The following is a 144,179-nucleotide window of genomic DNA, read 5'->3' on the forward strand; positions in this document are numbered from 1 at the left end:
GCCCCGGGTGACCAGCGGAAGTGAGGAGGAGGGGTTGCGGGCCGAGAGGGGCTCCCATGGTGTCGAGGGAGCCCCGTGAACCCAGAGCAGCCCAGGAGGTCCGGAGCCTTGCAGGCTCCTTGCAGAAGTCCCGGTCCCAAGTGAGGGACCGGGCGAAGCACCGCCTCCCCGAGGAGAAGACTGGAGTCCCTAGACTGCCGGTGAGTGGGGACGGAGGTGGAAGAGGGCTCCAACGTACGCCAGCATTGATTGTTTAGAGCGCTGGTGCGCTCCTGATGCAGATCCCCTCTACTTCCACGGACGGAATGATTTCACAGTCACATGCACACTCACACATCATACGCTGGTGGGGCCCATAACACCAACATTCATCCTATCAAACTATCCGTGCCTGTAAAGGGAATGAATCATCTGATTTCTAACCAATCTGCTTTCTCTGAAGGAAGAACCACTTTCCCTAGAATCACCTTAACAGTTCCTCCCTCAGGTTGGTCGATTGGACCATCTAGTTGAATGTAGGTTTGATGTACAATCTTAACACTCTAAAATATTCAAATAAAACATTCACTAAAATAACCACCCGACACATTTATTGAACATTAATTTCTCGTTTATCTAAATTAAATGCAAGTTAAACTCAGTACAATGCAGCATCATCTTTTTCATATTTACCTATTCTGGCTATTTGTCGTTTTCTAAGTCAGAACTGGTCCTCAGTACATCAGTCAAAGTTTCTGGCTCAGTCAAATGGCGTCACCGTCCTCTCCGTCAGCGTAGGGACCTCGGTTCATTAGTTCAGGAAAAGGATGGCTCTAAACCTCTCTAGACTACCAATATTTATACCAAAAATTACATTAACAAAGTTACATTTCCATATTCTCGTGTTTCTGGTTGGTTAAACCAAATTGGAAGTCCGGATCTCACGGCAACATTCAGGAAAGTTCTCACCCGCTAAAGGGTTGAAATTCTATAGTTCTTTTAGAATGGTGAAATTCATAGTAGCAAAGTTTGTTGCAAAAGGATGCGACCCTGACAAATTGTATCTTCTTTTGTCCTGCACAGGTCCGGTTTACCATCTCTTAATTTACGATAAAATACAAATTTTGCACGTTCAGGGGCATCTGGCTCCCTTCCCGGATTAGTCGTCATGGACATGGTGCCTCAGGTCAGCCAGAGGACAGGGTTGTAGTCAGTGCAAAGCGTCTTTTCCATATTTTCATCTACTCGAGAATAGGCTGCGGTTGGTGGCCATTTTATAGCAGGCCACAATGGTCAACTTAAGCAAAGAAACATAAAATTATAATTAATACATGGAAATAATTAATACAGTGTTATTCCCCTGCTAATACCTATATGTGTGTGCATTTATCTAGCCATATGCAACATCTAAAGCCATTAGTGCACGTTTATTTTAAGCGCAAATCACAATAACATCACATAAGCCACGTTTATTTTATTAATATGCGTACAAACTTAGTTTACTTATTATTTTAGCCATGCAAATGCATTCCCACGTGTATTCTTTCTGTTAATAAGGTTGATAAATACAAACACGGCAAACCATTAGTTATTATAATTAATCAGTAGTACTTCTAGTATAAACATACGAAAAATAAAATAATGGAACAGGTGTTTCATTTAAAAGTATTATACTTGCTCCAGCGCTCCAACGAAGGGGCAGCATTTCACGTTGCTGAGTCCAAAGGGACTCCAACCTGGGGGCCATTTGATATTTAGAAGTCCCAGGGGGACTTGGGGCCCAATTGTCTAGAGCCTAGAGGCTCCAACGCTACGGGGGCATAATGCTTTTCTGAGCCTGCGTGGCTCCCACGAAGGGCACATGTTTGTTTGTTTTGAGCGCCAGGGCGCTCCAACGTGGGCTCCATATTGATCTAAACTCCCAGTGCGCTCCACAGTACTTTGGGGCAAGTTGCCTTGCTATATTGGCGCACAATGATTTCAGGAGCCAGTGTGCTCCAGGGAGACATGTTGTTTTAGAGCCTAGGTGGCTCCAACGTCTTGGACACTGTTTCAGGGGCCATTGAGAGCCCATGCCTCCTATTTGCCTCCCCAGCTGCGCAGCACTTAGTGCCAGCTGCAGCGTTTAGGCCCTGTTCTTGTCCCCAGCTTCCCAGCAAGTAGTGGGCAGCTGCTACGTTTAGGTTCTGGCGCAACCTGGACTCTAATGTGGTTTTGGTGCTAGGAAATGTACTGTGTAGTATGTTTTGCGCACCCTGTGTTCATGCTTATGGTGTTAGGAAATGTACTGTGTATAGTATGTTTTGCGCACCCTGTGTCTTATACCTCTAAATGTGGTTATTTCTGCCTAGGAGGTTGTTTTACCTGTTTAGGTTTCTGTTAGGGAGATTGTACTTCCCTGTGCGATGTATGCCCCTAGTATAGTTATACTTAGGTGGTTAGGTCTAATGCGTTAGACTAATGAGAAATTGCATAATGTGATTTATGACCCTGTGATGGATGCAGGATAGGTTTTATACCTGATGCTAGTGTGATGACGCTGAGGTCATTATTGCGTCAGTAGTTACTGGTTGTGCTCTACAGTATACTTTGTGTTTCCATTGGTATATGTTCTACATTTACTATTGGTGATTTGTGCTAATTCTGACAGTGGTCCATGTGGCCCTGTCCCGTGTAAATAGTCCCTTGTAAAATTCTGCCCAGTGCCAGTTGGCACAGTGTAAATTGTGTGATTATTATCTAATGTGTTTATTATAATACAAAGGCTATATATAACCTTGTGTGGAGTTTCTTTTGTGGTGGGCCTTGGGTGTTGTTGCTGGGTGCGCGTGCAAACGCTTTACACATCGCCTCAGAGATAAGCCTGACTGCTCGTGCCAAGCTACCAAGGGGGTCAGCAGGGGTTAACTTTGGCGTGTAACTCCCCAGCCCTGACTTAGAGTGGTGGTTTCTGCCTGGCTTTGGCGCAAGCCCTAGCCAACCAGAAATCCCATTTCTAACACTTCCCCAGCGCCCGGACCCTCGGCTGGCTTGCAGGACGGGGGGCTCTCGCACCCCGGGGGCCTTCCGAATGGAGCACAAGCCCCAGGCCCGGTCCCAGCTTCCGAAACCTAGCCAGGCCAGGGAGAGCCTCCCCGGGCCCCCCAGTGGACCCCCTGTCCCCAGCACCCAGACCCTCGGCTGCAACCAAGGAGGGTTAAGCCCAGGCCACGTCCTCTCCCCGACGGCCTGCCCGGGATGCCCATAATTTTATCGCCTGTCTTGATAATATGCCCCAATGGGGCATATCAGCAACAACCGGCGATAATTATCGCTCAGCGCACTTAGCGCTAGGAAGATTATCACCGGCTAGCGTGGATTTTTTTCACTGAGATAGCGTGAGATTATCGCTGAAAACCCAGCAATAATCCCACCAAGTTTGGCGATAGCTTGCTGATAGGGCCTCACATACTTAGCCATGATATCCACCTTCCATAGGATATCATGGCTAAGTCAGTTTCAAAGCAGGCATAACGAAAGTAGCGATAACAGGGGTTATCGCTACTTTTCTTGTCGCTATGCTGCTTTGCGTGAGGCTTGATAATAGGAGAAATGTCTCTTAGCGATATTTCTCCCATTATCCTGGGGCGGAACGCCCACTGTGCATCTCTTTTGAGATGCAAAGATGGGCGTTAAGGGAAATGGAGATAAGGCAAGGTTTCACGCGATAGCGTGACCTTGCTAATATAGCGAAAAAATTATCGCCGCTTTTCGGCCGAAAACGGCTGCAAAAGCGGCGATAATTTTATATCGCCTCCTTGTAGATATGCCCCCAAGTGTCCATGAACAATCCTAATGTCTTTTACCGTCCTTGGCATGCGATACGCATGTACTATTTACCACTACTAGTGGCACGGTCCTTCCAAAATGCCTATCATCTTTGTGATTCTAACATTTGTGTTTGACTCACGTTCAAAGCATTTTGGCAGCTTTCGCGGTGCCCCGGATATAGACAACAGTGTGTACTAAGCAGGACCAGTCGTTGGCTAGCCCTGGTTGTGAGAAGTTGGCCTGATATGTAGTGCTCACTATTCTAGTGATCACTGTGTATCATTCCAAACGACCCCCATTGATGATTGGTTGTAAGTCAACCTTATAGACCAGCTATCCTAGTAGCGTGGATACGAGCAGTCTTAGGCTAAACTCTAGAGGGCGTGTTAAGCCAGCTGTTTACCATCACATATACCCCTTGAACACCAAGTGAAAGGACACCACACAAGTTGTTATGAAAATAAAGGATATTTATTTATAACAAGACTACCCTGGCTCTTTATGAGTCAGGGAGCTAAGCACAATACAAAACTCTTGGGAAAATACTTCTGGTTGCACAATTTACACAAATGCCCGAGGGCACGAAACCCTTACTCTGTAAGTGGAAGGGGAGAGGTTAGAAAGTCTAAAGTTACTGATTCCGGAGTGATCCGATCAGTGGGACTAAACGAAAAAGGAACTGGACACTTGTAAAGCGAACCTGCGATGGAGCACCGAAATGCTCGAGTTACCTAGCCCAGGGGCTGCGGCTGTGGAAGGTTCGGCAAGATGTCGGAAGTCCTCGTTGTAGTCTCAGGAGCCTGAAAGAAGAGTTGCTGGCAGGCGACCAGTGTCGATGTTCAGCGAGATCCAAGCCTGGATCGGTGAGGAAGGAAACCTGAAAGCAGAGGGGACTCAGTTCTCAACCGCTAGCCAGCGATCGGGTGGGTACCAGGAGGGTACCGGCTGAAGTCACCTCGACCAGGTGAGTGGGTGACGTCGGACTCGGCTGTTCCTTGGACCAGGAGGCGCGGCGGCGACCAGGATGGAGGGCGAGCTGTCCCACGAAGGTGTCTGCTGTCGATGATGCTGGGCCCAGGAATGGGGCAGCGGATCTTGGCAGTGGCAAACCCACGCGGTGGAGTCAAGATGGCATCTGGAGTGGACCAGGAGGGTCCGTGGTACTCCTCTGTTGAAGGGGAGCAAGAGCCAGTCTGGAGCAACCAGACTAGTGATGAAAACAATCGTGGTGCGTCGTGAAGAGGGCCACAAGCCGGTCGGCAAGTGGTCGAACAACGCGGTGAACAGCAAGGAGCGGAAGGGCCCCCACGCAGATCCCGTGGATGCTGGGGAGGCAGACTTCGGTGCTGGAGCTGCTCAGGGTTAGGGCTTCTCAAACCCTAGGTGCACTCACTCGAGGGTCCCTCGGTGGGCGTGCTAGATAAGCGTCGTGCAGGTTCTGAAGATGGCCGGTCCCGCAAGTCTCGTCACACCTACGGCTCTCAGCTGGGCTGATGAGGTAGGTAAAAGGTCAGAGATGGCAGGGAACTCGGGTCTCGTCGAGCTGGGCAGTCTTGATCCGTAGGAGAGACTTACAGCAAACCGCAAGCGCTTAGGTGGTGCCTGCTGGTGCAGGGTGGCTACTCCTTAGCCACAAGGGAGAGTCTTCAGAAATAGTCAGGAGGTCCTTTCGTGGAAAGTAGTTCAAGATTCAGAATTATCCGATTATCCAATTATCCAATTTGGGAAGGGGACTCGCTCCTACCTTTATTCTAAGAAAAGGGGCTGGCCCGTGACTAGGTTCTACCTATGGGTGGAGCCAGGAGGGGGGTGGTTACACCCCTATCCTTTGTCCGGCTTCGCCCCAGCTCAGGGGCTGGTGTGCCCCCGAAACTGGTTTGAGCCGGGCTATGCACAGTGAGCACCGGGGTGCCACTTGCAGTCACCTTCCTTTCAGCCCTGCCTACCTGGGATACACAAACCCTGTCTGGGATGGTGCTAACACCGCCCTCAACAGGAAACCCTTTGTCCAAGCTCCCCTCGCTGGAAGGTCTCCCAGCAGCAGGGGGTCAGACTTGTGTCTGGTGGCAGCATCCATTTTGTGATGCTGAGGCTTGAGTCAACTTTAACCGGGGTTCAAGGTTACTTCCATGTCGTGCCCCTCTAAAAGGGGGGAATGCTAACCCCGTCGCCAGAACTGGCGAGGGGTTCGTATTCCAATACGTATGACACCTTACTCGACATGTGTAGGTGATGCGATGCCAAAGTTAGCAAATAACCGTAAGGATTATAATGCACTCAAATGTAGTTGGCCCGCGTCACCATGGAACGGCTATTAGGACTTGGTTCCGCAAGCCGTCGACGGGCTCAGCTCGCGCCAGAGCACCGTCCCACATGATTCCCTGCACTCTGCCTTCAGGATTGGTAAGGCCTGCTATAGGAGTGACTGATAGGAATCCATGTGTCCATCTTAGGGTTAGGTGTAGGAATACTACACCTACAGCAACGGGTGATTACACCCCTTTGCCCCAGCTGTCGTGCAGCCAGTTGTGTCAGATTTGGGCGGCCATCCAGGGGTGGCATAATACATGCTGCAGCCCCTGGTAGGCCCTGGGTACACCGATGCCCTGGATACCTGTGGTATGCTGAGACAGGGACTGACAAGGCGGCCCAGTTCCAATTGGTGGATGCACCTAATGTACATGTGCGTTAATTTCGAGAGAGAACAGCTAGGCTGTGGGTCTGATTGGCAGGCCCACAGCCGGGGAAAGTCGTAAACCAATGAAGCAAAAGCAAAAAATCTGGGTGATCATAGGATTGCAGACCCTACTCTCCTACATGACCCCCCCCCCAAACTTTGGGACAATAAGCTAACCTTGACCAGGTGAGTCTTCTTGCTCTAAGTGGAAATACCTGGAGAGCCCATCTGCATTGCCATGATCAGTGCCAGGTCTATGCTCCACTGTGAAGTCCATCCCCTGTAGGGAAATGGACCACCTAAGTAGTTTGGGGTTTTCACCCTTCATTTGATTTAGCCACAAGAGGGGCTTATGGTCGGTCTGAATCTTGAAGTGAGTGCCAAACAAGTATGGCCTCAGCTTCTTCAGGGCCCAAACCACAGCAAAGGCCTCCCTCTCAATAGCTGACCAATTCTTCTCTCTGGGGGTCAGCCTCCTGCTAATAAAAGCTATGGGCTGGTCATGACCATCAAAATTCCGTTGAGATAGAACAGCTCCCACACCCAGCTCCGAAGCGTCTGTTTGGACAATGAATGGTTTGGAGTAGTCTGGACTCTTTAGGATAGGCGCTGTGCACATGGCCTGCTTTAGGTCATCGAATGCCTTCTGACAGCTTGCTGTCCACTGACTTTTTTTGGCATCTTTTTACTTGTCAGGTCGTTTAGCGGGGTCACAATGGATCCATAATTTCTGACAAATTTCCGGTAATAACCAGTCAGGCCCAAGAAAGCTCGAACCTGAGTCTGGGTGGTTGGAGGAGCCCAGTCCTGGATGGCCTGTATTTTGCTCTCCAATGGCTGAACCTGGCCTCCACCTACAAGGTGGCCCAGGTATACAACCTGTGTCTGCCCTATCTGGCACTTAGTGGCCTTGATAGTGAGGCCTGCCTTTTGCAGGGCCTCTAACACTTTCCTCAGGTGGACCAGGTGATCCTCCCAGGTGGAGCTAAAGACAGCGATATCGTCCAGATACGCCGCGCAGAAGTCGTCCAACCCAGTGAGAACTCGATTCACCAGCCTTTGGAAGGTGGCAGGCGCATTTTTCAAACCAAAGGGCATTACCACGAACTGATAATGCCCACCCGGGGTAGAAAATGCTGTTTTGGGCTTGGCCTCCTCAGCTAACCTGATTTGCCAATACCCAGCTGTCAGGTCAAACGTACTTAAGTAGCTGGCCGAAGCCAACCGGTCGATAAGCTCGTCTGCTCTTGGTATTGGGTGGGCGTCAGTCTTAGTGACTGCATTGAGACCTCTGTAGTCCACGCAAAACCTCATCTCTTTCTTACCGCCCTGGGTGTGAGGTTTCGGCACGAGAACTACGGGACTAGCCCAGGGGCTGTCCGAGGGTTCAATGACTCCCAGCTCCAACATTTTCTGCACCTCCGTCTTGATGCAGTCTCTGACATGATCAGGTTGCCGATAGATTTTACTCTTTACGGGCAGACTGTCCCCAGTGTCGACCTCATGGGTACACCAATTGGTCTGACTGGGCGTCAGAGAGAACATATGTCGAAAGGATTGAAGAACCTGTTTACAATCCTTTTGTTGATGTCCAGAGAGGCTGCCACAAAAGACAACACCATCTACTGACCCATCGTCAGGGTTCTGAGAGAGCAGGTCCGGGAGAGGGTCACTCTCCTCCTCCTGTCCCTCATCTGTGGCCATGAGCAAGCCCATGCCCTCCCTGTCGACATATGCCTTGAGCCTGTTTACATGGAGCACCCTGTGGGGGCTCTGGGGAGTTCCCAGGTCTACCAGGTAGGCGACCTCTCCCTTTTGCTCAATGATCGTGTGGGGCCCAGACCATTTGTCTTTGAGTGCTGCCGGGGCCACTGGCTCCAGCACCCACACCTTCTGTCCAGGCTGGTACACAGTCAGGACAGCCTTTTGGTCGTGCCAAGCTTTCTGTAATTCTTGGCTCGCCTCAAGGTTTTTAGACGCCTTTTCCATGTACTCCGCCATCCGCGAGCGGAGACCGAGTACATAGTCCACAATGTTCGATGCCGGCTTTCTGAGAGGTCTCTCCCATCCTTCCTTTACCAAACAAAGGGGTCTCCTTACAGGATGCCCGAACAGAAGCTCAAAAGGGCTGTAGCCAACCCCCTTCTGCGGGACTTCTCTGTAGGCGAACAAGAGGCAGGGTATCAGGACATCCCATCTCCGCCGAAGCTTTTCAGGTAGTCCATGAATCATCCCTTTTAGGGTCCTGTTGAATCTCTCAACAAGCCCATTGCATTGTGGGTGATAGGGTGTGGTGAACTTGTAGTTGACACCACACTCCTTCCACATTGCAGTCAGATATCCCGACATGAAGTTTGCACCTCTGTCTGAGATGACCTCCTTAGGGAAGCCCACTCTGGAGAACACTCCAAGTAGGGCCCGTGCCACCACAGGTGCTGTAGTGGTCCTAAGTGGAATAGCTTCAGGATACCTAGTGGCGTGGTCCACCACCACCAGTATAAACTTGTGCCCTGATGCTGTCTGGGGTTCCATTGGTCCGACAATGTCGATCCCCACTCGTTCAAAGGGCACCCCCACCACCGGTAGTGGTATGAGGGGGGCCTTTGTCGTGCCACCTGACTTACCACTGGCTTGGCAAGTGACACAGGAACGGCAAAACTCCTTCGTATCTTCGGACATGTGGGGCCAGTGAAAGTGTGGAACAATCCTGTCCCAAGTCTTATTCTGGCCTAAGTGACCTGCAAGGGGAATCTCGTGGGCCAAGGTAAGAAGGAAACCTCTCAGAGACAAGGGGATGACCAGCCTCCTGGTCGCACCAGGTTTGGGGTCTCTTGCCTCGGAGTACAGGAGTCCATCGTCCCAGTACACTTTGTGGGTACCTGTGGCGTTCCCTGCAGCCTCAGCAGCAGCCTGCTGTCTGAGGGGTTCAAGGGAGGGGCAGTCTAACTGTGCCTTCCCCAGGTCTTCCCTGGAGGGTCCCCCTGAGCCCAGAAACTCAACCTGACCAGGTTCAAGCTCTTTCGGCTCAGTTTCCCTCAGTTCTTTAAGGTCAGCCTCCTCAGAGACTTGATCCACGACCTGGGGCAAATGGGAAGGCGAAGCCTTACCCTTACTGCTCCTCTTCTTGGAAGGTGTCTGGTCCGTTCTTCCAGGATCCAGCACCTGTTCAGTGGGGCACCTTTTGGCCTGTGACCTGGTCACAGCAAGGACATGTGCTGGCAAGCCTAACATTTCCATGTGAGTCCTCTGCTCCACTTCTGACCATTGTGACGTTTCCAAATCATTGCCCAACAGACATTCTACGGGGAGGTCTGAACTAACCACAACCTTTTTCGGGCCACTTACCCCTCCCCAGGAGAAATCAACAACTGCCATACTGTGATTGGTAGTGACGTTGCTGGCATTGGTCACTAGGTAATTGGTACCTAGCATGATCTGTCCAGGGTCCACAAAGTTAGGCGTCACCATGGTGACGCTGGCACAAGTGTCCCTGTAGGCCTGAGCCACTTTTCCATTAATCAAAGGTGTCTGTCTGTATTTGCCCAAATTATTGGGACTGGCATCAGGGGACATATCCATATCCCCTGTACAGACAAGGACGGCCTGAGTGAGTGTGCCGACTAAGTCGTCACTCCCCTCGGTTCCCAAGGTTAACCCAACTAATGCCTTGGGAGGCGCACTACCACTGCTGACTGTACTAGGGGGTGCAGGTGCCTTAGGGGCTGCAGTGGTAGGAGTTTGCCCTCCTTTCTTGGTGCACTCACTAAACCAGTGAGTCTTATTTTTACAGTATTGGCACCACCTTTTTGACTGGCCTTCTTGAGTCTTCTTCTTCTGTGAAGCCTGACCCCCACCCTCTTTGGTTTGTTGGGGACCTGTCGAAGACTTCTGGTCATTTTGTTCGTTCTTGTTACTACCCTTCTGGTCTGCTTTCTTCTGACCACCCTGGTTCTGGTTCTGGTTCTGCTTGACCCTTGTTCTGACCCATCTGTCTGCCTTCTTTCCCAATTCTTGGGGAGAGGTCAGATCCGAGTCGACAAGGTGCTGATGCAACAATTGGTTCTGACAGTTGTTTAAAATATGTTCTCGCATGATAAGATTGTACAATCCTGTGTAATCAGTAACCTTGCTACCCAGCAACCAGCCTTCCAAAGCCTTAGTGGCACAATCGACAAAGTCAGTCCAATCCTGAGACTGAATTTTCTGGGTGTCCCGGAACAGCACCCGGTACTGTTCCGTGGTTAAGCCGAACCCATCAATCAGTGTGCTCTTCTGGACTTGGTAGTTGTTAGCATCCTCAGCTCTCGTAGTGAGGAGCTTGTCCCTTCCTTTACCTTCAAAGGAAAGCCACAGTACAGCTCCCCACTGACTTGGGGGGACGCACTGGACAGTGCAGGCCCTCTCCAAGGCAGTTATCCACTTGTGGATGTCGTCCCCTTGTTTAAAGGGGGGCACTATTTTACTCAGGTGTCTAGTGTCTATACCCCTGTCTTTCTCTCTATTGAGAATGCTGCCACCAGTGGGATCTAACCCACTCAATTTCTGCTCTCGGGCCAGAGCAAGTCTTTCTTTGGCGAGGGCAAGTTCTTCCCGCTCGATCCTCAGATTGACTTCCCTCATCTTCGCTTCATGCTCCCTTCTCTGAGGGGACGTCATTCCTCTCTGAGAAGATGCCTGAGAGACGTGTATGAACCGATCTGCCAGAGCCTCTGGAGAGAGACCTAGCTCGTCCGTTCCCAAGGTTAGGCCTGCTTGAGCGTGGGCCCGGGGCTCCCCCAGTTCCATTCTCATGCCTGCTTAAGTTGGTCCTTGTAAGCCTGCCGACTACCAATGGACCTTTGTCTGCCTCGTCTCCTGATAACTCCTCCTCGTCCTCCTCCTCTGTGTGGAGGTCGAGGTCGGGGTCACCGAGGGTTCCCTCTAAGGGAAGCATGTTCCCATCAGCACTGGGGGGACCTGTGTTGGAGGACCTCCTAGCATCGTACGCCTCTAAGAGACCTATCAGAATTGCGATGGTAGGGTTAGAACCCTGGTTTAGCTTCCTGGAGGCACACAGTTGTCTCATCTCCTTGAAGCTAAGAGTTGCATATCGTGACACGACCTGTGGAGGGTCACTGACCACTAAGGGAGTCTGCGAAGACTCTCCGTGGACCGACATGCTTTTATAGTGAGGTGTAAGTGATGCACCTACCTACACTATGTGTTTACCTACTGATCCCTTGCTAAGAGTTGTAGTCAGGGTGTGCTAAGCCCTGTTACACTACAACAGCCGGTTCAGTAGAACTCAGAGTATTCTAAGTTAAGTTATATGTACCTGGGTACTTATGTGATCTTTCACTGCGATATTCTTAGGAGACGTGTGTGGTAAAACAACAGCAAGCTCAAATCCCAACCGCTGCTCACCAATGTGAGAAGTTGGCCTGATATGTAGTGCTCACTATTCTAGTGATCACTGTGTATCATTCCAAACGACCCCCATTGATGATTGGTTGTAAGTCAACCTTATAGACCAGCTATCCTAGTAGCGTGGATACGAGCAGTCTTAGGCTAAACTCTAGAGGGCGTGTTAAGCCAGCTGTTTACCATCACATATACCCCTTGAACACCAAGTGAAAGGACACCACACAAGTTGTTATGAAAATAAAGGATATTTATTTATAACACGACTACCCTGGCTCTTTATGAGTCAGGGAGCTAAGCACAATACAAAACTCTTGGGAAAATACTTCTGGTTGCACAATTTACACAAATGCCCGAGGGCACGAAACCCTTACTCTGTAAGTGGAAGGGGAGAGGTTAGAAAGTCTAAAGTTACTGATTCCGGAGTGATCCGATCAGTGGGACTAAACGAAAAAGGAACTGGACACTTGTAAAGCGAACCTGCGATGGAGCACCGAAATGCTCGAGTTACCTAGCCCAGGGGCTGCGGCTGTGGAAGGTTCGGCAAGATGTCGGAAGTCCTCGTTGTAGTCTCAGGAGCCTGAAAGAAGAGTTGCTGGCAGGCGACCAGTGTCGATGTTCAGCGAGATCCAAGCCTGGATCGGTGAGGAAGGAAACCTGAAAGCAGAGGGGACTCAGTTCTCAACCGCTAGCCAGCGATCGGGTGGGTACCAGGAGGGTACCGGCTGAAGTCACCTCGACCAGGTGAGTGGGTGACGTCGGACTCGGCTGTTCCTTGGACCAGGAGGCGCGGCGGTGACCAGGATGGAGGGCGAGCTGTCCCACGAAGGTGTCTGCTGTCGATGATGCTGGGCCCAGGAATGGGGCAGCGGATCTTGGCAGTGGCAAACCCACGCGGTGGAGTCAAGATGGCATCTGGAGTGGACCAGGAGGGTCCGTGGTACTCCTCTGTTGAAGGGGAGCAAGAGCCAGTCTGGAGCAACCAGACTAGTGATGAAAACAATCGTGGTGCGTCGTGAAGAGGGCCACAAGCCGGTCGGCAAGTGGTCGAACAACGCGGTGAACAGCAAGGAGCGGAAGGGCCCCCACGCAGATCCCGTGGATGCTGGGGAGGCAGACTTCGGTGCTGGAGCTGCTCAGGGTTAGGGCTTCTCAAACCCTAGGTGCACTCACTCGAGGGTCCCTCGGTGGGCGTGCTAGATAAGCGTCGTGCAGGTTCTGAAGATGGCCGGTCCCGCAAGTCTCGTCACACCTACGGCTCTCAGCTGGGCTGATGAGGTAGGTAAAAGGTCAGAGATGGCAGGGAACTCGGGTCTCGTCGAGCTGGGCAGTCTTGATCCGTAGGAGAGACTTACAGCAAACCGCAAGCGCTTAGGTGGTGCCTGCTGGTGCAGGGTGGCTACTCCTTAGCCACAAGGGAGAGTCTTCAGAAATAGTCAGGAGGTCCTTTCGTGGAAAGTAGTTCGAGATATAGAATTATCCGATTATCCGATTATCCAATTTGGGAAGGGGACTCGCTCCTACCTTTATTCTAAGAAAAGGGGCTGGCCCGTGACTAGGTTCTACCTATGGGTGGAGCCAGGAGGGGGGTGGTTACACCCCTATCCTTTGTCCGGCTTCGCCCCAGCTCAGGGGCTGGTGTGCCCCCGAAACTGGTTTGAGCCGGGCTATGCACAGTGAGCACCGGGGTGCCACTTGCAGTCACCTTCCTTTCAGCCCTGCCTACCTGGGATACACAAACCCTGTCTGGGATGGTGCTAACACCGCCCTCGACAGGAAACCCTTTGTCCAAGCTCCCCTCGCTGGAAGGTCTCCCAGCAGCAGGGGGTCAGACTTGTGTCTGGTGGCAGCATCCATTTTGTGATGCTGAGGCTTGAGTCAACTTTAACCGGGGTTCAAGGTTACTTCCATGTCGTGCCCCTCTAAAAGGGGGGAATGCTAACCCTGTCGCCAGAACTGGCGAGGGGTTCGTATTCCAATACGTTTGACACCTTACTCTACATGTGTAGGTGATGCGATGCCAAAGTTAGCAAATAACCGTAAGGATTATAATGCACTCAAAAGTAGTTGGCCCGCGTCACAATGGAACGGCTATTAGGACTTGGTTCCGCAAGCCGTCGACGGGCTCAGCTCGCGCCAGAGCACCGTCCCACATGATTCCCTGCACTCTGCCTTCAGGATTGGTAAGGCCTGCTATAGGAGTGACTGATAGGAATCCATGTGTCCATCTTAGGGTTAGGTGTAGGAATACTACACCTACAGCAACGGGTGATTACACCCCTTTGCCCCAGCTGTCGTGCAGCCAGTTGTGTCAGATTTGGGCGGCCATCCAGGGGTGGCATAATACATGCTGCAGCCCCTGGTAGGCCCTGGGTACACCGATGCCCTGGATACCTGTGGTATGCTGAGACAGGGACTGACAAGGCGGCCCAGTTCCAATTGGTGGATGCACCTAATGTACATGTGCGTTAATTTCGAGAGAGAACAGCTAGGCTGTGGGTCTGATTGGCAGGCCCACAGCCGGGGAAAGTCGTAAACCAATGAAGCAAAAGCAAAAAATCTGGGTGATCATAGGATTGCAGACCCTACTCTCCTACACTGGTGACACAACGACCCAGCATGAGTAGGCAGCGGTAAGATATCCGTAGAGTCAAATAAACAGTGACGTGATGAGAGGCTGACAGTGGGCACTGGTGTAATGTTCAAACGAACCACGGCGTACACCGATGGGATGAGAGCCCAGAGAGTAGTACCGATGCGATGAGAGCCCAGAGAGTGGCACCGATGCGATGAGAGCCCAGAGAGTGGCACTGATGAGATGAGACGAACAAGAGTGGCACCGATGCGATGCGAGCCCAGAGAGTGGCACCGATGCGATGAGAGCCCAGAGAGTGGCACTGATGAGATGAGATGAACAAGAGTGGCACTGATGCGATGAGAGCCCAGAGAGTGGCACTGATGCGATTAGATGAACAAGAGTGGCACTGATGAGAGCCCAGAGAGGGGCACTGATGAGATGAGATGAACAAGAGTGGCACCGATGTGATGAGAGCCCAGAGAGTGGCACCGATGAGATGAGAGCCCAGAGAGTGACACCGATGGGATGAGACGCACAAGAGTGGAACCATTTCGATAAGAGACGAGCAAAGGTGCCACTGGTGTTGCAGAATTAGAGATAAGCGAAGAGCGGGCATTGGTGTGACTTGAGAAGACCAGCGCCCAAGGGGGCGAAGGCACTGACGTGGCCAGTCATTAGTGGGAGAGGGAATAGATATGATCAGTGCCCAAAGGCGTGTGTCCTTCAGAGCCAGAGGCACAAGGGTAGTTGGTACGGATATGACCAGGTGCCTGATGCACCAGAGTCTAGATACAGATGTTCAGGAGTTACGTTTAGATTATTAAAACATTGGTAGCGTTTTGCGTTTAATGTAAAATCTGAAATGGAACAACCTCACAAAAATGAGCTTTTCCATTGTTTCACCAAGTGTATAGATGTTATTATGTTTATTGCATAGTTTGTTAATTGAAAAAAGGTTAAGGGGTCCAAAGTTGTTTTAAACGACAAAGAAATCTACTGCCGAAAACATAAGTTGCAGAATACCAGTGGTGCCCTGTCCTTTTTCCACCTCCCACCCCCACTCACTTCCTTTATCTTCATCTCACTCTTGAAGGTTGCTCATCCGTTCCTGATTCCTCGCTTTATCTCAGTTTTTAGATCGTTCTCTCCCGACTTTTTTTGTGTGCAGGTTTATATAGCGGGAACTCGACTTGTAGGTATGGGGCGTTTTGCACGAGCACCAGTTAAAAAACACTAGGACATTGGGGCATATCTAATGAGATGCAAAGTGGGCGCTCCTGACCTAACATGACTGGAGAAATGTCGCTAAGCGACCTTTCTCCTATCATCAAGCCCCACGCTATGAAGCATAGTGTCAGGAAAAGTAGCGATAAACCCTGTTATTGCTACTTTCCTTACGCCCGCTTCAGGACTGACTTACTGATTAAACACTGGGGGGCAGATTGACGTACTGGTGGCGCAGGGGGCTCCTCCATATTTATAAGGAGTGGAAAAGCCACCCTGTGTGACTTTTCCTCTCCTCGTAAATATGGCCCCTTCACACGCAGCACTGTGCATTGAAGGGGCGTTCCATGGGTGGTGCTGTGGGTGTTCCCACACAACACCCATGGAACAAGACACATCTCCAGATTTACGATTTCGTGTGAATGCTACGCCACCCTAGAGGTGGTGTGGCGAGGTGCAACGAGGAGAAATGTTTTCATTTCTCCTTGTTTTTTCCTCTTTCAATGCGTGCTGCATTCCACAGCACGCATTGAAAGAGGAAAACGCCTTGTGATTATTTTTGTGCAGAAAGGTGTCCCTAACTGCAAAATAACTATCTCCCCACGACGCAGGCATCCTTGCACCATGGTGCAAGGATTCCTGCGCCTGCGCATGGCTGCAGTTTGTGTGCCAGCGCAGGGGAAGCACAGAGATGCAACATATTCTTGTAAATATGTCACATCTGTGTGCTTTCCAAACTAACGCAGCACGGCGCAGCAAAATTACTTGCTGCACCGTGCTACGTTAGTTTGTTGTAAATCTGCCCCTGGGTATTTTATGAGAAGAACTTCGTTTATTTTGTGCAAACTAGTGGCAAAATTGACCTTTTAGCGCTGTAGTATGCAACTAATTTGCATCAAGTCTCCCACTTAATTCTGCATAAATGTGCCCTATTATGAGCGAAGCATGTGTTGTAAAGAACTTCGGAGCAATCGCCAGGAACGGGCTAGTAACCAGAAATGGGAACCGGGCTTGTGTTTTTATCATGAAAGCATCGGTCATCCCCGTGTGATCAGCCGAACTGTGCGCTCCGTTTAATATCTCGGGAGTGCACGAGCGTAGCAGATCCACTTCACTCCTGCCTATCTGCGCGTGCACGCTTTTGGGCAAGTTCCGTATCCACCTTGTGACTGAGCGAGAACATTGAAGTGGGAGGAATTCATGATAAAATCAGCATTGCTGGTAATTCCATGCTGAGTCATGCTGCTCTGCTGGGCGCGTGCACGGCAGCTGCATGAGAGCCCGAGAGGATCAAAAAGTTTTAGCCACAGGAAACATTGAAGTATACGGAGAGACAAAGAAACAAAGAGAATGACAAGGAGCGCTTTCGCACAAGTGAGACCACGCATTTAAACATGCATGTGCAATGCAATAGAACTCGCATTTATGCGAGACCTATTGCATTGCAAATGGTAGTGCGGGTGGGGGGGGCAGGAGGGCGAGAAGGCACGAACAACAGGAGTGCGGGGGGGGGAGAGAGGGCACGGCAGAGGGAGGGGGGAGAAGTGAACTGGAAGAAAATAGTGCTCATGCAACACTCAAAGTAAAGGGGCCAGTACCCATGGAAGGATACAAATAACGACATGGACATCATAAGGAGGGACTAACAAGCCTATAAACCAATCGGAAGGCAGCATTTAGAAAGGACAAAGACTCAAGCCAATGAAAAAGATGCGCGGGGAGTGGGCATGGCTTCTCTCCCGCACTCTACTACCACAGATCAACCCCAGAGCAGAGCTAGAGCGCTGGGTCAGGGCTCGACGTAACAAATGAGGCTCTGAACACGTCACAGACTATTTGTGGGTGTGTTTGTGGTTGGTGTAGAGAGTGCCACCTGGCCTCTATTATATAATGTATCCACTTTACACTCTGATGTTTCCCAAGGAGATGAATTAACGGGCAGGTCGCTCAGTGCCATTTCCAACAAGTGTACTGCGTGGGAGTGCTAGTCATTATTGCTGTGCTCTGCGGCCTCATCCCGCCATTACCAGCAGTCTGCAACCATCACACTGACGACGAGGTCGGAGCAACCCTGCCCAGACTGATGGTGCCCTTCTGCCTGCACTGAGAACTTGTTGCATTGGCGAGTATGCACTGTGTTGCCCAACCTGCGAACCACCAATGTCACCCATTCTCTGACACAGAGATCGTCCCATACATTCGGGTGCCGACCATCCCTGGTTCATCCCTTGGTGCCCCCTGTGCCATCACTTATCTGTCTGGAGCTCCATCCTGCCTGCTGTGAGATGCCCGATCAGCGTGGGGTGAAGAGCTTAGAATTTCCCCACACTGCAACACTTGTCAGAGGCCAGAAGAGGCCTCAACTGCTGTCTCCTTACCCGTTGGCCTGCGCGGCCTAACTGCTGTCTACCCACCATATCTGGCTGCATGCCACTTTGAAGCCGTGCTCCTGCCTCCTGGGAGCGTCAAGGCCAACTGCCTCTCCCAGGTCTCGCCATTCACCAAGCCATGTCTGAGAAACTAAGGTGGCCCGAGGAGCGCCATTTGAACCTCAGAGTCGCCTAGACACCTGCAAGGAAGCGGCTTGGCCTGCAAAGTTGTGCAGACACATTCAGTACATGAGAAAATCAGGGTTAACACAGGCATGTGGACTTAAATAGACTGTCTTTCCCTGGCAGCGCTTGGAAGCGGGCGATCCAGCAGCCTGCAAGGATTGCTGGAAGGGACAAGCTCAGGCCACATGTGCCCATTCAACATAGATGCTAAACCACACATTAGCAAGTACCCAGCCACACGCAGAACAGGTCTGCACGATCTGACAGCTTAGTCAAAACTAAGGAAGGTGGTGACAGCATGTGGCAGCCATAAGTGAGCAGCGACAACAGTAAGCACGCCCTGTTCCAGCCTCCTACGCACATGCATCAGGAACACCACTGATGCCATTCAGTGGAATGTCGGATCAGGCCACAGTGGTGCCAAGGTGGCACTCATTGATTGGTCATTTACAGGATTTTTCCCACACCACGCGGGAAGCTAATGGTGCCGTCAAGAGGTCTCTATTAATGCACATTGGAGGCGCAGAACTGTACAAGATATTCAAATCCCTACCAAACACTGGGGATGACGCTGATTTCAATGCAGTGGTAACAGCCCTGAACAGAGATTTTGACCTGCAGCTCAATCTCGAATACGAATGCTTCAATTTGCGTCAAGCCTAATACCCAGACACCGAATCAGCTGGCATGTTCTATGCCCGACTTTGAAAACTAGCAAGCATTAATCAACAAGGAAAGATACATTAATCAACAAGAAGAGATACAGGCACACATCATACAAGCCTGTAAATCGGCAAAGCTGCGATGGTTAATCTTGAAGCAGCCAGGTAACTCACTATATGACATAACAGTCTTAGCCCATTCCCATAAAACTGTTGAACAGCCATGCAGAAGATATGGAAGTGGGTGCAAGAGGAAAGTGAACTACAAGCCTTGGAGAAACAAGGGGTCATCGAAAAAGTGACTGGTCCTATGCCTTGGGTATCCCCCCTAGTCATCGCACCCAAGCCAAAACAATCTGGAGCAATATGGCTGTGTGTGCATATGAAGCTCCCAAAACCAGTCCATCTGATGGGAGTACCACATCATGCCTACCAGGGATGATATTGTGGCATACTTAAATGGGGCAAAATGGTTCTTGAAGCTAGATCTCAACTCGGGATACCACCAACTAGAACACACCAAAGAAAGCTGTTACATCACTACTTTCTCTGCACATGTGGGACTCCGGCGATACTAGAGACTAAACTTTGGCAAAGGTGTTTCAATCAATCAATCAATCAATCAATCAATCAAAACATTTGTAAAGCGCTCTACATACCCGTGAGGGTTTCAAGGCGCTGGGGTGGGGGTGCTGCTGCTACTGGTCGAAGAGCCAGGTCTTGAGTCGTCTTCTGAAGGTCAGCAGGTCTTCGGTTTGTCGTAGGTTGAGGGGGAGGGTGTTCCAGGTCTTGGCGGCGCGGTGGGAGAAGGACCTGCCTCCGGATGTGGTTTTGCATATGCGCGGGACCGTTGGCAGGGAGTGGTCAGCAGAGCGGAGTTTCTTGTTGGGTACGTAGAAGGAGGGTCGACTGTTGAGATAGGCTGGGCCGGCTTTGTGGAGTGTCTTGTGTGCGTGGACTAGGAGCTTGAAGGAGATTCTTCTGTCCATGGGGAGCCAGTGCAGGTTCGTCAGGTGGGGGGTGATGTGGTCGCGGCGCGGAATGTCGAGGATTAGGCGTGCAGATGCGTTCTGGATTCTTTGCAGTCTGTTGATGAGCTTGGTTGAGGCTCCGGCGTAGAGGGCGTTTCCGTAGTCGAGTCTGCTGCTGACTAGGGCCTGCTTGACCGTTTTCCTCGTGTTTGTTGGGATCCATCTGTAGATCTTGCGTCGCATACGGAGGGTGTTGAAGCAGGTGGAGGAGACTGCGTTGATTTGTTTGGTCATGGTGAGTTTCGAGTCGAGGATGACTCCCAGGTTGCGTGCGTGGTCGGTTGGGGCCGGGGGTGTCCTGAAGTACTGGGTATTTTAGTCCCAGCGGTGCAGGGGCACACACCCTATGACTTCTGGGTTCACCCTGTTCCAGACCTACAGAAACACAGAGTCTTCTGGGTGAAGTCAAAGATCGTTTATTGGCTGCAGACCAATTACAGGTATCCTAGAAGTACAACAGCGTGTATGTTCTCAGGAGACTGCTGAAAATCATAGAAACGGACTTCATCTTAAATACGCTTTTCCCTGCCTCAAGCATACATTCCTAGGTTTTATGATACGGTAATAAACAAGTGTACATTACAAAGAAAAGGCAGAGTCATGATGACCATCCCACATTCCAGTTCGGCCAGCCCACAATGATTTACACAGTAAGGTTCAGATCCCACATTTGATATCAATAGGCCCCAATAAAACACGGGCAGCTCCTGTTTTGGGAAACAAGTCATAAAGCAGGAACAGTCAGGTGTGAAAGAGATTAGCCGGAGGCTCGTGTAGAATGAAAGGGTTTTATGATGGGTCAAACCCTGATGCTAATCACAGGTGGACGGAGGAAGGGGAGCTCGTGAGACCAGTTTGACCTGGGGCAGCAGAGCCAGCTGCCCAGGTCACAGAGAAGTCACGGGGAAAGCACATGTACTGTAAGGCCCGTATCTGCTCCATTATAGCCTATGTGAGGGCAATCACAAGATGGCCACTGCCTCCAAAATGGAACCCGCGTAGTGAAGCAGAATAACGTGTACATAGTGCATTCATAGCTAGAACGATATATAAAGCACTCGTACATACCGCATTAATCATTTGCGGTTCGCCAATACCAGGATAGACAGGGGTAGGGCCCTGTCCCCTACGCGGTCACAGAGATTAAAGTACGACAGACCCTCCTTTTGCCCTTACATAGGCAATCACTATACTCATCTTAATCCGAGTCTAGGTCAATGTTCACAAAGTCATGGAGATGTTGCTGTAGCATCATCCTATTGCTTAGCTCGTCCCTCGATACATGTTTCCTTACACATAAGGTAGCACAGAGGCCACATATCGCAGGAGCACACTGTATGCACAGACAGAACAGGAAAAGAATGGCTAAGATCATTCCAATGACCATCAGAACTTTCCAACCCCAGGCAGATATCAATTCCCAGAACCACCCCACCAGTGACCAATCTCCTTTATCCACGTGTATGGATTCAGATATTTTATGGAGTTTGGAGATGGCTTGATAGACTGTTGGAGCGTTATCTGGTATGAAAATGCAGCAACTAGATTGGATAACCTTACATACCCCACCGCGGTCTGCAAGAATAACGTCTAGAACCATGCGGTTCTGCAAAGTCATAAGGCGATCCGCTTGGAGCTCAGCTGTCAGATTACCAAGGGCACCAGCCGTTACATTTACAGTGGATTCAACCACACGTGTCAGTTGTCTCAGGTTCCTACTATTCACCATAGGTCCCCAAAACGGCAGGAAACCCAAAAAGAAGTCTCCCGCTTCTTGACCGGCAGTATCCTCCTTACTAATCACACCTCTCACAACTCTGGTCTTGTGATAATCAGAGGCAGCAGTAAATGTAGGCGGTAGCAAGTTCGCAATATAACATGTGCCCGAGAAATCAGGGGGCAACCATGTATATGCTCGGTCATTGCAGATGAAATATGTGCCCTTGGCAGCCAAAAATGCAGGGGAAAACTGTGACGGGAAGGTGTACGTTTCAGTACAGTCACTTCTTCCCAGTTGAGCTCTAGGATTCTGACCATTACCCTGTAAGCAGAACCGACCTATGTGGGGTACGACCCAGATTGGAGATGAGATTTTTCGCTGTCTTTCACCCAGACTAATACTATACCCCGTCGCGTTCCATCCTACATAAGGTCTCAATTCTTCTTTGGGAATGGATGAGTATGCATCAATATCTCTACTCATATCGGCAACTCCTTTCATCAAAGCCTTATTATTGGTGATAGGTCTGATGGAACGCGGTTGGCGAGGGGAGTACGTATCTAGAGCATAGAGAAACATGGTCTGGAATGCCCATGACGATCCATTGTAACTAAAGGGCAGCACCAAATAGGGAATACCCTTGTTAATGGTATGTGGCATTAACCCACACACCCAGCAATTGGTCGTATTCATTACTAGTTGGTGCTGGTGCAAAAGCTGGATAAACGAGTTATTTACAAATTCTGATCGTCTGGTTTGTTCATGTTCAGGCAGAGGGTGAAAAGAGTGAGAGGAGGCAGTAGAAAGAGGTATAGGCTGTACAGTGGGCGCAATGATCTTTTGAGAAGAGAAAAACACAAATCCTGCGATGAACATTATTATACTACACAGCGTAAATAGGCACAGAAATACAAAGCATTTACTTTTTACAATTTTACACATCCTTGCTTTAGAGTTTATGTCCTCAACGGGTCTCTCCATCTTAAAAAACTCCATCCTCTAAGCGGGCCGCTCGCGGCGGATGAGTTTCTTCTGCTAAGGAGTACGCCTGTCAGTCCAGGGAAACGCCCTAGACCAACCAGAACCGTTGACCTAACGTCTTCGGCCTGTACCCTAAAGTCTTGACACCGCGACCCTGCGGCTGAACCCGGATGGTGGTTCGAAAAACAAAAATCAAGAAAGTCCTTCAGAAGGGAGAGCCTATAATGTCAAAAAAGGAAATACTAAGGAAATCTTTATTTGTCCATGGGCCTTGGTCTCAAATTATAGCGGAGACGGCCAGGTGCTGTTTGGTCTTGGAACAAAAGTTCAGGCTCAGTGGTGTCCAGTCGATTTGATGATGGCACAGCTTCTTGCAGAATATTGTCACTCTCTTGGTCTGAAACTGTGCCTCTTATGCGTGCGTCACTGAATGGTACAAAACGAGGTACAATGTCTGCCTCAGAGTCGGCAATACCCTCCTGGACCCACCGGTCATATGGCAAAGGCAAGGGGACTACTTTGCAGTGGGTGCCATGGATCCAGTGTTTCTTCCCCTTCACTCGCACCGCTGATCTCGTTGATAAAAGCACAAGGTGAGGGCCGATCCAGCGAGGCTCGTAGTTGCTCTTGCGCTGGAAATTTCGGACCAGGACCCACGAGCCAGGGTTGATAGGGTGTCCAGGAGGTTCAGAAGCTTGGGGAAGAGTATCATGTACCTGTTGGTGCAAAACACGCAGTTTAACAGTCAAATCATACAGGTAATCGAGTAGTACTGGATGCTCAATCTCACTAAATTTTGTAGGCCTCGGTACACCCCATACGTTGGCCGGGCGGCCAAAAACCACTTCGTAAGGACTAAGTCCCACTCGTGAGTGTATGGTTATTCTGGTGGACAGGAGTGCTAAAGGCAGAGCATCAGGCCATTTAAGACCGGTGCTCGCCTGAATTTTGGCCAGCATGAGCTTTAAGGCTCCATTGTAGCGCTCTACTAGTCCAGCTGATTGGGGGTGATTTGCAGCGTGGAACTTTTGCTGTATGCCTAAACCTTCACATACATTCTTCATCACTTTACCCACGAACTCACTTCCATTATCACACCACACCATTCTTGGCATTCCAAACCTAGGGAAAAATTCTTTCACAAGGGCTTTGGCTGTGGATAGGGCAGTGTTATCTTTCAGAGGATAAGCCTCTATCCATTTTGAGAAAGCACAAACAACCACCAGTACATATTTCAGGTTGTTGCATCTTTCCATGTGAATAAAGTCCAGCTGCAAAACATCGAATGGGCATGATGAGGGTGCAAAGTGACCAGCTGGAGTTGGGGTTCCCCTACCAGGGTTGTATTTCAAGCATACCATGCAATTCTTGACCACATTCTCTGCACACTTGGGAATTCCAGCATTCTGCCATACTGGAGCCAACAACTTACAAATTCCTTTCGTACTGATATGTGCCATTCCATGTGCCATAGTAACCACTGGGAGCACATATGCGTCAGGTAGCAACCATCGCCTATGTTCTGTCAGATCAATCCAACAACCATTCTCATCCAACTTACCCATACTTTCTCTCCACTTGCTTAGCTCTTTCTCTGTGGCCTCAGCTTGAAGCGACTTCACACTCTCTATTGTGTTCTCACACATTCCAACATCATCAACCCATCTTGCGGGGCCTGCAACATACATTCTAGTCTTCACATTCTGTGCTGTTTCTTTCGCGGTCTCATCAGCAAACGCATTCCCACGTCAAACATCATCTGTAACTTTCCTGTGCGCACTGCATTTCATGATCGCAACTTGCAACGGTAGGGTCAGTGACTCAAGGAGATCATTCACCAACTTGCCATTCTGAATTTTAGCTCCATGCGACGTCAGAAACCCACGCTCTTTCCACAGTCGCCCAAAATTATGAGCCACGCCAAAGGCGTACTGGCTATCTGTGTAAATATTCACTCTCATTCCTTCAGACAACACGCACGCTCTTGTGAGGGCGATTAATTCTGCTGCTTGGGCCGAATTATGTGGCACTCGTGCAGTTTCCACGACCGTGTGTAAAGTCGTGATAGCATATGCAGCAGTCGTGTCACCATTAGGGAGCTTGAAATATGAACCATCCACCCATAAAGTGCCATCACACTCAGTCAGGGGAGTATCTTTTAGATCTACTCTCCCTTTCGTCTCTTCCTCTGTTCTGAACAGACAGTCATGTTGCTCAATCTCATCTGAGTCTGCTGGAATTGGCAATAACGTAGCTGGATTCAGCGTATTGCATCTCTTTATGTGTATGTGATTTGCTAACAGTGTAAGCTCATAGCCTGATAATCGCGCACTAGTCAAGTGTTGTGTCTTGGTCCTATTTAATAATGTGTCTACAGCATGTGGAACCATAACGATCAATGTGTTGTCCATTACCAAACCAGCAGATTGTCGGAGAGACATCGCTGCAGCAGCTGTCGCTCTCAGACAGCTTGGCAATGCCCTCGCTACAGGGTCCAAGGTGGATGAAAAATACGCGCATGGGCGCGGTCTGTCGCCAAAGGGCTGTGTTAACACTGACAACGCACATCCATCTTTCTCGTGAACATACAACGTAAAAGGTTTGCTGTAGTCAGGAGTACCCAACACAGGAGCTGAGCACAATGCATTGCGCAATTCCACAAAACTTTTCTGGCACTCTTCAGACCATGGGATAGGATTCGGTGTGTCTTTGCATGTTAAGGCTAACAAAGGTTTTGCCAACAAGGAAAAATTAGGAATCCAATGCCTACAGTATGAGGTAATGCCCAAGAAAGCACGTACTTCTCTCTGTGTTCTTGGCACACTCAACTGTGCAATGGCTTGAATTCTTTCTGGGGTCAGTTTCCTTCCCTCCTTCGACAAGAGATGACCTAAGTAGGTCACTTCTTGTCGACAATATTGCAGCTTAGAGAGAGACACTTTGTGATGGAAAGCAGATAAATGGTGCAACAATGACAATGTGGCTTCTTTGCAAATCTTTTCAGTATCTGCGGCGATTAGTAAATCGTCCACGTATTGAATCAGAATAGCGCCACTAGGTAAAACAAGTGCATCAAGCTGCGCTTTCAAAGCTTGACTGTATATGGATGGACTCTCACAGTAGCCCTGGGGAGCGCGTTTGAAGCGGAAGCTTCGGCCTCCCAGACTAAAGCCAAAAATATCTCTGCTCTCCTTTGCGATTGGGATGCTAAAGAAAGCATTCTTTAAATCGATCACTGAAAACCATGCAGCAGAGGCTAAATCATCGTTAACAAGGCAGTTATATCAGGGACAACCGGAAACTGTGGCACAACAATCTTATTAACCTCTCTAAGATCAATCACAAATCTGTAAACAGGTGGCTGTGAAGGGTCCGTTCGTTTTAAGACAGGTAAAATCGGACTATTGCAAACGTTGCCTCTTGTCTCTTCAATCACACCCTTATTAATCAAGTCGCTGACAATGTCTAACAATGCTTTTTGGCCTTCATTAGAGATCTTGTACTGTGGAATACGTGGCAGTCTGACATTAGCCTTTAAAGTCACCACGTATGGCGGTATCTCCAAGAGGCCCACATCATTGGGACCAGTAGCCCAAAGGGCATCCGGAAGGGATGACAATTCAGGTGGCATTGTATTTTTAGACAAGTACATTGGGGAAATCACTTTCTTACCTAATGTAAGTTGTACTCCTGAAGGAGAACAATACAGTGTAGCGTGCAATCTTTTCAACAAATCTAATCCTAGCAAATTCTCACCACAACCTGTCGTCAGAATCAGGGGTGCTTTCAACTCGCAAGGCCCAATAGAAAGTGACATGGGACTAGAAATCGGGTTCCTAACCGGGGCGCCAGAAAAACCTACTGAAACATTTATATCGCCAGAAAAAGGTGCGCCAGGGAGTTTTGAATGCATGATTGAACTCTTTGCAGCACCAGTGTCTAGCAGAAAGGGCTCCGTTACATTTTCTGTAGTTACCTTAACATACGGTCCACTCTGATCCACTGGCACTGAAACAACTCCCTCTCTCTGTCTACGGCTGTCCTAGTAATCATTATTTTCTGCATCGCCGTCCTCTGCATAATAATCATTATTGTAATACTGAGCTGTATTACTAGTCGCGTTAGCTTGCTGGTCAAAACTATTGATGGTATTTTGAGGCTGCAGAGGACGCGCGTTCTGGGGAGCATTTCCACGCCCTCTGACTCTAGGAGCTTGCTGACCACCCCTACCTCTTGCGCCATAAGCATTACCGTTCCGCTGCATTAATTTAGGGCAACTATATTTAAAATGACCTTCCTCTTTGCAGTATGAACATTAGTTGGGACCTACAGGGACACGTGGTGGATAATACCCATTCATTTGCTGATTGTTCTGAAACTGTTGGGGTTGGTGATAAACACCTTGGGGTTGCCTATAATTATTCTGACCTCCACGTGGCGGATAGGCCTGCTGTAAAAGGACCTTTGTCTTTAGTTCCTTCGTTTTCTTTTCTGTTCTATCTTTTTCGTCTTTATCTCTGTTTTCATAATACTGTGCAGTAGCCAGTATTTGCGCTGAAGAGGAAACAGCCCAAGAACTTTCTGAATCTTTTAACTTTTTACACAGGTCAGGAAGTAGATTCTGCACAAACTTATCCACAAATAACCGTTGGCCACCCTCAGTACTCATATCTTGCCCACTGTGGTCAACAAACGTTTCTTCAAACCTAGTAAAGAAGTCTGACACTGTCTCATCTTTCTTCTGCTTGCATGCAGATAACTTGTCCCAATTTACGCGCATCGCGGGCATTATTGTCTTCATATACGTGATGATTCTACCAGGCAGTTCTGCTACTAAAGGCTCAGGTTTCGCACCACCAGTTTGTCTAGCATCAGCAGCGATGATGTTAGCCCATGTGTCTCCTAGTTCTGCAGCATGATCCGTATTACGTATGGATCCCCACAAGGGCTGTGGAACCACATTTCCAAACAGCATATCTACATCAGCCAAATTCATTACACAAGATTCTGCAGTCTGTGACAACTCCTTATAATAACCAGTAGGGTTTTTACGGGGATCAGGCAATGACTGCTTGAGTGCTAACACCTCAGATCTTTTCCATGGAACATGTACCCAAATACGCTGGAAATGTGCTACGACAGGTGGATTAGCATTTGCATCAGCGGGTCTCCAAACTGGGGGAACCTCACGCATCGGATATTGGCGTGCTTTTACCCTCTTTCCCACAGAAACATCAGGTTCAAACAACGACTGTTGACAATCATCATTCCTGAAGGACAATACAACCGCAACTGCTTTATCTACCTCGCGATCCACAATTATACCAGTTCCAAAGTCAAACCTCACTCTACACAACTCCTGCGGGCTCGGGTCTTTACCACTATCCTCCAATTCTTCACAGAGAATTTCACACATTTTCTCAAACACATATCTCTGTTTTGGGGCATCCCACTGAGGGAAAACGTTGACAACTGATTCCACATCATACAGTGAAGGGAAAACAATCCATCTACGCGCCATACTATCTATTACCTTTTTCTCATCAGGATTAGGCAATTGACTACGCAGTTGCTTACGCTGTAAACCAGGAGTCGCACCAGATGACTCAAAAAGAGGCGACATTAATGTAGTAACCACATTAGCTAAGCGCTGTCGCGCTGAAGGAGAAGCTGAGGCAAAACCAGGGGGAAAAACAGAGGGAAGAAAAGAGGATGCAGAAACAGGTACTGGAGTGGTGGAAGGAAGAGTGTCAGGGGAGGCAGCTGCTGAATTAGGCAAAGTCGCAGGAAGCGCGGGGGCAGTCGGGAACACAACTGGCGGCCCTTGAGAGGGCTGCGCTATATGGACAAGAGCCGGCTGCGCAGCAGCTGGCAGTAGCGGCAAGGCTTGCAGTATATTAACTGGAGGTGGCATATTCACAAGCTGGGGAGGTGCCGTGGCATTTTGAGCATACGGGGGTGGTGAACTCAACAAATGCGACATCAGGGGATCTTTCTCCTTTTCTTCTAACTCATTCTGCTTAGAGTGTGGTAAGGCTGGGTAACATTTGTCGATCCCTAACTTACGCTGCCTGTGCAATTGCTCATTCATCTGCTCCTCCTCATTATCTTTAAATTGTACAGCTGCTTGCATTACTGTCATACCTCTCTCCCTTTTATTCTTTTTCGCTAGCTTAATTTCCTTCTGTTTGGCTTCCTTTCGCCATAAGCGGAAAGAGTCAAACATCGCCGGCCGGGCTTTCTTTTTGAACAATTTAATTTCTAAATTATCTAAAATATCGGTGTCGAAACTACCATTTTGGGGCCATTTTAAAACACCGTCTTTCCTGGTGTAGTGGATCCATACTTCGTTATATGCAATGAGGCCTACGCCATGCTTTACATAGAGCTCATAAGTTGGAGTTCCAACCGGAGGGACCGGGCATGATTCCTCCAGCTGGAAATCTTTTCCACAACCCAAACAGAATAATCTACCAAATATTCTAGAACCAGGCATCTTTGCTCACTAGTCTAGATCCAAACGTCAAAGGATTATCAATTACGATAGTCTCGTGAATACACGAGTCCTCTGGCTTTGGCGTTTGCAAACTCCAAATTACCAAATCAAACGATCCCGAGGGATACCAAAACCAATGGGAGACGCTCCACTTATACTTAACTGAATATTGCTGATCGGTGGCGTCACCAGAAGACTCTCTCGATTGTTTCGCTCTCTCAAAACTCATCAAGGGTCCAAAACAGGTCGATTAATCAGGGCAGCAGTCCTTCGTAGCCGTCGGGACGCGGAGAACCTCGCAGAAAAGACTTTCGGACCACGTCGACATGCAGGGGTCGATGAAGTGGCGGCCTTCCTCCGGAATTTCCACACGAAGCTCCTCACGAACCTCTGGCTTGGACTGGTACCGCTGAAATCGTCCCGAGTTGGGCGCCAAACTGACGTACTGGGTATTTTAGTCCCAACGGTGCAGGGGCACACACCCTATGACTTCTGGGTTCACCCTGTTCCAGACCTACAGAAACACAGAGTCTTCTGGGTGAAGTCAAAGATCGTTTATTGGCTGCAGACCAATTACAGGTATCCTAGAAGTACAACAGCGTGTATGTGCTCAGGAGACTGCTGAAAATCATAGAAACGTACTTCATCTTAAATACGCTTTTCCCTGCCTCAAGCATACATTCCTAGGTTTTATGATACGGTAATAAACAAGTGTACATTACAAAGAAAAGGCAGAGTCATGATGACCATCCCACATTCCAGTTCGGCCAGCCCACAATGATTTACACAGTAAGGTTCAGATCCCACATTTGATATCAATAGGCCCCAATAAAACACGGGCAGCTCCTGTTTTGGGAAACAAGTCATAAAGCAGGAACAGTCAGGTGTGAAAGAGATAAGCCGGAGGCTCGTGTAGAATGAAAGGGTTTTATGATGGGTCAAACCCTGATGCTAATCACAGGTGGACGGAGGAAGGGGAGCTCGTGAGACCAGTTTGACCTGGGGCAGCAGAGCCAGCTGCCCAGGTCACAGAGAAGTCACGGGGAAAGCACATGTACTGTAAGGCCCGTATCTGCTCCATTATAGCCTATGTGAGGGCAATCACAAGATGGCCACTGCCTCCAAAATGGAACCCGCGTAGTGAAGCAGAATGACGTGTACGCAGTGCATTCATAGCTAGAACGATATATAAAGCACTCGTACATACCGCATTAATCATTTGCGGTTCGCCAATACCAGGATAGACAGGGGTAGGGCCCTGTCCCCTACGCGGTCACAGAGATTAAAGTACGACAGTCCCCAGTGATGCGGGCCACCAGGAGTCGTCCCATGCTGAGGGGTTGGGCCCGAGAATGAGGATCTCCATCTTGTCTGAGTTCAGCTTAAGACAGCTTTCCTTCATCCAGTCGGCAATGGCCTTCATTCCCTGGTGGAGGTTGGATTTGGTGGTGAGAGGGTCCTTGGTGAGGGAGAGGATCAGCTGCGTGTCATTGGCGTAGGAGATTAAGTTGAGGTTGTGCTGTCGGACGATGCGTGCTAGTGGTGCCATGTAGATGTTAGGGGCAGACGGAGACGAGGTGGGGTTTCCGTGTGTGTTCAGCATTGCGCTCCCTTCACAGGACGGAATTTGCAGACGATCCCTACGATCGTAAGAGGAACGTCTGACGCGTAAGCTATTGCATTGCTTGGCTTACTGATTCCTGACGTAACCACGCCCCTTTGGTCAATTCCGTGTTTGTTCCTCGCTTAGCGGCACAGAAGTAGCCGCTGTGATTCCTGGATTCCTGTTTGTTTCCCTGAGACAACTTTCCGGTGGGAATTTTCTTACCTTTACTCCGTGTTCCTGCTATCCTATATCCTTTACACCCTCCGGAGGTTCCGTTCCCCGGCATCTCTGTTTGGCCAGCTTTCTGTGTTTCCCTAACCTCCTGACTGGTCTCGCCTCTCGCCTTCCCTTTATTCTGACCCAGCCTTTCAGTGCGAGTGTGTGTAGACACCCTTCCCCCTTCATTCTTGTTACCAGGTACGAACGTGATTTTGTGTGTGTTTACCCCGCTCCGTATCTTCTTGTCGATACCGGAGTGGGTGTATTAGCCCTCTCTTTCTCTCCTCAAGGGTTAGGTGGTGTAGTCCCACTCTGTCTTCAGTTTAGGAGTTGGACTGCACGTATTTCACCCACCTCCTCTATCTTGGGTAGATGCTTACTCCGCTCCGTCTTCAGTTTAGGAGCCGGGTATAGTCATTTGCATTGGTGCGTGCGTGCGTCCCGTTCTGTCTTTAGCTTACGAGCCGGGCGACGCTCAACCATACAGAGGAGAAGGACACCCTGTTCTGTCTTATGCTTATGAGACAGGGTGTTGTAAGAGTGAGAGAGAGTGTTCCCCTTGTTCGTCTATTTCCCTCTTTTGTTCTATATTGCCCCTTACTTGCTTGGGCCTCTGTGACTCTCTGCACCTTCCACTGGACTCCTTTCACAGAAGACCTCTAGCCAAGGCCTTGTGCTCACAAGAGTGGGGTAAGTGGAGCGCGGTGTTGAACACACTCCAAAAGAAGCTTTGTATATGTATTAATAGTAATAAACGAACACTGTAATCTTTTCTTTGCAGTTCCTGCACTTCCTCAATCCCCCGCTGCAGCATCATCTAGCTGGGGGAGAGTGGGGATCACTCCTTGGGCAATTCCCCCCACACTTTTTGGAAGCAGCTGCCATTGAGTGTGTTACATTGCTCCATTCTGGGCGCTGCTCTTGGGAAGTGTGGAGGACTTTCATCTTCGCTTCTGTGGATTTGGGCCTGGGCAGAGGGCCTAACCTGACAGAAAGCCAAGTCCACAAAATGATTTCCACCCAAGCGAAGATGAATGTGGATAAGGCACATAGTCAAGTCGAACCACCTCCATTAGTAGGCCATAATCCCACTTTTGAAGAATTATCCGTAGTCCTGATGGATTTACAAGCTGAGGTAGAAAGGCTACGCAGGGAGAAATTTTAGACTACACACTGAGGTCGAGCAAATGAAGGCTCAAGAAAGCAATACAGCCAGAGGACTAGGGACTATTCCTAAGACTAAGAGAAATTACATCCAACCAGCTCATTTTTCAATCCCGTCCGCTACACTGGGGGCCACGGCAAGTGTCACTGAATCCATAACCCCCGTCCAAATCACTGTGCAGACACCTACTCCGGTTCCTTTAGCAATGCCAGAAATATTCACGGGGGATAGTGCGAAGTATAACAGTTTCATGACTCAATGTCATTTGCAGTTCATGTGTAAAGCTTCTGCCTTTCCGGATGACGCGGCAAAAGTGGCATTTGTGATTTCCTATCTCTCTGGGGATGCAGCTGAATGAGCCGTTTCTCTGGTAGAGACCAATGATCCTCTGTTATATAATTACACAACCTTTCAAGATAAGATGAGAAGCCTGTTTGCCAAACATACCTATATGCAGGCCAGTGATACTGCTCTTCTCAACCTTAAGCAGGGATCTAAAGACTTACTTACATATATCACCCAGTTTAATCGTCTGCTTGTAGAAACACATTGGCCGGAAGATAAACGAACTTCCCTGTTTTATAGGGGTCTCTCAGATGAATTGAAGGATTTGTTATCTCAAATCGTTAATCCCCCTGATGACTGTCCCTCTTTCATAGAACTCACGGTGAAACTGAATCAGCGCTTGCAAGAAAGAAGAGGCGAAAAATCCCGTGGGGCCGTACCTAGATATGTAATGTCCCGACCAGAGAAAAAAGACAGTAAAGACGTAGCTGAACCCATGCAGATTGGAGGGATAAGAGGTCCTCTATCTTTAGAAGAAAAAACCAAGAGACGTAAACTCAATTAATGTCTCTACTGTGAGAAGTTGGCCTGATATATGATGTCACTAGTTCTAGTGTACACCTTGTATCAGTCCAAACAACTCTTATGGTGATTGGTTGTAAAGTCAACCTTATAGACCAGCTATCCTAGTGGTAGCATGGACAAGAGCAGTCTTAGGCTAAACTCTGAATTGCATGTGAAGCCAGCTGTGATACCATATGTAACCCCTTGAATACCAAATGAAAGGACACCACAACAGATATATATGAAAATAGAATATATTTATTCTAGTCAAACCCTCAGGACTCTTTATGAGATTCGAGGTAAGTACAACACAGTATTATTAATCATACATTAAATCACACAAGTAAGTAATACAGTTAGGCCCTAGGGCCCACGCAAATCATATACTAAGTAAGTGGTATAAGGACCACTGTCACGGAAATAGAATAGGCCTAGGCCTAGGGAATCGCTGGGGCTACACTACACTAGCAAAGGTTAGGAAGTGGGAGGCCCACGGGATTCAGGTGCAGAGTGGAAACACTCACGCGTAATGCGTAAAAGTCGATAGAATTACTAGCAGTTAGAAAATAACAGTTTTAGGACACTTCTGGTATAGCTAGAAAGTCGAGACTCGGAAACCAGACCCTAGGATAGTCAATACCCTTGTGAGCACCGGAGTACTCAAGTTACCTAGCCCACGGGCTGCGGGTGCATAGGTGTGAACTTGTATCGGGTTTCGTCATGGACTTCTATGGATGCCTGAAGGAAAGTTGCTGACAGGCGGTCAGTGCAGAGTGTCCGATGGATCCCAAGGTGGGGATCAAGAAGGAAGGAACCTGCAAGCAGAAGGGACAGAGTCTGGGTCACTAGCCAGTGACCACGTGGAACCAGGAAGGAACCAGGCGATGTCGTGCAGATGCAGGTGAAGAGGTGAAGCTTGTCGCAGCAGTCACGAGGACCAGGAGGCGTCGAGGACGACCAGGACCAGGAGGTGAGCTGTCCCACGAAGGCTCTTGCTGTCGGCGGCGTCGATGTCGAGTCAGGACCCAACAAGCCGGGGCAAGCGGAACCCACGCAGGATGGAGGACTTGCTTCTGGTGCAGACCAGGAAGGTCTGGGGTGCTTCTCTTTCACAGAGGAGCGGGGGCCAGTCTGGAGGAGCCAAACCAGCAGTGGAAAATCAAAGGTGTGTCGTCGCAAAGGTTACTAGCCAACGGGCAAGCAACCGGACAGACGCGGCAAGCAGGAAAATGCAGAAGGGCCCCACGCAGGACTTGTGGAGTGTGGGGGGCTGATCTTCGGTGCAGATAGTGCTTGGGGTTGGGGCTTCTCAATCCCCGGAGCACAACTTCGAGGGTGCCTCAGAAGCTGCGCTGAAAGATACTCGCCACTTTTCCCAGGTAGCCGGTCCCACGTCTCTCGTCGCCTCCACGGATCTCAGCTCGGCTGTGGATGTGGAGTAGGGTCAGAGAAGTCTGGAAGTCAAGGCTCTGGTCGGGCTCTGCAGTCGGTCCCTCATAGAACTTCAGCAAAGCAAAGGGTAAGTCTCTTGATGGTGCCTGTTTGCACAGGGTGGTCACTCCTTGGCCACAAGGGAGATTCTTCAGTCTTCTTCTTTCGTTGAATGTCGAAGGTCCAGAGTTTCTGTTCAAGATGCAGGTTCAGGATAATCTAATTTCCTAAGGACCCAGCTCCCACTCTTATACTAATCTGGGGGGCTGGTTTACCTGCTAGGTCACGCCTTATGGGTGGGACCTGGGAGGGGGGTGGTTACACCCCCTCCCCTTTGTCCAGTTTCGCGCCAGGACTGGGGCTGGAGTGCCCCAGCACCGGTTTGAACTGGACTATGCATGGGACACCTTGTGTGCCCCAGGCAGTGTCTCATTCCTTTCAGCCCACCCTGCCCCAATACACTAAAGTCTGTCTGGGGAGGTGCTAGCACCTCCCCATGCAGGAAACCTATTGTCCAGGCCTCCCTGGCTGGGAGAGCTCCCAGCTGCAGGAGGTCAGACTCGTGTCTGTGGCAGCAGCATCCATTTTGTGATGCTGAGGCTTTGGTTAGAGTTAAACAGCAAAGTAGGATTTTAACATGTCTCTCCCTCTAGAAGGGAGGAATAATATCCTCATTACCAGAAATGGTATGGGGGTATTATTCCAAAGTGTTAGACACCTTACACGACATGTTTTGATAAAGCCAAACCATAGTTACCATAACCGTCTAAGATTATAAGGTACTTTAAGAGTATATGGTAGGCTATATCATAGAATAGCTATAAGGACATGGTTCCGACAGCTGCAGACAGGCTCAGCTCATGCTAGAGCACCATCTCACATGTTACCAAGCACTCTGCCTCCAGGATTGTTAAGGCCTGCCATAGGAGTGGCTGATAGGTACACATGTGTCTATATATAAGGGTAGATATAGGTATACTATATCTAAGCAAGGGGTGATTACACGACCTTGCCCCAGCTGAGTGATCAGCCAGTTGTGTCTGATTGGAAGGCCAGACCAGGGGTGGCATAATACATGCTGCAGCCCCTGGGAGGCCTAGGGTACACCTATGCCCTGGGTACCTAGGGTACACTGTACAGGGTCCAATAAGGTGATCCTTACCAATTGGGTATGTACCTAGGGTACATGGAGTCCATTTTAAAGAGAGAGCAGACAGCCTGAGACCCTGAATGGCAGGATCTCAGGCCAACTAAGTCGAAAAACCAGCTAGACACTAGGCAAAAAGTTGGGGGTAACCATAGTCAGATATCCACCTTCCTACATCTACTGTGGAAAGGGAGGTCATTATGCTAAAGAATGCCCTGTTAGACCTTCGGTTCCACCAAAGAAGGTCGCAAGAAACTCGGAAAACTAGGTCACTTGAAGAATGTAGGGATCGATTCTTCAAGTGTCTTACCATCTCAGATCTCCAAGACGCATAAAGCATTGATGAGGCCTGTGAAACACTTTTTGTTAAATGTTACGTTGATAGTCTCATGTCAGGATAGATACAACATGTCTATTCTTTTGGATTCGGGAGCCACTGGGAATTTCCTGGATATTCAAGTGGCAAAAAGGATAGGCATTCCCTTCATTCCCAAGAAATGCCCTGAACCAGTAAAGGCACAAAGATAGACCTTAGAGGAGCATACCATCTCATTTGAGTAAAAGCAGGCGATGAGTGGGAAACGGCATTTCGCACTAAATTCGGGCTTTATGAATATTGCGTTATGACATTCGGATTATGCAATGCCCCTGCAGCCTTTCAATATTTCATTAATGACATCCTGAGGGAGTATCTCCATATTTTTGTCATAGTGTATATTGACGATATACTGATTTATTCACAAAACGAGAAGGAACATCTGCTTCATGTACAAAAGATCTTACAGAAATTGAAAGAGCACCAGCTGTATGGTAAATTGGATAAAAGCACGTTTCATACAGATACCATCGATTTCTTGGGATTTGTGCTCTCGCCTCAAGGGATTTAAATGAATCCTCAAAAGATAAAAGCTCTCATCCAGTGGCCGAGCCCAACGTATGTTAAGGAGGTTCAATCATTTCTAGGGTTCGCTAATTTCTATTGGCGATTGATTGATCATTTTTCTGACGTAATATCGCCAATTACGAAACTAATAAAAAAGGGGATCTTCTTTACCGGACTGAATTTCATACAGAATCTTAAAATAAAGTAAAATAGCTCAAAATAACAAGAGGCAGAATCCGTGGTATAAGAGGTTTTCTAAATGGGCTTTATTCCACTCAAAATGGCCGACTCGAGTCGCGGCCTTCAGGTTCCGTCACCACGAGGGTTCAGGAAGTGAAGTACAATACTTTATTGACAGACATGCATTTTTATAATAAGTACATTACAATGAAACGAATGTAGAAGGCGTAACATTTGATAAGAAAAGTGACATAACGGGTACGTAATCGAAACTAGGCGGAATAAGGAATAAAAGAAACATGATTGGTTAGGATTATCAGATATAGGTGGATCTATAAGATAATACTTGGCATAGATGCGCGCGCAGCAGCATGACGTGTGAGTGACGTGCAACTAGGGGGTGAAGGGACTTGACATTTAGCTCTACATGTGGAGACGAGAAGTCTGGGGGGTCAAGTCAACCTAATCCCAAATCATATCTAACATCCTATGTTTAAAGAACTATGTTATCCACAAGGAAGGACTCTCGGACAGAATCTAGTCTATACTGACTGTGTGCGTGCACAAACGTCTAAGTGTCTATATGAGATGCGAGAGGCAGAAAATTCTCCATGGCAGCAGGGCTATGAATCACTTGCAGGAGGACGGAAAGGCTGAGTCCTTTGCTTGGTAGCTGGAAGAATGTTTACTTAAACTACTAGACAGGAATGCATCGGCTGAGGAGCAAAATAGATAATTCGAAGGTGAAATACAGCTTCTTGGCAGGCAGGCGAAAACTGGCCGAGGCAGGCACCGTTAGCTGCACAGGGAGTAGGACAAAGTTCATGGATATAGATGCGAGCTCAAGCTGAAGCTGTCAGATACAGAGAGCAATGAAAGGCTTTGAAGACAGAATCGGGCCTACTTGCCTGAACTGTAAGAATGGAGTAACTTAGCCATATAAAGTCGGTGGCCTTTCATACTTAGGAATCGAATATCCAGCCCATTGATGGCGGATCTGACAGAGGACATGTTGACAGTGGATGCACATGTGTTTGCGTCATCAAAACTGGAACTGGAGGGAGCATACATGTACTTGTGGCATGCACATAGAACCGTTGGGGTCCAAGATAGGGGACATAACTGATCAGGAAAATCCACATTTCCACATTCCCTCCTTGTCCCCTACTTGCCCTTCAAGAGATATCAATTTTCATCATTCCATCGATTTGTTCATGGAGCATCATTTCTTCTTCCTTCTTCTTCCGGCATTTTGAACGAGAACTGTGATATGGAATGCATGATGTGGCACACAGACCACAAATCGCTGGTCCACATTGCAGGCATAAACAACAACTGAAGAGCATAAGAAGGCCAATACCTAGGAAGGATAGAACCCTCCATCCCCAGGCTGATACCGTATTCCAAAACCAACTGGACCAAGTCCAAATGCCTGGATTCTCGTGTATCTGGCTCACAATCTTATGAAGGCGTGTTATAGCTTTATATACAGATGGCGAATTTTCTGGTATAAATATGCAGCAGCTGGATCCGATGACCCTGCAAGCTCCGCCCCTATCGGCCAGGATGACGTCAAGGACAAGACGATTCTGGAGAACAACAATTCTCATCACTGATTGTTCTTCTGTCAGATTGCCTAGGGCGGCTATAGTCTCGTTTACTACAGCTTCAAGAGTCTTGGTTAGTCTGCGTATCAGTTTACTATTTGATATTGTACCTATATAGGGAAAGATACCTTTATTGAAATCTACATACTTGTCCCATGCCGTCTCAGTATAATCGACAACTGGGAGATCTCTTCGCTCTCTATTGTGTACTAAATGAATATTTCGATAATAATCAGGGGGAGCTAGAAAAACAGGTGGCAAAAGGAATGCTATGTAACAGGTACCATCCCAATCTAGAGGCAGACGCATATATGCAGTCTGACCACATATAAAGTAAGAATGGCGAGAAGCTCTAAATGAAGATTTACCTTGATCACTATATTCTACTGTAGTAACGCATTGGCTATGGCCCATGTGTATGGAACCAACTTTTCTTACACATAATTCACCCTTAACTGGAAATACTGACATAGTGGGCAGAATTAGTTCAACTTCGGTTTTGACATTCAAAATCATAAGATTAGGCGTAAAATTACCTAATTTATACACTTCATTTTCTAAATCAGTTCCTGTTCTACTGGGGTGACCCTCCTTATTAGGGTGACAGACTTTGAATAAAACTAGATTCAGATTTCCCCATATCCAATGTTGTTGATAAACTGCTGTGTCTGGGTCTATGGAATTTAATAAACTAAACCATGCTCCACAGGAGCCATTGTGTGTGAACGGATGTGGAAAGAAAGGCAGAACTCCTTTGTTATTCTGATAGGGAGGGAGTCGGCCACACACCCAACAATTGGTGGCATTACTAGTCTGATGGGAATGATGTAACATACTAATGAAGGTGATGTTGCGCAGCGCAAGTCTATAGGACAACTCATGTGGGGGTAATTCACTAAAAGAATGTTCAGCAGTAACATTATGAACATGTCTAGAAATAGGGTAATATATGTGCAACAACATACTTGTAATAGTTATTAAAAGACTCAATAAAAACAAGATTAATAATGTCACTATGCAGTGGCTACGCAGTGATTTACAATACGCCTGTCGTTTCAACATTTCTCGGGTATTTTCTCTACTCAGGTCCAAGGGATACATGTCAGAGACAATTCAACCGCTTCACCTTGGAGAGGACTTAAACAATCAAATTGCTCGACTGTTTGGGCCTAAGCTTTAATTTATAGCACTGAGAGTCATTCTTTTCAACAAAAGGAAGTTTTGAATCAGTCTGTGAGGGAGTGCAGGGCACAGTGTCTATATCTGAAGGTAGTCCATGAAATTTTTTTATGTGACTTGAATGAATCCATCCTTTTCGTCCCTCGATCTTCACGGCTGTTCTTGTGGTCAACAGGACCAACTTGGGTGCTTTCCACCTGGGCTCCAGTTGATTTTTCCTGTCGAAATTTCTCACAAAGACAAGATTACCCGGAACAACGTCATGGGGTTTCGCCTCAGTGTTGTCGGGAAAGGCTGCAGCTACCTGTGAACGACAAGATTGTAGTGCAGACATCAAGGAAGCCAGGTAATCTGTCAGCATATTACAGTCAACATCAGTTATTTTACGTGGTATAGGCGTCCCCCACATATTCGGTGGTCTACCGAAGATCACCTCATACGGGGATAGCCCTGTTCTAGAGTGTGCTACCATTCTCATGTAAAAGAGTGCAACTGGTAATGCTACTATCCAGTCGACACCTTTCTCTCTGCATATTTTGGACAGTCTGATTTTCAGTGTCTGGTTATGTCTTTCTACGAGACCTGCTGCCTCAGGGTGCCGGACACAGTGGAATTTCCACTGATATCCCAACAAAAGTGAGACATGTTTCATTAATTCGGATGAGAAAGGCTGGCCGTTATCTGAATATACAACACGTGGTAAACCGTACCGTGGGAAGAATTCTCGAACTAACTGTTTGGCAGTAGTCGGGGCAGTGTAATCTGATACGGGGTACGCCTCTGTCCAACGGGAGAGAGCGCAGACAACTACGAGAACATATTTGAATCCTCGACAACGTTCCATCTGAATATAATCCATCTGGAGGACTTCAAAAGGATGGTCAGGAGGCTGAAATCCACCCTGCTCTACGGAAACACCCTTTCCTGGATTGAACTGACAACATATCATACAGGTACGAACCTTTTGTTTAGCTGCTGCTCGTAAATGTTTGTTGAACCAAATGTGCTGAATGCTGTCTAGCATAGCCTTCTCTCCTAAATGTGCTGGACTGTGAACTGTAGCTATAATGGCTTGAACCATGGAATCAGGGAGAAACCATACAGATTTCTCCTTCGTCATCCATCCGTGATCTGTCTGGATCCCTCCTAGTTCAGTCCACTTCTTTATTTCTTCTGCTGTGGCATGTGTCTGTATGTCAATTACGTCAAGTGCGGGATCCTTAATAGTCATACACTGTGTTGGTGTCTGAACTATTGGCTTTGTCATGTCTAATGTGCGATTCTGAGCAGTCTGTTTAGCTGTTCTGTCAGCTAAATCATTGCCTTGAGAAATGGTATCAGTAACCTTCGTGTGTGCTTTACATTTCATAATCGATATAGCAGTGGGTAGATGTATTGCGTCTAACAAAGCATGAATGAGGGGTCCGTGCTGAATGTGGGCACCATGGGAGGTTAAATAACCTCTCTCTCGCCATAGCACGCCGAAGTCGTGTACAACTCCGAATGCATAACGTGAGTCAGTGTATACATTAACTTTCTTATTAGTGGCTTGAATACAGGCTTGTGTTAGAGCAATAAGTTCTGCTGCTTGGGCTGACAAAGTATCTATACAATTTGTCTCAATAACTTCAGTGTCTGTTGTGACTGCATACGCGGCCACTAAGTCTCCTGTACTTGCTCTCATGCATGATCCGTCTACATACAACGTCAGGTCTGGATCTAACAATGGAACGTCTGTCAAGTCTTGTCTAGGTTTCGTCTTTATTTCAATGATTTCAACACAATCATGAGCTAGTGGGTCTGTTCCAATTACAGGTAATAGTGTAGCAGGATTCAATGTATTACACCGTCGGATCTCTATGTGTGGTTGAAACAATGTCAGCTCATAACCGGTAAGTCTTGCTATGGTCAAGTGTTGTGTTTGTGTTCGGTTCACAAGAACCTCTACTGCATGTGGTACTTGTACTGTCAATGGGTGTCCTAATACTATGGCATCGCTTTGTCTGATTGCTAAAGCTGTCGCTGCCACTGATTTCAGGCATGCAGGCAAAGCCTGAGCTACGGGATCTAATGTACTGGAAAAATAAGCACATGGCTTGCGTGATCCTGCTTGATCCTGAGTGAGTACTGACAAGGCAGTACCTTCGCGTTCTGTAACAAAGAGTGTAAAATGTTTGCTATAACATGGTGTTGCTAAAACAGGTGCTTGACATAAAGCTTCCTTTAGGCTTTCAAAAGCTTGTGTATGTTCCTGAGTCCAAGGGAGAACAGTCGATGTGGCTGCCTCCTGTGTGGTTAACTGAATGAGTGGTTTTGCTAGAAATGCGTACTGAGGGATCCACTGCCTACAATATGAAGTGAGGCCTATGAAAGCCCGCACCTCCTTTTGTGTCTGGGGTATTGACATGTTAGCAATTAACTGGATGCGATCTGGTGTAAGCTGCCTTCCCTCCTTGGACAGCGAGTGACCAAGATAAATAACTCGCTGGACACAGAATTGCAGCTTAGAAGGAGACACCTTGTGCCCCTTGTCGGCTAGGAAATGTAAAACTGTCAGAGAAGCTTTTTCACATTCTGGCTCGTTTCTCGCTGTGATCAGCAGATCATCGACATATTGAAGCAGTGCAGTATTGACTGGCATGTGGATACTGTCAAGTTCTCGTTTCAGTGCTTGGCTGTAGATGCTGGGGCTTTCTGTGAATCCTTGGGGAGCGCGTGAGAATTTAAAGCTGCGCCCATTTAAACTGAATCCGAACAAGTATTGGCTTTCCGGATCTATTGGGACGCTGAAAAAGGCATTCTTGAGATCGATTACAGTAAAGAATGTCGCTTCGGAATCAATTGCTGTCAACAATGATGATATATCAGGGACCACAGGGAATTGTGGTACAATGCACTTGTTTAGTTCACGCAAATCAATAACCAATCGGTACACTGGTGGGGCAGTAGGATCAGTTCGTTTAAGAATCGGAATTATCGGTGAATTACATACATTGGAGTCTGTTTCTACAACTACTCCCTGGGCAATCAGCTCATCAATGATTTTCAGCAAAGCCACTACAGCATCATGCGGTAACTTGTATTGTCGCATTCGTGGTAGTACCACTCCTGCTTTCAGTGTGACTCGATAGGGTGTAATGTTCATGCAGCCAACATCCGTAGGGCCTTGTGCCCATAGATGTACTGGTAAAGTCTGTAGTCGGGGATCCATGTCTCTAGACACATAGTGACCTTTAAAATCACGTAAAAACAACCTTACTCCTTCCGGAGAACAACATATTATGGCTCCTAGTGCTTTCAGAGTTTTAATTCCTAACAGATTTTCTGGGCATGATTTAGTAAGCAATAAATCTGTAGTTCGTGTCAAAGGTCCTATCGTAAGTGGTAGAGGCTGTGATACTTCATTAACAATAGGTTTTCCTGAAAAACCAAGGGAAACATTTTGAGAGCCTGAGAGGGGTGCCCCTGGAACTTCACTACGTTTTATGGTTGTTCGACTTGCCCCTGTATCGAGTAAGAATTTTCTATCTTGACCTAATAATTCACTATGTACATAAGGTCCTTCTTGATCTACAGGAATCTCGATAAGCGGTAAGTCGACTTCCCTCTCTAGGCTGGTTCATGCGTAACGCTGATACTCAGGGTATTCATACTGTGCAGTCTGATACATTTGTCGTGTTGTGGTTTGTGTGGCAGTAGCAGGCAACGGTGGTGCAGCTGGCACAAACTGTATGGGTTGCTGTAAGGCTGGCATGGACTGTTGTTGAACTGGCATGGACTGTCCATGCTGCATAGCTCCTTGTTCATTCTGATCTTGTCTAACTAATCGTGGTCTCTCCTTTGCAATACCTGTAGCTATATTACGTTTCAGGACTGGACAATCGTGTACATAATGGCCCAGTTGTTTACAGTAATTGCAGGTTCCCTTTACAGGAACTGCAGAATCACCAGAATGTGTCACACCCTTTTTGTGACCATCTGCTGGTACTGTCTGAGAAACTAGCATTTTCATTTTTGTATCCTTCATGCGTCTATGCTCGTGTTCTTGTTCATCCCTAATTCTATTGTGATGATACTGTAACATTTGTAGCATTTGCGACGGAGTGTTACTTTGCCAGGTACTCTCGAATTTCAATATTCTATTCTTTACTGGAGGCAATGCATTTTCCACTAATTTTGTCACAAATAAATGTGGATATGAGTCACTACTTGCTTTTATACCACTATTTATACCAAAACATTTTTCAAATCGAGCATAATAATCGCTTGTGTCTTCATCTTGTTTTTGTTTGCAGGCTGTGATTGCACCCCAATCTTCCTTTTTTGTGGTTAATAAACGTGGCAGTACCTGTACTAGTAAACCTGGTAACAGTTTAACTTTATCCCCGAGCCCTGAACCTGCAGTTCGGCCCCTTTCTTCCTCTGCTAATGCTGTCCAGTCTATCTTTTGGTCACCCACTTCCCACTCTTTTTCTTTCAGTTTTTCATAAATGCCAGCAGGCAAAAGCACCTTTAATATCGTCATAATATCAGGAAAGGTATACTCTCCCATCAGTAACATGTCTTTAATTTCTCGGTGGAAACCCGCTGGGTCTTTGTTATGACTAGGTACTACTTTTTTCATTTCTAATAATTCCATTTTCGATATGGGTGTGTAAACAAATACACGGTGAAACTCATTGTCTTCGCCTTTTATTGGGTGCACTTCTCGTAGGGGATTTTGTCTATCCATATAGTACGGCGCTCTTTCTCTGCGGGGCGGCGAGAGAGAATCCGGACTTACAAAAAGGACGTACTGCTTACGTGACACTAATATCTCTTTAATTAGCTTGTTACTAGAACCTCTCCATCTGTTCGTGAGTAGTTCCGTTAATATATCAGGCAAAGGACCAGGGTCAGCATGTTGGCTCTTATATAATATGAGGAGTTGCTGAATCATATAGATTCCAGCTAAACGTTGTTCATCTATACTGAGATTAAAAAACGTGTGTGCTACGGTCTCATCACCGTATTTTTCAGGACTGTCAATCCAGTGAACGGCTGATCTGGCTAATTCTTGCTCATCCATGGAATCGAGGAGGTGGTAACCCCTTCGTTCTCGTAGTATTTTATCTGCGGCTTGAAACGAATGTTCAGGAGACTTCAGATTTATTATAGGCGTCGGATACGTTCTGCTATTATTTGGGCATACTGAGTGTATGGGATCAGAAAAACATCTAGCATTATCACAGGATCCTCCTCTGCCTACATAGGCTATGGTCTCTGACTGTCTTGCGGAATTCCCTGATTCGGATACTTCATCTTGCTCAAACTCGTCTGTTCCCAATCTTTCTTCATGAATACGCTCTATTTCTTTACGGATTTTTCGGCACATGGCTATTATACAATTTTGCTTATCGTGTCTCCCTTCTGATATATTCTGACTCCATTTTGTAAGAATAAGCATTGCATTCGGGTCTACCCCCGAGCGGTCTTGATTTCTAATCACACAGTTTATGAGGAAACGTAACAGTTCCCCCTGTATTTCTACTTTCTGGAATTCCATAGCTCTGTTAATACATCCTGGATCTCGTCCTGTTTGAACAAAATGATATATGTTATCTAGATGCGTAGTCATTCCTGGTAACCTTGCTAAATACTCTGCGGCTCGCCTGATACGTAATGATGCCAGGACCATTTCGTCCTCTTTACCAACTACCGGGTCATATCTACAATTTACAAGGAGTTCCTTAAGCGTACGTTCACTTACGAATTTAGGTGTACGTGAATGTGCTGACTCTTGAAAGACAAGTTTATTTATTCTAGGTGGTGTAAAGGTAATGCTAGCACCTCCCGTGGCCCCATCTGGGGCGTCGGGTGTGAATGGGTTCGTTGAACGTGACACAGCAACTATGGGTGTCGATACCTCTGTAGAGTCGACTGCGGAGACAGATGCGGAAACAGATGTTCTTGCCGAAGCTTGTGTCGGGACTTGCTGTTGCACGGGGACAGATACCTGATCCTGACGTTGAACACCTACACCAGACGGTCTATGTGGTGCGGCGTTAGCATACTCGGGAGCTGCGTCGTCTAGATATGAGGAAAGAAAAACATCTTCTGCGGTTCTGGGATGTCCCTTTGGATGTACCTTAATTGGAAATAATGGGGGTGGCAAGTCTTTTGGCATCTGTGGAGCAGCCTTAGGTAGTCCTTCGGCTAGAAGGGGATACATACCATTCATAAGGGCATTTCTTTGTCTATTTACTTGTTCTGATTTCACTCGGATACCTTCCTTAATTAATAGATTTTCTTGAACTTTATTTGAACTTTCTTTACTCCTCTCTTCTTGTCTACGTGCTTTTTCTGTTCGTCTATGAGATTCTTTACGCCATAACTCAACAGCGTCTTTCTGTGATTGTCTGACCTTTCTTTTCCATAACTCTTCCTCCACTTTCAGGATGCATTCTGCATCCCAGGTTCCCGCTACGGGCCACCTTTGACTTTCCGGCAATTCCTTGGTATAATCTACCCATAGATCAAGAAACAATATGGCATCTAAGCCATGCTTATGGTACATAAAATGCCCTGGAGTGTCCCTAGGAGGGATAGGAACTGCTTCTTCAAGCACCCCTTTTCTGGTAGTAATCTGCCTTAACTTCGAGAAGAGCGGCATATTGACAACTGATCTGATACTTACTCTTGAACTTACTTAATACGAAAAAAACCCCAATAATGAACAGTGTACAATGAACAATCATTCATACCACAATATGCAAGACATTTCTGAAAACATTAAACATTAAACATTTAACAATGACCGACAATGATGACAGTCTGCCTAACTAATCACCACGCTGAATTCTTGACAATAACTGCATACTTCGGAATACTTGATATACTGCTAAACAGTACATATACACTGCTAAACAGTGCAGACCGGATTTGTGTACCCAAATCCGTCTTGACCGGCACAACCTATGTGCGCGTCAACACGCCTCCCCGGCGATGGTACTCACCGAGTAGCTCCTTGAAACGGAAGGCCTCAGAGAATGGACAGGACTCGATGACTGCGGACAGCGGACCCTCTGGACATCGGGATTTCGAAATATCTGGTGGGCCTCTGTATACCTCGGATCTTGCTCTCTCAGCTAGGCTCTGGTTGGGATACTTCGCACTTCTCACCGCCTCGTCTGGGTTGATCGCAGCCTCAGTCGCCCCCGCTTGACCGGAGGGAGCTTACAGGAAATCCTGTTGGTACGCGTTTATGGTCCGTCCAGCTGTGGCAGGAGACCGGGCCTGCAACGCACCGCCGGCGCGTGAGATGAGAAAGTGTCCCTATTCGGGCGCCATTATGTGGTAAATAAAATCTTCTTTACCGGACTGAATTTCATACAGAATCTTAAAATAAAGTAAAATAGCTCAAAATAACAAGAGGCAGAATCCGTGGTATAAGAGGTTTTCTAAATGGGCTTTATTCCACTCAAAATGGCCGACTCGAGTCGCGGCCTTCAGGTTCCGTCACCACGAGGGTTCAGGAAGTGAAGTACAATACTTTATTGACAGACATGCATTTTTATAATAAGTACATTACAATGAAACGAATGTAGAAGGCGTAACATTTGATAAGAAAAGTGACATAACGGGTACGTAATCGAAACTAGGCGGAATAAGGAATAAAAGAAACATGATTGGTTAGGATTATCAGATATAGGTGGATCTATAAGATAATACTTGGCATAGATGCGCGCGCAGCAGCATGACGTGTGAGTGACGTGCAACTAGGGGGTGAAGGGACTTGACATTTAGCTCTACATGTGGAGACGAGAAGTCTGGGGGGTCAAGTCAACCTAATCCCAAATCATATCTAACATCCTATGTTTAAAGAACTATGTTATCCACAAGGAAGGACTCTCGGACAGAATCTAGTCTATACTGACTGTGTGCGTGCACAAACGTCTAAGTGTCTATATGAGATGCGAGAGGCAGAAAATTCTCCATGGCAGCAGGGCTATGAATCACTTGCAGGAGGACGGAAAGGCTGAGTCCTTTGCTTGGTAGCTGGAAGAATGTTTACTTAAACTACTAGACAGGAATGCATCGGCTGAGGAGCAAAATAGATAATTCGAAGGTGAAATACAGCTTCTTGGCAGGCAGGCGAAAACTGGCCGAGGCAGGCACCGTTAGCTGCACAGGGAGTAGGACAAAGTTCATGGATATAGATGCGAGCTCAAGCTGAAGCTGTCAGATACAGAGAGCAATGAAAGGCTTTGAAGACAGAATCGGGCCTACTTGCCTGAACTGTAAGAATGGAGTAACTTAGCCATATAAAGTCGGTGGCCTTTCATACTTAGGAATCGAATATCCAGCCCATTGATGGCGGATCTGACAGAGGACATGTTGACAGTGGATGCACATGTGTTTGCGTCATCAAAACTGGAACTGGAGGGAGCATACATGTACTTGTGGCATGCACATAGAACCGTTGGGGTCCAAGATAGGGGACATAACTGATCAGGAAAATCCACATTTCCACACCATGGAAGCAGAAAAAGCCTTCGGTATTCTGAAGGATAAATTCACCTCGGCCCCTATAATCAGACACGTAGACAACACACAACCCTTTTTTCTAGAAGCAGACGCTTCCCAACACGCTGTAGGTGTGGTTTTGTCTCAGAGAGACAAAAGCACGGGGAAATTACACACAGTTGCATACTTTTCCAAAATGTTGCTGCCAGCCAAGCAGAATTACACTATAGGAGAGAGGGATCTTTTAGCCATTAAATTGTCCTTTCAAGAATGGAGACATTACTTGGTAGGATCCCTTCATGTCATCACCATTTTTTCAGATCATAGAAACCTTCAATTTTTCAAGTCTGCCAAGGCTCTTACTCCCCGACAGATGCGTTGGGTATCTTTTTTTAGTGAATATGATTTTGTCATAACGTATAGACCTGCCGCACAGCATGGTAAAGCGGATGCTGGGGGTGCTAGAGTGATCACTCGATATAACGTACTCCCCATCATTCCATCACACAAAATCATAGGAGCAGAGACACATGGTGTTACTACGTTCATAGAAGAGGTAAAAGAACAATGTGCCCTGATTCCTTCAGAAGAATGGATAAAAAACACGGCACATACCATCCAAGAGGGGTTATATTATCACCAGAAAAAACTGTACATACCTTGTTCCTCTTTGAGACAGAAAATTCTAGAATGGTGTCATGAAAGTACGTTAGCAGGACACCCAGGAACAGATAAAACCGCTAGTACTTGCCACAGATGGTTTTGGTGGGAAGGAATGACTAATGAGATAAATGCCTTTGTGAAAGCTTGTCCTGTTTGTGCCCGTCAGAAGGCATCTCATTGTACTCCCGTTGGATTATTAAAGGTCATACCCGTTCCCCCCAAACCCTGGCATACCATAAGTATGGACTTTATCACTGACCTCCCCGGTTGTCAGGGATATAACACCATATACGTAGTGGTAGATATGTTGTCCAAAATGGCCCATTTTGTACCCTTAAAAAAGATACCCTCCTCGCAGGATCTAGTACACATCTTCCTGAACCAGGTTATTCGGTTGCATGGAGTCCCATCGGTTATTATCTCTGACAGGGGTCCCCAGTTTATCTCCAAGTTCTGGCGAGGGGTGTGTTCCCTATTGCAAATAGATCACCGATTGTCTACTGCTTATCACCCGCAAACGGACGGGCAGACAGAGAGAACTAATCAAACATTGGAACAGTATTTACGTTGCCTCCTAACCAGTTTCTTTACTACCTGGGTTGAAGCACTTTCATTGGCGGAATTTGCATATAACAACACAACACACTCCTTTATAGGAATCTCTCCCTTCTTCTTTAACTACGGCCAACATCCAGGATTCCTTCCTATCTCCTTCCCGTCTGGAATGGAGAAGATGCCTGCCTTAAAACAACATCATGTGCATCTTAAAGCAGTATGGGAAACGGCGATTCAGGAATTACATAAAGCTAAAGAAAAGATGAAACAACAAACAGATAAACACCGTCAAGTAGAACCTCCCTACTTGATTGGGGAAAAGGTGTGGTTATCAACCAAAAACTTGAGAATTCCAGGGTCTAAATAACTACAGCCTCGCTTTATAGGCCCATACACCATCACAAAAATCATAACTCCTGTTACCTTGAAACTTCAGTCACCCTCACACCTCAAAATACATCCCGCCTTTCACTGCTCTTTACTGAAGAAGTACATACCCCCCCTCTAAAACCTGAAAAACCTCTCCCTCCGCTAGAGATAGAGGGTTCAGAAGAATACGAGGTTCATATAATTCTAGATTCAAGAAGATACAGAGGGAAAGTGCAATATTTCATAGATTGGGCAGGTTATCCTCCTGAGGATAGAACGTGGGAACCGGCAGAAAATGTACATGCCCCTAGATTGGTTCAGAGATTCCATATATTGCATCCATCCAAACCTAGACCTGGGAGAAGGCCTTTGGGAGGGAGTACTGTTAGGGGCAGACGGAGACGAGGTGGGGTTTCCGTGTGTGTTCAGCATTGCGCTCCCTTCACAGGATGGAATTTGCAGACGATCCCTACGATCGTAAAAGGAACGTCTGACGCGTAAGCCGTTGCTTGGCTTACTGATTCCTGACGTAACCACGCCCCTTTGGTCAATTCCGTGTTTGTTCCTCGCTTAGCGGCACGGAAGTAGCCGCTGTGATTCCTGGATTCCTGTTTGTTTCCCTGAGACAACTTTCCGGTGGGAATTTTCTTACCTTTACTCCGTGTTCCTGCTATCCTATATCCTTTACACCCTCCGGAGGTTCCGTTCCCCGGCATCTCTGTTTGGCCAGCTTTCCGTGTTTCCCTAACCTCCTGACTGGTCTTGCCTCTCGCCTTCCCTTTATTCCGACCCAGCCTTTCAGTGCGAGTGTGTGTAGACACCCTTCCCCCTTTATTCTTGTTACCAGGTACGAACGTGATTTTGTGTGTGTTTACCCCGCTCCGTATCTTCTTGTCGATACCGGAGGGGGTGTATTAGCCCTCTCTTTCTCTCCTCAAGGGTTAGGTGGTGTAGTCCCACTCTGTCTTCAGTTTAGGAGTTGGACTGCATGTATTTCACCTACCTCCTCTATCTTGGGTAGATGCTTACTCCGCTCCGTCTTCAGTTTAGGAGCCGGGTATAGTCATTTGCATTGGTGCGTATGTGCGTCCCGTTCGGTCTTTAGCTTATGAGCCGGGCGACGCTCCACCATACAGAGGAGAAGAACACCCTGTTCTGTCTTATGCTTATGAGACAGGGTGTTGTAAGAGTGAGAGAGAATGTTCCCCTTGTTCGTCTATTTCCCTCTTTTGTTCTATATTGCCCCTTACTTGCTTGGGCCTCTGTGACTCTCTGCATCTTCCACTGGACTCCTTTCACAGAAGACCTCTAGCCAAGGCCTTGTGCTCACAAGAGTGGGGTAAGTGGAGCACGGTGTTGAACACACTCCAAAAGAAGCTTTGTATATGTATTAATAGTACTAAACGAACACTGTAACCTTTTCTTTGCAGTTCCTGCACTTCCTCAATCCCCCGCTGCAGCATCATCTACCTGGGGGAGAGTGGGGATCACTCCTTGGGCAATTCCCCCCACACTTTTTGGAAGCAGCTGCCATTGAGTGTGTTACATTGCTCCGTTCTGGGCGCTGCTCTTGGGAAGTGTGGAGGACTTTCATCTTCGCTTCTGTGGATTTGGGCCTGGGCAGAGGGCCTAACCTGACAGTGGTCGTTGAACAGCGTCGGGCTGAGGGAGGATCCTTGGGGGACGCCGCAGATGATCTCGGAGGCTTCGGATCGGAACGGGGGGAGGCGGACTTACTGAGTTCTGCCGGTGAGGAAGGAGGTGGTCCAGTCCAAGGCCTTGTCACGGATCCCTGCGTCATGTAGGCGTGCGCAGTGTGCGGTAGCAGACGGTGTCGAAGGCGGCGGAGAGATTCAGGAGGATGATGGCCGCCATCTCGCCGTTGTCTAGTAGGATCCTGATGTCGTCTGTGGCGGCGATGAGGATGGTCTCGGTGGTGTGGTTGCTGCGGAATCCTGATTGGGAGGGGTCCAGGATGTTGTTGACTTCGAGGTGACGGGAGAGCTGGATGTTATCTATCTTCTCGAAGACCTTTGCTGGGAACAGAAGTAGGGAGATGGGCCGGAAGTTCTTGAGGTCGCTCGGATCTGCCTTGGGTTTCTTCAGTAGAGCGTTGATCTCTGCGTGCTTCCAGTTCTCAGGGAAGGTAGCGGTCTCGAAGTAGAGGTGGATGATGTTGCGCAGGTGGGGTTCGATGGATTTGCCGTCTTTGTTGAAGATGTGGTGTGGGAGAGGGTCGGACGGGGATCCGGAGTGGATTGTGCCCATGGTCTTGATTGTGTCCTCGATGCTCACGTGGGCCCAGGTTGTCAGGGAGTTGTGGTTGGTGGGGTGCGGTGGTTTTGGCGTGCCAAGGCATATAGGGGTTGTCCGGCGGTTGAAGCTGTCATGGATGTCAGTGATCTTGTGGTGAAAGAAGGTGGCCAGGGAGTCGCACAGGGCTTGCGATGGCGGGATGTCATTGGCGCTGGAGCTGGGGTTGGAGAGTTCCTTCACGATGTTGAAGTGCTCCTTGCTGTTGTGTGCGTTGTTGTCAAGGTGGTCTGAGAAGGAGGTCCTTTTGGCGTTCCTGATGAGGTGGTGGTGGTTGCGGATGGCGTCTTTGTGGGCAGCGCGGCTGTCCTGTGTCTTGTTGCTGTGCCATATGTTCTCCAATTTCCGGCAGGTGCGCTTTGAAGTGAGGAGTTCCGGGGTGAACCAGCTGGCTCTTTGCTGGTGTCTCTGTTGGCGGGCATTTTCAGCGGGGCTAAGGTGTTGGCGCAGTCGTTCATCCAGCGTCCGAGGGTGAGTTCACCATCGTCGGGGTTGGTGGGCTTGGTTGGTGGGTTGAGTGAGAGGCTTGTCTGTAGTTGTTCTTCAGTGACTTTGCCACAGCAGCGGCGGGGGATCTGTAGGGTGTGGTGGTGTGTGAGGGGTTTTCGGAAGGAGAAGTGGATGCAGTGGTGGTCTGTCCAGGTGAGTTCAGAGGCGTGGCTGAAGGCGACGTGGGGGCTTGAGGAGAAGATGGCATCAAGCGTGTGACCGGCGATGTTGGTCGGTGTTGTGACAATCTGTTTTAGTCCGAGGTTGGCGAGGTTGGCGATCAGGGTGGAGGAGTTGTTGTCGTTGTTGTTCTCCAGATGATAGTTCAGGTTCCGAGGAGGATGTAGTCTGTGGAGGTCAGCGATGGAGTCGCAGAATTGCGGCCAGGGTCCTTGCGGTCTGTAGACGAGGGTGCCTCTTAGGGTGGCCTTGGGGTCAGTGTGGATCTGGAGGTGCATGTGTTGGGCGGTGCTGAGAGTGTCGTTGGTGTTTGTTGAGACCCTGATGGTGTTTTTGTGGACGATGGCGATTCCTCCTCCGGCTCCGTTGGTGCGGTCTCTGCGGCTGATCTTGTACCTGTCGGGGATGGCTATGGCAATGTCTGGAGAGGAGGCTTCGTTCATCCAGGTCTCGGTCAGGAAGGCGACGTCCGGGGATGCGGTGTCGAGTAGGTCCCAGAGCTCGACGGCGTGTTTGAGTGCGGAGCGGGTGTTGATCAGGATGCATCTGAGCTGGTTGGGATCCGCCGCTGCGGTTGTCTCTGCACCTTCGAGGCAGGAGAAGCTGCAGTTGCGGCAGGCGATGGGACCGTGGGTGCGCTTCGTGGCAGCCTTGCAGCAGGTGTGGGTTCTTCCTGGATTGAGAGCGACGCGGGTGTTGGCGTCGTAGCGGAGGCAGTCTTCCTGGCTATTGCGGGGGGCAGGGGTTCTGGCGTTGGGCATGGTCCAGGCGCAGACGGGTGCAGACGGCCGCCATATATGGGGAGGTGGGGAGGGAGGAGAAGCTGGGAGGTGGGAGGCGAGTGTCGTGTGGAGCGAATGGGCGTGGATGGGGCGGGGCCGCAGGGGAAGCAGCGGCGGGGAAAAGGAGACAGGCAAGGGGCACGGACTCAAGAAGGGTGTACAGAAGTCAGCACAGGGGCACAGAATAAAAGGGAGCACAGAAGTCAGTACAAGGTGTACAGAATAAAAGGGGGCACAGAATTTTGCAAGGGGTACAGAATAAAAAGGGGGCACAGAAGTTGGCAAGGGGTACAGAATCAAAAGGGGGCACAGAAGCAAAGCGGTGAGTGGGGGGCAGGGGGACACAGAAGAAGAGCGGGCAGACAGTTACAGGCAGACACAACAGAGCGGATACGAACCTAAGGCCACCACTGGCCACAAGGGATGAGGCGCAGGTGGAAGCCTGTGGGTGGTGCTCGTGCATCTCACTGCCCCCCTCACTCACCTTCTCTGCACCTGGCTGGGCCATGATTCCTCGCCTCGGGGGAGTATCGTGGGGGGGGTAGAAGCGTGAGCTTTGTGTAGAGACCGAGGCAGGTGCACAAGACGAGCAGACTCCAAACACACAGCTCAGAACACCATCAGAGAAACTCTCTCTGGCGTGATGGGGGTAATCAACCTTAGTGATGACATCTTGATCTTCTCTGAGAACCATTTCTGTGTGGTCAAAAATTCGGGGTCCCTCAGCCCACTTTCGCTGGAACCACCAGTCTCCCTGCTCCGTGGATGGGCCGTACAACTACAGCTTTATTCTTTTGAGGTCGTCTATCGCCCAGGGACCAACAACCCTGCCAACTACATCTTGAGGCATCAGACAGATGATGAGGGAACTGAAGAATTAATGCAGATGATTCTACAGGAGACGTGCCCCAAAGTACTGACTATCAAGGAAATCCGTGAAGTGACCAAGCACAACAGTATATCTTGAAATAGAGGCCCTGGTCCGGAGTCAGTGGTACCTCTGTCCATAAGCGTCCCTGTCACAAACAGGAGATGAGTAGACATCCAGGCAACAACTACGGGGAGTGTGGTCTGCTGTTGAAAGGTTGGCAGATGTAGAGTCTAAGGGACCGAGTTGTCAATCTGGTGCACCAAGGGCACCAAGGAATCGCCAAGACAAACTCAAGATTGCACAACCAGGTGTGGTTCCCAGGGTTGGACGCGATAGTGGAAGAGAAGGTCCAAAGTTGTCACTCACAGGTTATAACCAGCGGTGACCTACCGCCAGCTCTGATGATGACTGAAGAGCTTAGCCTCACACCACTGGCCAAGGTCAGCATGGAATTCTGGAGTTTCCCTGACGGGTGCCACACCATAGTACTTATGATCTCTCAAACTAAGTTTCCGGTGGTGAAGCTAGAGCAATCAACAGCATTCTCCCATGTGAAGCCTATTTTGGAGAAAACCTTTGCACGGCTAGGCCTGGTAGAAGAGATAAAGTCCTACAAAGTGCCCCTGTTCCAGGAGCAGGAGTTCTAAGAATACTTGTCATCTCTTGCTATCCACCGCCGAATGGTAGGCCCCCAATGGCCTCGAGCTGATGGAGAGGTCAAGAGGTTCATGCGGACTTTGAACCGGTCCCTAAGTATAGGATTGGGTCAATTCGAAAATGCTGAATGCTGAATGCTGCCTGCATAAGCTCTTGAAGGCCTACAGACAGACCCCATATAGTACCACCAACTATGCCCCAGATGACCTGTTGTACCAAAGATCCACAACAGACAGCATCCTGACAGGTCCTGGTTGGCGACCAGCCAAACTGGACGTCATAACCACTCAACTCAAGAGAAAGACCACCAATGATGAAGCCAGCCTGCGGCGCTGAGCACAGAGTCCCACCTTGCAAATTGAGACCCAAGTCATCATAAAAGACCGACACCCCTAATGAAAGTTTATGACCCCCTATGAGCCTAAAGTCTGGACAGTTGTGAAGATTAATAGCATCATCAATCTGCAAAGATATCTTATGGCAGTGCGGAATATTTCATGGTTCAAGAAAGTTTCTGAAGCCACTGATAGTCCGGATGAAGATTCCAAGGAGGAAGTTGGAGCATTAGGAGAAGACCCTGGCTCATCTATCTCTATGAGGACACACAGTCCTTCAACAGTTGCTGACAATGAAGAGTGCTCTTCCGGCAGGGGAAATAAGTGACAACAGCTTTCCAAGAATCGGGAGCGAAAGCACTGCTAGGAGTGAGAAGTATGGTCTCTGGCCAAACCTGGCTCCCAGCCAAAGACTGAGAGACTTTGTGTGTCCTTTACAAAATGATGTGTGAACATTTATCTACAAACTGCTAAAAGTTGGAAGGGATGCAGATTGCCACAGAGTCTCTACTATATAGTGTGTACACTTCACATTCTGAGGGCCATGTGCAGCCTGAGGAGTTTAGTGAATAGGCACATGGTCACTTTGGGGCCATTGCCTACAAGTGTACTGCGTGTGTGAGTGCTAGTCATTACTGCTTTGGTCTGTGGCCTCATCCTGCCATTACCAGCAGGCTGCAACCATTACAGTTGGAAAGGGGCAACCAAGCGGGGGTAAAAATTATTATAGGTATTTAAATACAATGATGCTGGAGGAAGGAGGGTGATATAAACAATAAATATGCTGGACTGAGGGAGAGTGTCAAAGGTGTGCTCCTTCAGATGAAAAGCATCAGACGTGTCTGCACTGGAAAAGTGAGAAGAGGTCTAGAAGTTAACTCCTGGCAGTGAAAGGAATTAACGAGCCTCACTGTCCGATCCAGCACAAGCCCCTAAAGAAGAAAGAGATATCCATTACCATATTACCATAGAGAGCAGCATCGCCACTTCTTGCATTTGACTAAAAGAAGGACAACGCTTGTGCTCTCGTTTCTATGGGAGCACTTCAGCCATTTTGTAATAGCAGTTGCACAGGAGAGTCCGCAAGCTGTTTTAAATAATTAGCCAAATTGAACACTACAGTAAGCAAATTTGTAAAATGTAAGACATGCATTTTTATTGTTTCTGTACGTGTGACTATTAATAATGTAATGTGTCAGCCTCTGCAGTAACACTTCCTTTCGTGCCACTTAATAGAAGGTTCTGTGGTTTAAGAAACAAGAGGGATGACATTTATTGGAACGACTGGTGAAAGACAGCAGGAAAGGACAAATAATAGAAAACAACATCTTGGACCCACAAATCTTCTCGCTTTGAAGTCAGAGAAAGAAAAGTAAACAGGCCCTTGGCAAACAGCATCTGACATTTCACCTCAGTTTTTCAATGCTCAGAGAAAGAGCACTAATTAAAATGTAAATTAAAAGAGCAGCCCAAGAACAGTAGCTTTAATGGGACCTTAAGATGAATATTAGTTACCAGTTCCTGCCCTCTGGGAGGGCTAAACACACAAAGAGGTATGACTTATGCAAGCTATGGACAAATGGGTAGGAAGAATATGAGAGCGATGATGGAGCCAGCAAATGGAAAGCCTATGGGCGGGCTGAAGCCCACAAAGTATATACAACATGTCTCTTTGAGACAGCGCATGCGCTGTCTAGAGCCTAGACCTAAAAAGGATGCTTTCAAAGTAAAAGGCTTCTTTTATGTCAATTTTGGTTTAAATTCTTCCAGATGTTTGGATGGAGATGAGAGTACAATTTCCTATGAAAGATAAAATGGGAATGACACATTGCCCCCCCACCCCCTCAACATTTGTTCATGTGGACAGATCGTCATTGACCATGGCATGTCAAAACATATCTGGCTAAGTTCATACAACGCCATGTTTTATGTACCTTTGTCCATATATGGCAAGACCCTTTAAAATATAGATTTCAACATCATAATGGTCACGTCCATTATCACTTTGCAGCTCTTTCTCCCTGTGTCAGGGCCACCAGGATAATGCAGTAATGGAGGCCTAAAGTACAAAGCAGGGCTATGCAAATGATGGATCAACAAACGCAAAGTGTAAGCTACTTTCTCTGGCCGCAATATTCAACCTAGAAACAGCATTTTGTGCTGAGCTGGGCAGTGAAATAATTATAAAGTAAACGCCACTGGCACACAATTACATAAATACTCTGACCTTGACTAATATCCATTGATTTATCAAAATCCTGGTCCTGAAAGATAAACAAACCATAAATGTACTTCATCAATTAGAGACAACTGTTGGCTGCACCCCCACGGGAACAATCCAACACGAGGCCAAGGTCACACAGGCGGGATACGGTGCACAGGGTGGCACATGGAAGAGAGGCAAGGGTCAAAATAAGATCTGCAGAGATGTGGGGAAAAGTGGGGCTGCGAATGATGAGGTACTGCATCCCACAGAAGGGCTGGAGGCAGTGGCAGTGGGGCATCTGTGGACACAGGTGCTTTTGGGGGTAAAGGGAACCGACACCCAGCAACAGGGTGGCGGATTGCACACAAAGTTGCATGTGGAACAGGGACACACGTGCAACAGTGTGGCGGGTGCACAAAGAGTGTATGTAGCTTATTAAAAAATACTAGTTTAGTAGAAGCTGAAATTGAACCACATCATTTGCAAATTGAAAATGGTGTCATGGGCTCGAAGGATGAGCATAATACGTCGTATTATAATTATTTTTTTCTCAAAACCAAAGCCTTTTCCATGCTTCTGGTGGCATCCTCTCTCTCTGTGTGGCAAAAAGTTTCCTCATGCCTCCATACAATTTTTATTGCCACCACACCAAATTTGCAAGTGACCCAAACAGGCAAATTCAAGATGGCAAACTATATAAAAATGTAAGCTCTTCATCAACCAGCCACAACTCCCAAATCTTGATTGATGGAATTCATGAGTTCATGTTTGCAAATTCAATCAACAAAAATTACAAATATATTAATAGATAAAGTCCATCCCACACCTTTTTGTAATGCTAATTTATTGGGTTGACACCAAACCATAAAAAGCATACTTTCTTAATAAAGTTCTGCTTTTAGGGCATTAGCAGTGTACTTACAATCCGTGGGTTTTGCTTTTGCCCAAAGCAGCAATTGAAATGGGACCAAACTTCAATTGCCCAATTGCCCAGTTGCTTCAATTGCCAAACTTCAACTGCCCAAAGAAAAAGGTGGTCTGGCTCTTCCGAACTTTAGGAACTATCAAACCGCGTTTCTATGTAAACAGGGACCTAACTGGCTACTCCCCCAGGCGGACTACACCCCAGTCTGGTTGGACATAGGAAGATGAATCATCAACGATATGCCTTTGCTTGCTCTTCTCACTATAGATATATCTTCCATCCCCCATACAAAATATATCTTGTTTAACACTAAAAGAGCCCTTTTACGCCTGAAACACTTCTCCGCACTAAAAATTAGCAAATCCAACTTGTCCTCTCTCTGGCACAACCCAAGCATGAAGGTTGATGGAGAGATGCTATATTGGGAACATTGGTCCAAAAGCGGCATAAATCTAGTCAAAGATCTTTTTACAGGGACCCTCCCCCTACCTTTCTCCGCGCTTCAGTCTCAACACGGACTACACTCAATAGATTTTTATAAATTCCTAAGACTAAAATCACTTCTCACGATGCGCTCTATCAAGATTCCTGATCCAAGAATTCTCTCAAAGATTCTTCAGCTACTAAAGTCAGGTCACACCGTCTCTAAAGTTTACAAACTCCTATCCCCTAACCCTCGCAAGTCTCACAGGAGATGTGAAGTAAAATGGGAATCCGAACCTAACTCTAGCAATATCTGACTCGACTGGAAGAGTATTCATATCACCCCCTTCTCGAATAAAATCTCCCTAATATTATCGCAAACCAAGCTTATGTTAATAAATAGGACATATTGGACCCGTGAGAGGATCTTTAAAGCGAAAGCCCTACTTGCTGGAATTGTAAATCCCATGTTGGTAATCTTGCTCACATGCTCCTCCATTGCCCTATCCTACAAACATATTGGGACAAGATCTACGATTGTATAAACAAGACTTTCAACATTGTCCCTCCAAGGGAATTTTCCTATATCTTACTAGGTGCTCTAGACCCCAGGATCATTATGCTTATTAGATCTTGTGCTTACTTTAGCCTGTAAGATTGTACTGAATAAGGGGAGAAATTCCAAAGAAGCCTCCTTTAGGATGTTGCAGGAATGGTTATCTTTCATCAGAGGAGCTGACAATGCTGCGCTTCACGCCTCTCCATGGCGCACATCAAACAGGAAACTTTGGGAATCCCTTGACGCCTTCTCCTTCTCTTACGACCCTCCGTGAACATTGACTCACACTCTCCTCAAGGTAATGCTTATTGAATGCCACATCCGCTGAGTCACACTTGTTATATATTGTACTTTCTACTAGTGCCACTGTGAGACAGACTTGCATGACACCCCTGTACTGCATTGTATTTTCCACTATTATTCGGAGGTATCTGTGTTTGTTTGCCCACCTGTACGTCACCACAGCTTCACTGCGACTCCCATGGTAAGGCACTTGAGTAATTTGATGTTCGGTTATTTATATTTCTATTTACTTTGTATATTTATGGTTTCTATGTACTTTTCTTCCCCATTGCTTTCACCTGATTATTGATTTCATCCTATTATTGTGTACATCATTGTACTTATTATTATTTATTTGTTCATTCTTTGGAAAATTTCAATAAAAATGATTTGAAATTTAAAAAAAAGAAAATGGGTCCAAAAATAGAGACCCTTCTTTCCTCTTTTATATGTTCCCTGTTTGTGAACCTGCAAAAAAACTCGACATGCCTAAACTTGCCTGGATGAACCAAAGATTCATCATATGACGAAAAAGTTATTTGCAAATCAATAAATGCCTCTTCAGTGCAAAGTGCATTTGAACCGTTACCACAGGGTCCTATTGCTGATTCCAAAGTATATGCTCAGACACATAACTAGAGGGTCATATAGCTGATTCTATAGTATATGCTCAGGCACAAAGCTACAGGGTCCTATTGCTAATTCTATAGTAGATTCTCAGACACGTAGCTGCAGAATCCTATTGCGGATTCTATTGCAAATTCTCAAGTATGAAGCTACAAAGTCTTATTTGCTATTTCTATAGTATATTCTCAGACACAGAGCTAGAGGGTCTTATGGCTGATTCTATAGTATATTGTCAGGCATGAAGTGAGACAGTCCAATTGCTGATTCTATAGGATATTCTCAGACACATAGCTACAGAGTCTCACTGCTGATTCTATAGTACATTCTCAGGCACGTAACTTTAGGGTCATGTATCTGATTCTATAGTATGTTGTCAGGCACGAAGCTACACTGTCCAACTCCTGATTCTATAGGATTTTCTCAGACACATAGCTACAGAGTCTCACTGCTGATTCTATAGTACATTCTCAGGCATGTATCTAGAGGGTCATATAGCTGATTCTATAGCAGGGGTGATATAATATTCCGTCCCGCCCATGGAATTGGTGGAATTTTGGTGACTGTTCCGGGCAAATTCTGCCAATTGCTGCATGGCAGAATTTTTTCTTGTGCACAACTCCAGATCGGTAAGTTGGTGAGCAAGATTTGGCATCCCCCAGCACGATTTCCAGTCACTAAGAGGACATTCAGCAAAATGTTTCTAAAGCTGGGGGTCATAACCGTTCGCAGCAAGAAGGCTGCAGCTGGAGTAGAAAATCTACTTGAGCTGCAGAAAAATCAACTCAAGTAGCTGCGCCCTCTGGCACGTAACATAGTGCAGTTGGTGCTGATGGTTCAACATGGAACGCACTACCAGCACTGAATCACAGTGTGAGCAGCTCGAAGTAAATTCATTGGTGTACTTCCATGGAATCTCGCAAAGTTTTTATGTAACTCTGTGGAATTCTGTGGAGTCAAACTCCACGAGTTCCGCCTACGCCAATGTTATAGTATATTCTCAGGCATGCAGTTAGAGGGTCATAAAGCTGTTTCTAGAGTATATTCTCATACACATAGTTAAAGGGTGTTAGTGCAGATTCTATAGTATATTCTCAGGCACAAAACTAGAGAGTCCTATTGCTAATCCTATAGTATAGTCTCAAAGAAGTAGCTAGAGTGTCATATATGTTATGTTAATTAGTTTTCTAACGAGCACAGCTACTCCAAGGAGTGTCCCGGCGCGAGCATAGAGAAACTGAGAGCATAACCAGACTTAAACAAAAAGATGAGTTTTTAGAAGCTTTTTAAAAACCACCGGATCTTCAACACTGCGAAGCGCCAACGGTAGGGCATTCCAAGCCTGGGCCGCCAAACCGGCGAGGGAACCACCACCTAGCCGCTGCCGACGAAAATGGGGAACCGTTGCCAAGCGGAGAGCGGCGGAGCAGAGTAGTCACCCTGGAACTTTGTGATGATGGGACAGTGAGTAGCCGGAGACCAGGTCTGCTGTTATAAGGCTTTATTCCCCTGTATTTACGTTTTACATACAAGGGCCTTCGGTTAGACAGTTCTTTAGAGGGGTCCTTCTTCCTTGACTTCCCACTGGGTGTATCTGTCCTATACTTTTGAAGTGGAGGGGATGTCTTCTCTCCTCGTGTAGAGTTCGGAGTCCCTTTTTCTCTTCTGTCGTCTTCGGGGCTGGGCTCTTCCTCGGGCGCTTCCCTCGTGTGTGGAAGAAAAGGACAGACAGGGACGGGGTCAGTTATCAGTTACAAACGTAGAGGAGGATTCCCAGGGACTGGGAGTGAGGGAGTACACCAAAACCGTGCTTTCATAAACGTGCACTTCAGTGAAGGATTTGTGGCGGGCGCGTAGAACAGAGGGGGAGAGAGAGGGGACAACGCATTTGCGATGGACTTGAAGCCGCACGGCTCTATTGCATTCTAAGCGCCGCGTCTACACCTGCGCCCTCTCCCGCCTCCCCAATGCCCTTGATAGCCGCTCCCGTACCTGTAGAAGCCACGCACCCCTTGGTACGTGGCTCGGGGATTCGCCGGGTCGTTGGCCTCCTGGCTCGCCTTCTGTTGCTGCTTCCTCCGAGCTGGTTCCCATCTCCGTCCTCTCCGATATCGAATGTTCCGCAGACCGCTGACACGCCACCTCCTCCGTTGTGCTCTATGCCGTGTTGCTCGCGCTGGTCGAAAGACACACCTCATTCGGGACTTCCGGATATTTGTTCAGTGAGCGTGTCGTGACGTTGCTGTAAGGCGGGTCTTCGTGCAGACTCGGGATCTGTTTAAAGGGGCCCGGGTTCCACTCGTGTTGAAACGCCGACTCCCAGTTGTCCGAGCTTTCTCTCCACTCTTCCTGATGGGGAGGAAACAGAGGGGTTGAAGGGGAAGAGGCAGACCACCAGTCATTCGTGCCCGTAGATGTAGTGTGTGTCAGGACCACCCTGTCACAAACTTAAAAGGAGAACCGTTTCTGCAGATAAATCTAGATGATACTATAGGATATTCGCAGTTGCAAAGCTACACAATCTAATTACTGATTCTGTATGAGGGTTGATGCCCCGAAACCGGTCCCAGGAAGCTTGTTTTCTGGTCCATGGAGGACCTGGCCTGGCAGTTTGGGCTGGACTGTTCCCATGGAGAACAGGGTCAGGCTGATTTGCATATGGTTGGGTCCAAACTGGAATGGCGTCGCGAGCAAAATAACGATGAATAAACCCAGATCTGTGACTGTGGCTGAATGTTTGACAATGTTCAATTTTCCGTCCATCACCTATGAGTTGCATAGTATATCCTCAGACACCTAGCTAAAGGGTTTTATTGCCGATTCTATAGAACATTTTCAGGCATGAAGCAACAGAATCATATTGTTGAGTCTATTGTATATTCTCAGGCATGTATCTACGGGGTCCTATTGCGGACTCTATAGTATATTCTCAGGCATGTAGCTACAGAGTCCTATTGCTGATTCTATAGTATATTCTCAGACACATAGCTACAGGATCATATGGCTGATTCTATAGTATATATTCAGGCAAGTAGTTAGAGGGTTTATAGGTCATTCTATGGTAGAGTCTCAGGCACACAGCTAGAGGGTCATGTAGCTGATTCTGTTGTACTTTCTCAGGCACAAAGCTACAGAGTCATATTGCTGATTCTATTGAATATTCTCAGACACGTCGCTGATTCTACAGTATATTCTGAGGCACGTAACTACAGAGTCCTATTGCTGAGGGACAAATAGTTTATTCTATAGTGGATTGTCAGGCACATATCTACAGGATCATATTGCTGATTCTATAGTATATTTCATGTCAAGACCGATGGCTAGAATTATGCATTACCCTTTATTGCCTCTCCAAACTTCAGCATTTTAAAGCATATCAAAGTCATACTTAAAATTCCAGAATTAGAACTCCACTACAGGCTATATAAACTAAAGCCCATCAGCCATCTTCTTCTTATATTTGCTGCTTCACGTCAGTTAAGTATCTGTGGCACTTATTTATAATGATTTTGATGTAATCTGTATTTAAGCAGTCAAAAGCCTTTGTTGTTTTGATGCTTTATACATTATTTTAGTTTTAGGATTGTTTTATTGTTTTATTGATTTTACCTCGCAAAAACAGTGTAGAGGCGCAGTGCCTTAGATCCTTCTGTGAAGCTTGGCACATGGGAGGAACTAGTCCATTCGGGCCTTCGTAGTTTAGAGATGTGTTGTTGCACGCTGCAGCGTCAATGGACTGCGTGCGGCCATTTTTTGTTGGGGATGATGAGGTTGCTGGGAGACCAGTTCTTGGCGTCCATGTAAACGAAAAGGAATAAAATGTTGGGCCTCCGTAGTTGCGTGCCGTAACGTGTAGTTGGTACGTGGCAGCATTTCTAGACCTTGGGCAGCCATTTTGTGTACAGGGTTTACCATACAGACTATTATCACAATAAAAGTTTGTGAGGCAGTTTGGAGGAGGTTTAAAAGCTGGTGTTCGGAGCATTATTTCTATGGGCGCGAATATTATTAAAAGAAGAAAAGAAATGAAAAAGAAAGTGAATATTAGAGAAGGGATTTAAAAAGGAGTATTTGAAGACGTTTTGTAAGAGTACCTGTAGTATGTGTGAAGAAGGTGAGACATTAGTAATGGAGAATAATAGCGATATTATGAAAAAAATGGTACAAGAGGAGGCAAGATCCTCAGTTAAGGAGATTTTGGGTTTAGATACTTTGGGTGAATAATTTTGGTCCTTAGTGGAGGAACAGAGTGAGCAGGCTAAACTTTTAAGTGGAAAAAGGAAAATAAAGAAAAAAAAATGTAGAAAGAGATGATGTTAGGTTTGTGGCCTGACAGAAAGATGGTCTTGGGACCACACAGAGTGAGGGTGTCCAGCATGGCACAAAAGAGGGTGTTCTTAGACGGCCCTGATGATGATGATTCTGACAACTTAGATATTGAGAGTTTCAATGAGTTTGTTTTTGATAATTTTGCTTCTGGTGTTTGGGAATTTGGACTATGAAAAGGAGGTAAAGAGTAGGAAGGGGAAGGGTTTGGTTAAGGACCCTCAGTAAATGGATAAGTTCAGTCCAGATTTAATAAGTCACCTCAGAAGTGCACATTGGTGGCCTCTTGCTTATGTGGGGGAGTTTATAAGCATGTGGATTACAAAGCCATTAGAGAAGGAGGCTAGGTCTGTGATGGGGCAGAATGCTCACATCCAGCGCTAGATAATAAAGATGTTTGACCCCGGATCTAGATCTAATTCGTTTTTTTATTTCTGATGGGTCCTGATCCCATAAAGGGCCTGGAAAGGGTGCTAAAGCAGTGCCAGGATTGTTTACTAGATGCAATAGGTCCTCCAACAAGAATTATGGACATGGTTGAGTAGGCCATAACGAAGACAGTGTGTGTGGATACGGAGCTTCTTAGAGGCTGGTCTCAGAGAGTAGTATGTTTCCTCGCAAACGCTAACACAGCCATAATGGCAGAGAGACGGAAGGCAGTCCTCATGTGTATCAGTCCAAAATTCGGAGACTTTGCACAGAAGGCGCCTAGCGAGGATCCTAAAGGATATTTATTTGGTGAGGGGCTAGTGGAGGGGGTAGGGAAGTACATTTTCACCTTCATTAGCCTGGATAAGGCTCAGGGTTACCTTAGGAACGTTTTTAGGAGATGTGTTTATGACAGGGCTGGAGCAAGGGGACATTTCTCTGGATGGTTTAATTCAAGGTCCCAATACCAGTCGTTTGGACGGACTTCATCCAGAGGTTTCCAGTCAGCCACTGGTTTTATCCTTAAAGAGGAAAGCGTGTCAGAGGACCTCAAGCCAGAGGAAGGGCTTGTTTTGCCCAAGGAAATCAAGGAAGGTATGAAGATGATTTTTGGTTCTTTCCCCGAAAAGGTAGGGGGCAGTCCAGGCATTTTCGTCAAAGTTCAGAAAAAATTAACAAAGGATCAATGGGCTTTAAACGCAGTTCAGGGGTACTCAATATAGTTCAGAGAATTTCCTGTTTAGGAGGTAAAGCCGAGACTGATATATTGCAGGGTTTTTTCTATCAATTTGGAGAAATCAGTCCTGGAACCCTGTCAGAAATTGGAGTTTCTGGGGTTTCAGGTGAACACTTCCCGACCTATCTTGAGTTTACAAGAGAGGAAGATTGTAAAAAATAAAGTTGGAAGTGAAACAGCTTTTGAAAAAGAAGTTTGTTTCATTGAGCAAGGATACTAGGATATTGTTTTGTCTACAATTCAGGCAGTTTTTCCAGGACTGCTTCATGACATAGGTTTGCAGAGTTTGAAGGCAAAAGGTCTCAAGAATGGTTTGTGGTATGGAGATCAGGTACAACTATCTGTGGAGGTGCAGGGGGAGTTGGTTTGGTGGTAAGAACATTTTGAGGCTTGGAATGGTAGGGCAATATTTGGGATATGTCCAGATTTTGTTCTGGAAACAGATGCAAGTCTTTTGGGTTGAGGGGCTTGTTTGGATCAGCAGCAGACAGGTGGCAGATGGTCTTGGAAGGAGAGTCAGAGGCATACATATGGGCTAGAGATTAGAGCAGGTATTTTTGCTTTGCAAAGATTTGGGAAAAAATTAAGGATCTGCAATGTTTTATTATAGATGGACAATATGTCAGCAGTTCAATATATAAATTGGTCTGGTGGCAGCAAATCAAAGAATTTGACTCAGTTTGCAAATGAGATTTTGAGTTATTGTCTGGAACAGAATATAGGTCTGCAGGTGGAGAACCTAACAGGGTTGTTCAATGCGGCGACAGATTGGAATTAAAGGTATCTCTGGGATTACAGCGACTGGAAGTTGAGTGTGCATCTATTCAGGAGAATTCAGGATGTTTGGGGTCCCTTGGAGATGGATCTGTTTGGCTCAAGGTTAACTTCTCAGTTGCCCCGGTATTTTAGTTGGAGAGCAGATACCCAAGCAGAAGCAGTGGAAGCTTTTCAACAGGTTTGGAAGAATCTTTGGGTTATGCATTTGCTCCATTTGCAATGATACATAGGGTGCTGTTGATGGTGAGGAGACAGAGATTTCAAATTGGTCTGATAAGTCCTTTTTGGGCAGCACAGCCTTGGTTTCCAGGTTAGTGAAGTTGGCAGTAGAGGAGCCTTATTTGATTCCCATCTTGGAGGATATGTTAATAGGGCCTGAGGAGAGGTGCATGCGTTAGTCATAGTAGGATCCTTGAACCTTCTTGTGTGGAAAATTTCAGGGGAGGAAGGCCGTTTGAAGGCCCTTTAGAGCAGGTTCAGGAGTTGCTCAAGATATCTTGGACATCTTGGACAAGGAAGAGATATGTTGGGAGGAGAGAAGATGAGATTGGAAAGGAAGATAATTTCAATTTTGCATTGGTTACAAGTTCAAGGAGGTTTCCATGGAGCAGCTAAAAAGAGGAAGATGGCTGCTGGGCTTTAGTTTATGTAGACTGTAGTGGAGTTCTATTTATGGAATTTTAAGTATGGCTATGATCTGCTTTAAAGTGCTGCAGTTTGGAGGGGTAATAAAAGGTTATGCATAAAGCTAGCCCCTGTGTCTTTAATGAAATCCAAACTCTCTGATAATAAACTAGTAGAATCTACATACTCAGGTACTTAGCTGGAGGGTAAAATAGCTGATTCTATGGTATATTCCCGGGCACATAGCTAGAGGGTCATAGAGATGACTCTTTAGTATAAGCACATTCAAGTAGTTGCACAACCCCTGACACTGCAGCATTTAAGGCAGGTCCCATGTCTCTGGACAGTAAACTATCAGGAGTTGTATTTATAGAACCAATAATTATGGTACTGAAGAGACTTTGTTATCAGGTTCCTTTGTTTCACCCATAGATCTCAGTCCAGGTGTGATTGTGCTACTTGTAAAGAGGCAATTAATCTTCAAACCTTTCTCTGCTCATTTAATTACTTGCTTATGCCTACTTCCCCTCCTGGGGTATAGCCCATCAGCCAGGACTCTCCAGTCTACTCTGTCCTGGACTTTACTTTCAATCTGAATCCAGGTAGAACCCATCTCCCTACAGTCAGACTTAAGGACTTGAAACCCGGTGCTTCCTGGCCTCCTCTTTTCCCTTATGCTTTTCAGGTCAGGACTTGCCAGGTGGTATTTGATAAGGACTTGTGGATGGTGTGACCTATCCAGCCACAGTGTCTTAGTATGATTCGTTTATGAGCAAGGAGTCTGCTGCCAAGTCGCTGTTGCTGATTGTGTTTGTTCTAGTGGATTTAGACGCTGTGGCATATACAGGGACTGATTTTACATTGATGTTATAAAGCCTGATCTTTGTTTGCAGCATTAGGTCCTTGGTTCTCCAGATCTTCTTTTGCTGAATAGAAGCAGCCCCAGCTCCGCCTGTTCTTGCCTTGACGTCAGCCTCTGTTCCACTCTGCTTGTCCATGGCACTACCCGGGAGGGTGAAGGCCTCAACCTCTTACAGTGCATTGCCAGCAAGACTGACTGTAGTTGTGCCAGCATTATTAACCTTCAGGATCTTGGTTTTCCCCCTGTGAATGTTGAGGCCAACTTGTGATGATATGGCTGCCACATTGTCGGTCTTCTCTTGTATTTTCAGATGGGTATGGGAGAGAATGGCCAAGTCGTCTGTAAAGACCAGGTCGTCAAGCTGCGGCCAAGGAGTCCACTGGATCCCATTTCTTCTCCTTGCTGCAGATGTCTTCATTAAGAGTCTATTGCCAGCAGGAAGAGAAATGGAGAGAAAAAACAGTTCGGGCAGACTCCAGGCCTCACTTGGAAGGCTTCACTGAGTTGACCTACATGGACTATCTTGAAGGTCATTCCCACGTATGAGTTCCTGATGATTCCTACAAGTTTATCTGGCGCACCATAGTGGCACAGGAGTTTCCAAAGGGTCTCTGTCCACAATGTTGAATGCCTTCAAATAGTCAATGATGTTGACATGGAGAGGGGAGTTCCATTCCGTTGACTGCTCAATGATGATGTGCATTGTTACAGTCGGATCTGTGCAGGATCTGTCTTTGCGGGAGCCTGCTTGCTGGTCGTGCAACTGAGTGCCGACTTGTTACTTCATTCTTTTCACAATGGTCCTGTTGAACACTTTGCCTTGAGTTGATAGAAGAGTTATCCCTCTGTAGTTTGCAGAGTTACTAGGGTCACCTTTCTTGGGGGTTCGTGATTAGATATCCCTTCTTCCAGTGAAATGGCACCTCTACCCTTCCCCATATTCTTCCAAACATTGGTTAAAGCATGTCTACTGATGTTTCATTGTCTGCTTCAGTGCTTCCGCAGGAATGTTGTCAGGTCCAGCTGCCTTTCCATTTCTCAGATGTTTGATGTCTTACCATATTTCTTCCTTGGTTGGTCTGCTGCAGTCAATTGGCAAGTCCTTGTCAGGTGGCTCTATGTCTGATGGAGACTCCAGCACAAGCTGGTTCAGCAGTTCTTCAAAGTGCTCCACCCATCTTCCTTGTTGGCCTTTGTGACCCATGATTCTCTTCCCAGCATTGTCTTTAACAGGTCTTTCTGGCTTTCTGTATCTGCTGGGGGGTTACCATGTTATGTTATGTCATAGAGTTATTTCAAGATTCCATAGCTTTCTGCTTTCTGGGCTTCTGTCTCAAAACCATTGATGAATCTTTGCTTTGAAGCTCTTCTTTGCCTCCTTGTTGGTTTTGGTGTGTTTGTCGGGAGCTTTTGTTTGTTCTGTTCTTGTATGGTTGGTCTTGATTTTAGCTTTCCTTTCTCTAACAAAATCTAACTTACATATGTACATCCTGTGGGATGGATATTTACTAATATATAACTAAACGTCAAACACCTTTATAATCAAATTAACACTGTATTGTTGTACACTTGCTAACTACCGCTTGGACAGCTATTACTGTTATAGGATATTTATGGTTAGTGCTACTGGCGCTCTTTTGAAAACTAGCATGCGTTGTACTGCAGCATTATCCTGAGTGAGACTCTTCAGTTTATTTCCCATGGAGTGGGATGTGGGTCCTTCATGTGGTGACCATAAGGCAGCGCTAGATTGTTCCAACTCACCTCCACCGACAGCTTCACCTCTTCCATGGCGGCCATGATCATCATGATGGTCTGAAATGGAATGGAAAGCAAAAAAGTTTCAAACTATTGATCCAACTGGACATCTTAGCTCATTATTTTATTCCATTAATGAATGCATAGTACAAATAAAAATGCGTTTTAACGTTTGATACCAGTTGCACACCTTACTATCGCATCAGTTTTCAGTAGTACTAAGTCACTTAATTACATATGTACATTGTGTGGAATGAATATTTCCTAACACATAATTAATGTATTGGGCTCCCGATATCTTTGAGAACCCCGGATAACCTTAGGAAAGAGGATTTACCTTTATAAATATGATGCATATGGAAAAAGAGGCAAAAGAGCTAGAAACCCAAGGTACGAGCCTATTTAATTGTTTGCACTGCATATTGGCTGAACTGCAGGGCTGGAGAATAGTGGAAGATTTAGGCCCCTGTTCATGTGATCATTTTTCTACCCAAGACACTGCACTTTATTATGTTTTGAGACCACTTTCATGATATTTGTAAACAATTTTTATTGCCTATTTTAAAGAAAAAAGGTTTTATTCAGATAAGGCCTGCCCTAGTCTACTTACAGATGCAGAACAATACTTGGGAGAGTTTTAATATTACTAGGTTTTTAGTTGCAGCTGTTAGGGAAAGGAATAGAAGGGCCATTGTGTCATGAAATGGTGTAGTTCTCTTACTCCTATGATGACTTGTGATTTAAAACTTGATGTCTTTTTTTATAGAATTGTATCATTTTTATGAGTTGCTGTGAAAAAATGTTTTTTAGATTGACTGTCCTCTGTGCCTTAGAATATTTTTTTCAATGATTTTTTGTATATGCTTACTCCAAAAGAACAAATAAGCGGAGGCCTGACTCATTTGCTGAAATTGGTATGGTGTCTAGGATTATCTCAATATGTCTTTTTGATAGGATCTATTGTTGTTGTATAAGATGTTTGTAGTGTAGTTTTATGTTTTTTATTAACTGAATAAAGTGGATATGACTGACTGACTACTAATATGTAACTAAACATCAAACACCTTTTTAATGAAATCAACACTGTATTGTTGTACACTTGCTAACTAGAGCTTAGCCAGCTATTACTGTTATAGGATATTTGTGGTTAGTGCTACTGGCACTCTTTTGAAAACTAGCATGTGTTGTACTGCAGCATTATCCTGAGTGAGACTCTTCAGGTTATTTCACTTGGAGTGGGATGTGGGTCCTTCATGTGGTGACCATAAGGCAGATTTAGATTGTTCCAACTCACCTCCACCGACAGCTTCACCTCCTCCATGGCCGTCATGATCATCATGATGGTCTGAAAAGGAATGGAAAGCAAAGAAATGTCAAAATATTTCTCCAACTGGACATCTTAGCTCATAGTTCTATTCCATTTATGAATGCATAGTACAAATGAAAATGCGTTTTAATGTTTGATACCAGTTGCACACCTTACTATCGCATCAGTTTTCAGTAGTACTAAGTCACTTAATTACATATATACATTGTGTGGAATGGATATTTGCTAACACATAATTAATGTATTGTGCACCCAATATCTTTGAGAACCCCGGATAACCTTAGGAAAGAGGATTTACCTTTATAAATATGATGCATATGGAAAAAGAGGCAAAAGAGCTAGAAACCCAAGGTACGAGCCTATCTTCTGCTGAAAACAGCCCTAATGACAGGACCTTATCTAAGTGTAGTTACAAAGCCCTACCACCGCTTTCTTTTAACCAGATTTAGATTTAATCGTTTGCACTGCATATTGGCTGAACCGCAGGGCTGGAAAAAAGGGGAAGATTTAGGCTCCTGTTCATGTGATCATTTTTCTACCCAAGACACTGCACTTTCTTATGTTTTGAGACCACTTTCATGATATTTGTAAACAATTTTTAGTGCCCATTTTAAAGAAAAAAGGTTTTATTCAGGTAAGGCCTGCCCTAGTCTACTTACAGATGCAGAACAATACTTGCGAGAGTTTTAATATGACTAGGTTTTTAGTTGCAGCTCATAGGGAAAGGAATAGAAGGGCCATTGTGTCATGAAATGGTGTAGTTCTCTTACTCCTATGATGACTTGTGATTTAAAACTTGATGTCTTTTTTTATAGAACTGTATCCTTTTTATGAGTTGCTGTGAAGAAATGTTTTTTAGAATGACTGTCCTCTGTGCCTTAGAATATTTTTTTCAATGATTTTTTGTATATGCTTACTCCAAAAGAACAAATAAGCGGAGGCCTGATTCATTTGCTGAAATTGGTATGGTGTCTAGGATTATCTCAATATGTCTTTTTGATAGGATCTATTGTTGTTGTATAAGATGTTTGTAGTGTAGTTTTATGTTTTTTATTAACTGAATAAAGTGGATATGACTGACTGACTACTAATATGTAACTAAACATCAAACACCTTTTTAATGAAATCAACACTGTATTGTTGTACACTTGCTAACTAGAGCTTAGCCAGCTATTACTGTTATAGGATATTTGTGGTTAGTGCTACTGGCACTCTTTTGAAAACTAGCATGTGTTGTACTGCAGCATTATCCTGAGTGAGACTCTTCAGGTTATTTCACTTGGAGTGGGATGTGGGTCCTTCATGTTGTGACCATAAGGCAGCGCTAGATTGTTCCAACTCACCTCCACCGACAGCTTCACCTCCTCCATGGCCGTCATGATCATCATGATGGTCTGAAAAGGAATGGAAAGCAAAGAAATGTCAAAATATTCCTCCAACTGGACATCTTAGCTCATAGTTCTATTCCATTTATGAATGCATAGTACAAATGAAAATGCGTTTTAACGTTTGATACCAGTTGCACACCTTGCTATCGCATCAGTTTTCAGTAGTACTAAGTCACTTAATTACATATATACATTGTGTGGAATGGATATTTACTAACACATAATTAATGTATTGTGCACCCAATATCTTTTTAGAACCCCGGATAACCTTAGGAAAGAGGATTTACCTTTATAAATATGATGCATATGGAAAAAGAGGCAAAAGAGCTAGAAACCCAAGGTACGAGCCTATCTTCTGCTGAAAACAGCCCTAATGACAGGACCTTATCTAAGTGTAGTTACAAAGCCCTACCACCGCTTTCTTTTAACCAGATTTAGATTTAATCGTTTGCACTGCATATTGGCTGAACCGCAGGGCTGGAAAAAAGGGGAAGATTTAGGCTCCTGTTCATGTGATCATTTTTCTACCCAAGACACTGCACTTTCTTATGTTTTGAGACCACTTTCATGATATTTGTAAACAATTTTTAGTGCCCATTTTAAAGAAAAAAGGTTTTATTCAGGTAAGGCCTGCCCTAGTCTACTTACAGATGCAGAACAATACTTGGGAGAGTTTTAATATGACTAGGTTTTTAGTTGCAGCTCATAGGGAAAGGAATAGAAGGGCCATTGTGTCATGAAATGGTGTAGTTCTCTTACTCCTATGATGACTTGTGATTTAAAACTTGATGTCTTTTTTTATAGAACTGTATCCTTTTTATGAGTTGCTGTGAAGAAATGTTTTTTAGAATGACTGTCCTCTGTGCCTTAGAATATTTTTTTCAATGATTTTTTGTATATGCTTACTCCAAAAGAACAAATAAGCGGAGGCCTGATTCATTTGCTGAAATTGGTATGGTGTCTAGGATTATCTCAATATGTCTTTTTGATAGGATCTATTGTTGTTGTATAAGATGTTTGTAGTGTAGTTTTATGTTTTTTATTAACTGAATAAAGTGGATATGACTGACTGACTACTAATATGTAACTAAACATCAAACACCTTTTTAATGAAATCAACACTGTATTGTTGTACACTTGCTAACTAGAGCTTAGCCAGCTATTACTGTTATAGGATATTTGTGGTTAGTGCTACTGGCACTCTTTTGAAAACTAGCATGTGTTGTACTGCAGCATTATCCTGAGTGAGACTCTTCAGGTTATTTCACTTGGAGTGGGATGTGGGTCCTTCATGTGGTGACCATAAGGCAGCGCTAGATTGTTCCAACTCACCTCCACCGACAGCTTCACCTCCTCCATGGCCGTCATGATCATCATGATGGTCTGAAAAGGAATGGAAAGCAAAGAAATGTCAAAATATTCCTCCAACTGGACATCTTAGCTCATAGTTCTATTCCATTTATGAATGCATAGTACAAATGAAAATGCGTTTTAACGTTTGATACCAGTTGCACACCTTACTATCGCATCAGTTTTCAGTAGTACTAAGTCACTTAATTACATATATACATTGTGTGGAATGGATATTTACTAACACATAATTAATGTATTGTGCACCCAATATCTTTGAGAACCCCGGATAACCTTCGGAAAGAGGATTTACCTTTATAAATATGATGCATATGGAAAAAGAGGCAAAAGAGCTAGAAACCCAAGGTACGAGCCTATCTTCTGCTGAAAACAGCCCTAATGACAGGACCTTATCTAAGTGTAGTTACAAAGCCCTACCACCGCTTTCTTTTAACCAGATTTAGATTTAATCGTTTGCACTGCATATTGGCTGAACCGCAGAGCTGGAAAAAAGGGGAAGATTTAGGCTCCTGTTCATGTGATCATTTTTCTACCCAAGACACTGCACTTTCTTATGTTTTGAGACCACTTTCATGATATTTGTAAACAATTTTTAGTGCCCATTTTAAAGAAAAAAGGTTTTATTCAGGTAAGGCCTGCCCTAGTCTACTTACAGATGCAGAACAATACTCGGGACAGTTTTAATATTACTAGGGTTTTAGTTGCAGCTCATAGGGAAAGGAATAGAAGGGCCATTGTGTCATGAAATGGTGTAGTTCTCTTACTCCTATGATGACTTGTGATTTAAAACTTGATGTCTTTTTTTATAGAACTGTATCCTTTTTATGAGTTGCTGTGAAGAAATGTTTTTTAGAATGACTGTCCTCTGTGCCTTAGAATATTATTTTCAATGATTTTTTGTATATGCTTACTCCAAAAGAACAAATAAGCGGAGGCCTGATTCATTTGCTGAAATTGGTATGGTGTCTAGGATTATCTCAATATGTCTTTTTGATAGGATCTATTGTTGTTGTATAAGATGTTTGTAGTGTAGTTTTATGTTTTTTATTAACTGAATAAAGTGGATATGACTGACTGACTACTAATATGTAACTAAACATCAAACACCTTTTTAATGAAATCAACACTGTATTGTTGTACACTTGCTAACTAGAGCTTAGACAGCTATTACTGTTATAGGATATTTGTGGTTAGTGCTACTGGCACTCTTTTGAAAACTAGCATGTGTTGTACTGCAGCATTATCCTGAGTGAGACTCTTCAGGTTATTTCACTTGGAGTGGGATGTGTGTCCTTCATGTGGTGACCATAAGGCAGATTTAGATTGTTCCAACTCACCTCCACCGACAGCTTCACCTCCTCCATGGCCGTCATGATCATCATGATGGTCTGAAAAGTAATGGAAAGCAAAGAAATGTCAAAATATTCCTCCAACTGGACATCTTAGCTCATAGTTCTATTCCATTTATGAATGCATAGTACAAATGAAAATGCGTTTTAATGTTTGATACCAGTTGCACACCTTACTATCGCATCAGTTTTCAGTAGTACTAAGTCACTTAACTACATATGTACATTGTGTGGAATGGATATTTACTAACACATAATTAATGTATTGGGCACCCGATATCTTTGAGAACCCCGGATAACCTTAGGAAAGAGGATTTACCTTTATAAATATGATGCATATGGAAAAAGAGCCAAAGAGCTAGAAACCCAAGGTACGAGCCTATCTTCTGCTGAAAACAGCCCTAACGACAGAACCTTATCTAAGTGTAGGTACAAAGCCCTACCACCGCTTTCTTTTAACCAGATTTAGATTTAATCGTTTGCACTGCATATTGGCTGAACCGCAGGGCTGGAGAAAAGTGGAAGATTTAGGCCCCTGTTCTTGTGATCATTTTTCTACCCAAGACACTGCACTTTATTATGTTTTGAGACCACTTTCATGATATTTGTAAACAATTTTTAGTGCCCATTTTAAAGAAAAAAGGTTTTATTCAGGTAAGGCCTGCCCTAGTCTACTTACAGATGCAGAACAATACTTGGGAGAGTTTTAATATTACTGGGTTTTTAGTTGCAGCTCGTAGGGAAAGGAATAGAAGGGCCATTGTGTCATGAAATGGTGTAGTTCTCTTACTACTACGATGACTTGTGATTTAAAACTTGATGTCTTTTTTCATAGAACTGTATCCTTTTTATGAGTTGCTGTGAAGAAATGTTTTTTAGAATGACTGTCCTCTGTGCCTTAGAATATTTTTTTCAATGATTTTTTGTATATGCTTACTCCAAAAGAACTAAAAGGCGGAGGCCTGATTCATTTGCTGAAATTGGTATGGTGTCTATGATTATCTCAATATGTCTTTTTGATAGGATCTATTGTTGTTGTATAAGATGTTTGAAGTGTAGTTTTATGGTTTTTATTAACTGAATGAAGTGGATATGACTGACTGACTACTAATATGTAACTAAACGTCAAACACCTTTATAATGAAATCAACACTGTATTGTTGTACACTTGCTAACTAGAGCTTAGCCAGCTATTACTGTTATAGGATATTTGTGTTTAGTGCTACTGGCACTCTTTTGAAAACTAGCATGTGTTGTACTGCAGCATTATCCTGAGTGAGACTCTTCAGGTTATTTCCCTTGGAGTGGGATGTGGGTCCTTCATGTGGTGACCATAAGGCAGAACTAGATTGTTCCAACTCACCTCCACCGACAGCTTCACCTCCTCCATGGCCGTCATGATCATCATGATGGTCTGAAAAGGAATGGAAAGCAAAGAAATGTCAAAATATTCCTCCAACTGGACATCTTAGCTCATAGTTCTATTCCATTTATGAATGCATAGTACAAATGAAAACGCGTTTTAACGTTTGTTACCAGTTGCACACCCTACTATCGCATCAGTTGTCAGTAGTACTTAGTCACTTACATCACAGTAACATGTCCACTCTCTTCTCAGCAGCCATAGAGATGTCAATGTCATACCAGTAACTACATTATTTTCTTTTATCATGGTTCCTAAAGCCTCCAGCACTACATTTCTGATTGTCCAAATGATACACCATTGTGTGGGTCTGATGTTGATCCTGTCCCTGTCCCTTTTCCCCAGCACCACCATGTGCTCCTCATAGCTATAAAAATTACCACTCTCAGCAGAATCCATTGTTAGAGATTCACCTGAACCACCACCTGCCCTGGAGAGACAGGTGTGTCTCACACACGGGTGCCACTTCCTCCTTTCCACAATACACACACATGACATCCTCCTCCAAATTTCAAGTTTATTTTTATTTATGATCTTGGAACTCAGAAGAGATCCACATAAACCAACAACGCAAAAAGCAGAAAATATACAACAAAGTTTCTACAAAATAAGCAAAAATCGATAATAAAAAATCACAAGCTACGAAACATTATAAAAAGATTTTTCCAATAAAGAAGTTAAAAAGATCCTTATACCCTTAATACTATATAGGAATCCAGTAAAGTCAAAATAAATAATTACAATCATCATGATAGGTGCAATTAATATAAATTTAAAAAAACTTAAAAAAATTAAAAATCCTGTGACAAAACATTTCATTAGGAGGCTCATAGATAGAGGCAGTTAGTGCGGAGGCCGAAAGAATAGATAATTTTAAACAGATTGTTCTCACCCATTTGCGCCGGCATAATAATAGAGCGGGACAAATAAATAACACATGATTAATGTCCTGGATAGAGATATTACACAAGTTACAAGTCTCAGAGGATTCGTACCATTTAGACAAAGTTTTATTTAAAGGGAGTATATCTAGTCTCAGAAGAAGCCAAAACTGGCGCACCCCATGAGGCAGGTTCCACATAACGTAAGCCTGTGCCTTATGTATCATACAAGAGTCTATGGCCGGGTGGATGCCCTTCTTTAAAATACAAGCTTCCCTATCCCTAGTGAAGCTTAATTCCCAAGTGGCCTGTTTCAAAGTGGCCTTTAATTGTTGTGGCGATAGGGAGAAAAACCGAGATTCATCTAATCGCAGCAGGTCGACCGCAATTCTAAAATGTTTACAAATTACAGACTGCGCCTTTAAATTTTCTAATACTTCTCTCTTAATTAAGGATCTTAGTGAGCCGGGGTCACTCTTTATCAAGCTTACAACCCATCGCACTATCCCTGCCAGACCCTGTACCCAGCTACTACTTAGGCCAAATTCTAGCCTTAGAGCTGCCACAGGACAAGCAGAGTTGACCGAAGGTAGACACCTTAGAATTTTTCCTTCTGTTGTATCTAAAAAAAAACATTTCTCTATGTCAAGCAGCTCAATATCATACAACAGAGAAGCGTGGATTTTTGCGCGGAAAACCTCTAATAAAAGTGCAAAGTGTCTTTTCCCAGTTGATCTATAAAGGGCGCCCAAGCTTTTCCCTTGAGAGATAGCTTTACAAATGTTATTTTCTATATAAGCTTTATTACTTAGATTACCACACACTGTTTTTCCCAAGAAAACATACGATTTTACAGGTTCTAGTTTTTGGCCACCCACAGACCATACATATTTCTCCTCCTTGTGCGTTTCTCTGGAATATGCAGCACTGCAACTGCTTCAGGCATGTTCTTTGCTCACACGGAGTGTGTTTGAAGGAAGTGGGCATCTCTGACGTGTTAAGCCTCCCTTTCACATCTTGGCTCCAGAGATAAAAAGGTGAAGAAGAGTTACTCAGCCAACAAGTCTTCGGGTGGAGACCAATGAGGTCATAGAGTGACAATGTGATTCCAAATGTGGGAAATGGGACATATGATGGTGTTTTTCGACCATGTAGAGGTACTTTGGCATGACAATTTATACCCAAGCAGTTGACAAAGGGATAGACCAATTTGAGGTATGGGGCACAGGTAGGGGAGTCCCAGGTTAGTAATACTTAGAACTGTGTGCAAAGTTCACAATAAAAAGCAGAAAGCTCCACAATATTGTGGAGAAAGGAAACTAGTGCCTTAAACCCTTTAGTACAGAAGCTGTTGGATGAATGTGTGATTTAATGAGGTACACTGATCTATACACCAAAAAGCCTCTTTGAGAATCAACAAGCTATGATGAAAGGTCTCCAAACAGAAAGGGCTTAGAGGACAAGTGTGAACAAACCTTTCCTCCCAACCTCCCTCCCTCCAGGATAATACAGGGAAGAGGAGTTAGACACACCCTTTTACTACTTACCCTTTTACCCCACTACGTCATTTTAAGGATGAGTTGTAACACATTGCTGGTCATAAACATTTACCTGATAATGAATGAGTGTGCAGATGGACATGGCAGAAAAGTCAAAGTTAGAAAAAGCTCAGTTTAAGGGGACTCCTGTCCATGTGATGTATCCAGCAGTGTAGTAAGAGCATGTGCCGGTAAAGGGACTCCTGCCCACGTGATGCATCGAATGTGTGATATGAGCACATGCAGGTAAAGGGACTCCTGCCCATGTGATGTATCCGTCAGTGAGGTAAGAGCACGTTCAGGTAAAGGGACTCCTGCCCACGTGATGCATCGGATGTGTGATACGAGCACATGCAGGTAAAGGGAATCATGCCACCTGATGTATCTGGCAGTGTGGTAAGAGCATGTGCAGGTAAAGGGGGGACTCCTGCCAATGGGATGTATCCAGCAGTGTGGTAAGAGCACGTGCAGGTAAATGGACTCCTGCCCATCTGATGTATCTGGCGGTGTGTTAAGAGCAAGAGCAGGTAAATGGACTCTTGCCCATCTGATGTATCCGGCGGTGTGTTAAGAGCAAGTGCAGGTAAAGGGACTCCTGCCCAAGTGATGTGTCTGGCAGTGAGGTTAGAGCACGTGCAGGTAAAGGGACTCCTGCCCATGTGATGTATCCGGCAGTGAGGTAAGAGCACGTGCAGGTAAAGGGACTTCTGCCCATGTGATGTGTCTGGCAGTGAGGTAAGAGCACGTGCAGGTAAAGGGACTCCTGCCCATGTGATGTATCTGGCAGTGAGGTAAGAGAACGTGCAGGTAAAGGGACTCCTGCCCATGTGATGTGTCCGGCAGTGTGTTAAGTGCAAGTGCAGGTAAAGGGACTCCTGCCCATGTGATGTATCCGGCAGTGTGGTAACAACGCATGCAGGTAAAGGGACTCCTTCCCACGTGATGTGACCAGAAGTGTGGTAAAAGCACGTGCAGGTAAAGGGACTCCTACCCATGTAATGTATCCGACAGTGTGGTAAAAGCACGTGCATTTAAAGGGACTCCTGCCCATGTAATGTATCCGACAGTGTGGTAAGAGCATGTGCAGGTTAAGGACTCCTGCCCATGTGATGTATCCTGCAGTGCGGTAAGAGTATGTAATATAACGTGTATTTGTAAAGCACACATTCACCCGTGGGCACAATCGCACTAAATAACAGATGTTTATTGTTACCTAACTCAATGGTACTCATTATATCGACCTCAGACGTTTTAAAGGCTGAGTGGACCTGAACCTATGGCCATGAGGTCGAACACAATCTCCTACAGAGGCCCCATTAGTCCACTAAGCCAGCAGACCCTACGTGCAGGTGTATGGAGGTTGGGGTAAAGCACCAGTTTGAATAACCTTACACAAAATTGAAAGAGCCTAAAAACAAATCGAGTCAAGAATAATGGTCTGTTTTCCTAAATCAGTATGAGGAAGTTATGAAAAGAAAGCAAACCTGCCTGATGAGGGAATTGGGAGACATGCATGAGAAGCTAACACACCAAATTAGCCACTTGAGGGAGAGTCAGGGCTTGTGCCTCCACTGACCCTCCCCCTCCTGTTTGTTTACTCAAACTTCTAGAGAGAACTGTGAGTCAATAGAAGAAAAGGAGGAGGTTGTATTAGATGTCTTGAGTTTTCCTGTATTGTAAAGTGATTCTGGATCTGCTCTGCAAGAAGCATCAAAAAACAGAGCAGCACCAGTCAAGCGTCCAGCAGGAGGGGCCCAGGGAGACACTGCCTACATGAGTGTAACAAGCATTGAAAGCTGCAGTGTGGAGCGCAGCAGAGAGTGGGACTGTAGGACAGCAGGGTACCGAGCATGACATGAGAAGGTCGCGCTGCAGATAGGGAGATTGCAGGGCACAAAGCATGATAAAAGAAGGTCGCGCTGCAGAGAGTGAGATAGCAGGGCAGTAAACATGATACGAGAAGGTTGTATGGTGGAACCCTGTTTTCTGCACCAAGTGAGATCTTGTAGAGTACCTTACTGCTCCAATACACTGCGTCAAATAAGTCGGGCATGGAACCCGACTATAACCCGGGACAGTGTGAGACAGGCTATGGGAAAGGGCTAGATATCCTTAAAGAGCACGCGTAAATGATCTGCACCCGTTCGGCAGTGAAGATAGGAGTGAAGACTCAAGTGACATTAGAGAGGCCCGCCCAGAAACGGTCCTACCTCTACAAGAGGGCTCCAGACAGGAGGGTGGGGGGTGAACCTTTACTCATGCCCTCTGGTCCCAAATATATCTCCTTGACATCATTTGATAGGTCCCTAAATATGAGATATGCCTGAAATGTTCAAAGAAGAACTGTTAACTTTTTCCAGGCTGATGTTATTAAATTGCTGTGTGTAGTTTTGCCGCAGGAGGTGAAAGGCTGGCTGCTGGACAAGGCGGATTGACTACGATAGGCACTGATAGGTAAAGCTTCAGTGTTTCCTGCCAGAGTTGCTTTGCTGAATGCAGTTGTGGAAAAGTGATTGGTTAAAACTGGATGGACCGAGGAGCGCGCGCGGCGCCACACAAGATGGCCTCCTATTTCCGGAGCTCTGTGTCGCGGCGGAAATGTTGCTGTAAAATTCGCGGCAAAAAACTCTTTCTACACATCGAAACTGAGAGTTTTAGGCATCGGAACTGCTCCTGATCACCCTCATATGCCTGAAATGGGTGACTTCTTTGTATTTTGAGGTAAAACCTCTCTTTATTGTTCTATCTCCACTGCGGCCGCCATTTTGTTTTTCCCTGTGAGGATTTCCTGGCATTACACCTCAATTACTATGCTGCTTTCCTGATTTTTGATGATATTTCTTATTTTTTCTGCCATTCTATGCCTGACCAGTCATATTTTTAACTTTAATAACAATACAGCTGTATTTTTGAACTGTTTGTGCATCCACTTGTGAAGCTTACCTCACGCACTGTGAGTCATTCTACTTCTTCACTGGTGTTATTTTTATTTTCTTGCACATAGTTTTTCCTTCCCTACCCTATGGGCAGGAGCAAGAAACTATCACTTACACAGAAGAGATCCACACCTCAGTCTCCAGTGTCAGTATCTTTTCCCTCTGCTCCTGTATTTAGGAAAACTATCACTATGGCGCAATCCAATTCTTCAAAGTCAACTTCGTCACCAGCATCAATTAAAACTCAAATTTCATCTGACACTAATAAACGCCTCAAACAGGACCCTCCTTCTCCACCAAAGCCTGCTTCTCTGATTTCTCTTGACACTATCTTTGAGGAAATTTGTCGAGGAGACTAATTCACGCTTACAGACTATGGACACTAAGTGGGCTTCTATGGACTCTCGTATTTCCACAGTGGAACAACAAGTTGATGAACTTCAAGCTGTTTCTACAAAATTAATTGTCCTTGAGAAGGAGGTCCTTTGGCTAAAGAAATCAGCGGAGGACTTGTAAAACAGAAATAGGCGCAACAATCTACGCTTATATGGTCTTCCAGAAAATTTAGAAGGTGATGATCCAGTTCCCTTCTTCAACAATTTTCTCATAAAATTTCTGGACCTACCTGCATCTACAAATCTGAATATACAGAGAGCACATAGGTTGGGTCCTTGTTTGTCTTCTTCAGCTGCTCCTTCCAAGCCACGAGGTGTTATTTTTCTGTTTTTGAAATTTACAGACTTGCTACTGGGTTTAAATGCAGCTAAACACAAAAAACAGCTTGCCTGGTCAGGTGCTAAGTTATTTTTATCTCAGGATGTTTCCTCTGCGACTGCTAAACGGCGGAAAGAATTTTTGGATCTTCGACCTCCCTTACGCACACTTGGAGCTCGTTATGGACTTTTTCACCCATGTTTATTCAAGGTTACTTACCAAAATAAAACCTCCACTTTTGAGGATCCGGCAGAGCTGAGAAAATTCATCCAGTCGCATTCCACATCGTCGATGGATGTCTCTGGCCCTCTCTCTTCTTCAACTGCCAGACCTTGACTTTTTTTTTTTCTCCTCTATTTTGAATTTACTCTTGCTCGGTTTTACTTATTGTTTTTTATCTTTTCAGGTTATTGTTAATAATTGTAATGTAGCACTATGTTTGTCTTATATTGTTTTCCGTACTTCTTTTATATTCTTCTATTTGCTATAGGTAGTTTAACATTTTTTTTTTTTTAAAGTTCATATCCTCTAACGCATTTCTCTCTGTTTCCTGTTTTTAGAATATGTTCCCCGCTGTGATGCTACCTCCCCGGTTGGTTAGTTGTGCCGTCTTCCTCGTGTCGCCACTCCCCACACATCTTCTTTTGTCTTCCCCTAAAAGGTACGTATCACAGTCGTCATCCTCTCTATTCTTCTCAATCTACATTCCTTTATTGCATTGGTGGTTGTCATGTACTGTCTTCTCTTATTGTCTCTTTTTTCAATCCTCTCCTTTTTTGGTCCTTCTTTCCCTTCTTCCTTTTTCCTTCCCTTTCCCTCCTTTTCTCTAATGGTGTACTTATATTTGGATTGTAAGTTTGATTACAGTATTTATTGCATCTCTGTTAATATTGTATGTTTTGTTTTTATTGTTGTCATTTTTCATGTATTTTTGATGGTTTTACATTCAGAGGTTTTTCTTGGAATGTGAAAGGTTTCATTAACCCTATTAAGAGACAGAGAATTCTATCACATCTTGCCTCTTATAACCCTGACCTGTTTTTTCTGCAAGAGACCCATCTAACAGAAACTGAGGCTTTGAAATTGAAGAGAAGCTGGGTAGGATCAGTTTTAGTCTCTCCCACTTCTAATAAGAAAAATGGTGTAATAATTCTATGTCATAAGAAACTAAATTGTAAAATTATATCGCAAGAAAATGATACAGAAGGTAGATGGCTGTTAGCTAAGCTGTTAATTAATAATATCTCTTTGACTGTTTTTAATGTTTATGGTTCCGCTCATCCTGATTGCTCCTTTTGGCCTATGATCACACAAAAATGTATTCAATTTAGAGATGAAAATTTCATTTTAGGAGGTGACTGTAACTAAGTTGCTGACCCCTTTCTTGATCGCCAATCACAAACACGCTTTACACCCCATAGATCTCATAAACAATTTTTGGATACTATCTCCCAAACACATCTTGTTGACTCTTGGAGGCTCACTCACCCTGATTCCCTTGACTTCTCTTTCTTCTCTCCCCCTCACAATTCTCTCTCTCATTTAGACTATATCTTCTTTCTCAATCTTTATCTCAAAACTTGTTATCCTCTTCTATTGAACCTATCGTTATTTCTGACCATTCCCCAGTCATAACGGTCCTTGATCTACTTCCACCACATCCCAGGTCCTCCCGTTGGCGATTCAACAACTCTCTTCTTCTTGACCCTCTTCTCTCCTCTTCTTTCACCACCTTTGCTAATGAATTTTTTGACATTAATAATGTTTTTACTTCCACCCCTTACATAATTTGGGACTCCTTTAAAGCTACTGCAAGAGGTTTCATTATAGACTTTGTCTCAAGAAAGAAGAAACGTTTTCTCCAGCAACATAAAGCTACCCTGGCCCACGTCAAAGCTTTAGAGCATAAATTTTATTCCTCATCGGATAACGCAGTTCTTCCAGCCCTGATTCGCGCTAAATTGGCATTCAACAAAACTTCGACTGACAATGCGTCTTCCATACTTCTCCATAGTAGCGCTCGCTATTATGGTGGTCGTAATAAAGTTGGAAAACTTCTAGCAAATTACCTTAAATCCCGTAAAGATCGTAGATTGATTGACTCTGTTTTTTCTGCGGATGGCACTCTTCTTCATAAGGATCAAGACATCCTTAATGAATTTAAACTGTTCTATGAAGATTTGTACACCCAGGAGTCCCCTCCTTCTAGTTCTTTCATTCAATCTTATCTTGATAAATTACCATCCTTATCCAAGTCTCATCTTAATCTTTCTGGTCTTGAGGTTGACCTCACCCTTAATGAACTCTCCTCTGCTTTGTCTGTTCTAAAGAAAGGGAAAACGCCTGGCCCTGATGGCTTTTCAGTTGAATTTTACCTACATTTTTCTAACTTACTCCTTCCTAAGCTTTTAAACCTTTTTCATTCCTTTTTTCTCTGTGGTAAAACAGAAGGTACTTTTCAAGAAGCCACAATTTGCCTGATTCATAAAGAAGGACGAGATCCGATGTTTTGTAAAAATTATAGACCGATTTCTCTGGTTAATGTTGATTACAAACTTTTTGCCAAGACACTTGCTTTACGTTTAGATCCTCTTTTACCTCATTTAGTTGGTAAAGAGCAATGCGGTTTTGTCAAAAGCAGGTTGACCTCTGATAATTCTCGTCTTTTTCTTAATGTTTTAAACAAAGTCCCCTCTCTCTCCACATCTTTAGCGGCCATATCTGTTGACGCTGAAAAAGCATTTGATAGAGTGGATTGGTCATTTTTATTTGCATCCTTGAAATGGCATGGCTTTGGTCCCAAATTTATTTCTCTTATATCTTTGTTATACTCAGCCCCCAGAGCTTCAGTATTAGATAACGGTCGTATCTCGTCTTATTTTCACCTCCAGCGTGGGGTCCGTCAGGGATGTCCTCTATCCCTTCTTCTTTTTGTTCTTGCTCTTGAATCTTTCCTTTCCTCAATCCGCAACAATGCTTCCATCTCTGGTTTTTCGTGCGGTGAGCAACATTTAAAACTCTCTGCTTACGCAGATGACATCCTACTCTTTATTTCCGATCCTGATAAATCCATTCCTCCCTTATGACAAGAATTTGCTTCTTTTTCCCTTGTTTCTGGTTATTGAATTAATTCTGACAAAACAGAAATTCTTCCCCTCACTAAATTTTGTCTTCCTCATTCCTTTTCTTCCACTGGGTTTGCAGGGAAGAGTTTCAAAATCAAATATCTAGGTATATTGTTCTCCAATTCTATCGCCTCTTCTATTAAAATAAATATGTCTGCGATCCTGTCTCGGATTGACAAATTACTTTCCTCTTGGAATCCTCTCTTTCTTTCATGGTGGGGTCGGTTGGATTCAATCAAGATGATGATTACTCCTATTTTGATTTATACTCTTTCCATGCTCCCTGTTCAAATTCCTGCCTGCTATTTCAAACAAATCGATTCCCGTCTATCTAAATTTCTTTGGCAAAATAAAAAATCAAGGATCTCTCTTTCTTCTCTTCGTAGGACCAAATATAATGGTGATGTAAATTTCCCTAATTTTTGCTTATATCATAAATCTTTTTGTCTTCGACAAGCCTCCAAATGGCTCCTTTCTGACTTCTCCCCTTTCACTCCCTTGTGGCTAACCATTGAGTGAGCCTTATCATTACCGTTCTCTTTAAAGGAAGTCCTGGCCTTTTCTGCCAAAACGCCTTTTACTTCTCTCCCTTTGTTTAAACACACTTGTTCTCTACTGAAACCTTTGCTACATCCCAATCCTATATCTAAAGAATCCTTTTTAGATTCCCCTATTTGGCATAACTCCCTCATTACTATCAATGGTAGAACTATTTTTTGGAACTCTTGGAGATCAAGAGGTATAACCTGGGTCAAAGACCTTTTTGATGGTCTAACTCCGTGTTTATTTCCCCAGTTTCAGACCGCTTTTCAATGTCCCCGCTCCTTCCTACAGAAATTTACTGTTCTAATGACGGTCATTCTTGATATTTACTATTCTCTTCCATCCTCATCTCTTCCCCCTGCCTCTCATTCTCTTCTTAAACTTCTTCTCTTAGTTTTTAAAGCATCTCTTATTTATAAATATTTCTCAGCTCCTAATCCAGAGCGTATGAAAACCAAGCTGGAACTCGCATGGGAATCTGACCTGGGATGTGAATAGTCTATTACCTTTTGGGACAAAATTTGGTCCCGTTCTCTAAAAATCTCTTGTTCCGCTTCTCTTACTCAATCTATGTTCTTTCTATACCATAGGCTTTATCTCGCTCCCACCTCTATTGCTGAATTCTCTCACTCTACTACTGCAAACTGTTGGACCTGTGGTTCCCCTAATACTGGTCTTCTTCACCTTTTTTTCCTCTGCCCTTCAGTCTCCTCTTTTTGGGAGAAGGTTTGGTCCTATGTGTCTCGCCTATTTAATATTTCTATTCCCTATTCTATCCCCCTACTTTTCTCTGGAAGTCTCTCTGATTCCATAGACCTTCTCCCTGATAAAAAGGGTCTTTTTGACCTCCTGCTCACTTTGGCTTTCCAACACATCACTCTAAATTGGAAAACACTAACAAAACTCTCCGTTCAACACTGGTGGAATAGCCTCTGTCATATGCATCGACTTGATATTGCTTTTGCCTCCTCTTGTAAACCTTTGCTTAATAGAGATCTCTTTTGGTTACCCCTTCCCACTTATTTAGATCATTTATTATTAACTGATAACGCTCGTTTAAATGCTGAAAATTTCAAACCTCCTTGAACATTTATTTTCCTCATTCCTTGCCTTTTACTGTTTTTTTTATTACTATATATATTAGCTTGATTAGTTTTTATCTTTCTTATTCCGATGTAAGATGCAATTTCTTAATTTATTACTTTTAGAATGTATACCTTCCTTCCTTCCCTCTTTTCCCCCCTTTCTTTCCTTTTCCTTATGCCCTTAAAAATGTAAAATAGCTTTCTTTTCTTCTGTACATAAACCCCTCATTTGATATGTTTTTTCTCTTATAATGAAATAATTTGTATCATTGGTTTCTTGTTCTCTGTACTACCTTTATTTGAAATAAAGCTTTTAAACTTAAAAAACTGGATGGACCACGATTAATAATTGTAAACAAGACAAAATGTAAAACCCTGTTGATTATCATTATCAACTGAAAGGTTTTTTTATTATTGCTACAGGGAGACTCTTTAGGCTGCTAGAGCTGCCAAGAGCCTGTTGAGGCAGCGTTCAACCAAGGTTTGCTGCCCAATCTACAAGGGCCCTTGGGAGCGACATGTATTGGTTGGCAAACTCAGGGTTCTTTGGAACTGTTTATGGTTACAAATCATTGTGTTGTTGTTCAAGAATTGAAGACAGAATGCACGGAATATAATTTAATGTCTGCAAATTCAATCTTACAGCAAATATTAAGAGGGTGGGACTGAGAAGACATGGCAAGATGGAAAGCCAGGTGGGAGGTCTGGACAGCATTAAGGGAAGGGGGCAGAGAGCATGTTTCAAGTGTCAGTTGTGACACTAGATACAAGATTGCCCAAATTTGCCACAGAGTTCAGGTGATTAAACTGAACCCTCAGATTTTTACTGGATCCTTGTCAGGACAGTCTGGGGGACTTTACTCCTCTGTGAATACTTGAATTCCTGTAGATCAAAACTAGATGTGTGTAAGGTGTGTTATTAGTGGAAAGGCCACCTCATGCTCTGTCAGTACTAAGGCCAGTCGAGCAGCTCAGGAAACCTCTGAATTCCCTTCTCTAACTCTCTAGGGAAAAGCAATTGATGATGTTGGCATTTCTAATGCTTGTGTCCTTCACTGCATTACAGAACCTGTGCGTCTCTGCCTTCGGTCTGATTACTCATCAACATGCCTTTTTTCTTCCGTTTTGGGAAGGCGTCTTTTGAGCTAATTGAATTGTACTGTAATTTGCATTACAGATGGTGTTTATTTGAATGTACCCTCAGAAAACGGAAATCCTTCCCTTAGTTGAGCTGTGCAACAATTACTATTTTTATGCATCTGATGCTTCGCTGGGAGGTTCAATGCAATCGGTGTTTCATCTACTAGGGAAAGGTACATTGTCATTATGATGTCAGCATGCTAATTCTATTCTATTCTATTCTGAGGTTTTTGTATAACGCATGGCTACCTGGAGGCCTCCCAGCACTGCAACAGACACTGTAAGTCGTCAAAACCTGCCAGAAGATATATTGCAGAAAAGCCATGTCTTCAGAGCTTTGCAGAAGGGGAGTTCGTGCTCTATTAGGTTCAGTTCCAAAGGCATAGAATTCCAAAATTTCTGAGCCAAAATAAAGTAGAGCTGTCACCCCACTGGAATCTTCTGATCCTAGGAACCCTCAGTAATTGGGCTGAAGAGGATCTGAGAGTTCTCCCAGTCAAACATAGGGAGGCTAGCGGTCTTAAGAGAGACGGTCCTTTTTTGTTGACTGCCCTGTGTTTAATACAAATGGTCTTGAACAGCACTCTGTGTTTCTCCGTAAGTCAGTGGAGGTCTCTGAGAGCTATGGTAGCAGACTGATATTTAGGAATGTTCATCAGAAGTTGAGCAGCCGCATTCTTCACAGTCTGCAGCCTTCTGATAACGTAGCGTTGCGAGCCACTATTAAAGGCATTTCCGTAATCGAGGCATGACTACACAAGGGCAGAACAATCACTCTTCTGTCTGTGAAAGGGAGAAGGTTGAGAATCTTCCTCAACAGTCTCAGGATGCCATAGAAGGTGGAAGCAACCATTTTTGCTTGATGGTCCATTGTGATACTGGAGTCCAACCACATCCCAAGGCTCTTTATTGAGTTTTTGAGGTGGACACAACTACAGCCCGAACTGCTGAATGGAATTACACCAAATGTGGCTGAAAGGTAGCTGTTAGTCCAGAATGCACACTTTTTGTTATTTGGGGTAAATCCGTTCAGTAGTTTTTGAGATTTTAAAGGAAATTGATATTTTTATAGCTGGACTTCTCCTAAGCACAGATCTGATGGGGGGATCTGATTGGCTGCCAACACTCCAACCAGGAAGTGTTGGCAGCCATCTTGGGACCAATATACATGATAGCACCCCATAGAAATGCATTGTAGTGAATGGCAGGTTTTGAGAGTCACAAAAAGGAGAAAGTATAAAGGTTAATAACAGATTTTAGTTACAATATAAATCATTGCTGAGGACGGCTGGCAGGGGGCTCGGGACGTTGCTGCAAAAGGTATTGCCAGGCAGCATCACATCCGTTTTCTCCTTGTTACGTTTTAGTTTACTACCAGATATCCAACTGGATACTTCCTAAAGGCAGGGAGCCAGAGATAGGTGGCTATAGCTGGGGTCGGAAGAGATTGACACAACCATCTGGGTGTGATTGGCATATGAGACCAATGGCAATGCAAATGAGTGGACAATCTCAGAAAGGTGGAGCATCTGAAGGTGAAACAAGTTGGGGCTCAGGGAGGAGCCCTGAGGTATCCCACAGCTAAGGGGGAGACTGGATGAGTAGCAAGACTGATCCAGGACCTGGAAGGTACGAATCTGTGAGAAAGATGAAAGCCATTCTAGTACTCTACCTTTGATACCGATCCTTGAGATTCTCTGAGTGAGAATAGGATGGTTCATGGTATCGAAAGCCTACTTGATCCAGGAGATGCCTGAGTTCCTCGACCACCACCAGCTGCTTCTCTGCTGTGTTGTGGTCAGGATCCCATTTGGGTGGGATGGTGAAGTTCCTTAGATTGAGGAAGTCAGGAAGACTTTTGTTAACATGTTTTTCTAAAAGTTTTGAGACTCTGGGTAACAATGAGTTTGGCCTGAAGTTGCTCAGCAAGAAAGGGCCAAGATGGGGCTTTTCTTTATGGTGGTGTGACTGTTGCATGTTTCCACTGCTTGGGGACCTGCACAGAGAGCTAAAGGTTTAAAAGCTGTGTCAGTACAGGGGCAATGCCTTCAGAGCCTTGCCATATAATATGACGTGGGGCAGGCTCCAAGGGAGAACCTGATTTTACTGGGTTTAAGAGATCTTTTACCAGATTCACGAGAAGGTTTTGAAATACAGTGAGAAAGCCCTCTTGATGGTCCAGGGCAGATTCGCTACAAAAGGAATCCCCCAAGTTGGGCATATCTTAAAAAGAAGAATAAATGTCCATGATTTTCTTCTGGAAATGATATGGGTAGTTTCTTAACTACTGAACCTTTAAAAAATAAATGGAATCCTATCTTTCTTGCATACCACAGTACATGTTGCACCTTGAGACAGAGGCAAACATCTCCCTAGCCATCATTGCTTTGTTGAAACAAGAAAGAAAAACAAAGGCTACCCCGAAGCATGATCACAGATCTAGACATACCAGTAAGACACAGTGGACAACCATGCTTCACCATGCAATAGTGCTCAAGATATGAAACTCTGTTTTAAAAAAAGTTATATTGTAACTGCATCTGTTGTTTTAGGCAAACATTGTTATGGTTTTAATTAACTAAACAATAAACATACCATTTACATACATTTACCATTTAGTGCTGAGATTATTTTCTCAAATTCAGAGACGTGACTTCAAAGCATCAATCCACATATTTAGTGAAAAACATCATGTCTCAAGCATTATTGTTGGTAAAAATGCAAAATCGTGGTAGAAATTATTTAAATAAAAATATGAATGGTTTGTTTGTGATTTATCAGTTCATATTATATATAAAAGCTAATTCAACAAATCTGTAGTTTGTTATGATAGAGAGCTCAGAAAAGTATGTGTGCAAAGATGACAGAGACAAGTAGCACATAGAAAAATCTATGCATGTGGCATCAGAATACTATTAATACATGGTCCCTTGCATAACTAGTCCAAAGCACAATCCATCAATGAAAATGTTAGTCAAAGAAAACATTTTCCACTTGTTTCACTTTCAATGTTTCAGCCCCTGTGAAAAAATCAGTGGGTCTTCTTCAGAAGGGGAGAAATGAAAACCATCTGATGATTACTGCATGGACTGGGTCCACATCTGATACAGGAGCACAACCCAAGACGCTAATAGGCATTGGGCTAAACATCAAGTAGATTTCTATCAAGAGATTATCAATTACAAGCTTTTAGTGGGGGGCAGCGTATGAATAATGAGACCTCTTCACCCGCCCCTTCCCCAAAAATGTATCAGCAATCATCCCACCATTATTGCAAGCAAGCCCATTCAAGGTCCCTCTTTCATGGGAAGCAATCCTCAGAAAGACTGTAACTAGATCATTGATTAATGTAAAATAGTTACAAGTCCCTTCTGCAATCGATTGGACAGGCGTTCATTTGTCAATCCCGCCTATGCCTGGCTACTCACAGATTTATATGGATCCTGTTATCTTTCCAACATTGTTCCACACATCAGATACTCCGAAGCTAAGCTTCCTCCTATCAGCAAGGGACAGCTTAAAACATATCTAAGAATGTCCACTTGATTCTATTCTTTTTCCTAGATATAGAATGGAAATATCCATTTAAGTCATTCGTGAGGTTGTTAGAAGAGGTTGCAAACTCACCTTCCATAGCTTTAGGATTTCTCAGTCAGAAGCCCAGAAAACTATGAGCTTGCAAAACTGTCCTGGCTTCCAAAGGTGGAATTTGTGTCATTATAGTTGCAGAATGTTGTACTTTTATTCCAAGTGTTTATTCAGCTATGTACAAAGTCATTGATCATATACAGGAAATCCTGAAAATGGTACTGTCTTTGAGGATGTTTGGCCTTGGTAGATAGAATTTTTGGAGGTTGAGGAATTAAGATGTTAGAAATTGTGCTTTGATTTATATAAATTGTCCAAATCTGTATGATGATGATGATGATGTGGATTGGGAATCTGATTATAGTTCATCACAACGTTTTAAGTTTCACATGGAATGGAATGTGACTCATTTAATCATTCAAATATCCTGAAATGGCACAAACAATTAGGGGAAGAGAGTGGGATTTTGGATTAGAAGGTATTGCTTTAAGGTAACCATAACCACTGCAGCCATTCTATTTGCTCACACAAACCATGCCTCAAGGAAGCTCCTCCTCTCATGATTTCCGCTCCACTTTCACATATTGTCTCTTGAGTAAAGAATAGCGAAAAGCTTACATTCTTGTTACTACCTGAGGGTCTTTCCTCTCTTTCTCATGAGCTCAGACTAAGCCACATTTACACTGCTCTTTGCTTGAAATGACATGTTCCCACTAGAAGCCTGTTTCCAGAAACCTATACATTTATGCCTTGCGTTTGCTTGTGGAGCACGCTCCAACCTGATTAGCCTGGAAATATCTGGCTCATTGATTCTGGGATTTAGATTTTTATTTTTACTTCTGTTAATAAATCATTCAGACTCTGATTGGCATTTGAGTGTATATCTATGAACTTAGACATGGATATTTATTTAGCTTCAATCATGCAAGCACTGAACTGCACTGATCTCATCCTGTGGAAGAGTATCTAATCCCAGCTACCTTTTAATCCCAATCAACGATGTTACATTCTGTAGCTGATCTCACCTGCAGACTCATTCTCTTTGCTGTTAGGTAAGAAAGAACTCTTCCTGGCATTTCTTCATGTTAGGACTCATTTTTTGTGCACATCAAGAGCTTCTTGTTGCATACAGCAGTGGTTAAGGTCAGTGTTTCAAGGTGGAATACTATGTGGTATGGCCGTGAGGCCTTACCGTGCAATATTCTCACAATACACAGAGATGGTCCTTGGATTCAACAACAACAATCCGTAGCTCAGTCCTGATAGTGTGGCAACGAGCTGTCAGGCATTACTGGAGGAGCATGTGTAAAGCATTTTACAACACCATTATATTGCATAAGTAATTGAAATGCAACATCAATTTATAAATATAAGGCTTATTTTTATATAAATGTAGACAATAAAATGAACTTTTTATCCTACATATAACCGGAGCTATAGATTTTCAAAGCATTAGAAAATAAATGCATTAAATACTTCAGACATTTACCATTGCTGTCAATCAGAAATGCTGCTAGTGACAAACGGTCACTTAGGGGTCGAGTTACTTTCTGCCCGCCTGTGGTAGAGGTCATTGGGAGCCCAGGACCAGGTTTACACAGTAAGATTAGTTGTACTCTGTTCAGGGACCCCGGGTGCTGACCTAACTTCTGAACTGTCAGTGGACTTTAAATTGAGGCTTTAAACATTGCGGCCAATGGGAAAAAACACTCTTGTGCAAACGGTCACTTCTCGGTTGAATTACTTCTCATCCTCACAGGGTAGAGATCTTTGGGGTCCCAGGACCAGGGTTCAACAGCCAGTTCACTTTACTTTGCTCGTTGAGTCTGGGTGCAGAGGTAGCTTCAAGCCATCAATCAGTTTGAACGGTCGCCATGGGAGCTGTCAAAAATGTAGCACTTGACATTGGTCACTTAGGGGTTGAATGACGGTCTACCTCAAAGAGGAGAGGCCTTTGGGGACCCAGATCCGGCAGCTGAATTTCATCTACCTCGCTCAGTGACTCTGGGTCCAGAGGTAGCTTCAGCTGTCAATCACCGGGACGGGTGGTGCCAAAGATGCTTTTACCACAATATCAATGTCACCAGTTTGAGATTGAAGAAACACTGGAGCAGGGTCATTGCAACATTGATTGCAGGTGTTGTGAGGTGCCCTCTTGCTGTTGATGTCAATTAAGGGGTCGGTTACCAGCATGGTGACCAACAAGCCTTGGCTGTGTTAAAGAAAAAACAAAGTTACTTCGGTGGCTGGAGGTCCAAGGGAGTATGGTGGCAGCTCGAAACTTGGTGTGAGCCTAACTACAACTCCCAGCCTGCATGTCACCACTTTTCTTTGGGCTATCTCTCGCCAGGCCCAGTGGATGTCAATTATTCTGGATCAGTATGTTGATTTACCTTCAGTTTACAGGGGACTGATTCCACCAGTCTTGGGGATTCCGACTTGAATTTTAGCATCCACAGGAGTCCCTCTTGCAGGGAGAGTCGTGTTTCAGCCACAGACCCAAGTCGTTCATGCAGTTCCAGTAGATGGTGCCACAGGGAGACTTAAGTATCCCTTCTGGAGCTTTGTGGAGGAGTCCAAATCCTGTTGTCAGTGATTACTTGCTTCTTGGCACCCTTCTTCATATTTGTGTGCAGAACTGAGGTTCTGGTGCCAGGGGTGCCCCTTAAATCCTAGTTTAGAGGGTGTTAAGGGATTGAGGGCAGTGACCATTGGGATACTAGTCCCTGTGGCCAATCCTCCCATGAGGTAACAGCATCCTGTGAGTGTATGTCACCTTTCTAACCTTGAGTCCTCTATTTCGGGTTCTCCCAAAATAGCAGAATCCTTCCTTGTCTTTACAGACCTTCTAGCCCACTCTAATGAGGCGGCTAGCCTTTTGGAGGTGTACGCATCCAGAATAACTAATTTTCCCACCAGTCTGTATCAACAGGAAGGGAAGGGCTTTGTCCGTGAGAGTGGGATAAGTAATTACACCTCAAGGGCGGTGAAAGCCTTTCAGGCTCATAGTCTTGTTGTAAACTCTAGCCATCCTGGGAGGGAGGAGGTGTGACCTCCTTCCTGCCCAGGTCTTTGTCTCTGTCCTGTGGAAGTGCTAGCCCATCCCACCATGAGGACATTCTATTATTGTGGTGGCAAATGGCTCAGTGAATCCCGCCGAAGCACTGGGTCACTATCCTAGGGCGATACCCAAGCAGGGTGGCACCCCTGTGCATGCCAGCTCACCCTCGACATGAGAATTGTGTTGGGGTGAAAAAGCATGGTGTTTGACACCAAACATGACACAATTCGGTTGTTCCATAATGGAGCTGACTATCTCGAGTTTGCTCGGTAGCCAGCTCATGTTACTCTATGGATCGCCAGTTACAGTAAAACCTTGCTCTACGGGGTTACTGTAGGGATATATATATATATATATATATATATATATATATATATATATATATATATATATATATATATATATATATATATATATATATATATATATTATCTACTGGCGGTCGCCAGTAGATAGTTATAGTTAGGACCACGTTTCCATAGGAAATCCGCAACATTCTATTTTGAATAACTTTGGCGCCGGTTGACGAATCCTCGCGAATTTTTCAAAATAGGTGGGGCGCTACGCTCCGCTCCTACCCTGAAAGTCTCGGGGGGATTCGTCAAGCGGGGGCTGAGATAAAAGGGGGGTCCCAAAACGCGTTTTTCCCATGCATTTTTCCATAGGACCTTTAGACACAGCCACAGCCCGAACGGCTGAACAGAATTACTTGAAATTTGGCAGAGAGGTAGTCCTCAGGTCAAGGAAGTGCCTTTTGTAGGTTTGGTGTAAATCTGTTCAGTAGATCCTGAGAAAATAGCATTTAAAAGCATATATATATGTGGGCGGAGCCTAACCACACATCTCATCCTGAGATCTGATTGGCTGTCAGCACTTCATCCAAGAAGTGTTGGCAGCCATCTTGGGACCAATATACATGATAGCACCTCATTAAAAAGCATTGCAGTTAATAGAAGGTTTTAAGACTTTAGTTACATTATAAATCATTTGTTGATGGTATCATACTCATTTTAGGAATTGTGGTATGTTCTAAGGTGATTTCACCATGTAAAAAAGCCTTCTGCTGGGATATCATGATTGAGAGAAAAATATTTTCTCATGCTTTTACCACAGAGGTTTGGAAGGTGATCTATAGGCTAAACTGAGAGCTTATTTTCTGTAAATTCACATTATCTTTCTCAGTCATGTGAGAATGAAGTCTGACATTCTCAGTAAAACATGTACATCCAACAAGGGCAGAGACTGTCAGTTGATTCCTTTGTGTTCTACTGCAGCTTCCCAGAGTGTTCCAAAGAACTACTAGAGCGCTAACAGTCCTACTTATGATAAACGTATGGCACACCTGAAGCCATCTTGCTTGGATTAAAGTGGTAACTCTTAAAACATTTAATTTAAAAAGGAACAAAATGAGGGGGTTCATTTTTCAATAAAAAGTATGATTAGTGCTGCAGAAAAATTAGGGCACATTTTGAGTGACTTCTCAAATCCTCTTCTATTTCATTAAAAAATTCTGACATGCAGACTGAAACATGCACTTTCAATCCCAGCAGCAGTTTTCCCTGGTGAGCAGTAGCTTTACTACAGTGATCTAATGAGCAAAAAGAGTGCTAACATTCTGAATTTATGGCAAATGTGTGACACATCTGAATGCCTTCTTGATGGAATCAAAGTAAAAAACTGAAAGTATTTCCTACTGAGGAGACTGCAGTAAATGAGGAAATTAGGAAACTTCATAACAAATAAGTCTCCCAAGATGGCCACCAGAGACAAAAGAGCCCAAATGTAGCCCAAATATCACCCAGATGTAGCCCAAGTATAGCCCAATGACAGAATGTCCCAGAATGTTCTTAAAAACAACTAGAGCGCTTACTGTCTTCATTATGACAAAAGTATGGCACACCTGAAGCCATCTTGATTGGAATAAACTGGTAACACTTAAAACATTTAATTTAAAAAGGAACACAATGAGGAGGTTCATTTTGCCATAGAAATTATGATTAATGCTGAAGAAAGAAAATGAGGGCACATTTTGAGTGACTTCTCAAATCCTCTTCTATTTCATTAAAAAAATTCTGACATGCAGACTGAAACATGCACTTTTAATACCAGGAGCAGACTTCCATGGTGCAGTAGTTTTACTACAATTATCTAATGAGCAACTAGAGTGCTAACATTCAGAATTTATGGCAAATGTGTGACATATCTGAATACCTTCATGATGGAATCAAAGTAAAAAACTGAAAGCATTTCCTACTGAGGAGACTGCAGTACATGAGGAAATTAGGAAACTTCATAACAAATAAATCTCCCAAGATGGCCTCCGGAGACAAAAGAGCCCAAATGTAGCCCAAAATCACCCAGATGTAGCCCAAATATAGCCCAATGACAGAAGTGTGCAAAACACTTATTATTTTGTGTTTTTGCAGTGTTATATAGTGCAGACTTGTCAGGTATTGGAGTGCTTTACATGAGCATTGGTTACATCACACAAGAACACATTCATTTTGGTTGTAGACATGGGGAGACTAAGTGATTTGACCAGAATCACAGAATGTCGAGCTGAAGCAGAAACTTCAACCTGGTTCCCCAGTTGCAAAGTCTGCAGTTCTGGAAGTAACACCACATCATCTCCCCTAAGTGCAACATTTAATCAAGTGGTCAACTGGATAAAAAAACATAAAGATAACAAATAATTTAAAAGTGCTTTGTCGCTATTTGAAAACTCAGAAAATATGTCCTTATTTTAGCCTTTTAGAGCACTAACCATAATTTTGATGCCAATAAGACCCTCTCATATATGTAATTTCTAAAGGAAATGCTCTAGGTATTACAGTTTTGATTACATCAAGATGATGTCAGGCGTTCCACACTTTTGTAATAAATATAGAATGTTAGCAATCTAGTTGTTCATTAGGATACTGTTGAGAGGCAGAGGCCAGGGGCACGGACTCTGAAAATTGAAGGCAGGTAGGAGGGTGCAAAGGCAACAATTTAACCACACTGAGCAGGCAGGAAGGGCCGTGGAAGCACAACAGACTATGGAGGGCAGTGGAAAGGGGGGCAGGGGCAACAAACCAACAATACAGGACTTGCAAGAGAGGCTGTTGGAGGCAAGATCTATTACGGGTCAAGGAAGCTAGGGGCGGTCCCCAGATCCCCGGGAGCCACCACAGAACTGAGCAGGAGAGTGAGTCAGGGACAAAAGGGGCACCTTAATTTGAGCCGGGGTGCCTAGGAACGCTTGCTCCAAAAATGAAGAAAACAGACATATGAGACATGGAATTGGAGGCAGAATACAATGGCAGTTTAATGAGAAGATGCAACTTCAAAGAAACCGCAGAATAGAGACATAAAGTACAAAATACAGAATCCAGATAATCATACAGCTGTCATGATATTCTCTGTATCTCAATTAATGTACTGACAGAGAGAGAGAGAAAACACATCTATAAATGCATCATGAGAAACAAGTTACACCAAGGAAAATGTTACCTAGGAACACTCACGTTTACTCTTAGAGCAAGCATTCCTGCAATTACAATACAAAATCTTTTAAATGCAAAAGTAAAGAGAACAATGGTTAAACATAACATGACATTTCATATAGGTAAAATAGAATAAGATACTTCAAGCAAAGCAGAGCAAGACATTTTAAGCAAAGGAAGACAAGAGCTCCCAGCTCTTGGGGAAAACCTGCACTGCCTGTTAACCTACATACAGACGGCGAGGTAGTCCGTCGATATCTGTGGGTGCTCCCTTTTTATATCATTTTGTGGGCTCCTTTGCACGCTACATCTACCTACGTATGCTACCCAAAAGCTTCGTCTGCAGATTTTACCAGACATTTCGTCATTTACCCACTTAATGCTGACAATGGACTGGGTGAAAAGGTCAGTCTCTCAGGCCAATCGCTTATCGTAAGTTCCATAGAGCAAGCAGAAAATAATGGGTATTGTACGGGAATTCAATATATTCATGTATAAAATCTCCTCAGTTCTCCTAACTTGACGCTCTGCGGTTGCCACTTCCTTAAAAGCGGGAAACCTGCCCAGGAAGCAAGTACCAGTCCAGGATGCAGCCTACTGTATGTCGACAGCTTCAGGGGGATGTTGAACTTTGATACCGAGCACGGAGCACTCGGGTAGGGTGGGGGCTACTGGTTTGGAGCAGAAGGCCTCGCAGACCTGCCTTCAGACTGCTATACACTAAAATTGCAGAGCTATGGTCAATTTAACAAAGAGGCCTACATATTGAACAGAAGGGCCTACACAGGGGTTTTATACTGGCTGAGTGGTAAGGATGTCTCAGGATAATTATATAGCAACACAGGACCCGCTGGTCAATTTAATACGGCCTACAAATGCAGCTGGCAGGGCAAGGACAAGGGTCTCATACTTCAGGTGTGGACAGAACGGGCCAGGGGCCCCCTGTGATACAAAATCTACCCTCCTTCAAGCCTGTGGCAATGTAATAGACCATTGTGGGCAGAAGGAAGAGGCAATGGTAGTACAACCATACATGCCAACAGACCCGATTCAGCCAGGAAACGTCCAATGTTTTTAAGCTCAAATGGGCTTTATTTGATCTGTCTCCTGTCTACAATATCCTCTTTTTCAATGTAACTCAAAGGGGAAAATCAATACCCCAGTTTTTTTTCAAAATCTCCCTCTTACCAAGTTCAAAATGTTCGCAAGTATGGTACATTGGATCATGGAAGGAAATGGGATAGGGACATGGACTTGGATAACAGAGGACAGGAGGGACATGGAGAGGTGCACCAAACTGACCCTGCAGGGCAGGCATCAGGGTTTGCAGCAGCACAATACACCACACGGGAGTGCAGCACAACAATCCATAGAAAGCAAGAGGGAGGGGACAGGACCATGCACATGGACAACAGAGAACAGAGGGGCAAGAGGCAATGGTAGCTAGCTGACCATAATGGACAGACAGGAGAGAAAGCTGCAGCATAACAGACCATAAAGGGCAGGAGGGACGGATCAGGGGCATTACAATGGAACAGACAAGCCAGGAGGGAGGGAGTAGGGCTGGGGGCAAGGGGGCAGGGCAGGAGCAGCAAGATAGCCATGGAGGTCAGGCAGGATGGGCACTAGAAGCAAGACACACCATGAAGAGCAACAGTGAGACTGTGATGGCATACACACAGACCATGGAGGGAAGGTGGGAGGGGGTCAGGGGCAGCTAACTGACCACACAGGGAAGGTAGGAGGGGCCATGGCAGCACAGAAGACCATGCATGGCAAGTGGGAGGGTTAGTGGCAGCACAATGGCTATGATGGGCAAGAAGGAGGGTGGAGGGGCATGCACAAAGGACGATGGAGGATAGAAGGGAGGGTCAGGACCTGTGCACAGACAAGAAAGTTCAGGGGAAGGGACCTCACAACAGACCACACAGGGCAGGCAGGAGGAGCAGCTGCAGCACAACAGACCAGGGAGGGCAGAAGGGTGTGGCAGTACAATGGACCATGTAGGACAGGAGGAAGAGGATAGGGGCATGGCATGTGGACAGGCAGGGTGGAGGTGACAGGGACAGGTTACAGTCATCTGACAATGCTAGGCAGGTGGGAGGGGAGTGGCAGCTCAACAGAACACTCAGAGTAGATAGGAGTGGCAGGTCCATGGGACATGGTGGGCAAAAAGGATGGAGCAGGGGCATGCACAAAGACATCGGAGGGCAGGGGGAAGGAGAATAGGGGCAGCAAGCTAAGCACAGAGTTTAAGCAGGAGGTCAATGATGGGGCATAGAATTGGGCAATGGAGGGCAGGAGGAGTGGACTGGTGCATCATACTGAGGGCAGTGGCAGCACATCAGACCATGCATGGCAGGAGGGAGGAGGCTAGTCCATGGATTCACACAACAGAGGATAGGGAGGAAGGGGATGGGGCAGCAAGCTAACTGTTCAGAGAAGGCGGGTATTAGGAACTTTATTGTTTTTAAAACATTGTGTCTGTGCGAACTACTTAAAATATGAACAAGTATGCAGCATAATCTCACTTTTATTCAGGAAGAAGAGGACGTTTGTGACTGTGACTCCGGGCTCACTTGGCAGAAACACCCCCTGACCCTCCACCCCCTATCGCAAAATGTAATGCCCGTGAAAAGGGTAGGTGAACACAGTGTTATATAGAACATAGTCCTGAGAGCACGATTGAAAATGAAAACTAGATATAGTGTATGGTATAAACTATGCACCAAAAAGTGTGATATAAGATGAACCGGGCGTGAAATATAATATGCAATACATTGTGCGCAATGACAGATTCATTGGAGAGCGCGAGATAGCACAGGCACTAGCGCGTGCTATGCGATATGCGCCTTGGAGTGTAATATGCACAGGGCAGTGTTGTGTAACCTAACTAGTCTCTAAAGTTGTAATATAAAATATGTGCTGGGGAGTGTAAGGTTGCATATGCACTGTGACAAAGATATGGATCCCAGATTGTAATATGTATGGCATAGCACTGTGCGTTATAACATAGGCATCGAGAAAGGCACGTTAGATGGGGCAATATAACCCGTGCGAAGACAAGTGTGGCATGACATATTCACGGGGTGGTGTTACAGTGCACATGGGCTAGAGAGTGTCATAGCATATGCACTAGCTAGTGGAATACAACACAGAGGTGTGTGGCACACGGCAGGCAATGGTGGGTGTAACACAGCATTGGGCTCTGTCAGGAGCGCGCTGTGACTCTCAAGTGATGTTCGTCCCCTTTCCAGAGAGTAAAATAAAAAGTATTACACATCCGGCAGTGAATGTGTGTTTTATTAACCGTGAGGGGGGTTTCTTGCATAGTTTTGGTCGAATTTTTGTCGAATCCCCTTTGAATGGCTTGGTGTGCATGTGTATTAAATGTGCCCGTCAATAGCTACCCAAGTTTGTATAAATAAACGACAAGGGTGTCTACCGGGATTAGGCACGGTAGGGCATCAGACATGTCAGAGCTTCACTAGTGGTGTAAATACATTCCACGTGGATTCATTGCATGCATAGTCGCTTTTTAATGAATATCACGCAAATCGTCATGGTGATAGGTACGTACGGTTTGTCCAGCATGTCCTAGGTGTGTCTATAAATATATATTTTTTAAAAATAATAAAAAACAGTGGCCGGCCCTGGGGATTGGGGTCAAAAAAATATAATTAGGAGACTGGCCCTGGGGGATGGGGTCATCAGGGCCAATAAATTAGAATAAGAAGGGGAACCAAACAGCCCCTCTTCTTAAAAAACTAAAATAAATAAAAGACTGGCATCGTGCAGGAGGCCATGCCCCCTCCGTGCAGCACTCTGCAAACGCGCCCCCAACAGGTATCTCCAGTATGCGCCAGGGAGCTGCGCTGCAGCCAGGTGTTCTGAGGCCAAGCCCCTTTTTACACCTCTCTGCAACGCAGCTCTGTGGCGCTTACTGGAGGTACCTAGTGGTCTAGTTTGACCCTAGGGACCCTTAGGATTCAAGGGGACTTAATCTCTCAACTTAGAACAGCCACAGGGCGCGTTTACACAGTGGTGAAGGGAGGGGACGGGGCCTGAGGTGACGTGTGCAAACACGCACTATGGCACGTTTTAAATTGGGGATATAATTTCCCTTCAATACTGAGGGCCCCTGGGGGCTAACTAGCCCACCAAGTGCTTCCAGTAAGCGCCACTGAGCTGCATTGCAGAGAGGTGGTCCAGGCCGTGCCACTTTTTACACCTCTCTGCAACGCAGCTCTGTGGCACTTACTGGAGGTACCTAGTGGGCTAGTTGGACCCCAGGGACCCTCAGGATTCAAATGAACTTAATCTCCCAACTAAAAATGGACACAGGGCGTGTTTACACAGTGGTGAAGGGAGGGGACGGGGCCTGAGTTAACGTGTGCAAAAACGCCCTGTGGCCTGTTTTAAGAGGTAGTTTTAATCCCCATGCCCTCTTATATACCAGGGGCTTACAGAGGAGGTCATGCTAATCACAGGGGGACCCCAACGCATAATGTTCCCTAGTGTATGTAGGTGTTTTCACTGTATTCTAAGTGTCTTTTAACATAGCACTGGCTCTAGGACTGGTTAGTCAGGCTCAGTTACCACCAGTATCCGTCTGAAAAAGTTGAGGGTACAGGATGATTTTGCAACAAGGCTTCTTTCTGCTCTTCTTTTTGTTCTTTCTGCACGTTATCCTTCTTCCTGCACTTATCTTCGTATTTGAGGACTTCTGTTGCTTCTTTCTGCACTTCTTTTGTTTCTTTTTGTGCATTTTTTCTTCTTTCTTCACATGTCCTATCTCTGTAGGCATAGTTAGAAATTAGCATTTAAAAAACCTTTGAAATTCACAGAAAAAAACATAGGTTTCAGGCACGTTATAGTTAGGAATTAGCATTTAAAAAACCTCAGAAATTCACTGAAAAAACCATAGGTTTCAGGGGTGTTATAGTTAGCTGGACTTTTCACTTGTACAAAACCATTGAAATTCCCCCGTTATAGTTAGTTCAGCTAACTATAACTCGGGCGCCCGCAATGCACTGCTGATGACGTCACATATTACATCACTCATGACATGGTCAGTGACATCACTCATGACATCACTGATGACATCTCAAATGACATCACTGATGACATCACTGATGACATCATCCTTGTGATAGAGTGGCAGACCTCCTCTCACCCTAATATAACCTTTGATACACACATTCAAAAATAGAGACTAAAATTTTCAAAACAATGGACATACCAATACCAGTTACAACAACCTCTTCAGTAATTCTAAGATCCACATACACATCCACTCATTCACCAACAGTCCTATACAGTCACTCATACATGTACTCACTCATCATATGTACTCATACACCTATACATCCTGTTACACAATGCCACTCATCCATAGAGTTACTCACACACATAGTCACTCATGCTAATAAAGAATCAAACATACATTTACTTGCATATACAGTTATACACACACCACCATACTTACTTATACGGAAACTTACACATACTTAGTCTTTTAAACAATCACTTATAGAAACACATACTTATTCATACAGGAACTCTTTCAATCTCTCACTCTCACATATACTCACATATATACACCAATAGTCACATATACTAGTTTAAAACATATGTAGTTACTCATAAAGACACTACCGAGACAGTCATTCACTCACTAACACACCCATACACACACTCATCCACCCATACAGTCCTGCACACATGCTGTGTTCAACACATACAAACAGTGAGTCACTCATTCATGCACCTATGCACTACGTAATACCCCCCACCGAACCATGCAGACACTCAGACTGATACTCAAAAAACCAACTAATAACCTATATAGACACCCATGTAGCTACTCACCAACCCATGCAGCCACTTATACACAAAGTGAGAGACTGATACAGATATTTACATATTTAAACATTACTCACTAAGCCATGTATTCACTATGATACACTTAATCAGTCCGTTACACAATCAATTTTTCAAAAACAAATCATCCATTTAGACACTTATATACCCATTTATTCTTCCATCGACCTTGAGATATACATATATAAAACATATTTAATTTTCAGAAAAACACACATTCACTGGATGATGTCATCAGTGATGTCATCAGTGATGTCATTTGAGATGTCATCAGTGATGTCATGAGTGATGTCACTGACCATGTCATGAGTGATGTAATATGTGACGTCATCAGCAGTGCATTGCGGGCGCCCGAGTTATAGTTAGCTGAACTAACTATAACGGGGGAATTTCAATGGTTTTGTACAAGTGAAAAGTCCAGCTAACTATAACAGCCCTGAAACCTATGGTTTTTTCAGTGAATATATATATATATATATATATATATATATATATATATATATATATAGCGACGGTGGGCCGTGGCGGGTTAGCGAAGCCCAAACATCCAAAGTTCCATTGTAATTCTTTCAAAATAACAACGATCCACGGCACCAAAATGCTTTTAAACGGATTTCATTTTGAGGCAAAGATAAACCAGTTTACTTGTTCACGAGTGCCGAGGTTTTGTGAAACAGATGATTAAATAAACATCATGTGACCTGTGATTGCAGTGAAAAAACGTGAAGCTAGACTTTACCATTTGCAAGACAGAATTCATTTCACTACATTGACATCACAATATTACCTCATATTACGTTGTCAATAGTTCAAACATCTTATATGGTTGGAAAAATTCAGAAATGTTCAAAGACAGACATTGTTAGACCAAAATAGCGGATCTACATATTTTCAATCGTACTGTGTCCTTGATGTTACAATTCAAAACTTTATTCCCCAATCTCTCCCGTAAAAGACATTGTTTGACACGCGTGTGTCTGACATAACTTGGAAAGTCCCCTCGCTATGTTTCAAGAGCTAAATATCCAAATCGTGGATATACTTTACCACACCAATAATGATCATGCGCCCCCTGTTTAATCATTAATCATGCAAACTTGCTGACTCAATGACATTTTGCACTAGTGCGCAGGAGCTATTCAAATACGAGGAAACATGTATATGGGTCAAGATTATTTTGTGAGGCTCGGATGTTATGGGGACTCAAGGAATCGTTTTATTGTTATCAAGGACAATTTTTACTCGGACATTTTGTGTTCAGTCCTGCACAGCGAGTATTTATCTGGACTGTCATCTTTGAGTCCATCCCCATGCATCATCCATCCCAGTAAGGTGAATTGTGGGAGTTGTAGTATTTGCAGCACTCCCGCTGATGGCTGGTCACGTGATGGGGTATTGTCAATGCTCCCGCCAATGGGAGGGTGCAGGACTATTTGAGTACACAGGTGGGGTAGCACCTTGATCTACAGCGGCATCTGACGAAGGCTGAAGGCAGCCAAAATGCATCATGCCACATGCTGTTTCATTAAAACGATTCCAAAGAAATCCCCTGTGGGGCTTCTACCTTTCGTGACTGGAGGGGTTTGGTGCTCATATATATATATATATATATATATATATATATATATATATTACCTACTGGCGATAGCCAGTAGGTAGTTATAGTTAGGACCACGTTTCCATAGGAAAACCTCAACATTCTATTTTGAATAACTTTGGCGCCGGTCGACGAATCCTCACAAATTTTTCAAAATAGGTGGGGCGCTATGCTCCGCTCCTACCCTGAAAGTCTCGGGGGGATCCGTCCAGCGGGGGCTGAGATAAAAGGGGGGTCCCAAAACGCGTTTTTCCCATGCATTTTTCCATAGGACCTTTAGAACGAGCTACAGCCCGAACGGCTGAACAGAATTACTAAAAATTTGGCAGAGAGGTAGTCCCTAGGTCAAGGAAGTGCCTTTTGTAGGTTTGGTGTAAATCTGTTCAGTAGATTCTGAGAAAATAGCCTTTAAATCAATATATATATCTGAGCCAGCTTACGGTACGCTTACCGTACGTTTACGGTAAGCGTACGGTGGCGTGCGCGAGCGCGATTCTGATTGGCTCTTAGATCTTAGTAAACATTCGAATCGGCCGAAACCAGGAAGCGGCGGCCGCCATTTTGTCTCTCGCACTGAGAGTGATTTTTAAAATATCAAGCCCAAAAACATGTAAAGGGGCTGTTTTGACAACTCCCTCCCACATAGTCATGTTGAGGGAGTCCCCAAACATCCCCCAAGTGCAAAAACGGTTTTATTTTTTTTTCGGCAATTTCGCGGGGTACGCTTACCGTACGCTTACCGTAAGCGTACGGTAAAAAAATAAAAATAAAAAAAACACTATCCACACTTACCCCACCCCCTGTGCTTTTGGTGGCCGAAGGCCACCAAATGTACAGGGCTTTTGTTAAGGGCAAAAAACACTATCCACACTTACCCCACCCCCTGTGCTTTTGGTGGCCGAAGGCCACCAAATGTACAGGGCTTATTATAAGGGAAAAAAACTTAGCATTTAAAAAACCGTACTAATTCACTGAAAAAACCATAGGTTTCACACACGTTATAGTTAGGAATTAGCATTTAAAAAACCTTGCAAATTCACTGAAAAAACCATAGGTTTCACACATGTTATAGTTAGCGGAAATTTTACTGATAAAAAACCAGTGAAATTCCCCCGTTATAGTTAGCGCAGGCAACTATAACTCACGCGACTGCAATCTTCTGCTGATGACATATGTGTCTTTATGAAAAAAAAATATTTGTAATATATGTATAGCTAAAAATGTATGGAAGAAGACATGGGCAAATAAGTGTCTAAATACAGTATTAGCATCAGCAGAGGATTGCGGTCGCGTGAGTTATAGTTGCCTGCGCTAACTATAACGGGGGAATTTCACTGGTTTTTTATCAGTAAAATTTCCGCTAACTATAACATGTGTGAAACCTATGGTTTTTTCAGTGAATATATATATATATATATATATATATATATATATATATGGTATATCCATACCTTCAATCAAATGCACTCTACCTCCTGGGCTTAGGAGGACTATCTCAAGAGTGACTTATTTATATGAAGGCAGTGAGGAGGCTCTGCAGCACCTGGTGTATGCAGAGTCACTTTCCAGCAGACAGCAACGGCAGCGCTACAGACATACTTTTACTTGGGTCACACAGGGTGGCATAGGATAGTGCTGCAGTCCTGAGGACCCCTTTACCACCCTTGCACTGGGTACCACTGGGACCATATCCTAGGGACTTATAAGGGGGCAGTGTATCTCGCCAATTGGCTGTACTAATCCACATCACTTTTAGGGGAAAGAGCACAAGCCCTGGGCCCAGATAGCAGATGCCAGTGCACCATCAGAGGCAAAAACCAGCATCTAGCAGTCTAAATCGGGGCAGAAATTGTGTGTGTGTGGGGGGTATCTGTCCAAAAGCCCAGCTTCCAACATTCAGGCAACCAAAATAAGTAATTTATGGAGTCAACCTAGAGTGGGCTGGCAGTCGACACCAGGACTAATGGTTTTGCCAATCCTTGTTTAGTATAGAAATCAGTGTGTGTGTAAGCAGCTAAGGCTGCCCCTAGCTCGGATATAAAAACATGCAGGCAGGAGCATCAGTAGGTCATACTGGCAGGAGCATTAGTACGTCATGCAGGCAGGAGCATCAGTAGGTCATGCAGGCAGGAACATTAGTACGTCATGCTGGCAGGAGCATCAGTAGGTCATGCAGGCAGGAGCATCAGTAGGTCATGCAGGCAGGAGCATCAGTAGGTCATGCAGGCAGGAACATTAGTACGTCATGCAGGCAGGAGCATCAGTAGGTCATGCAGGCAGGAACATTAGTACGTCATGCTGGCAGGAGCATCAGTAGGTCATACTGGCAGGATCATTAGTACGTTATGCTGGCAGGAGCATCAGTAGGTCATACTGGCAGGAGCATTAGTACGTCATGCTGGCAGGAACATTAGTACGTCATGCTGGCAGGAGCATCAGTAGGTCATACTGGCAGGATCATTAGTACGTTATGCTGGCAGGAGCATCAGTAGGTCATACTGGCAGGAGCATTAGTACGTCATGCAGGCAGGAACATTAGTACGTCATGCAGGCAGGAACATTAGTACGTCATGCTGGCAGGAGCATCAGTAGGTCATGCAGGCAGGAACATTAGTACGTCATGCTGGCAGGAGCATCAGTAGGTCATGCAGGCAGGAACATTAGTACGTCATGCTGGCAGGAGCATCAGTAGGTCATGCTGGCAGGAGCATCAGTAGGTCATGCTGGCAGGAGCATCAGTAGGTCATGCTGGCAGGAGCATCAGTAGGTCATGCAGGCAGGAGCATCAGTAGGTCATGCTGGCAGGAGCATCAGTAGGTCATGCTGGCAGGAGCATCAGTAGGTCATGCAGGCAGGAGCATCAGTAGGTCATGCAGGCAGGAACATTAGTACGTCATGCTGGCAGGAGCATTAGTAGGTCATACTGGCAGGAACATCACTACATAACACAACACAGTTTTTTTTAAATAAGGGTCCAGGGGACGGATATTTAGAGACCTATAGTTCAACTTTATCCCCACAATATACCAGTACAAACAACATGGAAGTTGAACAGGTCTATACTACCTGCCACTCAAAGTTAAAGGGCGGGATATCAAATTGTGACTAGAACGAGAGTCTCTCATTCAGCAAGGACAATTTCAACAAAGAAACTGAAAAAATCCCATCATCGACCCCATTGGTCAAACTCATCATCATGGATAGTAACAGCTTCCATCCTCCTTAACGGCAACAACAGGAAAAAATTCCCTTTTCCGTATTAAGGGTTGAGCTGTATGTCTCTCTGTCACTTCAATATGTTGAACAATGTAATAACTGCAGGAGATGGGATAAAGTGTATGAAAAGTAAATTATGTGATTTAAAATTGTCTACCATGCAGCTATCATAATTTTATTAGAGCTACAATGGTGACCAAATTAAAAAGCTAATTGGCCTTTGACATAATAGGCCACGATACTACCAAGATTACTAAAAGCAGGTCAACATGTTTCTGCCCAACTGACCATACTAGATCAGGCATTCGTCAGGACCATAAATAGACATCTATACACTGTGAAAAAAACGTGAAAAACAAAAGAAAAGTGATCATACAATTCCTGTTAATCCTTAAATACGAACACAGGAGAGTTGTCACCTAAAAATAAACAATAAAAGTTATTGGTACAGTTTGTCAGTGAAGTTATCACTAGCACAGCTATTAACAGTCACAATACTTAGTACCGAGGTAATGCGCCCAAAATTTGATGCCATCACGATCGCGAGATATAGCGAGGATCACCTCTGTAACTTAACTTGTCTGAGAACTATACTTCCCATCTAACACAGCGCGCTATGCGTTGTGTAATGAAGCAGCGCAACGTCAAGCGCGCGTTCAGACATCGACTAAACAGGTGAGATGCCGACACTCCGGACCTCCGACTACAATTCCCATCAAACGTGGCGTGTTTCACGTTACGTAATTGAACATGCGTCCGTCAGGCACCAGTGAAAATAAAAATGGTGAGATGCCGGCACTCCGAGCCTCTGATTGTAGCCCTGGATGCCGGGAGCAACCGACGGAGAGGTAAGCTTCTCCGAGAATGTTCTGTTGCCATCTTGAATATATAGAAATAATGTCTAAGAAAGTTTCTGTGATCATGCTAGAATTTTGGGAACCTTAAATAATATCGTATCAGTGAGGCTCAGGGGCACCAGAGAGTAGTGTGCCCTAATGACAGAATTGGGTTGCCATTCAACAAACTGTATGAGTTGATCGCCATCCTAATTCATCAGGCTACTCTACGCTAACCTATTAAATAGTCGATTTCTTTGGGACTCAGGGCTTTATCCACTATTCACCCATAAATATCGAGTCCATGTAGAAATTTGGAATGATGGGTGTAAATGTCTTTTCAGTGAGGCAATTGGGGCCCACATTGGTTTGCTGCAAAGTTTCTCAGAGCATTATGTTATAAGAAGGGAGGCACCATGTTAGGTAAAAAGTTTTTCTTACTGGTGTGTCTATCCATTACCTTCATAGAGCGGTGCTTCACGCCTCGTGCTGCAATAAGTGAGGTGAGTCACACACCCTAGCAGAGCAGGGTAAGTTCTTAATTACTTATGAGTGTTAAGTGCTGTACGATCGTGATGGCGTCAAACTTTGGGCGCATTACCTCGGTACTAAGTAATTGTGACTGTTAATAGCTGTGCTAGTGATAATTTCACTGACAAACTGTACCAATAACTTTTATTGTTTATTTTTAGGTGACAACTCTCATGTGTTCGTATTTAAGGATTAACAGGAATTGTATGATCACTTTTCTTTTGTTTTTCACATTTTTTTCACAGTGTATAGATGTCTATTTATGGTCCTGACGAATGCCCGATCTAGTATGGTCAGTTGGGCAGAAACATATTGACCTGCTTTTAGTAATCTTGGTAGTATCGTGGCTTATTATGTCAAAGGCCAATTACGCTTTTTAATTTGGTCACCATTGTAGCTCTAATAAAATTATGATAGCTGCATGGTAGACAATTTTAAATCACATAATTTACTTTTCATACACTTTATCCCATCTCCTGCAGTTATTACATTGTTCAACATATTGAAGTGACTGAGAGACATACAGCTCAACCCTTAATACGGCAAGGGAATTTTTTCCTGTTGTTGCCGTTAAGGAGGATGGAAGCTGTCACTATCCCAGATGATGAGTTTGGCCAATGGGGTCGATGATGGGATTTTTTCAGTTTCTTTGTTGAAATTGTCGTAGCTGAATGAGAGACTCTCGTTCTAGTCACAGTTTGATATCCCGCCCTTTAACTTTGAGTGGCAGGTAGTATAGACCTGTTCAACTTCCGTGTTGTTTGTACAGGAACATCAGTATGTCATGCTGGAAGGAGCATCAATAGGTCATGCTGCCAAGAGTATCAGTAGGTCATGCTGCCAAGAGTATCAGTGGGACGTGCTGCTGCAGAACGAATGGATGTGCATGTGGTCTGACTCTCGGTGCCTTCACTTTGCTGCAGCTGTGCTCTGTGCTCTCCAGTCACTTTTTCCTACATTCCTGTGGCGTCGGGGCATTGCCTTATTTATAAGGCGGCGTTAAGTTACTTTACGTGGCTTAACGCTGCTTTGAAAATAAGACCCCCTTTCACGCTATAGTTAGTGTGAAAGGGGAGGGCAATGGGTGCTGCGGTGGGCGTTCCTCCGCAACACCCATAGATTTTGATGTTGGCCCATATTTACAAAAGTGGCGTGAATAGGAGGCAGCCCAAAATTAACATTAAAAAATTGGATTTAACATGGCAAAACAAGGAGAAATGCTTTATTTCTCTTCATTTTCGTTGTTTCTATGTGTGCTATGTTGTGCAGCACACATAGAAACAGCAAAACACAATGAATGATTGTTTATGTGCAGGAAGGTGCCCCTTCCTGTACATAAACAGTCATTAAGAAATAAAGATGTGCAACTGCTAAGTGTGCTGCACAGTGCACCACACAGGGGAGCTACAAATTGCCATTAGTGATTGTTTATGTGCAGGAAGGGACACCTTCCTGCACATGAACAATCATTCCCTGCAACACAGGCACGCTTGTAACTTTGGTGCAAGGATGCCTGCGTTGGAGCTAGGCAGCTGATTTAGCACCAGCGCTGGGGAAAACGCAGGCATGTGCTGTATCTTTGTAAATGCAGCGTATCCCTGCGTTTTTGGAAGGGATGTCACTGTTGGCCATCTTGAGTACACGAAATGTTACCCCAGTGAGGCCTTTCCGCTGTGTAGGAGGGTGACAGAGTCTCCTTCTGATGAAATGAGATTTATAGAGCACATATAAAACCACCGAGTGTCTAGGTGCTAGCTCAGAGAAGAACTGCCAAGAGGGAAAAAAAGTACTGATTGAGTAGCCATGTTTTGAGTGCCTTCCTAAAGGCCAACAGGTCATTTTTTCTTTTCAGTTCAGTGGAAGAGAGTACCAAAGACTGGTCGTGCCAGCCAAAAATCTTTTGCAGCCCATAATGACGTCATTCTGCACCCTCTGTAAGTTAGGCGAGAGTCTGCAGCCTTTTAGCCGGCAGCACAGGCACTGGGCGAGAAGTGCCCTTTGTCCAAGCCACAAGAGGGTGACCTGCTGTGATGGTGCTGGCAGGAGGGGGACATGCTGTGATGGAGCTGGCAGGAGGGGGACATGATGTGATGGTGCTGGCAGGAGGGTGACATGCTGTGATGGTGCTGGCAGGAGGGGACGTGCTGTGATGGTGCTGGCAGGAGGGTTACGTGCTGTGATGGTGCTGGCAGGAGGGGGACATGCTGTGATGGTGCTGGCAGGAGGGTGACGTGCTGTGATGGTGCTGGCAGGAGGGTGACATGCTGTGACGGTGCTGGCAGGAGGGCGACCTGCTGTGACGGTGCTGGCAGGAGGGTGACATGCTGTGATGGTGCTGGCAGGAGGGTGACCTGCTGTGACGGTGCTAGCGGGAGGGTGACATGCTGTGATGGTGCTGGCAGGAGGGTGACCTGCTGTGATGGTGCTGGCAGGAGGGTGACATGCTGTGACGGTGCTGGCAGGAGAGGGACATGCTGTGACGGTGCTGGCAGGAGGGTGACATGCTGTGACGGTGCTGGCAGGAGGGTGACATGCTGTGATGGTGATGATGGGAGGGTGACATTCTGTGATGGTGCTGGCAGGAGGGTGACCTGCTGTGACGGTGCTGGCGGGAGGGTGACCTGCTGTGATGGTGCTAGTGGGAGGGTGACCTGCTGTGATGGTGATAGCAGGAGGGAGACCTGCTGCGATGGTGCTGGCAGGAGGGGGACATGCTGTGATGGTGCTGGCGGGAGGTTGACATGCTGCGATGGTGCTGGCAGGAGGGGGACATGCTGTGATGGTGCTGGCAGGAGGGTGACATGCTGTGATGGTGCTGACAGGAGGGGGACGTGCTGTGATGGTGCTGGCAGGAGGGTTACGTGCTGTGATGGTGCTGGCAGGAGGGGGACATGCTGTGATGGTGCTGGCAGGAGGGTGACGTGCTGTGATGGTGCTGGCAGGAGGGTGACATGCTGTGACAGTGCTGGCAGGAGGGTGACCTGCTGTGACGGTGCTGGCAGGAGGGTGACGTGCTGTGATGGTGCTGGCAGGAGGCTGATGTGCTGTGATGGTGCTGGCAGGAGGGTGACATGCTGTGATGGAGCTGGCAGGAGGGGGACATGCTGTGATGGAGCTGGCAGGAGGGGACGTGCTGTGATGGTGCTGGCAGGAGGGTTACGTGCTGTGATGGTGCTGGCAGGAGGGGGACATGCTGTGATGGTGCTGGCAGGAGGGTGACGTGCTGTGATGGTGCTGGCAGGAGGGTGACATGCTGTGACGGTGCTGGCAGGAGGGCGACCTGCTGTGACGGTGCTGGCAGGAGGGTGACATGCTGTGATGGTGCTGGCAGGAGGGTGACCTGCTGTGACGGTGCTAGCGGGAGGGTGACATGCTGTGATGGTGCTGGCAGGAGGGTGACCTGCTGTGATGGTGCTGGCAGGAGGGTGACATGCTGTGACGGTGCTGGCAGGAGAGGGACATGCTGTGACGGTGCTGGCAGGAGGGTGACATGCTGTGACGGTGCTGGCAGGAGGGTGACATGCTGTGATGGTGATGATGGGAGGGTGACATTCTGTGATGGTGCTGGCAGGAGGGTGACCTGCTGTGACGGTGCTGGCGGGAGGGTGACCTGCTGTGATGGTGCTAGTGGGAGGGTGACCTGCTGTGATGGTGATAGCAGGAGGGAGACCTGCTGCGATGGTGCTGGCAGGAGGGGGACATGCTGTGATGGTGCTGGCGGGAGGTTGACATGCTGCGATGGTGCTGGCAGGAGCGGGACATGCTGTGATGGTGCTGGCAGGAGGGTGACATGCTGTGATGGTGCTGACAGGAGGGGGACGTGCTGTGATGGTGCTGGCAGGAGGGTTACGTGCTGTGATGGTGCTGGCAGGAGGGGGACATGCTGTGATGGTGCTGGCAGGAGGGTGACGTGCTGTGATGGTGCTGGCAGGAGGGTGACATGCTGTGACAGTGCTGGCAGGAGGGTGACCTGCTGTGACGGTGCTGGCAGGAGGGTGACGTGCTGTGATGGTGCTGGCAGGAGGCTGATGTGCTGTGATGGTGCTGGCAGGAGGGTGACATGCTGTGACAGTGCTGGCAGGAGGGTGGCCTGCTGTGACGGTGCTGGCAGGAGGGTGACATGCTGTGATGGTGCTGGCAGGAGGGTGACCTGCTGTGACGGTGCTGGCGGGAGGTTGACATACTGTGATGGTGCTGGCAGGAGGGTGACCTGCTGTGACGGTGCTGGCAGTAGGGTGACATGCTGTGACGGTGCTGGCAGGAGGGGGACATGCTGTGACGGTGCTGGCAGGAGGGGGACATGCTGTGACGGTGCTGGCAGGAGGGTGACCTGCTGTGACGGTGCTGGCAGGAGGGTGACATGCTGTGATGGTGCTGGCAGGAGGGTGACCTGCTGTGACGGTGCTAGCGGGAGGGTGACATGCTGTGATGGTGCTGGCAGGAGGGTGACCTGCTGTGATGGTGCTGGCAGGAGGGTGACATGCTGTGACGGTGCTGGCAGGAGGGGGACATGCTGTGACGGTGCTGGCAGGAGGGTGACATGCTGTGATGGTGCTGGCAGGAGGGTGACATGCTGTGATGATGCTGACGGGAGGGTGACATTCTGTGATGGTGCTTGCAGGAGGCTGACCTGCTGTGACGGTGCTGGCGGGAGGGTGACCTGCTGTGATGGTGCTAGCGGGAGGGTGACCTGCTGTGATGGTGATAGCAGGAGGGAGACCTGCTGCGATAGTGCTGGCAGGAGGGGGACATGCTGTGATGGTGCTGGCGGGAGGTTGACATGCTGCGATGGTGCTGGCAGGAGGGGGACATGCTGTGATGGTGCTGGCAGGAGGGGGACGTGCTGTGATGGTGCTGGCAGGAGGGTTACGTGCTGTGATGGTGCTGGCAGGAGGGGGACATGCTGTGATGGTGCTGGCAGGAGGGTGACGTGCTGTGATGGTGCTGGCAGGAGGGTGACATGCTGTGACAGTGCTGGCAGGAGGGTGACCTGCTGTGACGGTGCTGGCAGGAGGGTGACATGCTGTGATGGTGCTGGCAGGAGGGTGACGTGCTGTGATGGTGCTGTCAGGAGGGTGACATGCTGTGACAGTGCTGGCAGGAGGGTGACCTGCTGTGACGGTGCTGGCAGGAGGGTGACATGCTGTGATGGTGCTGGCAGGAGGGTGACCTGCTGTGACGGTGCTGGCGGGAGGGTGACATGCTGTGATGGTGCTGGCAGGAGGGTGACCTGCTGTGACGGTGCTGGCAGGAGGGTGACATGCTGTGACGGTGCTGGCAGGAGGGGGACATGCTGTGACGGTGCTGGCAGGAGGGGGATATTCTGTGACGGTGCTGGCAGGAGGGTGACATGCTGTGATGGTGCTGACGGGAGGGTGACATGCTGTGATGGTGCTGGCAAGAGGGTGACCTGCTGTGATGGTGCTGACGGGAGGGTGACATGCTGTGATGATGCTAGCGGGAGGGTGACCTGCTGTGATGGTGCTAGCGAGAGGGTGACCTGCTGTGATCGTGCTAGCGGGAGGGTGACGTACTGTGATGGTGCTGGCAGGAGGGTGACGTGCTGTGATGGTGCTGGCAGGAGGGTGACATGCTGTGATGGTGCTGACGGGAGGGTGACATGCTGTGACGGTGTTGGCAGGAGGGTGACATGCTGGGATGGTGCTAGCAGGAGGGTGACCTGCTGTGATGGTGGGGGCAGGAGGGTCTCTGTCCACACTTGGACAACATTCACAGTGTGACCCTCACTGGACTCCCAGGGCTCTGCTTTGGGGAGGAAATATAATATAGGCCTTCAGTACTAACATTCAACTGCAGTCATGAAGCAGCCCTCACACGCAGCTCCTAGAAGACTCATTCTAGGTTCAAAGAAAGGTCTGGGTCTCTCACCTGGTGGTGCTGAGGACACCTCCAGGGTCCAGAGGGTGACCCCCGCGAGGAGGAGGAGGAGGAGGCAGCCTGCAGCCTTCATGGTGATGCTGGGGATGGTGCTGAATGCTCCGAGGTTGAGCCCCCGGTGGGTTTTAAGCTCTGCCTGGGTGGGGCAGTCAGTCCGCCTTGACAATCACTCCTGTACATCAATCCGGATTCAAGGCGGGTTGGACACACCCACCCATTTGTGGTGGAGGGAAAACTCCCTGCGTAATGACTGTTTCCATTCTGGGCTCTTCGAATTTAGTGATGACTTAATTATCAATTACCGTTAATTATTCCTTGAGTGAAACTCTCCCGAGAAATCAGATTAACGAAGAGACCCATGGAAACCGAAGTTCCAGAGTAGAGCCTCCACCTGGAACAGGTAACATTCAGCGGGCAGCGGGAGCACGCAGGGGTCTGGGCTTCAGGTACTGAGTCCCAGCTCCTTGCTGACACCCCGGGTGATCCTGAACACACTCACGTCGTTGTAATGTTATGCTTAACCATGCTTGTAAAATGGAGAAGATATTTCAGGGCTATAGCTTGTATACCTCCGAGTCTGAAGCCGGGATCTCTGCTAAATGAATGCTGGACTCAAAATCAGAACCGACTCTACTGAGCCCTGAACCTGCGCGGGAAATGTACCGAAGAGAGGCTTACTAGCTGAAAGTACCTCCATCGACTGTGCAAACAGAGGGGCATCTCTGCGTTCGAAAGATCAACCATGTGCACTTCATGGTATTTAAAGTATATTTCTGCGTTCTAAAGCTGAAATATGCAGACTTTATGTTATTGGTGAGATACAGTGGTGTAACGAAGCTTGAGGGGGCCCCCCTGCAAAGTACATGCATGGGGCCCCCATTCTCCGGACCCAGTCTGAAGCTTACTGGCCAGGGGCCTGCCAGTGCCGGTGGGGGGCCCAGGAGCTCGGGAGCCCCCCTCCCTTCACTGCGGCCGTCTGTGGGGGCTTTTGTTACGCCACTAGATTAACATGTTGGTGTGGAGAGGTGTGGCTCACTGGTTAGAGGCGGCAGATCCGCAAGCAGAGAATCGGCCAGGGACCAGGGTTCAATTCCCGACGCGGCAGGGTCGTGGACCAGGGTCAAAAACGGACTCGATAATTCTCGCCTCGGTACCTACTCTAACCAGGAACACACTCGGCAACTCTGGGCATTAGCTTGCCTCATCTCCACAACGGCCCCCCACATTCGCCGGGGATGCCTGGTTTCACCTTGGAGATACCCAGGAGGGACCATCTCACAGGGATAGCCAGGACGGGTTCCCCAGCGGTCTACAGCGCCACGACGCCTCAGGGCAGCAGTGCGCTTACAAGACACATACATTTACATAGAGGGGACAATCAGTTCTAGCTCACTGTGGTGGGCTTGTGATCAGTGACTGGGAAGGTTGAACAGAAAGGGTGCAACAATGGACTATAACGGTTGACTTGCTTCAAGAGTGTGTGGGGAGTGGTTGACTTGCTTCAGGAGTATGTGGGGTGTGGTAGGGTTCGTTTGGCTGTTCTGGACTTCTTCTGGAGGATTAAGGGTGAGAATGGTAGATCCAATTAATTGTATGATTAAGGAGAATTTTAGGCTGTAAGACATATGCTGTAGGGTGTTGGGTTAACCTGTTACATTAAAACAGCCTTCAGCACTTTAAGGTAGTGTTGAGTGCTTCATTGCACAGTCTACCTTCATTCTACCTTATGATGGTGTGTATTTTTGTGCACAGGTTGAGAGTGAAGAAAAGAGAGTGAAGGGGGCGTTTCACACCCCCCAGCGTGTACCCGGGAAGGGACGGCAGCAGAACCCGGCCAACATGAGGTGTTTTGGGAAGGAGATTCTGCCGAGTGCGGCCGGCAGGGTCTGCAGGAGCTCACAGCTCAGCAGCAGAGCTTGCCACGGTGTGAGCGGAGGATACAGACTGTAGGGAGCTGAGACTGCTGCTGAGACTGCTGGCGCAGGGCTGCCATTCTTTCTGCTCCGCACTCACCTCCCAGTGCCTCCAGCTTATCTCTCCGCTGCTGGTCTCTCCACCTTTACCGATGTTTCCAGCAGTGCTTAATTTGTAATTTAAAAAACAGTATGTGCCAAGGCCGTTCTCATGAGGTCATGCCGAAACACGCGTAGTTCTCATCTACCGCATTGTGTCCTTTTCTACCGCATTGTGTCTATCTTTTTGTGCTGTTGTTTTGTGATGTATATATAGTGTGCATATTTCTTTTTATTCTTTTGGATTAACTCTATCACAATTTGTTTATCGATCTGTATATATTGTTATATATATCCTAGAACTTCACGCTATATCAAATTTATAATGAATACTACATAAAAAACATCATTATATAAAGAAATAAAAGTATTTTTCTAATTAAGGTTTGTGTCTACATGATTAGCACTGAAGTGGTTACATTGCATGAATTGCATTGGATATATATTATTTTGGACATTCATCTACTTGTTATAGCACTTTACCTACCTGGTCTTCTTTTCCCTACGTATAGCAAGTTTATTATTTGTAGGGGTCCCCTTCTTCCCAAAGATTACTTGTGTAACTTTACACATTATCATTACACATTATCGATACCACTGCTTTGTGAGGCCTGCATTTCTTGTGTAACATTGCAGATACCTCTACTGTGCGAGGCCTGCATTACTTGTGTAATATTTCAGATACCTTTGCTGTATGGAGCTTGCATTCCTTGTGTAACATTGAGGATCGCTCTACTGTGCGAGGCCTGCATTACTTGTTTAACATTACACATTATCAGTACCCCTGCTGTGCGAGGCCTGCATTACTTGTGTAAATTTGCAGATATCTTTGCTGTGTGAAGCTTGCAATACTTGTGTAACATTGCTGATACCTCTGCTGTGCGAGGCCTGCATTACTTGTGTAACATTATTGATACCTCTGCTGTGCAAGTCCTGCATTACTTGTGTAACATTACATATTATCAATACCTCTGCTGTGTGAGGCCTGCATTACTTGTGTAACATTGCTGATACCTCTGCTGTGCGAGGCCTGCATTACTTGTGTAACATTATTGATACCTCTGCTGTGCAAGTCCTGCATTACTTGTGTAACATTACATATTATCAATACCTCTGCTGTGTGAGGCCTGCATTACTTGTGTAACATTGCTGATACCTCTGCTGTGCGAGGCCTGCATTACTTGTGTAACATTATTGATACCTCTGCTGTGCAAGTCCTGCATTACTTGTGTAACATTACATATTATCAATACCTCTGCTGTGTGAGGCCTGCATTACTTGTGTAACATTGCTGATACCTCTGCTGTGCGAGGCCTGCATTACTTGTGTAACATTATTGATACCTCTGCTGTGCAAGTCCTGCATTACTTGTGTAACATTACATATTATCAATACCTCTGCTGTGTGAGGCCTGCATTACTTGTGTAACATTACACATTATCAATACCTCTGCTGTGCAAGTCCTGCATTACTTGTGTAACATTACACATTTTCATTACCTCTGCTGTTTGAGGCCTGCATTACTTGTGTAACATTTCGGATAGCTCTGCTGTGCGAGGCCTGCATTGCTTGTATAACATTGCGGATACCTCTGCTGTGCGAGGCCTACATTACTTGTGTAACATTATTGATACCTCTGCTGTACGAGTCCTGAATTACTTGTGTAATATTACACATTATCAATACGTCTGCTGTGTGAGGCCTGCATTACGTCTGTAACATTACCCATTATCGATACCTCTGCTTTGCGAGGCCTGCATTACTTGTGCAACATTACACATTATCGATACCTCTGCTGTGTGAGGCCTGCATTACTTGTGTAACATTACACATTATACGTCTGCTGTGCGACGCCTGCATTACTTTTGTGCAATTTGTGATAATTCTGCCGTGCAAGGTCTGCATTACTTGTTTAAAATTGCAGATACCTTTGCTGTGTGAAGCATGCATTACTTGTGTAACATTGCAGATACCTCTACTGTGCGAGGCCTGCATTACTTGTGTAACATTGCTGATACCTCTGCTGTGCGAGGCCTGCATTACTTGTGTAACATTATTGATACCTCTGCTGTGCAAGTCCTGCATTACTTGTGTAACATTACATATTATCAATACCTCTGCTGTGTGAGGCCTGCATTACTTGTGTAACATTGCTGATACCTCTGCTGTGCGAGGCCTGCATTACTTGTGTAACATTATTGATACCTCTGCTGTGCAAGTCCTGCATTACTTGTGTAACATTACATATTATCAATACCTCTGCTGTGTGAGGCCTGCATTACTTGTGTAACATTGCTGATACCTCTGCTGTGCGAGGCCTGCATTACTTGTGTAACATTATTGATACCTCTGCTGTGCAAGTCCTGCATTACTTGTGTAACATTACATATTATCAATACCTCTGCTGTGTGAGGCCTGCATTACTTGTGTAACATTACACATTATCAATACCTCTGCTGTGCAAGTCCTGCATTACTTGTGTAACATTACACATTATCATTACCTCTGCTGTTTGAGGCCTGCATTACTTGTGTAACATTTCGGATAGCTCTGCTGTGCGAGGCCTGCATTGCTTGTATAACATTGCGGATACCTCTGCTGTGCGAGGCCTACATTACTTGTGTAACATTATTGATACCTCTGCTGTACGAGTCCTGAATTACTTGTGTAATATTACACATTATCAATACGTCTGCTGTGTGAGGCCTGCATTACGTCTGTAACATTACACATTATCGATACCTCTGCTTTGCGAGGCCTGCATTACTTGTGTAACATTACACATTATCGATACCTCTGCTGTGTGAGGCCTGCATTACTTGTGTAACATTACACATTATACATCTGCTGTGCGACGCCTGCATTACTTTTGTGCAATTTGTGATAATTCTGCCGTGCAAGGTCTGCATTACTTGTTTAAAATTGCAGATACCTTTGCTGTGTGAAGCATGCATTACTTGTGTAACATTGCAGATACCTCTACTGTGCGAGGCCTGCATGACTTGTGTAACATTGCTGATACCTCTGCTGTATGAGGCCTGCATTACTTGTGTAACATTGCTGATACCTCTACTGTGCGAGGCCTGCATTACTTGTGTAACATTGCTGATACCTCTGCTGTGCGAGGCCTGCATTTCTTGTGTAACATTGCAGATACCTCTACTGTGCGAGGCCTGCATTACTTGTGTAACATTACTGATATCTCTGCTGTGTGAGGCCCACATTACTTGTGTAATATTTCAGATACCTTTGCTGTATGAGGCCTGCATTACTTGTGTAACATTATTGATACCTCTGCTGTGCGAGTCCTGCATTACTTGTGTAACATTACATATTAACAATACCTCTGCTGTGTGAGGCCTGCATTACTTGTGTAACATTTCACATTATCAATACCTCTGCTGTTTGAGGCCTGCATTACTTGTATAATATTGTGGATACCTCTGCTGTGCGAGGCCTGCATTACTTGTATAACATTGCGGATACCTCTGCTGTGCGAGGCCTACATTACTTGTGTAACATTACTGATACCTCTACTGTGCGAGGCCTGCATTACTTGTGTAACATTGCTGATACCTCTGCTGTGTGAGGCCTGCATTACTTGTGTAACATTATTGATACCTCTGCTGTGCGAGTCCTGCATTACTTGTGTAACATTGCATTTTATCAATACCTCTGCTGTGTGAGGCCTGCATTACTTGTGTAACATTACACATTATCAATACCTCTGCTGTGCGAGGCCTGCATTACTTGTATAAGATTGCGGATACCTCTGCTGTGCGAGGCCTACATTACTTGTGTAACATTATTGATACCTCTGCTGTACGTGTCCTGCATTACTTGTGTAAAATTACACATTATCAATACCTCTGCTGTGTGAGGCCTACATTACTTGTGTAACATTACACATTATCAGTACCTCTGCTGTGCGAGGCCTGCATTTCTTGTGTAACATTACACATTATTGATACCTCTGCTGTGCAAGGCCTGCTTTACTTGTGTAACATTACACGTTATCGATACCTCTGCTGGGTGAGGCCTGCATTACTTGTGTAACATTACACATTATCGATACCATTGCTGTGCGAGGCCTGCATTTCTTGTGTAACATTGCAGATACCTCTACTGTGCGAGGCCTGCATTACTTGTGTAACATTACTGATCTCTCTGCTGTGTGAGGCCCACATTACTTGTGTAATATTTCAGATACCTTTGCTGTATGAAGCTTGCATTCCTTGTATAACACTGAGGATACCTCTACTGTGCGAGGCCTGCATTACTTGTTTAACATTACACATTATCAATACCCCTGCTGTGCGAGGCCTGCATTAATTGTGTAAATTTGCAGATACCTTTGCTGTGTGAAGCGTGCAATACTTGTGTAACACTGAGGATACCTCTACTGTGCGAGGCCTGCATTACTTGTGTAACATTGCTGATACCTCTGCTGTGTGAGGCCTGCATTACTTGTGTAACATTGCTGATACCTCTGCTGTGCGAGGCCTGCATTACTTGTGTAACATTATTGATACCTCTGCTGTGCGAGTCCTGCATTACTTGTGTAACATTACATGTTATCAATACCTCTGCTGTGTGAGGCCTGCATTACTTGTGTAACATTACACATTATCAATACCTCTGCTGTTTGAGGCCTGCATTACTTGTATAACATTGCGGATACCCCTGCTGTGCGAGGCCTGCATCACTTGTATAACATTGCGGATACCTCTGCTGTGCGAGGCCTACATTACTTGTGTAACATTACTGATACCTTGGCTGCGCGAGGCCTGCATTACTTGTGTAACATTATTGATACCTCTGTTCTACGAGTCCTGCATTACTTGTGTAACATTACACATTATCAATACCTCTGCTGTGTGATGCCTGCATTACTTGTGTAACATTACACATTATTGATACCTCTTCTGTGTGAGTCCTGCATTACTTGTGTAACATTACACTTTATTGATACCTCTGCTGGGTGAGGCCTGCATTACTTGTGTAACATTACACATTATCGATACCACTGCTGTGCGAGGCCTGCATTTCTTGTGTAACATTGCAGATACCTCTACTGTGCGAGGCCTGCATTACTTGTGTAACATTGCTGATACCTCTGCTGTGTGAGGCCCACGTTACTTGTGTAATATTTCAGATACCTTTGCTGTATGAAGCTTGCATTCCTTGTGTAACACTGAGGATACCTCTACTGTGCGAGGCCTGCATTACTTGTTTAACATTACACATTATCAATACCCCTGCTGTGCGAGGCCTGCATTACTTGTGTAAATTTGCAGATACCTTTGCTGTGTGAAGCGTGCAATACTTGTGTAACACTGAGGATACCTCTACTGTGCGAGGCCTGCATTACTTGTTTAACATTACACATTATCGATACCACTGCTGTGCGAGGCCTGCATTTCTTGTGTAACATTGCAGATACCTCTACTGTGCGAGGCCTGCATTACTTGTGTAACATTACTGATCTCTCTGCTGTGTGAGGCCCACATTACTTGTGTAATATTTCAGATACCTTTGCTGTATGAAGCTTGCATTCCTTGTATAACACTGAGGATACCTCTACTGTGCGAGGCCTGCATTACTTGTTTAACATTACACATTATCAATACCCCTGCTGTGCGAGGCCTGCATTAATTGTGTAAATTTGCAGATACCTTTGCTGTGTGAAGCGTGCAATACTTGTGTAACACTTGTGTAACTACTGTGCAAGGCCTGCATTACTTGTGTAACATTGCTGATACCTCTGCTGTGTGAGGCCTGCATTACTTGTGTAACATTGCTGATACCTCTGCTGTGCGAGGCCTGCATTACTTGTGTAACATTATTGATACCTCTGCTGTGCGAGTCCAGCATTACTTGTGTAACATTACATGTTATCAATACCTCTGCTGTGTGAGGCCTGCATTACTTGTGTAACATTACACATTATCAATACCTCTGCTGTTTGAGGCCTGCATTACTTGTATAACATTGCGGATACCTCTGCTGTGCGAGGCCTGCATCACTTGTATAAGATTGCGGATACCTCTGCTGTGCGAGGCCTACATTACTTGTGTAACATTACTGATACCTTGGCTGTGCGAGGCCTGCATTACTTGTGTAACATTATTGATACCTCTGTTCTACGAGTCCTGCATTACTTGTGTAACATTACACATTATCAATACCTCTGCTGTGTGAGGCCTGCATTACTTGTGTAACATTACACATTATTGATACCTCTTCTGTGTGAGTCCTGCATTACTTGTGTAACATTACACTTTATTGATACCTCTGCTGTGCAAGGCCTGCATTACTTGTGTAACATTACACATTATCGATTCCTCTGCTGGGTGAGGCCTGCATTACTTGTGTAACATTACACATTATCGATACCACTGCTGTGCGAGGCCTGCATTTCTTGTGTAACATTGCATATACCTCTACTGTGCGAGGCCTGCATTACTTGTGTAACATTGCTGATACCTCTGCTGTGTGAGGCCCACGTTACTTGTGTAATATTTCAGATACCTTTGCTGTATGAAGCTTGCATTCCTTGTGTAACACTGAGGATACCTCTACTGTGCGAGGCCTGCATTACTTGTTTAACATTACACATTATCAATACCCCTGCTGTGCGAGGCCTGCATTACTTGTGTAAATTTGCAGATACCTTTGCTGTGTGAAGCTTGCAATACTTGTGTAACACTGAGCATACCTCTTCTGTGCGAGGCCTGCATTACTTGTGTAACATTGCTGATACCTCTGCTGTGTGAGGCTTGCATTACTTGTGTAACATTATTGATACCTCTGCTGTGCGAGTCCTGCATTACTTGTGTAACATTACATATTATCAATACCTCTGCTGTGTGATGCCTGCATTACTTGTGTAACATTACACATTATCATTACCTCTGCTGTTTGAGGCCTGCATTACTTGTATAACATTGTGGATACCTTTGCTGTGCGAGGCCTGCATTGCTTGTATAACATTGCGGATACCTCTGCTGTGCGAGGCCTACATTACTTGTGTAACATTACCGATACCTCGGCTGTACGAGGCCTGTATTACTTGTGTAATATTATTGATACCTCTGCTGTACGAGTCCTGCATTACTTGTGTAACATTACACATTATCAATACCTCTGCTGTGTGAGGCCTGCATTACTTGTGTAACATTACACATTATCAATACCTCTGCTGTGTGAGGCCTGCATTACTTGTGTAACATTGCACATTATTGATACCTCTGCTGTGTGAGGCCTGCATTACTTGTGTAACATTACACATTATCGATACCACTGCTGTGCGTGGCCTGCATTTCTTGTGTAACATTACACATTATCGATACCTCTGCTGTGTGAGGCCTGAATTACTTTTGTAACATTACACATTATCAATAACTCTGCTGTGCGAGGCCTGCATTACTTGTGTTACATTACACAATATCTATACCACTGCTGTGCGAGGCCTGCATTTCTTGTGTAACATTACAGATTATCGATACCCCTGTTCTGCGAGGCCTGCATTACTTGTGTAACATTTCACATTATCGATACCTCTGCTGTGCGAGGCCTGCATTTCTTGTGTAACATTACAGATTATCGATACCCCTGTTCTGCGAGGCCTGCATTACTTGTGTAACATTTCACATTATCGATACCACTGCTCTGCGAGGCCTACATTTCTTGAGTAACATTACACATTATCGATACCTCCGCTTTACGAGGCCTGCATTACTAGTGTAACATTACACATTATCGATACCTCTACTGTGTGAGGCCTGCATTACTTGTGTCACATTGCTGATACTTCTACTGTGTGAGGCCTGCATTGCTGATACCTCTACTGTGTGAGGCCTGCCTTACTTGTGTAACATTGCTGATACCTCTACTGTGTGAGGCCTGCATTGCTGATACCTCTGCTGTGTGAGGCCTGCATTACTTGTGTAACATTGTTGATACCTCTACTGTGTAAGGCCTGCATTTCTTGTGCAACATTGCTGATACCTACGGTGTGAGTTATGCATTACTTGTGTAACATTGCTGATACATCTGCTGTGTGAGGTCTGAATTGCTGATACCTCTTCTGTGCGTGGCCTGCATTAATTGTGTAACATCGCACATTGCTACACCCTCAGCTGTGTGGGGCCTGCATTACTAGTGTAACGTTGCTGATACTTCTGCTGTGGGGGGTCTGCATTAATTATACATGTAGAACGCACATAGTGTAGGCAGGCAGTGTCTAAAGCCCAGACGGAACATTTGAAGGAACTATAATAGCCACAGATACTATTTAGGTACCTCTCAGGGATGATGATGTTCTCTGCTAGGGTACCAGCTGGAACTGCCAGATGTTCTCCTAGGATAAACAGCAGAAACTGTCAGATATCCTGCTAGGGTACCACCAGGAACTGACAGAATTTCTGATGTTATGCTGGAGTACCAGCATGAACAGCCAGATGTCCTGCTAGAGCACCAGCAGGAACTGCCAGATTTCCGGCTAGGGTACCAGCAGGAGCTGCCAGATGTACTGCTAGAGCAGGAGCTGCCAAGTTTCCAACTAGGGTACCGGAAGGAGCTGCCAGATGTCCTGCTAGAGCAGCAGCAGTAGCTGCCATATGTCGTGCTAGAGCACCAGCAGGACCTGCCATGTGTGCTGATGTCATGCTGGAGAACCAGCAGGAGGTGCAAGATGTTTTCTAGAGCACCAGCAGGAGCTGCCAGATGTTCGGCTAGGGTACCAGCAGTAGCTGCCAGATGTCCTGCTAGAGTACCAGCAGGAGCTGCCATGTGTACTGATGTCATGCTGGAGAACCAGCAGGTGCTGCCAAATATCCGGCTAGGGTACCAGCAGGAGCTGCCAGATGTACATCTAAGGTACCAGCAGGAGCTGCCAGATGTCCTCCTAGAGCAGCAACAGGAGCTGCCAGATGTCCGGCTAGGGTACCAGCAGGAGCTGCCAGATGGGGGAACAACCTTTACAACGCATCTTTTACAACGCACTACCATTACAACGAAACTGTTACAACGCGAGTGCATTGACAACGCAGGACATTACAACGCAAGTCTTTACATCGACTTGCACTAGATGGCGTGCTAACATTAAAAATAGTGTAGTTTACTAGCCCAACACCTTCCCTACTCTTACGTGGACTGGAGTTGGAATAGTAAATTACACTTTTTTAAGGTTAGCACGCCATCTAGTGCAAGTCGATGTAAAGACTTGCGTTGTAATGTCCTGCGTTGTCAATGCACTCGCGTTGTAAAACTTTCGTTGTAACAGCATGCGTTGTAACAGCATGCGTTGTAACGTCATACATCCGCCAGATGTCCTGCTAAGCACCAGCAGTAGCTGCCAGATGTCCTGCTAGGGTACTAGCAGGAGCTGCCAGATGCCCGGCTAGGGTACCAGCAGGAGCTGCCAGATGTCCTGCTAAGCACCAGCAGTAGCTGCCAGATGTCCTGCTATAGTACCAGCAGGAGCTGTCATGTGTACTGATGTCATGCTGGAGAACCAACAGGTGCTGGCAAATATCCGGCTAGGGCACCAGCAGGAGCTGCCAAATGACCTGCTAGAGTGCCAGCAGGAACTCCCAGAAGCTCTGCTGGAGTACCAGCAGGAGCTGTCAGGTGTCGAGACAGTTCAGATTGGCAGATAGCATGCTTGCAGCAACAGCCTTATGTGCAAGTACCTACCCGCATGAACGGTTACACTCCCAGGTAGTGTCCCAATAATTGGAACGGTGAGAGCTCATAAGATCTCGCTGAGAGAATCGTCATTACCCGCTTGGTTGGTGTGTCTGCAGGATGCGCCAGGACTCAAGCAGCACACATTCAGGGTCTGTCAGAGCCGAAGGTAGAGTAAATGCAGGGACTGCTGAATGCTACACAGGAACTGAAAGGACATGCAGAGAGCAGAATCCAGGAATCCATTTTGTAGGGACTGTGAGATGCCTACACACTGCTAAATCTGCATATACTGCTCCTATGATTTGGCTCCAATGATGAGGGGGGCATTATCTTTTCTATTTTCAAAAGGAACATCTCACTTTATGATTTTGTATTTTTTTCTATAAAAAAAGAAAAGAGTATGATGCACGGATCCATTATGTTTACGGAAACTTGCGACTTGCACCAAACTGTGTAAAGCATTTACAGTAGCCACCATGACGGCAGCTCCTACCAATGCTTTATAAATGACCAATTGCTTGGTAGGCATTTAAAAATTAGGTGGGCAGCATCTCCGTCAGGGTGATGGAGTAATTTACTCCTTAAATCTGGCGTAGAAATGGGCAGCCCGCCACGATGTTCATCGGGTCCTTGACTAAGGTTTGCAAGTCACACCACCCCGAACTACTCTAGGTGACTTTTTTCAGTAATGTATGGACCTTGCTGTAATCCCTAGTGGCCAACCGAGCCCTGGTGGCCTAAATACCACAGCTACCCACATGGAAAGCATAGACCAATTTGCAAGGCAAAATCTTGATCTTTCCTTTGTTTGAGGTATTTCTTTTAACGGATGATAGCCCAGCCACACAAGAGGGGTACTATTGTTAATGGGAGAAGTGTAGGAGTACTGGGGCATATTTATGTGGAAGTGGCGGAGCGCTGTGTTAGCTTGGCTCACCGCTGCGCTCCGCCACTTCTGAAACGCAGGCCTGCACCATATTTACAAGCTGGCGCTGATTTAGCCACCTAGCACCAACGTAGACACTCTTGCACCATAGTGCAAGAGTGCCTGAGTTGCAGGGTGTTAGAACCGGGGTCTCTAGTTGGCCGGGGTATGCACCCTAGTCCAAGTTGGGACCACCGTTCCTGACAGGGTAGCCTGGCATAGAGCAGGAAGGCGTAACTTAAGAGCAATGTGTAAAGTATTTGTGCAACACACACCAACAGTCCACAGCAAAACACGCACAAAAGGAAAAGACACTACACCAATGAGTTGTAAAAATAAATATATCTTTATCTCAGTTTCAGGCAGATCAATAATCAGAATAATCCAGGTTCCAGGCCTGATCAGTAATCAAAATAATCCAGGTTCCAGGCCTGATCAATAATAAACTGAAGCCAGTTTCCGGGCTGAACAAAAATCAGAAGTATCCAGGTTCCAGGCCTGATCAATAATCAAAATAATCCAGGTTCCAGGCCTGATCAATAATAAACTGAAGAGAGTTTCCAGGCAAATCAATAATCAGAAGTATCCAGGTTCCAGGCCTGATAAATAATCAAAATAAACCAGGTTCCAGGCCTGATCAATAATCAAAATAATCCAGGTTCCAGTCCTGATCAATAATCAAAACAATCCAGGTTCCAGGCCTGATCAATAATAAACTGAAGTCAGTTTCCAAGTACAGTCCCCGCAATCGGCTGGCAAGAATGAAGTGCCCCAGCGAGGTATCGTAGGAAAGTGGGGGGGGGGGCGAGTTGCGAGGCGCTTAGGTTCTTAACTCAGAAGACGACTTCGCGCAGGGCAGAATGCAGCGGTCCCCGGCGGGCCAGTGTTCTGGTGTAGTCTCTAGAACCCGCTACTAAGGAAGGCAGTCCCCACAGCCTGCAACCCGCTCTGGCCTCCTTTCCCCCTACGGCCGCTCACCTTGTATGCTGTCCGATGGTCTCACCGGCGCCACGCGGTTGCAAACAGGCAGCCCTTCCACACTCTGAACACTCTCCGGTCTTCCGTGCAACTCTCCCTGTCCCTGCCAAAGCTGGGGAAGCCCTCGAAGCAGCCACCAATCCCAGCATGTCCCTTCAATGACGAGAAGGAAATCCTCGGAGTCTGGGGCCAATGACAGCGCGGCACAAGGGTGACGTCAGCGGGGCAGGCAACGGCCTCCCGAGTCTCCCCGGCCACTGGCGGTGCTTTCAAAGGCGATCTTGGTGCACTCTCACTCGGGCCCACGGCAGTGAAGTTGGGATCAATTGTAAGTCACTTTCCACCCAAGTCCCAGCGCAGTGATTCCTGGCCACAGCGCCTTCTCTTCACAGCGCTTGGGTTATGGCACACAGCGCTTCTTGGCTGCAGCGCTTCTCAGCGCATTCCTGTCCCGGGCTCCGGCGGTGATTTCACGTATATATAAGAAAACAATGGTTCCTGTGGATAGATAGAATTGATTGAATTGATATTTAAAATACCTATGCACATTCGCAATAAAAAGGACCATATAAAGTCAGAGGGCAAGAAAAACTTTCTACACAGTTTGCTCGGTATAACATATTTTAAGAAAAAATAAATAAATAAACAATAGGTACACTTCTTATAGTCAAAAGTAGTACTGTTTGTGCATTGTGTCCCCAAGTGAAGAAATGGAACCAATAAGTAAATATACAGAGTGAATTATATACAAGGTTTCCATCAGTTTTGAAAAATGACCATTTTTATAGTATTTTTTTACAGCTTCGGTACACAATGGTACGGGCTGGGTAATGGTCTGTTCTTTTTGACTTGTTGACGGTGTTTCGACCCTTCTATCAATGGGGGTCTCCTCAGGACTGACGATGTAGGGACATCTAAAATAAAATAAGGAAAGCATAAGGCCCATATACCGGCACAAATGCAGGAAAACTAATGAGAAGGCATCTATAGGGAATTACCTGGATGAAGAGAGTGCTGCCTCTGTGACAGTGAAGTGAAAGGTGAAAGTAAAATCTCACATGAGGACCCAGCCAGGTTCTACAGTGAAAGGACAAGAGAATGCATGTCAGTTACTGCATTATAGAGAGAACTTGGGGAAAGCTGGTTGTAACATGTCGTGGTGGAAGAATTGATATTTACCTCAAAGTGAGGTCAGGCCGGCACTTCAGGATGTTAGATGGCCGGTAAGCTCTTCTATGAATTCGCTACAGCCATAGCGTTCTGCTGATTACAGTGACGGTGCACTGTAGGTTACTGTGAAATAAGGCATATGAAGTGTTAAGCTTTAGGGATGGGTTCTGAATCGAAATGGTGGGGGCAGGGAGCTGAGACAGCGGGGCTCAGGACTTACTTGTTGTTCTTGTCTGGATAAATCAATGTCTTAAGCAGCAGCGTGTGTCAGCTGCGGTGAGGCCTCCCAAGTAGGCTCTGGGTGCAATGACACCGAGCGCCTGCGGCACGTTCTATTTTATCTCGAGTTTTCCCGCCTTTCTGCTCTGGAAGCCGGCAGGCTTCCCAATGGAAAACCGTGCCACCGATCCATCTGGTGCTCGGTTTCCATTAAGCAATGGAAACAGAAGAGATACTGTCTGGGAAGGCATCTGACGATAATTGCTCTACTCAGTGATTAGTGCGTGCTGTTCTGTTGCTGGTTTTATAATTTAAAAAAACATCATATTCAACATAATTGAGTACAAAAGGGCACTAGTACGTTATTTATATTGACAATTATTATATTCAACCAAGTTAATTACAGCATATAGAATACATTCTATTGAGGCAGAGTCTGTTAGACATTAAGCTAGTTAGATATCCACAAAGCGCGAGCACAGTGGACTGGACTTTGGCTGTGCTAGACATACTATATAGATGCATTGACAGTATTATTCAATAATAGTGTGTGGCACGTTTACTTTGCAAGCGGAAGGGGTCTCCGGCTGAAAGTGTACACAGATGGCAATGATTCATTTTAAGGGTATTTGTTACTGTAGTGTTGTTACATAGCCTCTCCATTCCTCAAGAGAGTTAAGGCCTTCTTCTATGGAGTTGACTATCCAACGGCATTCGATGCGTTGGAGTATATTAGTGATATCGCCTCCTCTTTCTGGTAGGGATGCAATGTCAATCACTTGCCATTTGACATCATCTGCCGTGTGGTTTTTCTCATTATAGTGTGATACTAAGGGAGCATTGGGTACGGATCTGCGAATGCGACTGCGATGCTGGCTAATCCTAGCTTTAACTGGTTGTTGTGTCTGACCAATGTATGGAAGATTGCACGGGCACCAGATACAGTAGATTACGTTCCGTCTGTTGCAATTAGAGAAAGTTTCTAGATTGTGTTTGAGGTTGCCATGCTCAAATGTGGTGGTATTGAATGCGAAATCACATGAAACACAATTGCCACATTTATGATGTCCTTTTATTTTGGGCAGACCCCATGCGTTGATAAGTGTATTTGGTGGGGTCACTTTTATGTTTGTTGCTGATCACACAAGATGGTCTTTTATGTTCTTTCCTCTTTTGTATGCAAACAGTGGTGTCTCAAGTGTTTTTGGTTTATATTTTGGATTAGATTCCAATTTTTTGTGATAAGGTTACAAACTTGGTTGGTGTGAGTGCCAAAGGTGGTGACGCAAACTATTTTATCCAAACCTTGTTTCTCTTTAGTTTTCAGTAACTCTTCTCTTGGACAATGCCAGGCACGTTTTAGTGACCTTCCAACTAGTCTGTTAGGGTACCCTCTTGTGATTAGCTTGGCTTTAAGTATTTCTGCTTCCATCATATAGTCAGCTTTGTGTATGCAGTTACGGCGTAACCTGAGGAACTGCCCAAATGGCAGGCCGTCTTTGAGAGCCCGTGGATGGTGGGTGCGATAGGATAGCAATGTATTTCTTTCTGTAATTTTTCTGTGGAGCGAGGTGTATAATGCCCCATTTTGATGACTGATATTAAGATCCAAAAATGCTATCTTGGATTCATGTGTGGTGGACGTAAATGTAAGATGTGTCTGGACAGTGTTTAAATGTTTGACAAAGTTGTTAAAGTCTATGTCTGTGCCTGTCCAAATGACAAAGATGTCGTCAATGTACCGCTTCCAACATTTGATGTTGGGGCGGTACCTGTTATTGATGTCAGGGACAAACTGGTGCTCGACGTAGTCCATATAGATATTCGCTAAGTTTGGAGCAAAAATTGCTCCCATGCTCGTACCAGAGCACTGTTGGTAATAGTACCCACCGGAAATGAAAAAGTTACTTTGCAAGGCAATGCGTAATAGTGTGATGATGAAGCTGGTGGGTACCTGAGTGGGTCTTGGTCTTGTCTCCAGAAGGTTGGCTATAACTTCTATGCTGTCAGCCTGCGGTATATTGGTGTAAAGAGAGCTTATATCAAGGGTGGCTAATAGGTCAGTGCCTAGATTGAAGGGCATGCGATCTACCAGATTAATCATAAACATAGTATCTTTCACATATGTGTCTTGAAGGGGGACAAAGTCTTTTATGAAATGGGCTATGTATGACCCTATAGGTTCCAGAATGGAGCCGCATCCTGACAATATGGGGCGCCCTGGAGGGTTTGAGGTACTTTTGTGTATTTTGGGTATGGTGTAAAGTACTGGGGTCCTAGGGTTATCTGCATTAAGGAATTCAAATTCCTTCTTGGAAATATAACCCTCATCTCTGGCTTCCGTTGTGACCTTCTGGATCTCATTTCGAATTTCAGTGAGAGGGTTGGTCCTTAGCTTCTTATAGTGTTTTTCTTCATTTATCTGCTTGTGTAATTCATAGTTTATTCGATCTTGTACCACAATGCCTCCTCCCTTGTCAGCTGGTTTCAATATTATAGAATCGTCATTTTTAAGTGCTAGTAACACTTGGCATTCAGGGTATGTGATGTTGTATGGTATAAAGGATTTGCTAGCTTTCATGTTGTCGATGCCTTGTATGATCAATTTCTCAAAGACCAGCATTTCTGGCGGCATCAGACCGTTTGTGGGATAGAAAGTAGAGGGTGGTCTAAGTCCTGTACAGGAGTCTTGTGTGAGTGGTTCCTTGTCTCTAAAAAATATTTTTAACCTTATCTTTCTAAAAAATTGAAAGATCTCTGTTTTTAGTGCGAAAAAATCGGTTCGCTGAGTAATGACAAAGGACAGGCCCTTGCTTAGCAGCGAGATTTCTGCTGATGGCAGCACATGCTGAGATAGGTTAAAAATGGGGATAGTGTCAGAATGTTTACTGTTTGTGGTTAATATGGTTGTGGGCCCCATTGGTCGTATTTTCTCCGAGTCTGCCTCTCTCCTGGGTGTTGGTACCATGTTTTGGTTTTGGCTTTTCCTCCTTGGTCTAAAAAAGGCTGCCCTGGGTGATTGTCCGGGCGGCTAGGACCCGCCTGTGTGTCTGAGTCGTCGGAACCCCCAGAGGATTCGGAGAATGTCACCGGTTGATTCCTTCTGAATCGACCCCAGGTGTTTTGTCTCTTCTGATTGCCAATGGTTGTGTAATAATCTTCTCTCAGATATGGATATGCTCTTTCTTTTGAATAATGTTTAATGTCTTTGGAGACTTTGTCTGCCTTCTTCTTGAGTTCAAATGTGTTAAAGTCTTCTATGGTTTTGTTGAGTTTGTCTAGTAGTGTTTTGGCCTCGGTTACTGCGTTTCCACTTAGGAGTTCTTTCTCTAGCTCTTCTATTTCTTTCAGTTCAACCTTTACGTGCTCTAGTGCGGTTTCTACTCCTAGCTCCGTTCTAACGTGTTTCTTTTTTGCCTTCTCTAGTTTCTCTAACAGTTGTTGCCTGGGGTTTGTGTTTTGGGTAGGTTGTTCTGAAAAAAGGGACGGTCCACTGATAATCTTTGCAATATAGTCTTCTGTGTAGAGAGGAGCTTCATCCTCCGACATTATAGCCTTATGTGGGATAGAACCCTATTATCAATAGGGTGTAAAGGAAAAAATCCAAGTGAAAGGATAGATCCCTTGAGGTGCAGCCACCGCTCGAAAAGTCTAAGGAAGTAACAGGGGAACCCTACTCACGGCGAAACCAGGGTAATATTTATATATAAGAAAACAATGGTTCCTGTATATAGATAGAATTGATATTTGAAATACTTATGCACATTCGCAATAAAAAGGACCATATAATGTCAGAGGGCAAGAAAAACTTTCTACACAGTTTGCTCGGTATAACATATTTTATGAATAAATAAATAAATAAATAAATAAACAATAGGTACACTTCTTATAGTCAAAAGTAGTACTGTTTGTGCATTGTGTCTCCAAGTGAAGAAATGGAACCAATAAGTGAATTATATACATGGTTTCCATTAGTTTTGAAAAACGACCATTTTCATAGTATTTTTTTACAGCTTCGGTACACAATGGTACGGGCTGGGTAATGGTCTGTTCTTTTTGACTTGTCGACGGTGTTTCGACCCTTCTATCAATGGGGGTCTCCTCAGGACTGACGATGTAGGGACATCTAAAATAAAATAAGGAAAGCATAAGGCCCATATACCGGCTCAGATGCAGGAAAACTATTGAGAAGGCATCTATAGGGAATTACCTGGATGAAGAGAGTGCTGCCTCTGTGACAGTGAAGTGAAAGGTGAAAGTAAAATCTCACATGAGGACCCAGCCAGGTTCTACAGTGAAAGGACAAGAGAATGCATGTCAGTTACTGCATTATAGAGAGAACTTGGGGAAAGCTGGTTGTAACATGTTGTGGTGGAAGAAATGATATTTACCTCAAAGTGAGGTCAGGACGGCACTTCAGGATATTGGATGGCCGGTAAGCTCTTCTATACATTTGCTACAGCCATAGCGTACTGTTGATTACAGTGACGGTGCACTGTGGTTACTGTGAAATAAGGCATATGAAGAGTTAAGCTATAGGGATGGGTTCTGAATCGAAATGGTGGGGGCAGGGAGCGCTCCTCCTGGCACAGAGCTCCACAGTGCCTTCGGGTCCCAAGGTGGGCACAGCCCCACGCTCACCGCGCGGTAACGGTTTTGTTCCCCCAGTCCTTCTTAGGCAAAGCAGACCTTTAAGTGAGGCGCGGTTCCAGGTGCTCTGTGTTGCAGAGGCAAACCCTTAAGAAGACGTTGTGGTTCCAGCGCCACGGGGGCAGTTTGAGAAGCGGGGTATTCCCAAAGGGGCAGTTTCTTTAAAGATCAAAGGGCCAGCGAGACTGCATGTGAGCCCAGTGTTATAATGTTGTCCCAGAAGGCAGTCTTTAAGACGATGTTGTCCCCAGGAAGGTAGTTTTTTGAAATCACAAAAGGGCGCATTCCCAAAAAGGCAGTTCTTGGGTGGATGGTGGAGACACTCTGGGGGTGTTACTTCCAGTCCTCCCTAGCAGGGCAGGATCAGCAGGCAGTGGGCAGCTCTACAAGTAGGGACAGCAGTTCCTGGGAGCAGTCAGCCTCCTCACAATTGGCAATCCTCCTGGCGCAGCAGTCCTTACTCCAGCAGGGATTCCTCGAAGTGTAACAAGAATGTGAGGCCAGGACCCCCCCTTATATATCCTGCAGTCTAGTGACTGGAATATGGTAGAAGTCTCTGGAAGGGTCTGGGGGAAGGGGGTTTCTGGAAGAGTCCAGGGAGTTCTGGGATGTTCCCTGCCTTCCCTGACCTGGCTATCACGGTGATGAGATACAGGGTCGTTAAGGCTACAGTGGACAGCCATTCACAGCCCATTCATTGGGGAGAAAGTGTGAATCACCACTCCCACCTCCCAACCCAGGCAGCTATCGGTGTGTAGATGGGAGGGGGGAGTCTGCAGTGCCCAGACTAAGTGTAGGCAGGAAAATATCTACTTTCTAAAAGTGGGATAGCTAAAGGAGTAGCTCCCAAACCCCAAATATCATTGGAAAGGGTTCCCCGCCCCGAGTCCAACAAGACCAAACACGACAGACTTATTAGGTCCCTGTCAGAAATTATCCTATAAAGGGGGGTTCCAAATGTTAGCCTATGGAGGGTTCAGCCTCACTGCAGTAGCAGGGGCTTGTGGCATATATGCCAGCGCCGCGATGTTTTAGGGGAGAGCACCTGCACCTCAGCACTGTTTGGCAGTGGTGAGGCACCCAGAGGCCTAAGTCCAACAAAAAGGTACGGTGAAAATGGGAGCCACAAGGGCAAAAAGGTAGGGGAAGACCACCCTAAGGCTGACAGGTCCAACACAGGGTAAGATTGTTTATATGCAGGAAGGTGTCCCTTCCTGCACATAAACAATCTGAAATGGTGTTTTGTAACTTCTATGTGTGCTGCTTAATGCTGCTCACGTAGAAGTTGCAAAATGTAATTATTTTAATGATTGTTGAAGTGCAGGAAGGGACACCTTCCTGCACATCGATAATCAATGGCCTTTTGCTGTTTCTATGTGTGCTGCACAACGCAGCACACATGGAAACAGCAGAAACGACAACAAATTGAACATTTCTCCTTGTTGCGACAGTGTAAGACCAGGTTTTTCATTGTTCTTAATGTTGACGCTGCTCCATATTGAATCTACTCTTGTAAATATGGGGCAGCGTCAAAATCAACGGGTGTTGCGATGGAACGCCCACGACACCCATTGCCTGCCCCTTACACGCTAAGTATAACATGAAAGGGTGCCTTACTTACAAGGCAGCGTTAAGCCATGTTAAGTGGCTTAACGCTGCCTTGTAAATAAGGTGAAGACCCTAGTGCCACCACAACATCAGAAAAACTGATAAGGGCTTGTAAATATGACCTGCTATTTGGTAGGATATTTTGGATCCACACAGTCCATTAGTGTATTCTGCTTTCACTTTTGTTTTACTGCGACACCAGCAAGCACAGTGTGCTACAGAATGCAGCAAAACAAAAGAAAATTGATTTAGGAAAAGAAAATGTTTCTGGTATTTATACCAGAAAAGTTTATTTTCCAGTACTGTGGACAACCCATTGAAGTCTATCATACTTTGAAGCTGGTGCAGCGACGTCAATCCGTTGTGCACTGCCCTAAATCAGTTAAAACCCACCAAATCCCTGCAGCCTGATGTCCAGTTCAACAAGAATAGCCAACACCAAGCAGGGTTATGATGGCCACGTTGCACTAACTTCTTTGTTCCAAGCTCACACTGAACTTCTCCAGTTCCAGATGGCCCCCAAGATGGTAGGCTTCTGGACTGAGAAACAGCAAAAAGTAAAGTGGACAAAAAGCCGTGACAGTGGCTGATCATGACAATGTACAACAAATATGCATTTCTGCTGCCATTGTCTATAGAGAAGAAAGCTAAGGTGAGAACACACAATGTTGGGAAGTACAGAGAAGATAGAGAGAAGAGGTTCTACAAAAGAAGAGGAGAAAGAAATCAGAGTAAATAGAAACACCGAGAGAGAGCGCAGAAGAGACAGGAAGGGGAAGATAGACAGATGCAAAACAAAACAGATTGGGGTAGTTGTGAAAAGGGTGAGAGAGGCAGTGGGGACAGAGATTAGGAGATGAAGAGAGAGGAGAGCCTTATACACATGGAGAAATGGTGACTGGAGACTTTACGTTGGATTTATATCTTATCATGCGTTTGCCAGTACAGCTGGTGGAATGTGATTTGAATGCACAATGTTGCACTTATTTTCTAATAAGACCTAAAAGTCTCTTTGCATAGTGACAATTGGAGTCCTATAAATGTTTAAGCATTGTTACTTGATCCATATAGGTTTTTACACACAGCTTAACAATGGCACCCTCTTCTTATTTGTTACTACATGAACTTGGTGAGAAATGCTGACATCCTCCCTGTGAATGGTTATCAGCCATGGTTAGGAATGCTGACATCCTACCTGTGAATGGTTATCAGCCATGGTTAGAAATGCTGACATCCTCCCTGTGAATGCTTATCAGCCATGGTTAGGAATGCTGACATCCTCCCTTTGAATGCTTTTCAGCCATGGTTAGGAATGCTGACATCCTCCCTTTGAATGCTTATCAGCCATGGTTAGGAATGCTGACATCCTCCCTTTGAATGCGTATCAGCCATGGTTAGGAATGCTGACATCCTCCCTTTGAATGCGTATCAGCCATGGTTAGGAATGCTGACATCCTCCCTTTGAATGCTTATCAGCCATGGTTAGGAATGCTGACATCCTCCCTTTGAATGCTTATCAGCCATGTTTAGGAATGCTGACGTCCTCCCTTTGAATGCTTATCAGCCATGTCTACATTTGCTGGTGTAGTCGCTGAAAAATACAAGCTACTTGCTGAGAAGTCCAAGTTCTATCATGGAGGAGATTTAGCTTTCTGCGTTTATTTAAATATGGCCGCCTTTCATCTGTTTCATAAAATGAAGCTTGACTTTTATCTGCACTCGTAATAATAACACTCCCTCAGCAAGTAAATATTTTTCATTTCTAGTATACATGGCAGGCTTCCATGCTTTGTAGATTCACTTGTAAAAATACATGCTTGTGAAAACAATGTTATGCACATAGACAATGCCACCTCGAGAATTGTATTCAAGGAGTCTAATCCACCCTGTATTTTGGTGGGAAGTCCCTTCTTAGGTCTCGACTAGCGAAGGCTGCGCTTGCGCAGTCTCGCTCGCGAGATTTAATGACTTTGAGAAGTGGGGCTTGAACCCGCCCCTCTTCTCCATTGGGTGGCTTCCTAAACGGAGGCCAGCCATTGTAGGAGAGGGGCGTCTGTCCGTTTAAGCCCTGTCTTTTTCGGATTCGGGGGCGTTTTTTTTGCTTCTTTCTCTCTTTGAAGCTCTGCCCCTTTTAAACTGGTGGGCGTGTTTGTATTTTTTTTTTTATAGGGACGTTCTTGTGTTTATTTGTGTTTGTTGCTGGGATGTGCAGAGCGATTTTCTGCTCTCTTCTGGGAGTTATTTCCAGTATGGAAGCGAAGTGCTCGGGTGAAATTGTATTCAGTCTGCCTTTTCAGTCGTCTGGATGACCATGGTGACAAAGGCTGAGAGTTTGTAAACATGCTCACCACCGATTAAACATGCAAGCACAACCGACCCTCCGTCACCGCACCTGAACAGAAGAACAAACAACCGAAGGAGAGGAAGAACTCGCCATGTGCGTCTATCAATTAAGAAGAGAGAAGGGGCCACCCGGAAATACATTTCATAGTTTACGAGGCCTCGCGCACATTAGCGGCCATGGATTTTCTGTCAGGCACTGGTGCGAGTGGGGAGGGGAGTGGGGAGGGGGAAGCGGGGGGCAGAGAGGAAAGCAGGCTGACTAATTGCCAAACTGAGTAAGAGACTGGGATCGTTTTTTTTGTTTGTATCTTTTATATAGCGCGAACTCGACCCGAAGGTATTGGAGCGCTTTACATAGCACCGTATTTACATTACACATTACATGAGCATACCCTCAGGAAGTATACCCTGCAACTCCCCCTGGATGTTGGACCCCGTGAGGCTGGGACTCTTTACCTCCCCTGGTGATATCACTATCCAGTACCGCTATGAACCTCCTGGTTACCTTGGAGCTCTCTATTGGATGGGTTGGACTGTATGCTCCCTGTGCCACTGAGGCTTGATGGGTTGCGTACCATGGATGTGGGGGGGGTCGATCTTTGGGGGATTTTAGCTGCGAACTGAGAAGTGGCTGTGATTGCTAAGGTTTGTTGATCTGGCAACCTTGCAACCCTAGATCTGGTGGCTTGCTGCCCGGTGGGGGGTCCCTTCGGACCCATCGATCATCAGATTGATGCATCCTAGTGCAAGAACGTCTGAGATGGCCGGCGTCAGAGAGAGCACCTCCATGCCAGTGTATGGTGGGGGAGGTATGGACGCTTTGCTTGAGGGTCCTAGGACAGAATTGTAGGTCGGGCCACCTAGAAATGGCTCATAGTTCTAATAGTACCTCCTTCAATTTTTTTCTGTCCTACATAATTGGTCTGAATGTGTGTCCTCATGTGTTCAATTATTTTGGTGTCGAAGTCTCCCCATTTTATCCAGGGGAAAATGTATGTGTGCCGTTCACTGCTAAGTTTATACATTTCTTTTAGCCTGCGTAGTCAATCTAGTTTGCATGTGGCTGAAAAGCAACTCCATGATGGGCTGGAAACATTTGTAAGGGATTTAGTACACTTTTAAACTTCTAGGCTTTTTAAAATAAACCTAAATTTTACTAAAAGTAACAATCTTTAAGAAAGTGCAGTGGTTATTTCAAAACATTAAGAATTGTTTTTTAGCAGTGTAACAGCAACACATGAACAAATGACAACTTTCTCATACACACCTAGAATCGTTAACTGGACATGACAATCAACATAGAACACAATTGCAATAATTTATCAGCAGCACAACCCCAAGAAAAAATGCATTTATTGAAAACCATAATAGAAGTAAAAGAGAAACAATTTGACAGAGAAGAAAAAATGATGACTTTGTCTAAAAATCTTAGCCCTTTCTTGGCGCATGCTGCCCGATGACGAGGGGAGGCGCTGCACGGTACACAGGACTTCGGGCCATATGTAGGAAGCCTAATACCGGTCGGTAACAGCCGATTTTCGGTAAATATACCGTTACCGACCGGTATTTAGGCTTTTGCTATGTAGGGGGATCATTTCATGATTCGGTAATTTACCGAATCGGTAAAATTACCGAATCGGTAATTTTACCGATTCGGTATATACCGAATCATGAAATGAGATGTAGGGGGAGTGTGTGGGTGTTGTGTGTATTCGTTATTTACCACCAACTAAAAGTTGGTGGTAAATGACGAATAGGTGTGAAAAAGCATTTTTGTGCACTTTGCAGTGTGCAATGTGGCAGACATACATGCCCTTAGGGCATGTATGTGCGCCACATGTGCACACATGTACGAAACAGGGGTGCAACAGGGTGTCAATGTGACACCCTGCCACCCATGATGATGCCTCCCTGTTAGACCTGTCAGCCCTTTGGGTGGTCCCTCCTCATCATTATTTATTTTGTCCCACTTTTGCCTCAAACCCTGTTAGTATTTTTCCTTTTTGGGAACCACCAGACTTTTTAGTGTTGATGCAGGGTCAGGGAGCCATTTTCCCTACCCCTGGAACTTCTGTCTGAGGGCCTGAGACACAAAATGGTGGCCACCCATTGTCACCTGAGACATAGCTGGAACCTACTAGTACCTTCCAGAACATTCTAGAACCCTGTGACAGTGTGAGGCAGTTTTAGAATGTTGGGAAGCCAGCTCAGAGTTGGCAGTTGGAGTAGGCAGTTGGCACCTGACTGGAGAGGAGAGAGGACAGAGAAACAGAAGGAGGAAGGAGTAAGACAGCAGGGGTGGAAACCAGTGCTAGGAGTGGGGTCCAGAAACCCACCCTTGATGCTAGTCCCTACTGACCAAGCCCAGCCTAAAGCCCTGTGTGGGATAAAGACCAGAAAATCATCTTAAGGACCTGAACAGCCGGAACAGGCCTTAAAGGAGAAGAGCAGCAAGTTCCCGACCTGTTTGGTGGAATCCTCCTGGAGACCCGACGTCGAGAAGCCTGGAGACCTGGAGCCCGAGGTGGAGAAGCGGCGCTGACAGAAGGCAGACGTCGTACCCGGAGCCGCTAAAGGTCGAGTGAGGGCGCCGACGGAGGTCGTGGAGAGACACCGGAGGTCGAGTAGAAGTCACCTGAGGTCGAGGTGAGGCGTCGACGGGGGAGTGAAGTCCACCCTCCGGAGTCGCCGGAAGCTGAAGTAAAGCGCGCAGGAGGTCGGGAGTGGAGATCGCACTCCGGAGTCGCCTGAGGTCAAGGCAAAGCACGCAGGAGGTCGGGAGTGGAGATCGCACTCCGGAGTCGCCTGAGGTCAAGGCGAAGCGCACAGGAGGTCGGGAGTGGAGATCGCACTCCGGAGTCGCCGGAACCCGAAGTGGAGCCGAAGGAGGTCGGGAGTGGTGGTCGCACCCTGGAGACACCCGGAAGCGGGGAGACCGTGACCCTGTGACGCCGGAACACGGCATCGAGCCGAGGCCGCCCAGCGTCATCGATCCGGAGCCGCCTCACGGCATCGACCCGGCGTCAGGTAAAGCAGATCAACGCGACATCGAATCGAAGCCGGCTAGCGACATCGAATCGGAACCGCCCGACGGCATCGACACGGCATCAAGTGGAACAGATCGACGCGACATCGAACCGGAGCCGTCCAGCGACGTCGACCCGGCGCCGAGCGGAGCCGATCTTCGTGAAAAGGGCAGTAAGTGGTAGAAAGGGCATCTGAGGCCCTGTGGAGCCCTAAAAGACCAGTCTTGGGGCTAGAGGGGTGTTAGGACCATCCTGAGAGTGCTAGGGGGTGAACTGAGACTGGTGCAGGGACCTGTGTGAGGGACTGTGTAGTTGGAAGAATCAGGACCTTAGGTTTCCCTCATTCTACCTCAGTTTAGGCCCCAGCCTTGACCACTCTAAGTGGGACATCCCCAGGCCACCCCAGTGACCACAAGCTGTACTTGGGCATAGTAAAATCAATCTACCTCATAAATGTGATCTGATTTGCAATTGTTTGATTGCTTATATTATTTATGGAAGGTGTGTTATTTATTGTCTGACTGTATTTATTCCTGCCTTGTATTCATTGTCTGACAGTATTTATTTGCCCTATGTATTTATCGCACCTCTATTTATTCCTTGTGTATTTATGACCTAATCCTATTTATTGCACCTGCAAAGTGTTATTATTTAATTGACCAGCTATTTCTGAAGAAAATCCTTTTGGTATTGTATTTGTGTCATAACCCTGCAACTAAGAGAAAATTAAGATAAACACAAAGAGATTCTTTCATAAATTTTTACGGTGTAGAGTCGTTTTTGGAACGGATGAACGCATGGTTATTGTGAGGGTGTGACGTACGCTTAACACGGTGCCTTCCTTACCGCTCGAGCCAAGCTACCACAGTGTGTGTTGGGAAACACCGGGTGACTGCAAACCCGGTTGCCCGGGGTTTTCTAACATAATTGGTGTTAAGCGGTGGGATAGAACTGTGCTTGCGTCCACTCGACAATAACTGTGGGTAGTCCATAGGCCTACACCGGGAGTTT

General features: G+C 45.6%; 1 protein-coding gene across 5 annotated transcripts; it reads right to left on the reverse strand.

The window, feature by feature from the left end:
* Positions 1-573: 573 nt before the first annotated feature.
* On the reverse strand, positions 574-116,631 carry LOC146808589 (uncharacterized). Of its 5 annotated transcripts, none has more exons than XM_085623608.1 (8): positions 116,536-116,631; positions 76,428-76,478; positions 75,053-75,103; positions 73,677-73,727; positions 72,300-72,350; positions 70,924-70,974; positions 69,636-69,686; positions 574-1,276 (listed from the first exon to the last, which is right to left on the reverse strand). In XM_085623608.1, the coding sequence occupies exons 1-8, from the start codon at positions 116,615-116,617 to the stop codon at positions 1,254-1,256; spliced, it is 411 nt and encodes a 136-aa protein (XP_085479734.1). In that variant the 5' UTR covers positions 116,618-116,631; the 3' UTR covers positions 574-1,253. The 5 variants fall into 5 exon arrangements, with proteins under 5 accessions (XP_085479734.1, XP_085479736.1, XP_085479737.1 ...); XM_085623609.1 differs by lacking the exon at positions 574-1,276 and adding an exon at positions 23,254-23,333; XM_085623607.1 differs by lacking the exon at positions 574-1,276 and adding an exon at positions 61,604-62,466.
* Between the last annotated feature and the right edge of the window lie 27,548 nt (positions 116,632-144,179).

The sequence above is a fragment of the Triturus cristatus genome, chromosome 8 (assembly GCF_964204655.1).
Source record: "Triturus cristatus chromosome 8, aTriCri1.1, whole genome shotgun sequence".
Lineage (NCBI taxonomy): Eukaryota > Metazoa > Chordata > Amphibia > Caudata > Salamandridae > Triturus > Triturus cristatus.

Bases quoted from the DNA above. Each gene is read 5' to 3' on its own strand.
- LOC146808589 (XM_085623610.1), bottom strand. From the start codon at position 76,472: ATGATGATCATGACGGCCATGGAGGAGGTGAAGCTGTCGGTGGAG. The intron at 75,104-76,427 runs GTGAGTTGGAAC...ATTACTTTTCAG, and splicing joins AGGTGAAGCTGTCGGTGGAG to ACCATCATGATGATCATGAC. The intron at 69,687-70,923 runs GTGAGTTGGAAC...ATTCCATTTCAG, and splicing joins AGGTGAAGCTGTCGGTGGAG to ACCATCATGATGATCATGGC.